This window comes from Limanda limanda, chromosome 13 (assembly GCF_963576545.1).
Source record: "Limanda limanda chromosome 13, fLimLim1.1, whole genome shotgun sequence".
NCBI lineage: Eukaryota > Metazoa > Chordata > Actinopteri > Pleuronectiformes > Pleuronectidae > Limanda > Limanda limanda.
This window is the reverse complement of record NC_083648.1, coordinates 8,466,820-8,588,715: the sequence shown is the minus strand read 5'-3', so window position 1 is coordinate 8,588,715 and position 121,896 is coordinate 8,466,820. Positions and strand designations below refer to the sequence as shown.

Genomic DNA, 121,896 nt, shown 5'->3' with positions numbered 1-121,896 from the left:
AAGATAGTGTTAGAAAAAATAAAATAAACCGAGGACAGAAAACAATATAACTGCCCTTTCATGTAAAACGGGTGAAACAGCGGCTCCGGGGTAATAACCCCACACAGCCAGCCTGTGTGGACAAAAACAGTACTGCACCTTTACCAACGACTGTCGATGGCAGAAGGAATCGCAGGTGATGTCGTTATCGGTTCAATTAGCGATAATTGTGAAGTCAGTGAATCCTAAACTCTAAACTCTTTGATGGCCTCACAACAAAGTTTAGAAAGTTAACAACTCACATCGGGCTAAATTACCAGGAGAGTTAACGTTAGCTTAGCTCGCTGTGATGCTAAAAATGGAGTCTGACAGGAGATTTGTCAACGATACAGCTTTAATACCAATAGGAGTTTCTATTACATGGAGGCGAAATGGAGGAAGGAGAGGATAGACTTTGAATTTAAATATCGTGAGTCACATTTGGTTAATGGTTAACGTCTTTGTGTTGTATCTGTGCACCTGAGCTAACGGAGGTTTTATTGAAATGCAAGTAACTACCAGTCAGTAACCTTTAGCCAAAGTGAATTCATTGGTTACCTGATAAGTAATGAATAAGAAATAACGCAACAAGTGAAGATTTATTGTTTTTTGCCAAGTTTAATGTCCATTTTAACAGTGACAGGCTTAGAGATTTCAAATTAAAAGCAATGACCAGCATCTAGTGGGCACAAGCATAACGTGACATTCCTATACATTCAGTCATACATCAAAAAAGAAAAAGTCAAATACTAATTATTCCCATTGAGACATCCTAGAGCCTAAATTCTGTTCCATGAGGTTAGACATCGCCAACTCAGCTGAAACTCACATTTAGTGACAAACTGTTAAATAACTGAATATAGACCGTATATTGTAAAAAAAAAAGGAAGTTATAGCGAAACATAAATGAAGCATCAATATGTAATACATCAGTCGAAGATATACAGTAAAATGTATGTCCCACTAGATTATGCTACTCAATAAATCACAGAGCTATAATAGGCTCAGGGTTTTCCTCCTCTGCTTTCTCTATAAGTTTATTGGTGTCCACCACATCGGGCTGAGATCGTTCCCGGTTGAAGTACAGTGGATTGTCAAAGGTGGGTAACGAACGGGGGGCCTTCTTGTAGATGAAAAATCCAACGGCTATCAGTGAAGAGGCGATGGCAATGATCAGCACCACAATCAAGCTGGTGTGGACACGACTGCGAGGATCCTGACCTCCGTGTGGTTCTGCACAGATTAAGTCCAAGGTGATTAGTCCGAACGATTCAAGACAAAATTTTACTTTGAATTTATCTCACTGTAAAAATGAAGGTGAAACATGTGTAACTTACCAGGTTTTGTGCCTGGATCAGTGGGCATCACTGATGGGGAAGAGGAGAGGAATGGTTACATAATGAATCTCTCACGGAATATTTTTAATTTTAATCTATTCCACCCCTACATCCAGTTCAATTTTTTCCATTAAGATGGGCAAAGTAGTGAGGCTCTGCACATATAAATTCAGGGGCAACCTTGACACATCCCCTGTGCTCAGAAAGCAATATCCTCCAATATTGGCTAAAAAGCAAATATCTCCTAAAAACTGAAATGTGTTTTTTATTAGCTTTTTGCTAGTTAGTGTTTTCTATTGTTTTGTCTTACTGCATTAGCTTGTGTAATGTGCTTATGAAAATATTGTATTTTAAACTGTGTGGGTGTGATGATCATACCTTTAGGAGTTTTACAGATGTATGGTCGATCATGCCATCTGCGACCTGATCGCCAAGTCCCATCTGAGGTTCCGATACTTCCGAAGTCAGACTCAGGCTCATCTTCAGCCCAGTTGGTGTAGTCCAAGATGGTTTTATCCAACCACATCCATGTCCCTGTGCGCAACACAAACATATCCATATCATTAAGCAGCTGTATCTGCTAGCTACACAAGGCAACACAAATAAAAGAGATAAATAACATTTTAGAAAACATTGTACTCGAGCTACAATCAGTCAATTTGGTGACTTCCTAGTTTAGCTCACGTTGATCAGCAGAACGTTTTTCATGATTGGTTTGTCTAATTTACTTTTCCTAAACTGTTTTTAGTTAGTAGAATCTCTTGAAACAATCTTTTTTGAGTGTGTTAATACCTTTATGAGTTTTATACAGGCCGATCCAGAACGAGCTGTGGCTGTCTAGAAATATTTCCACGTTGCTTTTGAGGAATTGTTGCTCAGAGGGATCTTCAATGCTAGCCAGGACTCCACCTTCACACAAAAAGAGTCAGATTCAAGAAATTAATGGGCAAATATTGCAGCTTTTTCTCAGTCTATACTTGTGAGAGTGACATTCTCTCTGAACTGAGTGTCTCTTACCATGCCGTACACAACTGCTAGCTGCATTTGCCCATTCACTTTCATCTGTGACAAACAAATAACAGTAGCCCCTGAATGGCAGCCAGGAAAAGCTCTGGTGGTACTGCACACTTTCTTCAGGGCAAACTCCGGGGAATTTGGTTGATTCTGTTGGTGCCACATCTGTGAGGAACAGAGATGGTGATGATGAGATCAACATATAACAGGATTTCTTACAGTGACATTCGATGTTGTGAACATAAAAGCTGCATGTACTGTAACTCTTGATCATTGTCATACAACAACATGTCTACAGTACATCATGACAGTCACAGTTAAGGGATAGGTGAAACGAGCAAACATCATTCTTACCTAAACAGTTTGTAACTCAGAATTTACAATGTAATCCTGCACAGTTTGAGTCTTTGAATGAGTGGTGGACTGTATTAATGAATGTGTCTGGTCAACACGTACCTGTAGACTGAATACACACACTATTCATGGTCCGATTGCAAAAAGCAGTCCTCCATTTTCCATCCAAGTCCATGTACACACAAGGTTGGTCCCTTTTTGGTTCCTCTTCAGCCCAGTTGGCGAAGTTCAAGTGCCAGCCATCAATATACCTAAAATACCCCCCCGTCTGAAAGCAAGTGCGGATCACATTATTCAACATGCTGCTAACATTCAACAACGTTTGTACTGCTGTTTGAAATACACTTCTATAAAGCACTAGCAACAGGTTAAACAAATGTACAGTTTTATATTATTGTTGTAGCAGAATAGTCATATGTCTTGTGGAGGTTTTATGCCGACTGTCATGAAGCTAAAAATCTTGCTAAATCAAATCTGCGATGTAGCTCAAGTTATATTGCTAGAAGATGTTTTTAAGGTATGATTTCACTGGAACTGAGAGTTTTTGTGCAATAGTACAGAAATTGTATACATTTGCAGCATTGTACCTGCTGCTTGTTCAGTCCAATCCAAAGAGGAGCTTTGAGATTCATAGCCAGCAGTTCAACATAGGCCTGTGTCCATTCATTTCGCAGGTTAACCAGGTTGGCTTTTTCACCTTCACAATGTCTCTTGGCATCGTCCCAGGTCAGATTTTGAGTCACAGCCTTGATGCTGTCGTTTCCCAGAGCTACGTAGATGCTAGGAACTACTGGTTCTGGTTTAGAGGGGCTATTTGGGTCTGTAGAGAGCAAGACAGAAATTAAGCGATTAGCTTATGTTTTCACGTAAGAATTTTGCCAATTATTTACAAAACTTGTCTTTATATTAATGCTAACAATTTACAAAACAATGTTTCCAAATCTTACTCTTAATACATGGGCTGCAACTAAACTAAACCTTGACTTTTGGGGACGAAAGGTTCTGTATACCATCTGTGCACCAAAATGTTGCATGATCAGCTTTTAGGCACAGACGGGATGAACTCACCAAGATTTCGATGACAGACAAAACCATTGGTGTCATTGCAAGACTTAATCAACCATTTCCCTGTGCCAACGGAGGGATTGTTGTTCATCACAACGCAGCCTTCCTGGTAGAGTACAGATGAGTTATAAAAATGTCAATTTTATTTCACTCCAACGTGAACGTTTTAAATTAGTGTTTTTCGGTCCTTGAAATGTTACCTCATTCCATCTTTGATAAAAGGTCCCAGGACGACGTAGATGTTTCTACAGGAGACATTTTTTTAAATTAATACATTAGCATGCTGTTAAAAATACTTAATTTGTCAAGTATATCAATACTAAACTAAAAAAGAGCGTTTCAATGCCATCTCTGGTTAAAAATGGGCTTTTTTCAATTGTTTGCCTTAAACACACACCTAAACTGTAATGATGCACTGACACACCCTGAAGCCCATTTCTTCATCATTGCAGCAACATGAGAAGTTAAGCCACTGTAGTTAATAGAAAAATAGGATTTATAGCTGGTAATGTACATGACAGTTTTACATATACTTACAGCATATCCCCAGTTGGTGTATCGCCTTGGCTTTCCATCCGTCCAGTAAAATCCCTCTTGTTTTTTACTATTCAAACCTATCCACAGATCTGCAGATGCTACTTTAGCCATTGTAGTGATAAGAAATGCTGAAAGATTTCAAAGGTAGAAGTTAGGTAAGGTTTCTGTTTTCCAATAAGCAGGAATATGATTAATTAACAGCATAAGTCAAGATCCTTTTTCTAGCATAGACCCCCCCCCCCCCATGAGTTATATTTCTCAGTTGTTTCCCAAAGGTTGAGGATGAACTTTCACACTATATTGTACACTTTATTGTATATGATTGTGATCATCACAAATATATAAACAGAAATGGACCAAACCTTGCACACGTCTTGTAGGAATAGAGACCAAATTTCCTCCAATGGTTATGCACCGTTTTCTTGCTTCTTCCCAGTTGATGCTCTGGCTATTGATACTATAACACTGCAGACAACAAATGAACACATTTTTTGTCACTCTACAACCAAGCGCAATGGTTATTTTTGATTAAGTGTCTGCATTTTTCTTCCATTATCAAACTCTATTAAGGCTGACAGTGATTTCTAACCTTCGAGTCAAATTTAGTCCACCTGAGTGGGCAGCCGCCTACAGGAGGAACTGTGGGGGCCACGGTAGTGTTGGCAGGTGCTGAGCCTCCTCGTTTACAAATGGACTGGTGCTCTTGGCCACAATTGTTAGAACGCCAGAAACCTGTGAGCATAGCAGAGATACAATGAGTCACATTTTACCAGTACTATTTCATTCATATTCTATGATAACTTAAATTTGACTTCCTTTCATTTGTTATTTGCTCTGAAGCTCTCTTTGGAGTACTCACCCGTATAATAAGTCATAGATACACAGTTCTCATCAAAGGCATCAGCACTAGGTTGATTTTCGTCCCATTGTTGCACTGACAGGGAAGTGCCATCCATCCACCTTTAGGCACATACAAAAATGTATTTTGTACTCACATAAACAATCACCTGACACCAGATATGTTTCATCCATAAACCCCATTCATGTAAATATCAAGTCACCTTACTGAAGCTAAGGATGCACATGTTTTAATGTTACTGTGACTTTAATACTTGAAAATTAAATGGCGGCCCAAGAGTTTACTCTGGGTTCATTAATACTCACCAAAATGACCCGTCAAGATCCACAGACATACCAATATAATATTGCATATAGCCTCTGGATATCTGTGAAAGCAACCACAGAAATACACGGAAGCTTTAATAAAAAAAAAAATCTTGTTATTAAAATGCCAAATTTGAGTGCTGTTTACCAAACAGACAAAATACTGACCTGTTTCCATAAGAAGATGTTTTCCTCTTTAGTGCTGATAGATACCAAGTCGCCATGCCTCTGCTGACAGTAGTGACGAGCATCTTCCATGGCCATTGGCAATCTGTTGAGGAAATACTGACTCCCTCTCCACAAAAGCCATCCATCTGAAGTGGTGTTGTAATCTGCAATAAAAATGTAACTTTTTTTTTTGCCTCCTCACTCTATAATAAATAATTATCCGTCCTACTGTATGTAGACAACATAAAAATGCTTATTTCTAATGTTATTAAAAACCAGAGATAGAAAAAGTTGTCTCTCCACCATCTAAATCGCCTGCTAATAACAGGAAACATTGCTGCAATTCAAAATGCAAGCCACGTACAGTATCGCTTTAAGTAATTTATATCAAAAAATGTTTTATGAATGAATCATTAGACCATACTAAGACCTACAGTCAACTGTAAGAAATGTTGTGCTACTAGCCAGAATTATTTGAAAAGGTGTTCATGCGAGTTGTTTTGTGGGTCTGTGGCTTTACGATGTCAACTTACCCACTACGGTGGCGTTCGGGGGGGGTTTTGGAGTCCGTCCTGCACAGACACAAACAGCTGTCAATGTCAATTACAATAACGCTAAAACAAAGCCAACAAAACAACCATTCTTACCACTACAGTACTTATTAATATTCAACATGACACTTGCTGTGTGATCTTGCCCTGTGGGGCAATAAAGCCCATGACAGCAGCATTAGTATGAATTGGGGATTTGATTGTCAGTTTGGTTCCCAGTGGTTTGAGTTACTATGGGTAACAGTATTTGGTTTAGTATAGCAATAGTAACCTTTTGTGCAATCCAAACAGCTCTGCCATAAATTCTTTTTTTTTCAAATATAATAATGTTTACTTTTGAACGACACTGTCAGAGAGGTATTAGGTTAATTGTACGTTTATTTTTGGGGTTGTTTCCTTTCTTTAACATGTTTGAGTTCATGAAATATGTAGCATGTGGGAAGCTTAGTAGAATGGGGCACAACGTTTACAATTCATTTCTCTTCAGAAGAGACGAAGTATAAGCATTTAGTTCATATTCTTTCTCAACTGTACCTGCGCGGATCTGGCACAGCCAGTCATTGTAACTCTCACAGTTCACATCATTCCAGGACCCGGACTCATCCCCCAGATGAATTCTGAATTCAGCACATGATTCTGCATTATTGAAGTTGTTAGGCTCTCCTTCCTGCCAGTGCTGGAAGTTTAACTGTGAACAAAACAAAACAAAAATACATACTCATAGTAAATAAGAATAAAAAATGAGATATGTTTGAGTTATGAATTTAGTTCTAAAACGTGTAAAACACAACTAACCGGAGATCCATCGCTCCATGTATAACCGGTGCTCGTATCAGGAACATGAAGCCCAATCCAGGCCTTTCCATGGCTACAGTACGATTTAAAAAATACACATCAATAATCTGACCATCTAACATTTGAAAAAGTGTATCATTCACTGCTGAAATAATGCTTTGGATATCAGCGTTGTGTTAATCATCGAGTTCGAATTGTATTAAGTCAACTCATACCGTCCCACTAATAGCTCCGCTTGGCTGTGGACGCTGAGCAGATCTCCTCCAATGGCCCGACAGTAATCCCTGGCCTCAAACCACGTTTTCTCAAGTGCTCGGGGCCCTGTAAAAAACTTCAAGACAAGAAGTGTAGGTTGAAATTAAGTCGGCCAGATAAGGACAGTAGTATCGTGGAGGATTTATATCGTTGGATCATCATTTGACTTGTCTACCATAGCCTGACTTTTGTATTTAGCTGTTGATGTACCTTAGAGCAGACGTTTCTTGTGCCCACTCGTGACCAACCTTCAGCACACTGAAGAGCAGTTTGAGTGGGAGGTGGGGCGGTTATAACTGCCCCCTCGGCCATGTGTTTGCAGATGTATTTTTCCTGGTTGGTACAGGGCAGCAGATCCCAGAGTCCAGCCAAAATCCCAGTTGTCATGGCAACACAACCCTGTTGGTAACCTTGAGTGTTTGATTGAAAAATGATCAAATGTAAATTATGGCGTTTACCGTTTATATCTACCGACTAAAGATAGGTTTCATATTTGTTCATACCTGGCATCTCGGCGTTCCAGTGTGTAAACATCACAGAGTCTCTGTTGGTCCACACAAACTCATCAAGGTCTTTCTGGTTCGAGAGCCCAAGCCAGAAGTGTTTCTCTGGTCTCAACCCCACCAAGCTGACAAGGAAGGCATTATCCACCCTGGAAATATTTACACATGTTTATTGAATTATATGAAGCAAACACTTAATAGCAATAGCATCACATGAAGAAAATGTCCTACCCATTTGACACATCAGCTAAGTAGGAGTCTGAGCTCTTGCAGCCATCTTTGGCTTCATCAAAGGTCTTGGTCTCAGCTCCGACAAAGTAGCAGTAGGAACCATGTCTTTTCCAACCCTGTTGGAAATAGAGCATGGATCAAACTGCGTTTAAGGGCTGAATATCCATTCTGTTGTTAAAGACATTGATCTGCAGTTCACCAGTCAAGGTGTTTTAAAACAATTCTAAAGTTGTTCAAAGGTTACTTTATTTTAATCGGCTATATTATCTGTAGATGCATATAGGTATATAGAATTTACAGATGATGACTGAATCAACCAGTTACTTTTTACATTTCAATTTGAATCTTAAACACACACCCTCTTTATCCACATGCTTTTTCATATAGCATGTAAACTTCACTCACCGCTTTGCAGCCTATGTCCAGATCTAATTCTTTTCCAGTGGGTTCAGTTTCACTCTGCTTCATACAGATAAAGCCGTGTTTCTCATCACACGATCGATCTGCCCAGTTCCCATTCTGAAAGAAGAAAGCACCACTAAAGCATTAATATTTCTTAGATTTACTGGGTAGATAATCTACACACTTTTAAACCTCATACGTTAATGTTTAGATTTTTTTGGTGCAAACCGAATAAGTACAAATTATGATGTGAGCTGACACGTCCCCCATGTGTGATGTGTTCATGTACACATTTATGAATGGAAGAATTTATATGCACCATTATACCCACATAATGTTTTTTACCTCCCCCCTGATGAGAACACAGTCTTCTGTCTCAGTAGACATCGGTTTCCCATACTCCCAGCTGGTGAAGCTGACTGCAGAGTGGTCGCTCCAGTCAAACAGCCCCTCTGTCCTCCTGTCATTCAGTCCAATCCAAAGCTCCTCGTCGGATGCTATAGACATGGACATCCAAGAGTTGTATATGCTTTTTACTTAGAATTTGATCATTATTGGTTTAAATCATCCCACAGCAAAAAATGTACTCGCACAATCTTCATGGTTTGAGAACATTGGACTGTCTTCGTACCCGTGGCCTCCTCACTTACCAAATCCAAGCTGAGAGATGACAAAGCTTTGGTCCTCCACATTGCGGATGCTGACCAAGTCCCCTCGCTCTTTGCGGCACTCTCTCTGTGCATCTGACCACGTTTGTACAGAGCGCTGAAGGTGGAAGCAGTGACCACTGTAGGGAATCCATGGGCTTGCACAAAATCCTTGCTCAACTGATGATTAAAAAGAACATAGATGGAATACAAATATGAGGGATTGAATGACTGATCTTGTACAGTGAGCTTATCACAACAAAATGCCAGTAGCCAGAGGAGGGATGGAAATGCGTGTGTACTTTGGGGGGGAGTGGGTGGGACCATGTCTTTGTAGCAGACATAGCCCAGTCTCTTCACACAGGATGAACTTTGCCACAAGTGCTGGCCGACAGTTTCAAGAAATCCACAGTTGTGTCCTGGATTATGAAGTGGGTTTCCTTCAGAATGAAAAAAAGATATGATGGTTTAACTTGAGTTTGCTTCTGTAGAGTAGTGGACATTCACATACATTATATCACATCACTAATGCTTTGCTTGTATCCTCACTATATGTTATTAGATAACTGATTTCATGTGAGACTTACCTTCACTCCATCTCAAGTAGCGGAAAGGCTTCCCATTGGACCACTGCCAGCCGTGCTCCGGGTCCAGAACCACCCCGATCCAGAGTTTATGTTTCCCAGATCCTACCAGTGCTGTGTGTGGTAAAGAGGGAAGATGGAAAAGAAATAGACAGGCTAAAGAAATTGTTCCTCTTTTTCACACTGTTCCTTTTTTTGTTGCGTAATAACAAATCCACAAAAAGACCGAAATCAAAGTCAAACGATCACAGGCCTGCGAATCGTGTCTCTTTTATCCGGTTGAATAATATCATTTTGTGTGTTTCGGCTTTAGAAATCAAGAGACACGATCTTTGTGTCAGTGCAGGAACGAACGGAACGAAAATTTTAACATTTGTGTTTTTTCTTTGTTATGCTGTTCTCTCAGTTCAAGTCAAAGTTAAAGTGTTTCCAACACAATGTGATGATTAAGGGTTCTTTAAATTAACAGAACATTTCAATTTACACCAGAATAGCTGGTTTGCGTGTAAGCAAACAAACCCTTAATATCTGTTCAAATCCACCGGGGGGCACCTTACCTGAGATAAAAGCTTGTTCGTTGGGATCTGCGACACTGACCAGGGTGGCGCCCTGTTGTTTGCAGCTGACTTCAGCCTGCGGCCATGTCAGTGCTGACTGAGTGTTGAGCTGGTAATATGATCCTGTCACCAGGTTTTTTGCCCAGGTGTCCGTGACTGATGATTGATACAGAAATATGGCAAACAGAAAGCTATAGTTATTCTAACATTTAAAAGAATCATCCAAAATCAACCAAAGTCCTAAAGATGCATATAATGCTTACATATACAAGATTCATTCATTCCCTCCTACTCACTGTCGCAAGATTTGGGTCCTGAAAACAGTACTCACCAGAAGTCGGGCAGTATCCCCACTGTTCATGTTCATATTTAGTTTCAACTGAACACCAAAGACGCTTTTGTGAAGAGTCGTACGTGGTGCACTCCCCAAACCACCGGTCCTTGTACAGGAAGGGAAACATGCAGACTTTGCCAAACGCATTTCCTTCAAGTGTATAAAGTTCTAAAAGAGAAAATTTGTATTTGGTCAAATAACATTTGCTTAAATTGCCACAACTATTTCTGCATGGGTGTATTGTTTAGCCATTATTTGAGGACATACTTAACTTATTTGCTAGTTGCATTCACTATTGATTTACTCAAGACATGCACAGACAAACTGTAATGTTAAGGATCTTGATAAATTGTTGTGCTTGATTAAAATTAAACAGTTCTGTATGAATCAATACGAATCATATGAGCAAATTGAAACAGTGGTCTTCACTGTCATGGCTATACAATACTAGTGCCCTCCAAAGCAATGGTTTCCATACTATACCTCTGTATGTCCTTGAGCAAGCACCACTGGATGTCCCCGGAATTGTGAGGTGGTTATTCGGCCCCACCGTTTTGGAGAGAGCAATTGTTTCGTCAGCTTTGACTTCAATGTAGAGCTCTTTGCCTTTCAGGGCGATCAGTGTGTTATTCTTGCATTCCCACTTCTGGAGGTCGGTTTTGTCATCACAGTCGTAGAGGCTCACTTCGCTCCCCACACTTTTACCCTGCGCTCCAAGGCACTTTTTGGTGGTGACAGCGAAAAGCCGATTACCGGTCGTCCAGCGGATGTCAAGGCAACGGGTAAATTTTTTCAACAGGCAAAACCCAGTGGCCTTGTTGGTGAGGGAGAATTGGGCATCTGCGGAGAGTATACACTTATAAAGTTGAATAAAATCTGTTAAAATTATGCTCCACACCATCATATTTGGACCAGCATGCATCACATGCATAGGTTTATATGCTATTTGTATTTCAAACTTGCCTTGTAATAAATCTAAAAGAATTTCTGACGATAGATAGAAAGATAGTGAAGCTTCTCTCAAACAAAAAAACATGCTTCCTGTTCAACTTTGACAGACTAGAGTGCATTCACAGCATCCTTGAAACAAACCAGTCTATCAGTGCAGTTGTGGCATCCTAAATACAAATAAAACCAAAGGGCTGATAGAGGAAATCAATTTATCATCAACCCAATTCCGTTTTGTGCAAAGGTTTCCGCATAAAATGCAGAATACATAATCACTAATGAGTTCATACTGTACCGTTTGCTGTTGAACAGTGAGATATTAGGACGAAGATCACGAAGGCTCCTAGCGTTATCCTTGGGGTGAGCATTCTTCTGGTAAGTCTCACAGCAGCAGACATCGTCCACGCGTTGCAAGCAGAGGACTAATGAGCGTGACCATGAAAAGGAGGGAATCTTAAAAGCACTCCCTTTTCATTGAGTAAGTGTCATGTTTCTGATTGGCACATTTCAACATTTTGCTACTAGTAAAAAAAAAGGAGGGGGGAAGGGTTGGGCGGGAAGTAGGGGCAACGTACACACATTCACTTTTTTTTCTCGCACAGATGTCACACTCCAGAAAGGACAAGAAGTGGCCCCATTCACTTCCTGTCCAGTGGAGAAGGAAGAAAGAAGTTTTGAAGAGATCCGTTGTAAGCATGACTCTTCAGATTTAGTTGTCCAGACCAACGTCTGTACAGACTTTTATCACTTAAAGCTTACGGTGAATACTACAACTGCACTGAATTGTTTGTCTTGGTTGTTTTGTCTCATTGAATCTACCGTTGCATGATTATGAGCTCTAACGACTGTTGAGCCAGACAGTCTGTGGAAATACACGTTTTCTACTCCTCAAATGTTATGCTGTAAAAATAGGACAATCAAGAAATATCTGCAGAAGAAGACACAGTAGATGGCGGTAATCCACCTTGACGTTAGTGCACCTGCCAATAAACCGAACAAAGAAGAAGAATTTATTTTGTCTCTATTCTTCTTTATTTTTTGTATTTTCTTCACAAAACCCCTTTATAGCAAAAAACGTATTTTTCCGTTTTTGTAACCCTCTGTGCGTTTGTGTCCAGGACTAAATTATATTTCAAAACATGATCGAAACTGTAATACAAATGTTTCCCTGTGGAGGAACTACAATCACATAAAGAGACAAAAAGTGTGACTGATAACATGTATTTGCTCTATTGTCGGTGTAAGCATTCACTGGTTAGTTGTGGGGTTATGAGACCGGGTTAGTAGAGTGATATTTCATTGTTGCTGATTAGGAACATTTTGTGCATCCTGAGTGTAGCAACACAATATCCTGTTTTGGGGCAGAGGCTTTCAGATGTTGAGGTTTGTTCTCCAACTCTTCCTTAACATCTATCATAGCATTTTGTATTCTCACTTCCTCTTTGGTTATTCTCCTTTTTGCTTAAGAAGTCTGTGCTGAAATATAAAAATTAGCGACTGCAAAGTCTCCTCTTATACAGGAACAGAAGCGACTAGTGCACAATGATAAACGATTGTTGGTTTTCACTGTTGTCATGTGAGTGTGCATGTGTGTGTAGGCATGTCTATCTGTAGTTATGAAGGCCAATTTTTGGTTCAATACCAGTATCGTGAGGACATTTTGACTTTGTAAGAACATTTTGCAGAGTCTTCACAACTTCAATGGACTGCTTGAGGGTTAAGACTCGGTTTTATGGTCAGGGTTAGAATTGGGTTAGCCAATGAGTGTCGTCACAGCTACAGAGTGAGTTCATCCTCCATCTAGAGGACAGGTGGTGGATAGGATTGGTTATCCTTTATAGTGAATGGGAGGTGAGATTGCTCTATTGCATGTTACACATAAAACACCGGCATGATTAGTTCAAAGTTTAAGTACCACCCTTTTGAACCCTGGGCCTGGCAAACATTTACACCATGAGCTGAGACTATGAAAATGGAATCTGAATTTTCCTGGTACTTTTATACTGGAGCTGGAATGTCAGATAAGATGCAGTTAAGTGTGTATATGTGATACACAGACAGCTTTTCAACCTTTTATATTTCTGATGGACACACATTGAAGTAAGTGGCTTCTGTTTGATTGTGTCTTTATGAGAAAATACTAGTATCTACACTAACTCCCCTCTGTAAACCTCATTTTTCACTTGACCATCTCCTCACAGTTTTTACGTGCTTGTATTTACAACAGGAGACAGTACAATTCTGGATTTGTACCAACAGCTGGGACATTTCTTTGACATTAGGTCATTCTTGCAATCTTAAGCGGTGCTTTGTTCAAGTAAAGCCATAAAGACAAGCAGCGGAAATGTAATGCAGTTCACACTGGACTTTAAGCTGATTACTACCGATAATGACTCCTGGCTGTAGCTCAAATGTTGAAACACTTTCACTCTCAATTATTGGGAGAGAAACTGTTGATATAGGAGGGCAACCTAGATTAACTGTAATGCATTCAGGATTGCAGATTTTCTTTGGACTTTGAATATGAAGCAGCTGTTTATTCTGTCAGGTAAGAGTCTTCAAATCTTAACAGCACACACATTTCTGTATCACTTTTTGTCTTATATGTAGTGTTCATCCTTTCATGTCCACACATGGTCAAATGTTGAAGCGGTGAGGCAGAAGTTCTCACTCATATAAACTAATATGTACATTGAAGATTATGGTCACAGTTCTAACCCAGGTTCTCTTCTTTTAAACTAAAGAAATAATCTCTTCACAGTATTGTTGGTCTCTGTGTCTTCTTGTCCTGATGGGGGGTTCGTCTGCACATCAGGAGAATGTCTTCCTCCAGAACTTGTCTGTGATTTTAAGGAGGATTGTAAAAACGGCTCTGATGAAGCATTTTGTGGTATGAAGTCTCAACTTTTCCTAAGCTTATGTTACCAAACCACACACGGTCCCTGTGTTTAGAATACAAACATTAGATTTGGGTTCATCTTAGCAAAGTCTTTTAGCTGTTGCATTAGCTGTTTGTTTCCAGAACAGAACTCTAAATCCATTAAAGAAAATGCATCAAGCTTCGCAATCATATTAATCAAATAATTAATTAATTATTAATCAAACAGTCAGCTGTTCTATCTATACCCCTGAGGAAGACATTAGGACTTCAGGTTACTAGGTGCCAGGGGACATGTCCGCTCCTAATGACTCAAGTTGTCTAGACTCTTGTTTTCCTCTACATTTATATTGTGTATGGATGGACAAATATAAGACACTGAGCATATTCACCAATTGACAGAGGAATCCCAGGAAAGTTTTAAATATAATTAAAGAACTGAAATAACAAACACAATATATTTATCAAATAACTACTGGGCAGTTCTCAGACTCACAAAATATTTGAAATTTGAATACTTCTTGGCTCTAACAATCATAATAACGCTAAGAATTGTTTTCTCTGCTGCCCTCCTTTACCTTAAGGTTCGTGTGACTTTGAGCGTCACACCTGTGGCTGGAATGACACCTCCCAACGCTGGAGATGGCAGATTGCAAACATGACTTCAATACCTGGACCAGACCACACCACAGGAACCCCTCTGGGTGATTATTAACGTCCTGTCAGGATCCATTTGTCCCATTACTTTGTAAATCAGTGCAGTGGCTAAGTGCTAATTGAAGTCACACAAGGTAGAAGTGTTTTATTGGTTTAAGAGATATAACCTTTGTCTGCTCATTGCAGGACACGTCATGCATGCACGTCCAGATGGTTCTTCAGTGGCGAGTTTGGAGTTTGCTGTTGTCAACGGGGCAGCCCCAGGATGCCAGATCAGGTACTGACAAGTAATAAATATCAGTGGTGTTGAAGTTGTCATATACCCTCATTGCAGCAGTGGACTGATTTGTGCGATTGTTCTGTTAATGTTTTTCAGTTTCTGGTTCTACATTGTTGGCGACTCTTCATCATCATCAGGCTTAAAAGTAAAAATGGTCCGAGGCGGAGCTGAGGTGGATCTGCTGGAGCCTTCTATGAGGAAAACAAACAGCTGGGAGAAGGCCACAGCTTTCATTGGCAATCAGCCAGGGGGATACAAGGTTAGTAAAACATCCTGTAGGATATCAGGTTGTCAACAGACATAGTAATCCAAAACAATTTAAGATCAGGCTACACTTTTTAAACACATTTTAATACTTAAACAATTTTCATATCCATTTATAACTTTTAGATTTATGGTGTTGATCTTATGTTTTTATGCCTCTGCGCTGGAGATAGTCAGTGGCTGCACTGAGCCATGATGTTTTCTGGTTTTCTGTCCATAAGTTAAATGTCATCGCAAACCACTATTCTCAAGAAAAAGTTACTTTCATCCTGTTATAGTAATCTGCTCCAAAATCATTTTCAGAAAAAATGGAGAGTAAAACCCTTTTGTTTCTACAGCTGCTCTTTTCATTCAAAACGCCTTTTTTTGGGCCAGATGAAATTATGCTGGACGATGTCACCTTTGAAAACTGTGGCGAGGCCGATGTCCCCGCAGGATCAGACCAACTCTCATGTGATTTTGAAAAGGACCGCTGCTCATGGTACCATGACAAGACTGCAAGCATTTCTTGGGAAAGGACTAAGAGGCTCGAGCTAGACCCCACAAGGAAGGGTGAGTGTTTCTAAATCTAGGAATTCAGTTTTACTTTGTGGAAACCGTTATATTGGGGTAAGCACAATAAAAACTGAATGAATAAAGGCTTTAAAACTCGATTTTAATTCGTAGTCACTCTATAAGACTCAAAGTTATGTGGGTTCAGGGCAGTTACCAGTTGCAGCCCCTGCACTATTTACTGTCCATATTAGGATTCTGTGTTTATTCTTATTTTACTAGTTTCCGTTAGATTCTGCCTTGGTAGTTGCAAATTCTTTTTTTTTGTCTTCCACAGGCTACTACATGCTCATAGAAGCCAAATCCAATCTAAACATCTCCTCAGCAGCCAGACTCGTCAGCCTCCCTCAACCTGCAGGTCAAATATGTGTGAGCTTCTGGTACCACATATTTGGCAACAGTATAGGTGTGTGCCTAATTGTCCATACAGCCCTTCCAGACTAAATTAAATGTACATGCAAAAAAAAAAGCAAAAAACATATTTCCAGCATTTTCTAAGATGAATATTGAATCTGTTTTCCTCAGCCTATTCCCCTTAATGGACAAGTTCTATTTGTGTGTTCCTATTTTCAGGTACACTGAAGTTTATTGCTAAGCATCCTGGCGAACCAGAGACTCTTGTGTGGATGAGGAGTGGCACACAGGGAAACAAATGGCGATTTGCTGATCTTACCTTCAACAGTAACAAGACAATACAGGTTTTCTTATTGTTCTTTTTTTGTGTGTATGTCTTCTCCTGAAAAGATTATTTTCACAAATCCTTTAAGAGCACCACTGAGAAGATAAAACATTTTATTTCCTGTGAAGAACAGGTTAAGATTTTTCAGAAGATAGGCAAGACATCTGGTATCCTCATGTCAGTGTTTCTGCACTTCCAACCACAAACACCGAACTTATCTTAACGCAGTTAAAATCACCGTAATCTTTTTCCTTTGTACCCATGTTTTAGCTTTAATGCATTTTTTGAAAGTTGCATCTTGGTGCCCTGTTGAAATCCATTCAGCTGTTTGACTTTAAATACACATTTTTAACTCTTATTCTCTTGAGTTCTGCACTAAGATTGATTCAAATTGTTCTCCAGTTTATTATAGAGGCTGTTGTCGGTGGTACTCAGGGGAGCATAGCCTTCGATGACATAGTGGTGTCCCGCTCGAACGATTCCTGTCCGCCTGAGAGAGAGTGCACCTTCCAGGGTTCCCTCTGTGGTCTGCTCCCTGAACCGTCTGCACACTCCGGATGGAACCGGATCAGGGGGACGTCCCAACCACTGAACTCTTCAGGCCCTTCCGTAGATCACACTCTGGGGACAGAACAAGGTTTGCAGCTCCTTGAGAGTCTCACCTGGCTAATAGCACTGAGAAAAATAAATCAAAAAATGTATTTCATTCATCTCTTGTTTGCATTCAATGTTTGCACATTTGTAAACATTTTAATTCTTTGCAACAATTCATCTAGGGTGCGTCTGAAAACTGAATCTAATTTTCACGAATGTGCTTGTTGTTTGTGGTTGCCTGATATGTTCCTTACAGGTGTATGGCTTGAGTCATCATATATCATTTTGTGTGATCCTATGCTGAATAAAGCCACTTTTCTACAAACACTCTCAAGTAAAAAATAATAATGTCCATAACTCCACCTTACATGCAGGTTATTACCTGAGTGCCGAGTTGTGGAGTCACCCTGAGGGGTCCAGAGCAGCAATGATGACTGCTACGATGGAGCCCCCCCCTCCCGATGGGGAATGTCTAATGTTCTGGTACTACATGGAGGGAAGTGGAGTGGGGAACCTCAGTGTGCACCTCCAGAGCACTGACGGCCACAGGATATCCGAGAAGCTGTGGGACAGAAGTGGAGATCAGGGGAAGCACTGGAGACATGGGAGAGTGACGCTTTTCAGCCAAGATACCAAGTATGAAGTAGGTTTACACCCACCAGGAGCACATTTATCAGATGAGTAGATTACATCAAAATCAGTTCACAAAACAAGACACTCTTGACTGCTTATATGTATAGTGCAGAAGTAGATACTAGGTAATACTTTTCAATAAGGGAGGGGATCAGGGGACTCATGCTTTTTTTTAAATGTTTTAAAGTATATGTTGAGAAATTTCTGTAACGTCATACTTGTGAATGAAATATGTGGCAATAACTCTACTCATCTCATATGTTCAATTTTAATAAAAGTAATTTATAATCGTATTTCTGAATGACAGGTGATTTTTGAGGCGATAGCTGGGGCTGGACCAAGGAGAGATATCGCTATTGACGACCTCATTGTCTTGAATGGTGCCTGTCCCCCCGCAGGTAAGTGACCAAGGAAATAGAGGTGGTGGGATGGGGGTGTTTGAGCATGTTTATATGGCTGCATGATGTGTGTGTCTGTGAATCTCTTATTCCTTTCAGGTTTCTGTGACTTTGAGATGGACTTGTGCGGCTGGGTGAACAGCCCTCCGACAGAGTCCGGAGTGGACTGGGACTGGCTCTCGGGTAAAAGTCAAAGTGATCTGATCCCAAGGAGGGACCACACCACAGATTCTTCTTTTGGTGAGTCACCACAAACACACAACAACCAGCACCATATTCAGAGTTCTGTTTTTCAGTTTAAAAGAAATTGGTAGCACAGCAAGGATCCTCTGCTTGAGACAAAAGTGGAACACTACATACTTTAACTTCGAAGACTAGCAGAGTATATATCAGTGACTTAACTGAGATTCTCTTTTTTCATTCACGGAGCTATTCTTCTTATTTTTAATGCAGCCATTATTGGAATTTGTAACTATGCATCTCCGTGCATGCACAGGTCACTGTTGGAAAACAACTCACCTTCTTATTATGCCTTTTTTTTCTCTCTATAGGCCACTTTGCGTTCTTCCTCTACTCTGGTTTGAAAGTACAAGAAGTTGCTCAACTGGAGAGCGAGTCGATGGCAGCTGTGGATCGAGCCTGCCTGGAGCTCTGGCACTTATCAAATGGATGGTTACATGATAGTGAGTAAAATCTAAAGTCTTATCTCTACCTTTTAAATTGAATTTATTTTGGGTCCTGGTCAAGATATCACAACTGCATAGAATATAAAATGTAGATTATGACAGTATAAACCAATTCAGAGTGATTATATGAAATAATGATATTGTACTCTGTGCCATGATGATAATAATGTATGAAATATATTACTTAAAATCCTAAAACACATAATAAGATTAATGGTAATGAGTATTTTACTCAATGTAAACACTACATAGCTTCAATAGAGTTTGAACATGATGATAATTCTCCTATTGAGCTGCTTTGCAGTTAAATTATTCAGAAATGTACAGTATATGTATCACATAGTACAGGACATATACACAGAAAAATGGAATATAAAAAGATGAAAAATATGGCATGAGGTTAATGACATATTTATGTTCCATTGCATCATCCAGGACCCTCAAATATTATCCTGACAGTGTTTGTGAATGAGACTGCAGGAATGCGCCCCGTGTGGAATACAAATGGATACATGAATGGAACATGGCTCCTGGACCGGGTGGATTACAATTCATCAGAGCCTCACCAGGTAGAGGAACATTTAGAATTTGATGATCAACACTGAGGTCATTACTTGAGAAAATACTGTCGCTATAAATAAGAAATTAGAGCAATCTTTAAATCACCTTTAACCTTTATCACAGATTATTTTACAAGCCAGTTGTAACCCGGAGGCTTTGCCCTGGAGCTTTGCCCTGGACGATGTCCACATCATCAGGGACAAGTCCTGTGATGAGATGATCCCTACCACCACCTCGGCCCCTGCCACCATTACCACCCCTGCTCCGGCCTCTCCCATGGACTGCACCTTTGAACAAGGTGATGCTGGGAAATTAGAGTTTGAGTAAAGTGTGTGATAAGTCAAAAAAATGATTTTACTCTCACTAAACTGCTTGAGTACAATCACAAAATTAAACCTCCACCAACCTGTTGAAGTGAATCAGTCAATTGCTGGCATGATTACTGTAAATGGCTCCTTGATGAACTTATAAGATCACGAAGACTCTTGCTAAAGAAGCGTAAGATTTATTTTATATAATCAAATAACTGACAACGATGTTTGACTTCACAGATATTTAATCAATTTAAAGGCTCATACTAAGCCACTGCTTTGTTTTGTGACCATCAGTGTGTTTGAAGTATAATAAATGTACAGTTGTGTAATTTATAAAACTGTCAAGATCAACATTTTAAAGCTTCATATTTAATTCAGCTAAGACTCAGTAACTCCACGCTTTTTTGCTACAGTAGCATAATGTAGACACCATAACCGACTTAAAACTTAATTACATTCATAAATATTTGACTTTTTCCTGTGTCCAGATATAAATTATTTGTTTGCTGAATAATCAGGAGTTGTCCTATTACCTGTATAACAAATACCGTATTCTAAGATTTCAAAATGATCTTGTATAACAGGTCTGTGTGATTGGGTCCAAGAGGACAGAGATGATTTTAACTGGACTGTCAGCAGTGGACTTCAAGTGGCACAACCGTGGGATGGACCTCAGTATGATCATACTGTTGGAAATTATCAAGGTACAAAACAATTGACAGTCACACATGTGCAGCCACGGTGAGGCTGTGGTGACCATCAGACCTCTTTGTAACCACTGTACACATTCATAGACATAGTGAGACATAGAATTCAGAATGGCATACGGAATGATTTTCATGTCATTGTGAAAACCTCTATTTCGTTCATCAAGGTTCCTTTTTGCTGTTGAATGGATCCAGTTCCAAGAATGGAGAGAGAGCATCCGTCTCTGTTCCTGTCATCAGTCCTTCACCACATATCTGTGTTGGTTTCTGGTATTACATGCTTGGACCTTCTGTGTCCACCCTGGATCTGCTCGTTCGAACTGTATGTAGTCCAGTTAGTACTTCAGCAAACCTTCTGTAGTAGGTTTCGCTTGCAGCATCTTTACCAGAGAACTACAATGACAATAATTGGTTTGTTCTAGAAATCCTCTGAGCTGTTAGTCTGGACTCGCAGAGGGACCCAGAATCCGGAGTGGATGAATGCACAAGTAACCATCAGCAAGAACGACACCACACAGGTATATTTGATCCAATTTGCACAGCCTGACCAAACACAGATTTTTTTTTAAAGCTTGTGATACTGATATTTTATTTTCCAAATCCGATAAATGTAATTCTGTCTACATTTGTATACATATAATGAACCCTTATATTTGTTTTTAAATCAACTGTATTTTTATGAATCAGTTCTCTATTCTCTTGTATGGACACTGTCATTTTTGGCCTCTCTGCTCTGTAATTTCTTGTTACTTATTTTCCTATAAATATATATGTTTAGTAATACACTGTACTGTGCCAAATATATCCATTATGCTATTATCAGCGTCAAATTTGATTTGTTTTCATGTTTTTTATTATTTGCATCCTATTAGTTTAGCATAAAAAAATAGATGCTAACTTCATACAGTCTTCACACAGTCACAAAATATCCTTTGTCCACAGATGGTGTTTACTGGCCATAGAAACACAAGCAGCCGAGGGTTCATCGCTGTTGACGACGTCACAGTGAGGGAGGGGGCCTGCACCAATCAGAGTGTGTAACGCAGACCCAGCACTGTCTGATGTTAACAGCAACGCACAATATACATAAAACTTATTTAACTTTTCCTTTAAATTCTAGAAATGTGTGGGTTTGAATCCAACTTGTGTGACTTTGAGAACGATATAAGTCATAGAGGTCAATGGGGTCGCAAAAGGGGAACACAACATCACGTGGATCACACCTATGGAACTGAAAATGGTGAGCGGAAAAACTGTGGCACCAAGCAACACAATGCAAACATGTGACTCAAAGTCTCACCACAACAAGATGGAGGCTTTAATGAATTGTGTTGAGCAGTGGTTCCCGACTTGATAACCTGTGACTCCAGTATAACAAGGGTCGTGTTGCAATATACGGTAAATCAGAGATTAGTCTTTGAATGTTCTGTCAACTCATGACTTTGTGACATACTGATGTTGCTTCACTCCTGAGTGTCACAAGCACTTGGTTGGGAATCACTCTTTTAGAGTATGTAGTGTAAACTGTAATGTTTTAATCAAAAGTCACCACTTTGGTCCACACTGAATATTCATTGTTTCCACAGTTCAAATCTTACCTCCTTTGGTGATCATCTGGTTTTTCACCATGCAATATAACAATTCTTTTTCCCAGTATTTTGGTTTATGACCATATACCTGGAAATCTAAAGACATTCCCATCAGCCTCAGCTGTGCTTTTATGTTCAGAGCTATCGAGTATATGTGAGCAACACCCTCATTAAAATGGTGAACCCAGTAAAGATATATGTACTGAATATCAGCCTGTTTATCTTTACGATATTTGCATTTGGCTCAACACAATGCTAACCTCAGAGACAAAGCTTGACTGTAGCTCTTTGGTAGGTTTCTATGTGACTGTGATGGAAACAAATGCAACAAAACCTGAAGTTGCCCAGCTGCTCACACTAGAGATCTCTTCAGCTACAGAGATGTGTATGCGCTTCTGGTAGGTTTTTTGCTGTCGCAGCACACATTTAGCACATCACACTTGTCATCTGTTGATCGGATTTTAATGTTTCGCATTTACTGTGTGTCCTCAGGTACTGGTTACCCGCTGGTTCCTCCAACAGCCTGGCTGTGCATGTGCTGCAGAGCGGGCAGGAGAGTGATGCCCTTTGGGAACGGTCTGGAGAGCCCTCTACAGGCTGGGAGGTGGCAGAGGTCACCGTGTCCTCCCCGGGGAAATACCGTGTATGCTGTCTTTACCTTTTAGCTCTCTGACATTCAAACCATGAACAAACTGCAATCTGTATTTATGTGTCATTCCTATGAGATGCCACCTAAAACAGTTCATGTACCTCACCAGGTGGGGTTTAGGGCTGTCCGAGAGCCAAACACTGACTCTGCGGCAAAACTAGATGATATTTCTGTGAGGGATGGAGCCTGCAGTCCTCCAGGCAGCTGTGACTTTGAGTCCGGGCAGTGCAGCTGGATCAACATCCCTAAAGAAGATGGACATGATTGGGTGATGGCCAATGGGGGCTTCCATGGTCCACCGACAGACCACACCACTGAGAGCCCAGAGGGTATGACCTCAGATGTACTACCGCCAAACATGTTATGTTTCACCGGAGTGAGAAATAATATGCTTTTATTTCAAATCTAGGAGTTGATTTTGGTTATTTTTCATTCATTTTGAGATTACATTTGTAAGTTTTTTTAAGTGCAAGTTCCAATCTGAAATGATCAACGTTATCAGCTGCTCATAGTCACAGTCTGTTATTTATTAACTTCTTTTCTTAGCACTGACTTATTTCCTTTTACTGAAAATACCTCCTCCTTTCTCAAGTAAACTTCTCTATACGTCAAAAAAGTTTTGACGTATAGAGGCATTGATAGTTTGTACTAGGAATGAGACATGAGTTGTTCCATCATCAAATATTAAACTTAGAGACCAATTAAAATACAATAATCTAGTGCTGCAAGAATATGTGTTTGTTTGCTTTTATATGTAGGTTGGTTTTTGTTGAGTTCATCACTTCACCTAAACCGAAGCAGTCGCGCACAGGTAGTGTCCGAATGGATCCAACTGAGGGAAAATACCTCCTGTCTCACCTTATGGTACTATATGGAAAACAGGTAAGCAAAATCAAAACATCCAAGATCACCACCATTCTCCCATCCTACAGTGTGTGACAATGCAGAGGATGCACTTCATCCTGTTTACTCTGTTTAGTTTCCTCATTGACTTCCTGAGGAACTGTGGACAAATGCCATTTAGACATGAATCATCTGCTCCACTTTGTGCAAGAGTACGAATATTCTGTGGCAGAGTTCAGTCTCAAGACAAGACCTAATAATTGTTCAACCCAACGACAGCAAAAAATGTGTCAGCATAAAAAAAAAAATCTTCAATTGTTAACAGATGAAAACCCGCAGAAGAGAAATTGATCAAATGAGTTTTTAGGTCAGAAAAATGTAAGACAAATGTTCAGGACTGTGCTTTTTGCAGTATTAATAGAAATGGAACTTCTCCAAGGATCAGGGGCAAAAGTAATTTTGTTTGTTGAGTTTTGCCTAATTTAGTTAAACAGATATAACTAAAGCAGCTTTCACAGATGACATATGTCTGTTGTCTGTCAGTGACTCAGGGACACTGAAGGTGTACAAGCGATCCGGGCCATCAGAGGAGGACCTGATGTTCCATAGTAACAGCAGTGGCAGGAGATGGAGCAGGTTTTCCCAATCTGTAGAGGAGACCAAACCTTTCCAGGTAGTCACACATACAACAGTAAAATCATAAAGAGAACAGTTATTTTATCAATGTGATTCACCGACTCCCTCAACAACATCACACTCAGCTGTGGATTGAAGCAGAGGCTCACAACAGAGGATTCATTGCCATTGATGACATCACTTTAACATCAGGGCCTTGTCAAGGTACTGATTCCGTTTGTTCCTGTAGTTATTTACCAAAATATGTGTAATGATACTTGAATAGATGATTAATATAAATGTAACTTTTCCTTTTGATGTAGTGAATGAAACAAGTTGGAGTTTTATGGGTTGCTCATTTGAAAATGGCACATGCGATTGGGTGGACACCAGCATGGGCCAGTTTCAGTGGGTGAGAGGAAGGAATGCTACAGGACACATTGGACCCACTGTGGACAACACACTGGGCACTGAACTGGGTAGGACCACACTCTAACCCATCTTAAATTTGTTTTACTCTGACTTGGGTTTATACTTCTTATATTCCAATTAACTACTCGATTATACTGTTAAATCAGTTGCTTTCACCCAAAACATTTGGTGCATTTATTAGTCCCAATTCAAATGAACTGGGTACTAAAAAGGGAAAGCATCAATCGACGTTGCCTTCCCACATATACAGTGAACAAATGAATAAATGCACTATATAGAAAAGAGCAACAAGAAACATCTTATCATTGTCTGCATTGAATATTGAATATTTCACACAGTTTTTCATCTGTGAAATGCCGAGCTGTTTGAGGAAGTCCTCTATCATCCCCATTCTCCCGTCACCCTGCTACAACCTCTTTTCACAACTTTCCACCCCATGTCAACTTGATGAATCTGCTCCTGCTTCATATTTTCTGCAGTATTCTGCTGACTGTGGATTGAAAGAAAAAACACTTCTCCCTGGCTCTTATCTGACCCTCCTAGGTTGGTACATGGCGGTGGATTCGGACATAGGCGAACAGATAAGCCCTGCTGCCCTTCAGGGTCCCACCATGAAACAGGCCAGTGCCACCTGCACGCTCTACTTCTACTATAACCTTTACGGAGAAGGTATGTTTGGCATATGCACATGTACATGCGCAGCCATTCAAAAAAAATGTTATGCATGTTCTCTTCATATGTGAGTCACCCTTTTGTATTTGCGCATGCAGTCTTGTATTCTGTGTCCTGTTTCAGATATAGAACATCTGAACGTGTCACTGCTGGAGGGCCCCAGGTCCACGACGCTGTGGTGGTTATCAGGCAGCAATGGAAATCTGTGGCAACATGGGGAGGTGACTGTTGGTAGAATCCCTCAGGACTTCACCATCGAGTTTCAAGCCTCCAGAACCTTCAACAAGCCCGGACATATTGCCATTGATGACATACGCTTCACAAACTGCACCCTGCCTGGTAAACTTAAAACTTTTTAAAATGTATTTACAGCTAACACTTTCTTATGCTGATTTTGCATTCAATCAATATTGTTTTTCTTCGTAGAGCCCCAGCCCGTGTGTCAGGAGAGCCAGTTTCTCTGCAACAACAGTGTGTGTGTCGACAACAACCAAGTGTGTGACTTCAGCGATGACTGTGGGGACCGGTCTGATGAGAGCAACTGTGGTGAGTTATCATCATGATAGTGAATGGTAGATTGTGGACTCTTACCTATATTTATATATACTTTTTGTACATTATAGTACATACAGTACATACCGTAGAAGGGCTGTAAATATTTTTTGTTCCATTCTTGACTTGTAAAATTTGGATATGACTCTGTGTGTACAGTATTATGTGTTCACTGGTTCTTGAGTACCAGTTTATAGTTTGTGGTAATCGTCTTCCTTTCACTCCCCCTTTATATGATGATGTAGAAGAAGAAGGTTTGATGGAGCGCTGCAGCTTTGAACAGGGCTCGTGTTCCTGGGCAGAGAGCGACGTGGACACACCTGGAGATGAGTGGCTGCTTCAGAAAGGACAGGACGCCTGGCCCGACCATGGGCCTCACAGGGATCACACCCAAAACTCTGCTGCAGGTATTACACTCCCTGAGACTCCTGGCAAAGGGGTGACTCATATTAATATAGTTTATTTAATCATTCTGTTATGAATAAATCTATCTACTTATGGTTTCCGTTTTGTTGTTATTATACAGGCCACTATGTGATACCTGGGACTAACCTCAAGAAGAAGGGACAGACATCAGAGATTCTCTCCAAAACGTTACTACCCGTCTCGAACTGTACTGTGAGTTTACCGTATGTGGATCAAATGGATTGGTTACGCCCTTGAGATGAACCAGCTTGTTTTTCAAAGGGTCTTCACAAGTCATCTTAATTCATTTCTCATTATTTGGGAGTGTAACCAGGAAACAAAAACAGAACAGCAGGGAAAAAAAAACACTACGAATAGTTAAATAGAAAAAACTAGATAAATCTTCATAAACAATTCATATCATAAAGGAGAAAGGTTTTGGAACTATAGAGAATGTCCCGGCCTTGTTTAACTGCTTTAAAGTATGTTAGATGTGGTTATTGAATGTCCGTCAACCCACAGCTCTAATAACCTTTGAATGCAGCTGATACTATTACAGTAACGCCTTGCTGCTTATGTGTGAATATTTGATGAGCTTTTATTATCTATCTCATGCTTATCTCACCTTCTTTTCTATGTTCCTCTCACCTCATTATTACAATACTTACCTTTTCTATGTAGATGAGGTTCTTCTACTTCAGCCTGGACGATTCTACAGCCACACTGACAGCCCAGTCCAGGACACGAGGGTCCGGCAGTGGCGACACACTGTTATGGCTCAGGGGAAACTCATTTAGCTACAGCTGGCAGAGAGCAGAGGTCACGTTCTCCTCATCAGCCAGCAGCAAGGTCAGCGGGGACACAATTCGATTGACAGCTGAATGTTTAAGGCAACTGAGGCCTCATTTCCAACCGTGTTCACAGATCTTGTCCCATGAGCAAGAAATAAATGTTGCAGCAATTAGTTTTAAAAGTTTTTTAAACGTGTAGAACAATCTGACTGTGCAGGCCCTCAGGTAAAGTATCTGTAGATTAAATCACTGTACTTATAGTTAACTGTGCAATACTTGGCCTTGACTGTACAATGGCTCTTGTTTTCTTTATCAATGATGTTTCAAAGTAGGAATAATAGACAACTTATTATTAATATCTGTTTTTGTATCTCAGATCGTCTTCAGATATGAGCATGGTGATGGTCGCAGAGGGAAGGTTGCACTGGATGACGTATCTTTTTCCAAAGAGTGTGAATTTGACCCTGGCAACCACGAGCTCCCTGACACGTCACCCACCTCCCCCCCACCTCCAACCTTTAACACACCCACATCTCAAGCCTCAACCTCAACGGCACCAATCAACCCCTGTCCGGTAAACAACTCGACACATCTACAGGCCATCTCTGAAGATTTAAAATATTCCACACAACAAGTCCTGTAACGTCATGATTTGTGTTCCCTGTCTTTGGTGCTGCAGGATAATACATTTTTCTGTTGGAGGTCGGCTGGAAAAGTTTGTGTTCCGGCCACCTTACTGTGTGATTATCATCTAGACTGTCCCCAGGGGGAGGACGAGGACGGCTGTGGTGAGAGCTGCATTTTGCATGGATCTTTAAGGAGAGTAAATCTGACAAGTGATCATTAGTCGGCTACTAAATGGCAAACAGAGCCGTGTGGTGACTTTCTCATTCTTTTCAACTGAGGGAAAAAGACAAGTTGAGTTTGGGGGTAAAAATTATAATAATAATAATGCATTTTTATATGTCACTGGTCATTAAAGAACAAAACTACTTACGTTTCAGCAAGATTGGGTGCAAGTAAGTTGTTAAAGCAGGAAATGATTGGCTAAATCAACCAGTGTTTAAAAGCCTCCATGTAGACAGCTGACATAGCAGGGGATTGGAGGGAAATACTTAAAAAGGCACAAACAATCACAAAGGTCAAAGCTAAAGAATCCATGCTAATTAACACAGAAATTCTTATAAAGGGAAAAGTAGTGTTGGCTTTTGTTGAAATATGATTCTTGAAAGAGAGACGTAAGTAATATGTCCCTGAATGCTGATACAACTTGTGGAAATTGTGTCATTGACTTTGTGTCAACATCAGCCTTTGAGACGTCAGCCTGCCGGACAACATGACCAAGTTCTTTCATAATTTACGATCAGTTCAAGTATATGGACAGCACACAGCAAACAAAAATAAATGTTCTCGGAAGCCAAATGTGTCGCAAAAGCAAATTACATAAAAAAAATAAACAGTGAATCATGAACCAATGTTCTCCCCCCTCTTTTCCCAGCAGTATTACTCATTCGTTGTTATCGTCAATGTAGGTCCCTGCACATTTGAGAGGGATCAATGCGAATGGACTGACTCCAGTGAAGGACAGAGCACGTGGCAGAGACAGAAAGCCAGCAACTCCACCGAGCCGCCCACTGATCATACCACAGACACAGGTGACCCTTGTGGATAAGTTACTGATTCATTCGTTGATTTTATGGATCTACAGGAAGAGAAATTAATTGATAACATGCCGAAACTCTGAACTGATCCCAGTGCAGCAATTGAAACAACATGTTAGGAGTAAATGTTGTTGATTCAGGATGTGCTCCCTGGTTCTCAGGCTTCTACATGAGGGTGAATTTCAGTCAGGGGTCCACACAGAACGAGTCCCGGCTTCAGAGTCCCTCACTCCCCCAGTCATCCCACTACTGCCAGATTCAGTGAGTGACAACCGCGGCATTGATCGTCACATTTGTTTTTGATTCAAAGTCGTATGAATTGCTCAATGCTCCACACCTCCCCCATCGTTGTACCACTCAACTGTCTTCCCATTCCAACCCTCTCCCCTCCTTCCTTCCTTCTTTCCTCAACCCAGGTTTCACTTCCACATCAGTTCTGTGAGTGCTGGGTCACTCAGAGTGCTTATGCAGCAAGCTGAGGGGAGTGAAGCAATCCTGTGGTCACGTAGTCACAACACCGTCTCCCGTTGGACTGCAGAGACTCTGCTCCTCGGCCTGCAACAGCAACCTTATAAGGTGTACGCTCATGATGTTTTTGAATCTTTATGCAGGGGACACGGAAATGTGCAGTTTTATTAACCCGAATAAACGAGGGGAGAAACAAATAAAAAATCCTGTCACCAGGTCTCTACCCAGATGAAAATCTTATTTAGGGAGATTTCACATGAATCTGTAGAATCCCAAAACCTTAAAGGTCTCAAATAAACCACCCATCTTTATATTTTTAATGCATGGGATCTCATGGAAATATTTGTGCAAATGATCAAGTAATGTTGTGTTTTGCACTTTGCAAAATGTAATGTATCAGAATGTACAATTATTTTATCACATATAAATAATATGCACCCAAATATGCAGTATTTCTCATATGCATCTGTCTATTTTCAGGTTTTGTTTAGTGGTAAGAATACAGTCACTCAGGAGGCCACAGCCGCCGGAGGTGGTATTTTTGCTGTGGATGACATCTCTTTTTTAAACTGTGAAAAGTCCTACAAACCACCAGGTAAATATGATTTCAACATGTGAGTTTATTTAGAATATGTAGTCAAGGTATTGGGTGTAATGTGATACTACATTCATATCTCTACCATGTTTAAATGGACAACTAACGGTGATGAAGGCTGGGCAAATGTTTTATTATTCTGTTTTCTCTCCTCAGCTCTGTCTGCATATAGCTGCTCTTTTGAAGATGGCCTGTGTCTTTGGGTGCAGGGAGCTGAGGATGAGCTTGACTGGCTCAGCACATCTGGCTCCACCGAAGCCCCCAACACGGGACCTGCAGGAGACCACACTACGGGCAAAGGTCACAACCATTACACAATATATTTACAAGCAATTTCTGAAAACACAGAGTATTACATGTCGGATCAAAAGAGCATCATTGACTTTGTCGTTCACACTCGCACCTACGGTTAATTTAAATACGTCTATGTTCATTTTCAGGGAAATACCTTTATATTAAGAGTTCAACACCAAGTGTGAAGGGGAACATGGCTCAGATGAAGTCTGCACTGCTGCAACCTGCTGGAGAAAAGGGATACTGTCTCACATTTTGGTACCACATGTTTGGAGCTACCGTGGGATCTCTGAAGATGTTTCTACACTCAGCTGATCCCTTGAAGAAAACACTGGTAAAACATAAATAATAGTTTTCTTACTTTGTGTTTTTATTATTATTATTAAAGTTGCTGCGTGACAAATATGTGAGGATTCTTGCTGTGAAGCTGATTGAGAAATAATTGCTTCCACAGCGTTTTCTCTCCGTTAACATACTTTTTGCCATAATTGTGAAATTCTGATTGCAAAATAGCATCAATTCATGGTATATGGAGTGCAAGTTGCACAGTTCGCATAGTGCAATGTTGCAAAACCCTCCCCACATCCTCATTGTAAGTGAATCACCCTCCGTCCTTCCTGTAGGTGTGGCAGAAATCGAGAAATCAAGGGGATGAGTGGCTGCTGGTGCAGACCCACGTGATGCTGCAGCAAGTCCACCAAGTGATTCTGGAGGCTACAGTTGGAGGAGAGGCGGGAGATATCGCCATTGATGACATCTCCCTCGTCAGTGGACCGTGTCCTGCCTCGGGTAATTGGGCTAAAGTTGCAGAACACATCTTTTTAATATGTGGATTTATTTAAGCAGTTAGATGTTTTTTTCATCGAGATCCATGAATTTTTCCCTGAGAAATACTTGAAAATGTCAAAAACACACGATCTTTCAATGTTAAAGAAAATAAATTGTGGATCCGTTACAAAAGTTAACGGGTCTTTCAATAAAAAAATGGTCAATAAAATAAAACAATTCACATGAATGTTAAGTGAGACTGACAGATTCATTTATTATATTTTTAAGGTCAAAGGTCACGTTGACCTCTTGAAAGAAATGTATGTAGATTGAAATTGCACTGGTTGACAGAGGCATACAATAACAGAGCCGTATTTCTAGTTTGATAATGCATTCCAAAATATTATTGTTTATATATTATTATATTATTATCTTGTAGATTTGTGTGACTTTGAGGAGGGGAGTTGTAACTGGCAGCAGGAGACCACTGATGACTTTGATTGGGTCAGAGACTCGGGCTCCACTACCAACCCCAACACTGGACCAGACACCGACCACACCACCAACACGCCCACGGGCCACTACTACTACCTTCCCTCCTCCGCTGCCGACCGCACCGACCAGAGAGCTGCAATGTCTTCCCCCCGGTACCCTGCAGGTCAGAGTCACAACGACCGGACAGATCTGCTTATCAATTCTATTTTTCTCTTTAAGAAAACACTAATAACTTGACTGTAACAGTGACGATATTGAAGTGATGTAGACATTCAGTGTAACATCTCTGATGAGATGACATTTAATGAGGTTTTCCTTCCTATGGCCGCTCAGGAAAAGGAGCTTGTGTGCAGCTGTGGTACCACATGTATGGGAAAGGCATGGGGACGCTGAATGTTTACCAGCAGAGTGAAGACAGGAAGGAAGCTCTGATTTTCTCTCAGACAGGAGACCAGGGCCGGCTGTGGAGGTTCGCTCAAGCTTCACTTCTGCCTCGCGTTCAGCCTTACAGGGTGAGTCACAAAGACCCACCCACAACCGGTGGTGACACACAGTCACTGTGGGAAAGAGATGGACACTGGTGAGAGGTTTCTAACTACACTTACTAAGGTTCTGCATTTAAGTAAATTTACCGTAATACCTTACTTGACTCGTTTCAATAAATATTGCCCCTCACCATATTTAATTGGCAGCTCTAGTTGCTATAGACTTTACAGATTATGCTCATGTACTATGCATTGTTGTTGAATTACTGAGATACTTTTTCTCTAAAAAGGGGACGGATTCTCTACACTGACATTTGGGCCTTTACAGACATTTACCACTTAATTGGGTGAAAAAGTTCATATGAAATATTATCTAATTGTTGGCAAATCAAATGATATACAATAAACTGATGGAGTCTGAAAAATGAAACCACAATGCTATCTAATAAGAGTGAGATGACATCTAATACTTGACTCATATAAAGTTTATCCAGCAGTTTCCATCATAACACGCTGTGTGTTTCAGATTGTGGTGGAAGGTGTGAAGTCTGGCTCCACTCAGGAGGGAGACATGGCTTTTGATGACGTACATCTGACGGAGGCTCAGTGTCCTCTTCATGGATTCTGTGACTTTGAGATCAACATGTGCAGCTGGAGCAACCTGGGTGGAGACGTTGACCAGGGGAACTGGCTCCGCGGCAAAGGGGACTCTCCGAACCCCAACACCGGACCCAGTTTGGATCACACCACCAACTCAACACATGGTGATGATTTAAACACTATACAGATCTTTTTCTAGGTATCTATAAAACAATATGTCTGACTGGGCTGTAATCTAAATCTAGGTTAGACCATCTGCACATTCATGTCAGAAGTGATATTGGCAAAAAAGAATATAAGAGCTGATCCTGTCATTCCTAACTGTTTCCCACAGGTTATTATCTGTATGTGGACAGTTTGGTGGGAGAGTGGGGAGACAGGTCCTTCCTGATCAGTGATGTTTTCCAGCCGTCCACTAGAGGGCACTGTCTCGTCTTCTGGTACCACATGTATGGCAGCCATGTTGGGACTCTCAGAGTTTTCATAAATGACAGGTAACTCACTGTTCATGTCGAAAGAGGAGAAACATTTATGTATTAATTAAGTTCTGAATTAAATGAGTGTTGTCCTGTCCCGTAGAAAAATGCAATCAGGTGGAAGTGAAGAAGGGGATCTGAAGTGGATTGAGTCGGGAAACAGGGGAGATAAGTGGCAGATGGCTCAAGTGCCTATTCAACATGAAGATGCATTCTGGGTAACTATTGGATCATAGTTCAGTCAGGTTGTCATAAATTTATAAAAATAAACTCTAAAAATACAGCTGAAGTGTTTGGTCAAGAGCAGAATGTGTCATCTGATCATGAAGCCGGGAAAAACTGAACAGATTAACCAGTGAAATGATTTATTCACTTCAGAGTTTTCGATGAATATGCAGAATATGTCCTGATTTTGACTAACTTGGTATTTTGTGCCACAGTTCGTGTTTGTGTATCAGAGGGGGGAGAATAAAGGTGGGGACGTCGCTCTCGATGACATCACCATCCTCCCTGGCAGCTGTTACATAGACCCCCCCATCGACCCTTCTGATGAACACTATGGTAACTGGAACTCCCCCTTACCTAATTCAACTGAGCATCTTTCGTATATACTCAGATGCAATGAGTGCATATTGAGATACATTTACCTTATCATAAGATAAGATCCCAGAAATTGCCTCAAAAAGTACTTGCATACAGTATTTGGGACAAATGTGCTTTTAACCCAAATTTAAATGATTTTAAAGTTTTATTCCAAGAGGTAACTGCATTGTTCACAGAAATAAATGCAGGGAATATGCTGATGTGAAATGCTGAGCTCTTGTGATGGTTCTTCTTCTGCAGATATGTTGTCCTTAGGCCTCTCAGTGGGTCTGACTCTGTTGGCTGGAGTTGTCCTCACAGGCTTCCTCTTCAGGATGAACAAGAGACGCTGCACAATGTAAATACATTACACTAAATTACATGTCATTTGGCTGACGCTTTTGTCCAAAGCGACTTACAATAAGTACACTCAGCATTTATGAGGGGACATTTTTTTTTAGGGGTTCAGTATCTTACCAAGGAGCCCATGCAGATGGGGAAGAGGAAATACATCAATAATGAGCATAATATCCCCGAGGAATCCCTATGTGTGTTGTTGGCTGACTTTTCTGTTTGTGTGTCTCAGGGTCCAGAACTCACTGTTTGACCTCTTTGACTGCAAAACAGGTGTAAGTACTCAGTGTCTGACAGCGAAGCATCTTGTCTGGACTCAACTCAGATGATAAAAGATGTTTTTTTCTTTTCAGGACACACAACATGGAGCTGAATCAGACCTTTCCTTTGACAACAGGCTGTACGAAATCGACGCCAGTGTGGGTTCATCTGACACTTAGACCAGATTCATGATTATAATAAAACAAATCCACCATAAAGTATGTAAATTATTCCTGTGAACTTCTGATTCCACTAAAACCATGTACAAGATGAAACCGTCAAGTGGTTTTGTGCTGAGCAAAATAAACGACTGTTCAACTGGAGTCGTTTACAATATTTGCAAATACTGCCAATCATAAAAAAACTCAATTGAGGAATGATTTGAGAAACATGTATGATTTGTACGAAATGCAACTTCTTGTGATAACTTGTCTTAAAAGGCTTGTGTTATCTTTGCTGTAGAGCAAGTGGAAACGTGAATGCTCAAAAAAATATTGTTGAGGTTGTTTTCCCCCAAAGAAACTGAACATTACAAAGAGATGCGTCACGTCTGCTCTGCCAAACCTGTCGTGACAGAGCTGAAATCACATTGTAATTTACAGATGGGTGCACTTTACCTTCCAACATTGTGCAACATAACATGCAACAAGTAAATACCTCTACCACCTGCGGGAAACATAAGAATGTTTCTGGACCTGCTGAACAGGCTTTAAAGATTTACACTATACAACTCATTTGGATTGTGAGTGGCTGGCTCCACTGCTGACATTGTTCCTCCTACATGAGCCTGTTATATAACAGTGTAGTACAACACACACCCACACATGTGAATGCATGGAAATCGACAGGGAACAGGTTTCATGGTTGTAGCTGATTTAGTTACGTGGATGGTATCACGTTAAACAAGCCAAATCATTTTTTTATAATAACTAATTCATATGTTCTGTTGTACAATCTGAATCTGTTAAATAACCAGTAAGTGTTGGTTTTAGTGGAGAAATTTGAACTTAACATTGTTTGAGCATAAGAGCCTTAGTGTGTGCAGTTGGAGTGGAATAAACAATGTGTGTGTGTGTGTGTGTGTGTGTTAGGGTTAGGCAAGTATTGGTTAAGGTTAGAGTAAGAGTCTGTAAGAAATCACTGTAAGTCAATGTATGTCTTCTGAAGTCATGGAGACACAACTCGGTGTGTGTGTGTGTGTGTGTGTGTGTGTGTGTGTGTGTGTGTGTGTGTGTGTGTGTGTGTGTGTGTGTGTGTGTGTCTTGGTTACATTAGTGATGTCCAAATATAACATCCAAACAGGGAAAAGGTCTGAAATGAAAACAACTGGACGAGGCACAGCAGATAAATCACAGACGGTGGGAACCTAGCATTTTAAATCCCTTTACCATATCATAATACAATTCTATTTGGTTTATTATTATGACTTTTTTATTCATACATTTTGACCTCACGTGAATAGGAATCCATTTTTTTTAAAAATTGTAATAATCGACAGTGAGGCGGAAATGGGACCACGCAGGTCACATGACAGCTCCATCCTGCAGCTAGCTCTCATAAGGGGTGGAAGCGTCCAGCTGCTCGGTCACATCCACATCAGCGAGGAGAACAATGGGAGTCGACGTCGAGACACTGAGGCATGGCGACGGTGAGGATCTGTTTACAACTGTTCAATGAATCGATATGTTTCTTATCATTTTTGGATCTGATCATTCTAACCCCACGATGTGTGCCTGTAGGGAGGACTTTCCCGCAGAGAGGACACCGGGTGGAAGTGCACTACGTCGGTAAGACACGATCCGGGGCTCCTCGCTTTTCTTTTATATTTTTATTTATTTATATATTTATAAATAACATGTTCAGGTCGAATCTGGCACTTGTGATATTTGTGTTTTTTAATTCTCCTATGGGCTGAGTCGAGGGGATATATGTGTGTGGGTGGGTGTGGGTGTAGCTTCGGGTTAGCTAACGTTAGCTTGGCACGGACGCCGGAAACGAAGTGTGGTGGTGGGGGTGATTTTTAAAATCCAGCTAACCGGCTTCCGTGGAGCTCCCTGGGTCACAAGACGTGTTTCTTCTGCGGTTGAATCGGAGCAGATCGTCCGGTGGAGCCGGGTGAGCAGCTCGCCCACATTCCGCTCCTTGCGCTCGGCTACAGCGATGCTAACGGTGCTAGCTTCTGCGATGCTAACGGTCCTAGCATCTGCGATGCTAACGGTCCTAGCTTCTGCGATGCTAACGGTCCTAGCTACGGCGATGCTAACGTTCCTCATGTCTCCATTATTCACTCTTGCGGTGAAGATGTTCAGTCTCCGCCTCGTCGGATCGATAACTAGTAATCGAAAGTTGAAATCTGAAGCGAAGCTGCTCAGCTACAACAATAAATCCAACCAAGCTGCATCAAACCTCACACACTGAGATACTAGGCCCCTATTTTTTTTTTATGGAATATGGGACAAGATGGTGAATGTTCCTTGTAGGTTTGATGGTTGTGTGCCAACCAGCAGCAGATGCTGGAGACTTGTCTTCAGTTGTGAACTTTAGTGTCCTCAGGTTTTTCTGCCTTTTGAATCACTAGGCACCTTCTTCTAAGACTGGCCCACCACAGGTTGATCAGACCTGGGTGCATGTCCCTGGCAGCCTGGGGCCCAGCTGGGATCTTTCCCTCTTTTTTTAGATCGAGATCCTTAAATGATTTCCTTTTGAAATCGGTGAAATTTTAAAAGAGCACAATCTCGCAAATTTGAGAAGGGGAATACAAATCCTGATGCACACTAAATGAGTTCTTCCCTCCGTTCATCCATACAACATCCCCTCCTGATCCATCTAGTCGTGTTTTTGTATTATTTATGTATTTTGTTTTTTATCCCTTAACTGTGGTTTACTATCCAAGCATCTAAATGTGTTTTTTTCATTTCCTTATCATAAAACACTTCTTCTTGTCGTTCCACAGGCACGCTGACCAACGGAAAGCAGTTTGACTCCTCCAGGGATCGGGGAAAGCCCTTTGTTTTCAAGCTGGGAATGGGAGAGGTCATTCGTGCTTGGGATGAAGGTGTAGCTAGGGTAATGAGATTAACTTTAACATGACATTTCACTGAATTGTTGAATTTCCCACACATCAAGATTAGTTGTCAGTGGGATTACTTCTCCGACTTAGCAATTGCACTGGGTGATCTGAAATGATGGTTGAAGCAATGTTCTTCCTGTGCAAGACTTTTGAGCGAGATACCTGGACGCCCCCTCGTAGTTATGGATATTAGAAAAGAATACAATGCATACAGCTCTGCTCTGTGCACCGCAGGCTTTAAATCAGTCTCCAGGCAGAGCAGAGGTCAACTCGGGGATTAATTTGCTCCTGTGTCTTAAACTGATGAAACAAACTCTCAGCAAAAGAGCAATGAAGTTGCCTCCTTAACTCTTTTCCTAGGTGCAGGACCAAATTGCTGTTGTTGCATGATTGAATATTTAGAACCCTGTGTTTCTGGGCTGGTGTTTTAGTTGGTAAATCTCCATCTCCGCTGCAGTTTTTTAAATTTAATTTGAAATGCGAATTATAGGTTTATAACCTGCAGTCTCCTTTTTCTAACTTTTTTTCTTGGCCTCCTCCACAGATGAGTATTGGTGAAATGGCGAGGTTGACCTGCTCGCCGGACTACGCGTATGGCAGCGGTGGATACCCTCCCGTCATCCCACCCAATTCTCCTCTCATCTTCGAAGTGGAGCTTCTGAGATGTGGATTTTAAATGTTTAAGATGGTGGTTTGTTCTCAGTTTGTTTTATTGTTTTTTTTTTGCATTCCACCCACATCTCTGAGACAAATAACTGCTTAATTAAAGGTGCTGTGAGTTGCATTCACATTAATGGATAAATCATGTCTTAAGTAATTTTCATATCATCGATAATTGAGACAATGTCTGGACAAATGATCGTGGTAATGGTTGTTAAGATTAAAGGAATCATCCATTATGGGAAACATTCTTCTTTGCATTTGTTCAGTGACTTAACGAGAGGTGGCGGTGGTTCACCTTGACATTGGTTGCCATTTGCCAATAAACCAAATGAAGTGATGTGAACAGATGATCGTCTTCAATATCATTTCTAAAGCTCAATCATGAACACGTATCCTGCGTAAAGCATCCGGAAACCAAAGTGGTGTTTTGTGACTCGTGCCTCCTTGATTGCGTGCAGCTCAGCAAATCTGCTCCTTTCTCTGTCGGGAAGATGTCTCCCACAATGTTGAATTATTCCTGTAAATCGTCCAATGTTTTTAAACCAGCGGGATTTATTTGGTGTTCATTCTTGTATTTCCTGTAGAATCTTTCACTTAATCCTTTAGGTGTCACATAGCACAAATGTACTTGAGAGCAAAAAATTAGCTTCAGAATCAGTGATCCAGTGGCACTTATCACATGTTGGTAGATTCCAGTCGTCTTAGCGAACATCTTATCTGTTCCTAAGTATTTATTACAATGTCTTAAAAATTGTAATGATTTGTAATGTCAAAATGCTAATGTCACACCTTTTAATAAAAAGCTTATTTGTTTTTACCTGCAATAATTATTCCTTTGAGTAGATGAATTGATTTTGAACCATAGAAGCTCGAGGGAATGGAACGAGACATTTATTCTGACTAAACAGTGAAAACTTTTGTTATATCTACAATACTAACAATATTTTAAAAGCAGAAGAGCTAACAATTGAATAAAAGTGAAAGGGGGTGGGGGGCAGACATCGGTGCGTCTCCATTGTGCCCTGGTGGCTGGCTGTGGTGTCGGTCATAAATCCCACCTCCGTGTTATTGGATGGAAAATGGACCAAAGTGTCTTTATTCTATAGTCTTCTATAATCCTTTTCTTTTTTTCATTATTATTTCTTTTTTATTTCCCCCATCTTTCCTTCGTCTTTCATCCCTTTTCTTTCTTCCCCTTTTTCTTTACTATTTCTTTCTTTTTGAGTTTTTGCCATCTTCCCATCCTCTATCATCATTCTTTCTCTTCCTGACTATAATTGATTCTTTTTCTTATTTCGTTTTTTCTTTCTTTCTTAAAGAGAGATTGCCATAACAAGAAAATATGACAGAATGCGAAAGAAAGAATGGAAAAATATGGGGAGAAAGATTGCAGTTGTGATGTGAAGTAATCTGATGCTGCGAATTCCCACGCCCAGTGAACGCCTCCCCCCTGTGACTGCAGACTCGCAGACACTGAAGAGTCGCACAGATGAGCTGCGAACATTTGAAACCTTTAACATGGACGTTAACGCGAGGAGAATTTTGAAGTCAGGACACAAACGCTGTTGTGCTTTTATTTAACTTCTTTATAAGTGAGAGGGAGGATGATGATGAGCGTGAAGAAGACTCTTCATCTCATCACAGGGCTCATCCTCGTCTTCCAGTTTCAGTTCAGCTTCAATAAGATCAAATCTGCCACTGGTAAGTTATTTAATCTCTATCTCTTTATATATATATATATATTTATATCTAAACATGTATATGTGTGTGTGTGTATGGTTTGTTTAACGCTGGAAAATATATCTAAGTGTTGTCTAAGAAAAATATAATTAAAGCCACGTTTTTTGTTCATCACTAAATAATTCAAATGAAATGTGTTGATCTTAATCAATGCACCAACTACAACCTACTAAAGCAGCGGAAATTATAATGATAAATAATCCTTTTATTTTCAGTAAAGTCTTTCTAGTAATTCTCATAACATTTCATAGCTCCATATTTCACCATGTTGTTTTCACTTGTAATTCAAGTCATGTTGATGATTTGGATATAATTACTGTATATTATCATATCATACATTATGATGTTATACAAGTATACTTAGTTTAAGGAATCACAGAAATATCCTGAATATGTTAATGTTCAGTTCAGTGTTGTCACGTTATTGCATTACTAAAAGCTTTTTTAGTTTGGTAGTTTTTCTTCGCTCCAGTTCAATATAGATTTGTGAATACAGGCTATACAAATACAGCTCGATTGATTATCATCATCTGACTCCAGAGAGAAACTTCACCAGGTCTTTTTCATTCTTTACTTCTTTTTGACTTGCTTTGTTTCTATTTTTCTGTTCATTTCTTTCTTTATTATTTCCCCCCTTATCTTTCCTTCCTGTTATTCTTTTTCATGACTATAATTTTTCTTTCTTTTAACGACTCATTCTTTCTTTATTCTTTCCGATTAATTGATTGATTGGTTGGCATCATCTGCTCTGTCTTCTTCACCTCTGCACTACTAAGACCTTCTGTAGCGAGGCTTGTTGTGAGGCCCCTGGAGCCACAGGGCCGTGCACGCTGCGACAGTCAACACAGACACAACAGCCCCTGACTGCTGCCCTGCCCGGCCTCACATGCCTGCTCCTGGAGCTGCTGGTGTGAAGAATGTGAAGCATGCTTTCACCCTCCGCTGTGAAGAGGGAGGTCAGGATGCTCTGTTGTCGCTGGCGGGGGCAGGATGACGGGACGCCCGCACGTTTTCCACATGGCCCCCGATCTGGAGTTGTTTATGTCCTGCTGCATGTGTGAATAAGACGCAGGAATCCAGTTTACTGATGATCGAGGACACATTCTGTCTGCACAGCTGATATTCCCTCACACAGATTGCCCTGTTATTGCCCCTTAATAGATTTAAGATTCAAATAGTGTTAATATCACAGAATAAGAAATGTATGTGCCAGGCTTTTCAAGCATTGCACAGCAGAAAGTGTTTGCATTCTCTATCATTATATTTCCTTCCAAGGAGATTATGTTATTACCTATGTCAGTTTGTTGGTTGTAAGATTACACACAGAACTACTGGTCAGATTAGCATACACAAAGGTGGAAGGATGTGGTATGTGTCTGGAGAGAAGCCAGGCATCTTTGTGTATATCCTGATCAGAGGGTGGATCCAGCAATTATCCTTATTTTTTAACTTTCTTTAACATTGCGCAACTTGACGTTTCACAACATTTGTATTTATTTCTCAAAGAATAACTCATGGATCTTGATGTCGAAATGTTTAGGGGACTGAAATGTATGAGTTTGTGCAATTCGATACAGGTTAAAATAAAAATCGGTATCTACCAAATTTATATGTGGTTTCATGAGTGGACAGTTATGCACTGTACTATGTTCCAGTGTAGTTGCCTCACATATCACTTAAATTATGTTTTTGTTGTAAGATTTGCTGTTTTCTGTAATTGGCAGAGCTGAATTCATGAGAATTGTATGAATTGTTGTGTGGTTTTAATGGTGCAGGTTTTGTGAATTACCTTTTAAACACAAATTACCTTTTAATTATAAATTGTGTTGAACCTGTAACGTTACTGAGATCTATACCTCAATAATGTATTAATATATCTGGTATCTGAATTTTATTGTTAATTTGTTTGTATTGGTTCAAAAACACACACATTAAAACAATGATATGATCACAGCGCTAATTTATCTCCCTCTCCCACGTCTGTAAGGGGTCTACCGCAGTGAAACGCAGGGGCTGCCTGCTCCAGAGAGACGACTGCATGTGAACATCGGGAGTCACAGGGAGAGGAAGTGGGCGTCCAGGCCCCGGTCGGGGGGGGGCCCTGGCTGGGCTGCAGACAAGAGGGGCCACTACAGAGACCAGCACCAAGCAGAGGAGTCAGATCTCGACCTGATGATGGAGGAGAGACATGAGAACTCTACGCAGATTGTGGTACAATTAATCTGCACCCAAGACACGTAGAAATCAGATTGGTGAAAATCTAAAACACGATGGTAGTTCAGGACATAATTTGGGGAACAGTTGTTTGAAAAAGAGTGAACTGTAATAGAGGGAGAATCAATGCATGCTGGGAATTTTGATGGAGCATCTGTGTATTATGTCTTTTTTAAAGAGATTAAAAGGGGATTTTAATGATTCACCCCAAAATTGATCCTGGATTGTACGATTATATTGTGAAATATTATTTTGAACTCACCAAAAATAATTCTCATTAATGTGCTTATACAAACACCAACAGTTGAAAGGGTTGGTTTTGAAAGCTAATGAAAACAGATTGAAAATCGACTCTGATCCAGGCTTCGCACACAAGGTAAATCAGAAAGACAGATGGGATGCAAGAATTTCATAACTCAGTTTCCTCCACAGGACACTGATCACGCCTACTACACGTCGAAGATCTACGGCCCTGGAGACGCGGCAGGTAAAGAGCTGTGGGTGGACATCGATAAGATGGAGGAGGACGAGTGGAAGGTCCATGGTTTCCTGTCCAACACCCACAGACAGACAGAGGTAAAAAAGAAAATCCCTCTGTGTGGATAAACAGGAGAAATCCTTGTTTTATCAAAAGGAAAGAGGAGCTGTAGAAACATTTAGAGGAAAATCTGAATTTACCCTCAGTCGTTCAAATCAGGATTGAGGAACTTTAATGAATCACATAAGAACAAAAATGAGTGAATTCTCATTTAGCTGCAGTAAAGTTGTATTTTACATGTTCTATGGCTGATGTATGTCCAGTGTTTCTTGTGATGCCTTCACTTTGTTTGCTGCCAGAGGGTGAATCTTTCCTTCGACTTCCCTTTCTACGGACAAATACTCAAAGAAATCACTGTGACAACTGGAGGTGAGTCACATGATGTCTTTCCTCACTATTACAAGACAAACTCTGAGATATTGTCTTAATTTGAGCTTGAGAATATTGTTGTACTGATAAATTATACAAATTTAGGTTTTTGTATTTTTGTATTTTTGTATTTCCTTTCAAAGCAATTGTCTTTTTAATGATCAGCTCATACACAACCTCTCCATCTCCAGCATGAAGAAAATCCTGAAGTTGAGGATGTGTTTAAAAACTGCAGCAGAAATTAACCGGCACAAATAAACACAGATAATGTAGAACGACAGCTGGAAACAAAATACAGCACAAACAAAATACAGCTGAACATTTGATGCAACCTCTGCATGTCCGCCTCCTCCAGGTTTCATTTACACAGGAGATCTGATTCACCGGATGCTCACAGCGACTCAGTACATCGCTCCCCTGATGGCCAACTTCGACCCAAGTCTTTCCAAAAACTCCTCCGTCTTTTACTTTGATAACGGTGAGAACGGCAGGACCATCCTAGTTTTCCTGTTGTGGATCTGCTGCAAATGTTTGACTGTGTTGTGCATGTGGGTTCATGTCGACTCTTCAGGAACTGCACTGGTGGTTCAGTGGAACCGGATCCAGCTCCATGACTTGGGTCTGGGGACGTTCACCTTCCAGGCCGCTCTGCACAGCGACGGGCGGATTGTCTTCGTATACAAAGAGGTGACTTTCCTTATCTTCTTCTTCGTGCTCTTCCTTTAATGCAGATTTAGTTTTATACGTGCGTTATTTTTCTTTCATAGATTCCTATTGACATCAGCATCATCAGCACCGGGAATCATCCTGTGAAAGTGGGATTATCAGATGCTTTTGTGGTGCTGCATGAAATAGAGCATATTCCCAGTGAGTGGCACATTTGTTCCTAAAATCCTTTATTTCGACTTATCAAACAATATGTCAGATTTCACCGGGAATTAACGACAAAATGTCCTTTCTGACACGTTCCAGATGTCCGGCGGAGAACCATCTTCGAGTATCACAAGGTCGATATCCTCAAGTCCAAAATCTGCAACTCTACATCAGTGGAGATGGTGCCGCTCCCGAGTAAGCTTCTAGAGAAGAAATAACTTATCTCATTCATTATTATGTTTATTTTAGAGTTTTGGGATTTAACTTTTTGGAATTACGAATCCATTCTATAAAACTGGAAACAGAAACTGAAAAGGCAGTTTAGCTCTACACTGCAAAACCTTCAGTGAAAACACATTCAAGTTTTTATTTTCAGACAATTAAAACTGTGTTTCTTGCTCTTCCCTGTTCTCCTTATTGCCAGCGTGTCTCCAGTTCTCCAGCTGTGCTCCTTGTGTCACTTCTCAGATTGGCTTTAACTGCAGCTGGTGCAGTCGGCTACAAAGGTAAACTGGAAAAGCACACAGGGCACATACCAGTGAGAAGGCCGCACATTCCTCAAAATGTAATTTCATGAAGCAGAAATCTGCAACCGTTGAAATATGAAGATGAATAAATCATGGCTGAAGCTATGAAGAATATTTGGTCATTGTATGTGTCGTCAAAAATTATACTGAATTATTTACATTAAAAACCAAAAAATAAATAAAATGTATTTACCACTATAAAACTATAATTGAAATAATACTGAATAAGATAATTGAAGCGTTCTCAGATTTATAGAATTGACTGCATTAACATTAGTCTTTTAATACATTATACAGTAAAGATTTGTGCATTTGTAATATTTGACGAAAGATTTAATTTTCTTTTTTACTACATGCTTTCTTCTTGTATTTGAGCATAATCGTATTTACAGTTTAAATGATTGTTGTATGACCATGCTTATTAGGATTATTAAGATGATTATATCAGAAGCCTTCTTTTTAATAATTTGTGAAAAATCCTTTGAGGCTTAATCCAAACTCATAAATATTTATATTGTAATACTATATTTGGATCCAGCACTGTGAAAGTATAGTACTTTGTTTACCTATTTGATAATGCATATTTGCTTTCTTCCTCAGATGCTCCAGTGGTTTCGATCGGAACCGGCAGGACTGGGTCGACCTCGGCTGCCCAGAGGAGGTTCTCCTTGAGTTCACTTAAAAAAACACTTTATTACCATTATGACTTTATCACATTTCTCTTTGGTTCTGCACAAATGACGTGACTGATGCTTCTCCTTCTAGAGGCGAGATCCCCGGTGTCTCCGGATCACAGACGTCACAAACGCCACATCTCCCCACCTGACGCACACAACCACCCCGGTCACAGCGACCTCGGTGGAGCAGAGGACGTCCGGCGTGACCCCCGACCCCCTCAGCAGGACGCCCCCCCTCACCAGCCCCTCAACGCGCCGTAGCAGCACCAGCAGAAGAATAATGTCCACACCACAGCCTCCCACCAGCAGACCTGCAGACGGTAAACCTGGATCACTTCTGAAAATGTTGTTTATCTGATTTTAGATGGATCCCAGGTCATGGATGAATGTTTGTTGTTGTCGCACAGCGTCCACGCCCACTGTGTTCTGTAAGCTCCGACAGTGTGAGGGTCAAGTGGTCAGCTATTTCCCAGGCCTCTGCTAGATCATAGCCGAGCGTATATACAGCGCCATGTTAAATACTGCATAGTATCCTCAGCTACGGGAGGATGACTCGGTATGTGTGCATCACTCTGTGCTCTAGTTGGGTCACAGTATATGGGGGGTGCTGTATTATTTGGCTGTAGTGACTAATGTTTGTAATCGAAGACGTCAATGTCCAACTCCAAGTAAAGTACATTCCCTTATTTCACTTTGGAAGAAGGAAAAGTAAAGTAAAAGTATAATTGTATTTATTTATTAGAATTTATAACAAAGTTCTTTAAAAATGTATTGATCTAGTTATAAGGAAACTACAAATTACTAAATCTCTGACATTCCTTATGTGGTCAGATTGACTCACAAACATTTAAATGACTGGTTTTACTGTAGCAGTGACAATCTAGTGTCATAGTGAGATTTTATTTCTCGATTGAGATTCTAAGATTCCCTACAAACAAACTACTATACTAAATGTAATGATGTGTTTCTGTTTCTACAGATGACACAAAGATCTCGTTACACATCAGTGAAGCACGTAAGTCATTTCATTTAATGCACTTCCAAAAAAACTTGGTGGGAAGATCACTTGGGAAAAACTAATTTTTTTCAACATTTTACAGAGAAAAATTCTTAAGCTTATATCGATTTAAAAATATAGGTTAGGTATATATGCATCCTATAGAACTACATACATAAAGCTTAAACAAATAAATCAATAAAAGTATGATTTTATAGAATGAGACACAATCTGCAGCGTATTTAGACAATTGGTCTTTATCATATTGTATAAATGACATCATTATATGCAATTTGCAGTATTTTTGAATTTAGAAGTGTTTTCCTGAGTTTAGAATATTTGGGTCAGATTCCATGTGAATGTGACTCACTGAGTTTCCCCCCTCACCTCTGTGAAGCAGCAGATGAGGAGGAGGACACGGGAGAGGGAGACGAGCGGCTGCAGGTCGGCCTCCTGGCAGGCATCGTCCTGACGATGGTCGTCATGGCAGCAGCCGTCCTCCTGTCGCTGTACGTGTACAGTCACCCCACTTCCAGTGCCAGCCTCTTCTTCATGGAGGTGTTTCTCTCTTTATTATAACTGGTCATGGCTTGTTCAAGTGTAGACTGAAATCTGTGAAGGAGCAGTATTGACTTCCAACAACTTTCCAAAATACAACTACAATCAATAATTTCTATTGATTTGAGACCAGATTCTTGTATTATCTGTTTTCCTCTCCCTCACACAGCGGCGGCCGACCCGCTGGCCCATCATGAAGTTCAGACGAGGGTCTGGTCACCCGTCCTACGCCGAGATGGAGGCGCCCGGTCAGGACAAGGAGGGCTCGGTGGTCATCGACCCCAAACAGTCGTTTGTGATGTCGGACAGAAGAGAGAGCGAACAGAAGGAAGGATTCATAGTCCCTGATCAGAGGGAGCGCTTCCTGGTCTCAGAGAGCTCCTGACCAACACTACACTTCCCACAAAGCTCTGGGGACAGAGCTGGTTCTCTATGGGAGTTAGCGCTATGTGCTCCAATGCTGAAATATTTCATCAATTTAGCTGCTGCTCAAGTTCACCTTAAGGACAGAACTCGAGCCCAGAGAGGAAAAGTTAACTTCAGATGTTTTAATGTAACACTTTGGCTTTCGTGTTTACTTGTTGAGCCACCGAAAGTTTTTATTTCATGAAGGAAACTGGATAAAAACTTGTTTTTACTTTACTCAGGTCACGCACTCATGTTTACTGCTATGTTAGTTTGGAGTTCCTTTCTCGTTCCCACACCTACTTCAGACGCAGGAATGTGGTATTTGGGTGTCAAGTCCTCACCTTTGCACCCCCCTCCCCCGGGGAGCCACTTTTCAATTTTTTTTACTTTCTGTTCTTAAGAATAAAGGCGGTAAACATCAATTACTGATTGTTTTTCTGTACAAATACATACACTACAAGATGGAAAATACAGCTTTATATCATCCATAATATCACTGTTAGACAGTCCTTCAACATTTTTCTAACATGCTATAATTGTTCTTGTGTGGACTGTATATTCATGATACAGTAAAATGATGATGCTGTGCCTTTTCTGTCACTACACATCATTTGTAAAACTTTAATTATCAGAAAGTTAAATGTCCAACTCATTTTTTTTATCACTGACTGTGTAACAGAATCATTTCACAGGACTTATTTTTTAAATATGGACACAATTTCAAAACAGTTTGGTGTCAAATCCGAAAATAAAGTCATTTCATCTACTGTACATTTCTGAAGACGACACCAGAATCAAAGATTTACTGCACATCCACACACGATCTACGAAGAGCACTAGTGTCCCATATTAATTGAGGTATGTTTAAGATAAAATTAAGGCAAAAATAAAACCCGACGGGATAATTTAAGACTGGCTTGTAGGCTGCAGGGTCAAAGGTCAAGGCACTGCTGTGTTGGAGGTACTGCAACGGTCCTGGGTCCGTGATTTAGGTTTCTTTGTCCTCTGAGGGAATAAAAAAACATTCAGTGAATATTTTAATTTATATTTAAACACCACTTGAAATGTAGAAAATTAAAAGACACTCGAACCTTTCGCTGGTGGAGCAGGAAGTCGCCTCCTCAGTTGTCTGGTTGAGTCGAGGGTGACCGGCTGTGAGAATTCATGTAGAATATTTTTGACATAAAGTTCGGACAGTAACGCTGTTCACTCTTATGATAAATGATCAATATTAACATGTATTTTACCATAACTGGAATGGATCTGGCCTTAGTTAAGCGTGACTGTGTGTCCACGTTGAGGCCGGCGCTCCTCAACGCAGCGATTCTCGTGGAGATGTCCCCGATCTGCAGCAGCAGGGACACAAACAGCTTATGCAGTGCATGTTTGTACCAAGAGGGGGCAGCACAGCTTGGAGTGAACAACACACATCCTCATCAGACTGATGTTGTGGTCGTTACAGCACTTTTAAACTGATCGACCCGTCTGTTATAATCGTAGACTGTGTAAAGGTTGACGTTTAGACTCCAGACTGCTGAAGTGCCTGAAACCTGCATTCTCTCTAATGACCAGAAGAGGGCGACTCTACTGGTTGCAAAAAGATGTTTGCTTCTATAGAAGTCTACGTGAATCTACTTTTCACTTGATTTATAACATCAGTGAACATTTTAGTTAATGGTCTCAATCTGTTGTTTCAAGTTTTCTTTAATACAACATGATATTAAGTGTGTAAATTATGTTCAAACTAAAGCAATTAAGCACTATATTTATTGGGGAGGTGGATACTGTGTGATTGACAGATAATACCATCCAATGGGTGCATGTAACAGGTGTAGGTGGGCCTGAAGTGTCCTCAAGCTCTCAGTCAGGCTAAACCCCAGAATCTCCAAGTGTTATTACCTCAGGTTTCAAAAAACAAAGACGGCGGCCTAACCCTAACCCGAACTTGAGGCTTCAAAACCACAACTCAAAAACTAACGGGTTAAACTCCCTGAAGTATTCAAGATGAGCAGAATAAAGAATTTCGGATCTGTAAACATTGCCCTTCCGTCTCTGACCGTTGGTGCAGTTTCCACCCACCTGTAGTTCCGACTGTTGGACCTTGGCAGCAGCTGACGCCACCTGCTCCTCCAGGAAGGACAGCTCCAGGTCGGAGGTGGAGCTGCGGATTCCCCTGGCACACTCCTCCAGGTCACTCAGCTCCGCCTCCAGACCGAACACTGAACCAGCCGCCACATACACCTGCAGCACCCACCACAACAACACAGGCTTAACTTCACATCCAGGTATTTTATATACAAACAAGACAAACCCAGATGATGTAACATGAACCTGCTTTTACGCCGTGTTGTTGCCCTGCTGACACTTTCAGGCCGAGAGTTCCTAAACAAACGCTGAATGATAAGAGAGTCAAACTTACGTTCTCCTCCAGTCTGGAGAACTGTTGGTCCAGCTTCTTGGCGTCGGTGTTTGGGGGCAGGGAGGTGGAGGAGGGCCGGGCTCCGTCTCCTCCCTCGACTCCCTGCAGCAGCTCCTCAGTGGCGTTCAGCACCTTCAGCACCTGAGTGGTGATGCGGCACAGGGACACCGCTGAATACCTCTGCAACACACACACACACACACACACACACACACACACACACACACACACACACACACACACACACATGTTCTTAAAACAGACTCTTTGTAAAAACCTGATGTTTTGCAGTGTGATAAAACAGTACAATTTGATTTTCACTTCTTCTAACGTTGTCGCTTCAGTTTTATTCTTTAAAGTGTTTTTTGATGCCTGATGAAACTTGAGTTGCAAATCTACTGCTTTGTCCCAGTGTGAACAGGATGTGGACTCAATATTAAAATCCTGCAGCATTGTAATCATAATGAAAAATCTAATAACGCCAATTTGGACGTGCAATACATTCAATATCAATTACTGCAGGTCACTTTTTCAGTTTCTGAAAGAAAAGCTGCAACCAGCGTCACCACAGGCCGAGCAAACAGACTGTGGGTTTAGAACCAGCTCAGCACTGGTCCAATAAAAATGAAAAACTCTAAGACACATCACTGCTTTAAATGGAGTCCAAACACAAACATTTAAATGATTATTTTGTGGAGGAGGATTCTCTTTATATCCACAGTGGATAACTGGATGTTATTTAACAGATTAAACAAAGACCATCAACAGTGTATAGAAAATAAACTTTGGTAAAAAAAGTTGCATGAGAAGAATTTGTGAGGGGAAGAAGGGGCAAAAGAAGTTTAGCCGCATATTAATTGTTAAAATAAATGTGTTTTCTCCAGCTTCCTACAGCAAAACTAGTTTGTTCTCACCTGCTGCAGAAGAGTTGACATTAAGTGTAAAGTGTTGTAAAGCTCGGCGTCACTACCCTGCACGGCACAGAGAAAAGACAGAGAAGAAGAAACAGCACAGACATGGAGGCGGTAGTTAGCTGAGAGGTTAGTGAGGTTGTCAGTAGCAGTGGAGAGATTATTTGAGTGTTGTCAGTTGCTCCAACAGAGACAAAGTGTTATTGTTAAGTTTGTGTATGAAGAGGAAACAGATCAGCGGTGCTTACATGTTGAATCTCCTCTGGGGACAGAAACCCCTCTTGAAGAGAAGAGCTGTCTTCATCCCTCTTTTCCTGAGTTTCCTCCAGTTTCTCGTCCTTTTCTTTACTTTCACACTCTGCAGCAGCTTCCTCCATAATTTTCTGCTCCATCGCTATTTTTCCACTTCCTTCCTCTCGTTCCTCATCATCCTCTTCTTTTTTCTCACACGTCTGTTGGGTCTTGTTTGTCTCAAGATCCAAACTTATTCCATCTCGTGGATCTGCATCTTTTTCTTCCTGCTCGTTTTTCTCAGTTGCATTTTCTACTTTCTCCACACTTCCTGTCTCCTCTGAATCGTATCTACCTTGTGCCTCAGCGTCCTTTTCTGTGACACCACTCTCCTCCTTTATTTGAATGCTTCCATCTCCCTCTGTGGCGGGCAGCTCTTTATTTACTCTCCCGTTTTCTGCAGCTGTTTCCACCTGCATGTCGTCTAAAGTCATCATCAACATGCTGCTGATGATTCTGTCAAATTCTGCGTCGTCCTCCTCACTGTCCGCTGACGCTTCCCACCTCTCCTGACCCTCTTCGCTTTCTTTTAACTTCTCGTCTTTGCTGTTGTCTGGCGTCCATGCCTCTGGCTGATTGTCTTTTTCCACTCGTGTCTCATTTGAGTCGATCATCTCTTCTGTTTTCTCAGCTTCAACCACCGATTTCCTCTCGTCTCCCCCTCGTGTCTCGGTGTCAGCCTGGTCCTCACGTACATGCGTCTCTACGGCTGTTATCTCATCCTCAACCCTCTCTCTTATCGCGATCGCGCTTGTTTCAGGATTTTCCCTCTGTCTCTCATCGTCCAAAACATCCTCATCTGTTGCTTTCTCATCCTCACTTTCATCCCTCAAATCAAACATGTTCACATCCAGATCTTCGAATGATTCTCTCCTGACCTCTGCTCCTCCCCAAACCTCCTCCGTCTCAAAGCTGCTCTGCATCTCTCCTTCATTGACCTCCTGCCCCCTCTCCCCCTCGTCCTGTTCAACTCTATCCAGCTCGTCCTCGGTGGATGAAAACTGCGAGGCGCTGACCAGACTGGCCAGATCTCGAAGCTGAGCGGCCTGAACTGCCTTTTCAGCCTGTAACGTCCACAGCGTCTCCTCGTCCATCCCTTGCTCCCCGTCTCCGCCTCGGCCCGCTCGGTCCAGCTCGTCCTCTGTGGAGGAAAACTGGACGGCCTGGACTTGGTTTGCTAATCTGCACACTTTCACAGCCAGCTCCTCGTGGCTCCCACTCTCCTCCTCTGTCTTCCTCTCGTCGACGCCAAGTCTGTCCAGCTCGTCTTCTGTGGAGGAGAACTGCGTCGCTCTCACTTCCTTCTCCAGTCGACAGAGTTTGTAAGTGAGTCCCTCCGTCTTCTCCTCCTCTTCCTCGTTATTGTCTTCATCCCATTCTCCCTCACTTGGGCCGACTCTGTCCAACTCGTCATCGGTAGAGGAAAGGTAATTGAGACTGGACTGTGCCACGAGTCTGTACAATCTGTGCTTCATCTCTTCGTCATCTACTTCATAATCTTTCTCATCCTCTGCCCTCTCGTTCTCCATTCTTCCTTCATCCAAGTCGACCTCCATCTTCCACAACCTCTCCTCTTCGTCATCTCCATCCTCACTTCCTTGTCTCCTTTCCTCTCTCAGTCCATCATCATCAGAGATTCTGTCTTCCTCGAGCACCTTCTCTCGATTGGAAGCTGCTGACACTCGGCCTGCACGCTGTTGTAATTCTAATTCAAGCTCCTCGTCCGTCTGATTCGCTGCATGTCCAGAGGTGTCGCTCTCGGGGTCAAAGGGTTCAGGGGTCGTGGCTTCACAGGTCAACGTGTCGGACGTCAGGGCATCAGAATTAGGTCGGGACTCATTCTCTTTCTTTTTTAAATCCTGAGGATACAAGAAGACAGAGTTAAATGTATCTCTGTGGTGAATTAAGCACATTTAACATGTGTATCTGTAAACCAATCGTCAACTATTAAATCTCATTCAGTAGTTCTGTTATTTCTCCTGCCTTCATGGGAAAGTGTTTTACAGAGTTGTTGTGGTTATTTTGCAGCTCGAGTTCATAATGCTGCTGAATAACATCACGATCTGAAGCATTTCTAATATTTTCTAATAAATTCTAACTTTACCAAGGACACCGGTGGTTTTACAGTAGGTTCAAAGGGAATTTAGGAATTATTATTTAGTTTCATTTTGATCAAATCGTTTAATCAACAAAATCTTTTTTTTAAATGGGAAAAATGTCTGTGGCAAGTTTTGAAAGTCTCAAACGCTACTACACTTGTCGTTCTAATCCAAAAGATTGTATTTAAAATCAAATTCATTGAGTAACTAATTAATCAATCAACTCATGAATCTGATTTTCCCCGTTGTGCCTTTATAAAGTTGATCTTCACTTTAACTTAAAACTCCAGACCTTACCTTCATGAGCCTCAACAGGAAATTGTACATATTACAATACCAAAGGCTACTTGACCATATATAACTATTCATCATTAAATTATCTTCTGCTGTTAGTATTTCCCTCTTTGAAAAAATGTAATGTCTCCAATCTCACATCTCATCAGTTTTTAAATTAATGTGAGATATTTCTTACCGACACTGAAGAAGAAGCAGCTACTCTTTTACTCTTCCTTTTCCTCCGCGATCTCCTGGCTTTCCCCCCCTCCGGCTCAGCAGCCACACCGCTCCTCTCCTCCTCTTCCTCCGACGCTACTTCTACGTTGAAGTTCACATCAATGATACTCGTCCTTCGTGATGCTGAAGGTCGCCTGATCTCCGCAGGCACCTTCCTCTTAAGGAGCGCGACCAGAGGTTTATGAGGTTTCCTGTTCCCCTCGGAGTCTGAAAACCGAGCATCTCTGCTGCTTCTGCGGCTCGTCAGCGGGGACGCCACACTGTCCTGAGCGTCCTGCAGGTTCAGGTTACAGTCCGTCATCTTCCTGTGGATCTGCTGGAGGGCAGCGCCCCAGGAGCTGTCGGGTTCAGGCTGGTCCTCGTCGTCAGAGTCCATGGCTTCGTAGGCGGACACCACCCCGGACTCCCTCTCCAAGGCACTGTAGACCTGGCTCTTCCTTTGGGTCAGCAAGGTGGGGCGGGACAGCTGGGTGCTCTGCAGGGCGATCCAGTTCCCGTCTGGGCTCTTCAGGACTGAGGACACACCTTTGAGTGCAAACACAGATATCATGCAGACAAGCAGAGGATGAGGACATATGTCAAGTACACAATTAAACCCAAATCGTACAGCAACAAAACAGAGAGGGGGTGGTTATTAGGTGACAGACTTAAACCTGTGTCCATGGCACACCTCCTTTCTTTTTAATTTGTTATCCCCTTTTGGAAAAATCTTTATGTAATCTATACAACATTAATACTTCATTCTAGCAACAACTATTATTTGGAAAGCAATTTTTAACATCAGAAAACAAACAGTTTAACATTTTGAGATTTCAGCTCAATTTGAAATAAGGTGTTTCCTGGGCGTGACTCCGCTCTCAGAGGTCACAGCTGAGGTTACAGAGGTCACAGCAATGAGCATACCAGCGTTGTCGAGGCGGTCCACACTCTTCCAGGCAGAGATGGTCGAGCCGCTGCCTTCTTTCTTCAGCGTTTGCAGAGACTCTTGTATCAGCCCTGGAGCGTCGGTGGCCAACAGGGAGAAGGCAGAGTGTGACCTCTGAGGAGAGAGAGAGAGGACACATTTAAAAGGGTGTTAAAAGAGGATAATAAAAATCTCCACTGTGTGTTTAACAGTTTTACCAGCAGAGGTCAGCATTTATCACCACACCCACACACCATTTGCATATTTTGGCCACTCCTCACTTTAACAAAAGGGCTATTTGATAGTTAAGAGGATTAGGGTCGGGCATTTAGTTGCGATACTTCTTGTTAGCGGGCTAAGGAATACATTAAGGCAGCAAGTGTCCTCACTAGTACAAGAATTTGTGTGGGTCCCTCCATGACCCTGCAGGTGTGTTTGTGTGTGTGTGTGTGTGTATGTTCTGTTACCCAGAGGCCTGGTTGGTGTGTGAGCGAGCAGGAGGCTTCATCACAGGTTGACTGATGATGATGATGAGGATGAGGATGATGAGGGTCGGTGGTTTGTCCGAGGGGCCAGTCCTGGTCGTACTCTGTCCTCTTCTCAGCCAAAGTCTTCTTCCTGTTAATGATCTTCAATACACAGACACGTTATTAATACTTCATGCAGCTCTGATACCACATCAGAAAACACAATTTACAGTATATTCTTCATCCAAAGCATATTAATGGTTTGTTGTTCTATGTGCAGGAGGAATATGTTTGCAGCAGACCCGTGGTGAAAGCTTCACCCGCTGACTTACATTGGACTGTTACGTAACCGATTCCCACACAGTGAATCAGCCTAATTACAAACTATAAAACATCTGTCTCTGCAAAGTGACTCTGCAGCAGCTCACACATGCAACATTAAAACCCGTTTTTTTTTTTCTTCTTACTTTTTGCACAATAGTTTTAGCCAGTTCGTCTATGAGCTCTCGTCTGTGCTCCCGCAGATATTGGGCCTCATCCTGCTTCTCCTGGTAAACAAACAAACAAACACACACACACACACATACACACAAATAAGAAAGCTTTTAAGCACCACACACACACACACTATAAGCTGATTACTTCTCTAAGTATACACTCTGAATATACATATTTTATGTACTATGTTGAAAAGCTTTGGGGTACTTTAACAGATTAATAAATCTCTTTGAACGTACACTAGTAGTTCTCAGTGTCCGCTACTGTACTTCAGATTTATTTTACAGTTTGCGTTTCTGGTGTCATAAAATGATTAAGGAATTTATTTAAGTTTTGGATGCTCATTGAAAACATTATGTGATATGAGCCAATGACCTTAGATCAAATGATATTATTTTTTTATGTGTCAAACAAGGAATAGATTGTTAGACAATGGGGACCAGGGCCATGGACAAGCATGTATCCAAGACAAACAAAGCTTCTACATGAAAGAGATTTAAAAAACTTAAGTTTGATTGTCTCTCCGCCATTTTTTATCTTTTTCTAGTTGTTTTGCATCTCTCGTTTTACTGCGTCTCTCTCTGGTCCATTTGAGTCTCATCAATGATTCACATCATTTTGAACATTGCAATTGAAACGTAAAGGCAGCACACTACTTTGTGTTAAGTATTATCAGCATATGATTTATGTAATTGTATTCTATATTACATTATGTATCATATTGTCGTATAAAAGTGTCATATGGACTGTAGAATAATCCTTATGGTCCATATAGTCTGAATCAAAGGGCTAAACCCAGATTAAGAGCAAACTTGATGAAAAAAAGAATGTAGAGGAAATTTACCAAAGGGAATATATTACAGAGAAATAAATATTATAGACTGAAACATTAACATGACAGTACTAGTACAGTCTGAAAATACGCTCTGGTGCATTGCTGTTTATAGAGAAACGACTTCTAAGATCTGTGTTTGTGTAAGTGAAAGACAGTGTGTGTAGAAATTACCAGAAAATTTATATTTATAACAACACTATTGATAAGACATGAGTAACAATAACCTGACTGGCAGTGTCGAACTCCGCCTCGGAAATGGCCTCGTCTATGGCTTCCTCTGCCACCCGCAAGGCCACAGTGAGCGTCTCCGCCATGCTGTGCTCTGCAGACAGAGAAACACCAGAGTCACAGTTTGGTCAAAAACGTAAGTCACTCAGTGGAATGGCATTGAACAGGAGGGAGGGAGTGAATCCCTTTCTGTTCCTGTTTTGTTTTCGAGCTCTCAGTCATGTTTCTGAGCCACAGCAGACAGAGGCGAGACTATCGGGCTGCTGCAGCTTTTCATTCATGTTTGCAGTCACTCATCCTGTTGGTGAAGTGAACTGAGAAGTGAGAACTCAGACCAACACAACACACCAAAGTAATCAAACTATTCTTTCAAACTATTCATTCTCCACTGTGTTATGGGCTGTGAGGTGCAAGGAGGGTGTCAGCACAGTTGGAGATAAATATCTGAGCTCATGGCTTCCTGAGTGGATTTATCATTTAACCTTGAAGTGGATAACAGGGCATCAGAAGGTCAGTTGTGATACATTTCTTATGGAAATGAAATTCAGTGCTCACTGCAGGAAGCTGGATTAACTGCCCCGAGTCCCCGAAGGTGCCAGGTTCACTGCGAGGTAAATAGTGTGGGCTAATTCAATCAACTGAGTTAATAGAAACTGACAAGGAAAGAGTCTTGTGGCGTCTCCAACATTTTTACCTAATAATCAGTTCCATCTTGAGGTGCTGCCTTGTCTTGGGGATCCGTTGCAAAATCGAGTCTCCATAGAATATTATGGGAAAATGTGAATATTAGACTCTTAGGCCTTTATATCTCCCCATTTGATATGAGGATGGAGGAAGCAGCTTAGGATAAACAATGTTTTTTATGAATAAATCAAATATGTCTGTACCTTCACTTTGTCTGTAGAAGGTCGAGTCGCTCCCACAGACGCTGCCCTCATTGCAGACGCTCTCCTCGTAGGCGCTGCCCTCTGGACACACACACACACACACACACACACACACACACACACACACACACACACACACACACACACACACACACACACACACACACACACACACACACACACACACACACACACACACACAGATGTGGACATGGATATAAAAAGACATTACATCAAAGTTATTATTTATAGACTTAATAAAGAAAATACAAAAATTCACTGGTTGATAATATCCACATTGTAAACATAAATAATTCTAAAACCTATTGAGCCAGTAGAATCAGTCTTTTAATATAAAGTTTGACGTTTTAAAGTTCAGTAAACACGTCGTAATGTCCATAGAGCCCCCCTCTAATTCTGAGCCTTGAGTCCTTGTCACGTTATGTAAATATTCATGCAACAATGCAGCCATTGGAGGTTATGTAAGTGCATTAGCGTGGACTCGTGTGTGGCATTACCAGGCAACCTGATCTGCACCGCAGGCGCTGGTTCAGAAGTAGAGAACACAGGGTCACTTCCAATCATTTTATTCAACTGCAGATTATTTTTAAAAGGCAGAGAGCACTCTACTCGGATTCTTGGAGACTAAAAACTATGGGCAGGGCACAAGTTCACTGGTGTGAGAGGTTCTGTAAATCAAAACTAACTCAGGATATTATTTGTATTTCAGAGGCTGGAGCTTGTTCCTGTGACCCTCTGGTGACTTCTCTGTGCTTCAGTGACTCAGGACACATTTAGCCCCAGAACATGGACGTGCAGCAGAGTCATGACCGACACTGTCGTCTCTTTCACAGCAGTTAAAGGCCACAGTTTCCCCGAAGGCACCGTGTGAACATGATGAACCATGTACCATACATGAGTATGTGTGTCACTACAGTGATCAGTATTACCCTGAATGTACAGTGAATGACAGCACGTTAACTCCCAGTAGTTAAACTCATTCACAATCCTGTCAAATCAGTTTTAACCAAAGATTGTAAAAAAAAACATTGACATGTAATTGACATTGGACCATTAATTAAGTGTTTGCAAGTGTTTAAGAGGTTAAGCATACATTTATTTATTCTTTCCTGTATCTTTTAAATCCGTTTGAGATACGAAAAGGAGTTCATATTTTCGTCCGTCCGTCCATTAGCAGGATTTTGCTAAATTTTCAGGATGGATTAAAAAGAAACTTGGTGGAAGGGTCCAGAAATAATCCATCAAATGTTTGGTTCAGATCTAAATCAGGGGGGCGGACATGGATCTTAATGAAAAAAAAGAAGCATAATGATTTATTTAAGGGTGTGTGTGGATTGGTGCAGATCCAAGTAAAAAGCTGCATCTTGTCAATTTAAATGTGGTTTCAAAATGCCTGTATGTTTAAAACTATGATGTTTTAACTTATGATGCATAAGAAGATCAGATTTAGAGATCAGACTACCACTACGTTTGTTCTCTCACCCACTCCCTCTGCTCTCTGGGGTCATTTTGCTCTTTTTGAGTTACACTTTACAGGAGGATATCTGTGAGTGCTGTTGAGTCACCAGGCTGGGGTTGAAAATGTTCCACTGCCACATAAAGCTAACACACGATGACGCCTATACCCCACAGCTCTCAGCTCCCAAATGTCAGCTCCATTATTTCTGCTGCTTTTCATGCAGCATCACATTTGGCTCATGCAACGCAACATTAGTATGAGTCAGACTATGCAGATGGGATTTGGCAGCTGAATTCATACGGCTGAAGCGGTGCAGGTCTGTCATGAACAAATTAAAATGCATGATATGTTGTGTGCCAAGTGCAAAATGTAAAAAAGAGCTCCCTGAATCAGAATGAGATGCAGAGCAGCGTCCTGATGCCGGCCCACATCAGGCCTCCTCCCACCTGGGTCACAGCTCTGCATCATCTGCAGCCAGCGACCTCCACAAAACACCATCCTCTAAAACCCTTCTTCTGTTCAATCACTGCTAGAAGCTTTGAACTAATGACCTGGAGATTAACTCCTCCTCCTCCTCTTGTTCTGTGTGCATGGAGGAGCACATGCTGCTCAGTCATAGGAGAGCAGTTACATCTTCCTTTACCCTGTTTGTGCCACAAGATTCACATTAAGCTGTGGAGCTGCATAAAGAAATGTGCTACTGACACAGTGGAGAGAGAATAAGACTGAGACAGCTCTCTTCTTAATAAGGAGTTTGCCCCATGTGGTCGAATGTAGGAAACCCGATAAATTCAATTGTAAACCTCGTAGGGAAAACTCCCTGAAAAGAAACATTATATTCACAATCTGCTTTTATTAATGATCAAGCATGATTTAATTTAAATTAATGATTGGTGAAACTGAGAAAAATTTAAAAGATGTTATGTTTTGCTCTTTTGTCAGCAAGTGGCCCTCAGGTCCCTCGATCCCATTGTGACATTTAAACATGTTTTGTGCAGCATCACAAAATCAAAAGATATTAAGTTTCACTTTTCTGAGTGATGATACAGAGGAAATTATCTAAATTCTAACTGAGCCTTTAACTGAAATAATACAATTCCTGACAACACATAATGGACAGATAGATGTTGGTTCTCTCTGAGGTTTATATGTTTTTCTCTAGACACAAATAAAAAGTGATTGATTGATAGATTACCAGTCAGCTCTGAGAGCGCATTGCGCTGAGCCAAGTGCTTCCTGTAGAGAGTCTTCAGCACTTTGGCGCTGCCAAATCGCTTGAAGCGCCTCTTCACATTAGTGTAGAACCATTCCAGTGACTGTGTCTTCAACAGCCTGAGAAAGACACAAAAAACTGACATTTAAGTTTTTATTTTTGTATCTCATAATGAACATTTGGAAATACAGCTACACCTTCATATCAAATGTGCAGAAAAAACGGTATATTAGCATGTTTCAGTCATGTCACGTGACACAATACAAAAATAATTATCAGTAAGTCACTATACAAAGTAGAACAGACAGAGGTTCATAGTGAAACAGGATAAAAGGAAACACAGACATCATCAGAAGAAGAAATTAAACAGCATTATCAGCCAGTTTGTACAGAGGTGACAAATCTCCCCACTGCATTTATTTTACATATATAAAAACAGGCTTGGCATCTTACACTGTAACTAGTCAGACAAATCCACCACATAATTAGTTTTGAGGAGACAAGCAGCCTCTAGCAACACACAGAGATATAGTAGATAATCTGTGACCCCTCACAGGGAAAGGCAGCACGCATCCAAATGTATTTTGGTCCAGATTTGTGTTCTCTTCTGCCAACTGCACCTTTACAAAGTGGATGTCGTGTGTATAGTTTGTACACACGACATCCACCCTGCAGCTTCACTGGAGCTGCAGGGTGAAGCCTGTTAACAGGAAACTCAGGTAGCCTGAGGAGCCGCTCCTTTATCTGTTTGCGTGTGTGTGAGTGTTTGTGCATAAATTCAAACAACCTTGAAGTCAAAGGTTAAACAACAGAACAGGAGTTTGAGAGTCAGGTCATTTATGTCCATGGTAGAGTTTGAAAATGCACTTTGGCAGACTTTCTGTTTTACTGTTTTACCAAATGACAAGTACATCTGGAATAAAGCCATTTGATTTGCATATGGAAAGTGTCAAACAAATGGAAGTACCTCCCACTAACTGTTGTATGGCCATCTACTCAAACGACAACTGTGTGCAAGTGTAAGGAAGCTGACAAATAACAACACAAAGAGAGAATGAGGCATTTGTGAAAAGACTCTTTCATTGGTTAGTTCGATTTACTTCTACAAAATTTGCCTCGGACAAAATTAAACTAGAATTTAATGTTGTGACATCTGTACTTCAGTTATAATTTGGCAAATGTGAAATTTTTTAATCTTTTTAAAAACATACTTATGATGAAGGTTATTTTCTTTGACTCAAATCGGAACATCAGAGCATTTTAAAATAAGTTACATAATGTTGTAGTCCTTGTTTGCTGTATCTAGAACATTTTCACGTATTATTAATTATTTAAACACAGTCACCATCAGAGTGGACTTTGATTTTAGTCTAAATTTCTTATGATGCAATTACAAAAATGGTTTTCACGCCTCACCTTCATGTTTCCTGTTTGAGACGCAAATGAACTTGGATTGAATTGAATGTCGAGGAGTGGCAGCTGAGGGACGCAGCAGAGGAACTCGTGTCAGCATGTTTAATGAGTTACCATCTGCTCACATGTCACTGAGCTCCATGTGACAGGGTGTGAGTGGGAGCGGGTGCAGTAGGTGTGTTGACAAGTGGGGGGTGAAAGTGACACAGAAAGTCTCCCAAGTGTCAAAGTGTCACTCGTCTCCAGGAAACTTCTGCAGTCGGCAGAAGTTTCAGTCCCCCCACACACAGACACACACAGACCGACTCATTACGATGATGGGTTAGATGAAGTGAGTAGAGAACTTTGAGGATTGTGCTAAATCATTACTTTTAGCTCATTTGTGTGAGATCTGTAGACACCCTGGTCTGCAGGAACGTCCATCCTCAGAGAAGAACGCTGAATATTGAATGAATCTGCAAAACCCCAGATTACACTCGAAATTCTATAACATCTAATACTACAATTCTTTGTCTCTGATCTGTGTTTACTACAGTGTGATGAATATATTAAGCTTTGCACTCCGATATGTTGTAGAACAGTTATGCTCGTGGTGACTAATGTCCCTTGCAGCTCCTCGCCTCCAGCAGAGATGAGGAGGTCTGGTGAGCTCACTTCTTTTGGAACAAATACCCTCCGGAAACTTTTGCTCTTCAGCCCAAATAAAAGCTAACGCAAGTGATGTCACTCGAGGCAATTTATCAGACTACACACAGCTCAGCCTGGAACAACAACCTCCTGCACAGCTGCTTAACATACTAGAAAGGCAGTGTTTTGTGCATTGATGAAAATACATTTTTGGACTTTCAGGAAGAATCTTATATTGCAGAATAATAGTGAAATGTAAAATGTGTGTTGAATACATGGCATCCACTGCAGGACCTAAAGATAAGTCCGAACATGGACCTCACCTGCATTCTGTGTTACTTTGTAATTAATAACTGAACTGTTTAGCAGCGCATATAGTGCACATATTAACTTACTTCACCACTCATACAAACATCACAAAAGGTTTTGCAGTGAGTAGAACATGCATCCAAAACTTTTACGCTCTTTAAAAAATAAACGGAGACTCCAGCCCCGCAAACAGGTGAGTCCTGTTCCGCCTGTCATGGTGTGTTGTCAGAATGTGTAAATACATTCCAGCCACTGGTGGACTTCATGTTTTGCATATTATGTTCTAAATCCATCTCTTCAGCATCAGCAGCAGCAGCAGAGTAAGACCTTTATAACCTTTGAAGTCATGGTCAGACTCTCATCCTGAAATTGGCCTCCTTGCAGGAGGCACATTCACACACATACTCAGTAACTGCAGCACCAGCACCACTGTTGACCTTACCTGCTCTTCTGGCAGGCGGAGCAGAGCCAGGCTTTGTCCTGCTTCACGTAGACCCTGCAGGCCTTGCAGACGTTGTAGCGGCAGTCGCGGCACTGGCGTTTGGGGTTGAGCAGGAAGGTGAAGGGCAAGCAGCAGCGGATGCAGCAGCGCCGGTTGAAGCAACTCTGCCGTGACAGCAGGAGGCAGCGACTGCCCTCCTCATCCAGCTCCTGCTTCAGTTCACTGTGGGGAGGAGAGGGAGGGAGGGAGGGATGAAGGGAGGGATGAGAGAGAGGGAGAGAGGATGGTTAGAGGGAGAACATACTGGAACCAGGAATGTGTCTGTTTAAGAGAGAGAGAGACTAATGATGAATCTATTAAAATAATGCATATTAAGTCAGAATGTGTGTGTGTGTGTGTGTTTGTGTGTCTGTGTGTGTGTCTGTGTGTCTGTGGGTTGTGGGTTGTGTGTGTGTGTAGGGGGGGTTGTGTGTGTTTGTGTGGGGGGGTGTGTGTGTGTGTTTGTGTGTGTGTGTATTTATAGAATGGGATTGAGAAGACAGTTCATCTCTGTTGAGGGATTATTGTGTCAAATAGAATGATTATCACAATGACAATCACACACATAGACACACACACGCATGCACATACACGCTTAAATCCTCTGCCTCCCTTTAATAAAGATGATCAGAAAATTAAAGTGGTTTCAAAACATTTCATCATTTCATCATTTTCTAAATGATTAAAAAAAGGAGCAGCAGAGTATCTACCTCTGACGTATAATTTTAATTCCAAGTGTCAAGAGAAAAAAATCATCCAATAACGTCTGAATATTGAATCGGCACATTGCATCTTTCTATATTCATAATAACTGTTGTCTGCCGAGCCCTCGTAAAGGTTAAAGGAGGCGACGGAGATGAATACTTCATCAGTGACTTTCCTCGACAGCAGCAGGAGCTTTTCTGTCTGATGCTTAAGGAAAATAAACAGTATTGTTTGAGAAAGCAACCTCACAGTTAAGTTCTTAGCTTCAGAGGTTTGGAGCTTTTTATGTCATATAAGTTGTATGTATGGAAATGGAAATTTAGATGCTTTAATACTTTTTACACTTTTTTTTTTAAACTTGCAACATCTGATTTCATGCCACTTTAGGTCAAACGAAAGCAAAGTGAGAACAAAACAAATATTTTAATTGATATGATGAGAAAACCGTTGTCTAATTATACAGCAAACCATTATATAGCGACAATTAACTCAACCACCTGTTGAGAGAAGTATTTGTTCTCTGAGCTTCTAAATGCACACTGTGTTTAACTGCTAGTTGCTTACCTTATGATATTAAACGATTTTAAGCGCCTTTTCCTTCTGAAAACAGCCACGTTATAAAAACATGCAGAGAGCTGGGTTTTATTATATTTTACAGCTGCATAGTTATGAGTTGTGAAACCAGTTCCATGTTTGAGGAAAGGAAATCTCTCTTCCTTTAAAATATCTCATCAGGTTTATTTAACACTCCTGAGGAGCACTGATCCACACACAGCAGCACATGAATAGTAAATTACAGTAGGAAAACCAGATTGATAAATGGGTGAATGATTGAGGCAGAGAACAAGAAAGTGGTGTAAGTCTGGGTAAAAAAGAAAAACATCCATTATTTTGGGCTGCACCGGCATCAGCCACGACTGAATCATTTATAGGTGATTGTTGCTGGAAACTGATGGAGTCTGACATCATGAGGAGAGAGGCAGGGACAAACACACTCTGAGCTTCCAGGTCGGTTTCATTCAGGTTAAAATGAATCAAGTTCAAAATGTGACGGAGAGAAAATGTGGAGCTTTTGTCTAGAAGATTGTGTACACTTGTGTGTTTGTGTTGTGCTGTGGTGGACCGACGGTGCCTTGACCTGAGAGGAACCCAGTAAACCTGGTGCAGATGCAGATTAAGTGACGGATACATTTTTACTTTTAAATTGCTACATAAATAATAAGAATAAGTGTTTGATTTTGTCCAAATGTAGTTTAAATTCTACAAATATTTAGTCGAATAAAGTAAAGGAAGGAATCAGCATTTGAGAATGTAGAATCTCCCGTAAAGATTGATCAATTACCAAAAGATTTCTATAATGATTTCAGCTCTATTATACCCCCCATACAACTTTGAAATTCTCTTATAAAAGCCACATGACCTTGAACATTAACGCAGGCGGTTAAAACAGCCCTAACCTCCAGGTCACATTTTCTCTGACTCTCAAGCTATAAAAATGTACCAGTGTCCCTAACGTGCCGGTCTGACAGAGAGAGACGGCTGCTCTCTCACCGCAGCAGCACACTCCATTACTCCGACTCAATGGACGGTATACACACACACACACACACACACACACACACACACACACACACACACACACACACACACACACACACACACACAAATACAATATAGTGAAGTAACATGCAGAGTTACACGTGCACACAACAACTACAAAAGTGACAGAGCAAACACGAGCAGCAGTAGCAGCAGCAGCAGCAGCAGTCATTTCTCTTTCATTTAAAAGCGTGTGATGATACATTAAACCTTCTGTCCTCACACTCCCTCGTCTAAAGGAGCTTTCTAGCTTCGGGCGGAAAAACAGAACAAACAGGTTCGAGCTGCGTCAGACGCAATAATCCTCACAAAAAGTCTGGATCTTGGTGATAAGCCTCTGTGACATCTGCTAATCTGTACTCACATTATTTATTTTGTGGTGTAGATGGGGCTCAGTTGTATTTCTGTTTAGGAAGATACAATCCGGGTGTTTATTATGAGTAATGTGAAATATACCAGCGGTCCTTCTCTTCAGCAGCATGAGACTGTGGGCCGGCCACGCCCCCCCCCCCCCCCCCCCCCCCACCTTGTTTGTAGGCTTAACCAGAAAGTTAATAATAACAACAACAAAGTAAGTATCATGGGCTAAAGTTACGTTAGGTGTAGTAGTAATAGTAACAGTAGTGGCAAAATGTTTTTTATGCCACATATTATTTGGCTTTTGATTCAATTAAAACTTGAATAACACACAGTCAAGCTCATTGCTCCATCAAGGCCCAACAGTCTCTTTAAATTCAATCAAGCTGCAACAAATGTCAAACACACACATAGATATCAGCTGTCGAAAAAAGCCTTATCCAAAACATCTTCCCTTATCCAGATGCACAACAACATTGAATGGGCCCTTTCCTGACCCAGACTGCTTTATGGGAATCCATCCAGTAGTTTTTTCTGTAAACTTGCTTACAAACAAACAAACAAACAAATAAACAAACAGACTCCGCGATTTGATTCTGTATAAAAATGTTTAACTAGATTGTGGTATTTTGTGCACCATCTGTCTCCCAGTCTATTTAAGATATATTTGAATGTACAGATATACAGAATGGTTTATCAGAAATTCAAAGCATGAAGTGTTATTTGCTTGGATTTTGATATTTTCATTGTGCGTCTGGAGAAACTGGATACAAAATGTGTGTTTGTGCACGTGTGTGTTAACAAAATCAGTGTAACATTGCTTTATATGCAACTACAGAACTCTGCTTAATTTCAGAGATTATCAGCACCAGGTGACAAGCAGTTACGCGAGATTCAGTCCCAGATCAGCTCTGAGTTCCTCTGCATGAGAAACAGGGGAGCCCATCTTGTGCAAAAGCAAAATTCACACGATCGTCTATATTCTTTTGCTGACTTCAGCTGTAGACACTGATTGCTTTCCTATGAATACGCTCCTGTCTATCAGTCACGGCTGTTTGTCATTCTGAGAGGCTGCTGAGTTCCATCTCAGGGGGAGTCGCTGCAGAAAGTGAGAAGCGAGATTCATAAAGTCGGAGCCCACTTAACAACTCGAGGGAGCACAGCCTGCGTGACACAAAGGATTTACCTGATAGATGTGATATTTGAAAACTGTACGTGTCCCTATAGTGTCTATATACCTCTGCTTATACAGATATATGGTGTGAATGTGTTCCATCCACAGCTTTTAGTAATTGGAGCTGTTGAGACAAACATTATCATAGAAAAATAGATCCAAGTTCTGAGGAATTCTCTTCTTGGCTTCTTCCTAAACCGAAACAGGTTGGAAGCATCAGAGAAATGTCAGCATGTGTCACCTCATACCTCGTAAACAGATTAGCTGTTCATAAGCACCTTACTTGTTGAAATTAGAGAAAATGGCAACACTCGCCACTTAATCCCTCTCGGTCGTACCACAGGAAAAACCTTGTGGTTGCAGTGATTCCGGTAGAATAACTCCAGTCATGGTTTCATTGGCGTCTGTCAGCTGATGGTTAGGGATCTGAGTCCAAGTTGTTTTCAAGGTCCCTCCATCAAGATGCACACACCGTGATCAACTAAATGTGTTGTGAAATTAGTTTACATTACCTCTTGCATGTTGTGCTGCAGGATTTTAGCCCTCTACTAAGAGTGTTGCAACAGGGTAGGCAAAACAAACAACAGCCTGAGGACCAGAACTGAGAGAAGAACCCTGAGAACTGCAAGTCCCCAAAAACAATGCAGGACCCCCCAGGTCCCTTTTCCCAAGGGTCGATAATCACTTACTGCAGATACACTCAGGTAATCTAATTAACTAACAACTGAGGGAACTGCAATAAGCAACTGTTGACAAGTACATATCGGCTTGGTCATTTTACCATCCTCTCATTAGTAGAAATGCCAAGCCAGAACTGAGGGTATTTGGAAAATATAATTTGTCCACTAGAGTTCACCATTTTTAACAGTAAAGCATTTAGTATGTATCTGTCTGAAGAAACACAAACAGCATTGTGAAAATACCATAATATAATTTCTCTACACTGTCCTTTGACTTTGTTTTACATTGGCCTTCCACAAGATCGACCTGAACACTCAAACACTGTCCGTTAACGGCCGACTGAGGTTATTCTACTCATAGAAATATTATTCAAATTCAATTTAAATTAGTCTGCAGCCAAATTACACTATACATCATCTCAAGACACTTCACAGAGTGAGGTCAAGAACTTACTGAGAAACCCAACAGTTCCCGCACAGGCAGCTAAATGACTCCATTATGAGATTAAACTAGTGTCTGTGTTCATGATCTACTGCTTGAAATACAGAACACAGACAGGCATACTTATATTATATTATATTATATTATATTATATTATATTATATTATATTATATTATATTATATTATATTATATTATATTATATTATATTATATTATATTATATTATATTATATTATATTATATTATATTATCATAATGAAAAACTCAAGGGATGAACCTGCTCTGTCAAGACTGGGATAAATAAAGTTCCCACACAGTAAAAAACCGAGTGTCAAAATGTCAGAGTCAACCTTTTTTAACCTAGATGGAGTATTTACAACTATATGCAGAGTAAATCCACTCTGAGTGTAGAGTTAAAAGTCAGTGTAAAATTCTGGAGACATGCAGTGAAAAATTTAACTCTACAGAGTGATGATTACGCGCCAGTCTACGTGACGTCACTGCTGGAGTGGAGACAGTCTGAAGAGGTGAGGCGGTCAGGTAAGTAACGTTAACATTCCCGTGTTCGCAACATCGTTTAAGGATTGTTTTTCAACTAAACACAGTTTTATACTTTCATAGATGTTGATTGAGGACGTGTTGTGAACATATAGCCCTCTATTAGATGACACGGTCGAGTATGCAACAGCCTACTGCTAACTAACAGTAAATAAGTTCGACATGTGCTCATAAGATGCACCTTCAGTATGTAGCTAACATGTTACCTATGTATTAATGCACGATGCTTGTGTTATGTAGCGTTTGACCCATGGTTTTACCTCACTGTTTATTAGCATGCTAATCGCGAATTAGCTTGAAGAATACTACCATGCAGAGCAACAGCCTACTGCTAACTAACAGTAAATAAGTTCGACATGTGCTCATAAGATGCACCTTCAGTATGTAGCAAACATGTTAACTATGTATTAATGCACGGTGCTTGTGTTATGTAGCGTTTTACCCATGGTTTATTAGCATGCTAATCGCTAATTAGCTTGAAGCATGCTACGCCTTCCTCACGTGTGGGACACGTGAGGAAGGCTGCGCGCAGAGGAGACCACCGGGCTCTCTGAGGGGGGGGGGGGGGGGAGAAGAGAAGAGAAGCAGAGCAAGAGCCAGAGGAAGAGAGGGAGATGCCCGGCCAAGGCTCCGTCCACACAGCATGGACAGTTCAGAAACTATTCGGAATGAGTTAAAATGAATTTATTTTTAATCTCATGAGCGGAACTGGACAATTTTGAGCATTTCATTTCCCAGTTAAATATGATTAAGAGGTCCTCTTATACTCACACTAAGCTATAAACATTTTACGTCCTTCTGTTCTACTACCCAATGGTCTTAAAATCAACTATTTTGTCTGTCATAGACTATTCAATTTTGCTGTCAGAGTGCACCAGAATGATCCATTTGACTTAGGATCCCCAACTATATTCTCTCAAAATTATGAGAGAATCCAATTTAGTTAATTGATAGCATTATGGATTTGTTAATCTCAATTTAACTATATTATCTTTGTCTTGTTGTTCACAGTAATTGCAATCAAAGTAGACCAATAGCTGGTAAGTAGGTTAAGGTTATGGAACAATATAGTCCTATACATTAATTTTAATTTTATCATTAAAGGTAACTGTTTAACAGCTTTTTCTCGGTTGTCATTTTTTCCCTTTGTTTATTTTAATAGGATATGCTGCTGCGTGTATTGTTTGATGGGGAGCAGAAGTATGTTAGGCTGTCTGACCTAACATTCGACTCTTTCATGAAAGAAGGTTAGTGAGTACATCAGGATAAAATAAAATCACAACTTTTTTCTTGGTTAATACACCTAATTCATCTTAAAAACATTCTTTCTAAACTACTTGAGTTGCTAATTGTTTCTGATGTGCCATAAAATGGATGGGTATGACCTATTGACTTAAGTTTCATCTCAACAGCATTTTGTGAGGACATGACACTCCCTCTACTTAGTTGATGTTTTGATTCTCATCATAAGGAAATTGTCTTTCCAGTTTGTTACAATTGATATCATATCCTTTTTCTTTTCATTTACTTCAGTGTGCCTAAAATTTAACATACCGGAAGGCATGCAACCAGACTTGAAGGTGTTTGACAAATCCGACACAGAAGTTGATGGAGAAGTCTTTGAAGAAATAGTGAATGAGTCACCTGGAACCTTCAAAGTCATGTTGAGCAAAGAAGAACTAGGTAATCACTGACCATTCACATATGTGTTCATATTAAACTTTAGGGTTGGGACATGAGTAATAACAGCTCCATTTAATATACGTCTGTTTTGTTCATATTCTTTATACACAGATGCCTCTCTATCATCAACATCATCATCATGCTCAGCAGCATCTGACGATACTATCATTCTGAACGTCACAATGTGGGACCCTCCTGAAGAAGCAGCTGCTGTCGAAGGAAGTCAGCCTAAAAAGCCATGCCACATTAACTGTGGGGCGAAAGCGGTGAGTAGTGGGCATTGTTAAGTCTAATCTGGATATTGTTCCATTTGATGGGGAATGTTTTTATGTTATCATTTTCCAGTTGTACATTTGGTTTCAAAATTTCTGACTGCATATTTTGTTTCCATTCAAGTTGATTGAAAAAATCCTAACAACAAAGCCTGGTGGTGAAAAAATCATGCAAGAGTATGCAAAAATAAAATCACTGAAAGATGGCACCAGAAGACAGATGATTAACATTCTCACTGCTGAGATGACACAAACACATGGGTAAGAATCAGACATGTAGGCTATAGAAACATTTTTAGTATCTGTATTGTTGTTAATTGTGCCCAGTTGAGTGACTGTAATCATTGATTTCATACGTTAGGACATCCCCCCCCAAAAGTGTCAAAGTGTTGTATGCGCAGGGGATAGTTGCTCTATTTCCATATCTGGAGGACCCATATTCACAGCATGGATATGTAAGTAAAAAGGTCCTCACTGCGTTAAACACATAATTGCCCTTTGTTGACAGTATAGTCAGTCTGTGTGTATTTTAATTACATGTAGGAACATTACTACGACCCAGAGAGTGGGTCCGGATACCTTGCATGGAGGTTGAAAACCATCCAACGAAAAAGTGCAGAGGAAAGAGGTGTGTCTGTGAGCAAATCTCCCAAAAGTAAGTTCAATTAAATACAGGCTTGTCACAGTTATCAATAACTTGAATGATCGCAATTATTATGCATAGTTGTCATAATTGTTTCATTCATCGTTACAAAAAACGCAGGATGAAACTAAAAGAAATGTCAGATTTTCATCCCTTCATCACTATTTCCATGTTGTTTCCCACCATCTAAGGTTTGATTGGCCCTCTTTAAATGACATCATGTCATTCAATCAGATGAGTGTCTAAATATAGATGGTGCACGTTAACAGACAGTTTAACGTGGTGTAGCTAAAGAAATACAGCCGTTAAATACGGTTGAAAAATCCAGTATTTAAAGAAATGCTGCAAAAGACTGACAAGCAGAAAAAGACTAAAACAGTTAAACACAATTATTTGTATGGCAGTTATTCGTCAACTAAAAATTCATACTTGTGACAGCCCTAGTTACATATGATATTGCTGAATTGTGTAGGCAGGAGTCAATGAACTTGTGTTTTGTCTTTGAAGTTGGTGGGCCAAGCCGTGTTCAACCCAGACCCTTCACTGCTGATAAAGTGTTATCTGATGAGGATGTGGAAGCAGCTATTGCCGTTTTGAGACACTCTGCTGATGAAGACACCATCCGTGACAAGATGAAAGCTACCTTCATTTATCGTCAGTCAATGGTCAGCAATGAGAAGAGAGCAGGGGATGTGTTCTCAGTCTTCCCGAGATTTCTAGACACACCTGGACTGGTAAGACATCTCCAGTTGTTCAAAATGAGAAAGCGGCAAAATTAAGTTTCCCCAGAAACAGTCCAGAAATGTGGGCATCACACATGCAGTGTGTCTCATCACTCCTTTCTTTGCACTGTATTTTTGCATTACAGATAGAACAAGATTTCAGACTGCTGTTTGGGGAGGCCACAGCCAACAAATTCCTGGAAAAGTGGGCCACTAATCTGAAAACAAAAGTGAAAACAGAAAGCCATGGACTGGTACCGACCAGAGAGGTCTTGGATTTAACGCGCAATGCTGAGTCAACTGCTGAAATTGAGAATGGTATATCTGGGACTGGTTTTAATTGCTATTTTTTTGTAATTATGCCAATTAAATGTACATGTGGCGTAAATATTTCATATTTTACATATCTTACATTCTTATATATTACACTGTGTCTTTTTTTTTGATTATTTCTGGAAATAGGCACAATAAGACATTTCACTGTGCATTGTGCTATGTATAAAGATGTATCTGACAAGTAAATCTTATCTTGTCTTATCTTAATGCTAATGTCTGTTGGTCTGTAGGCTGGGACAGTGACATGTCTGCTATATTGCTGCTCCTCCATCTCCTACCACCATCTGCACAGGGAAGGAAGAGGCCGGGGAAGGTGTCGGCATGTCAGGCTGTGGAACACCTCATCAGATTCATAAAAGTATGCTGAACAGTTGTTAAAATATAGTTTTCATCACCTCAGTTTCATGCACAGTGATCTGTTGTGAGTGGTTGGTCACTAAGTATTGCTGTTCAATGTTTGTTTGGTTGTAGGCTGGAACCAGTGTACAGCAGCACCTGGATAACATCAGCCAAAGCAGCCAGCCCTACCTCCTCGCTCAGGGTCCTGCAAGAAGCAGCATTCACACCTTCTTTATTGTGATTGACAAGTATGCGCTTCCATGTAAGGCAACAGGTTCAGTGGGAGCCCTAGACGAACTCTTTAAGGCCCATTACGTCTTTGGTACCTCTTACAGCTCTTCCTTGGCCAACTTTTTCACTTTTCTCCAAACAACCATTTACAACATTGATGTTGGGGAAACAAAGGAAACTCCCAGAGTTGCAGAGCTGCGGGCAAGAATGGTGCGTTAGTGTCAACTAATGAAGTGTTTTCTTTGCAAAAGTGACCATGGGAGGCCAAACAGCCTTATAAAGCACCTTAAGGTAATTCATGGTCTCTGCACTGGCCGGACTCTTCATCTTAAATGTGGCCAAGTTGGATGTTCATGTTCTTTTGGTAGCTTTTCAGGCTTTAGAAAGCATCTGAACAAGTGCCATGTAAGTGGTTCATTTGATTCTGTAGAAGAAAGTGATTTTTCACCACACCAAAGTGTTGAGTGTAATGCGACTGATGTTGATGTGTCGTCTGAACATTTGGAGGGACAGTCCACCTTAACTTCAGCCCACCTTGTAAATAGTTGTGCAGCAGTAATTTCTGATTTAAAGGCAGCAGGTGTAAGCCAAAGTGTAGTGAACTCTGTTGTGATGTCCATGGAAGAGATTGTTCAAGATATCCAGCAGCATGCCAAAGAAACTGTCATTAAGCATGTATTTGGTGATGAAAGAGAAACTGAAATGTGCAAGAAAGTTGAAGCATGTTTTGAGGAGTTAGAGAATCCTTTCACAGTTCTTAATTCAGAATACAAACGATCAAAATTTTTATCAGGCAAGTGGGAAACAGTGGAACCCATTGAATGTGTAATTGGCTCAAGATTTGACACAAGGAGAAATAAAAAGACTGGAACATATGATCAGACAGTCGTTCAAGATAAATTCATGTATGTTCCCATTTTATCTACATTGGAGTCAATATTTAAAAGTCAGTATGTTGCAGAAATGTTGAAAAGCTCAGACACTGATGACTCAAGACTCAGAGATATTCATGATGGATCTTTTTTTAAGACTCACCCTCTGTTTTCAACGGAAAAGCACACTGTGCAGATCCAAATGTTCTATGATGACTTTGAGGTAGCAAATCCCCTCGGTTCCAAGCGAGGTATTCATAAATTGGGTGCAATATATTTTACCTTAAGGAACTTCTCTCCAAAATGGAATTCTCTCTTGGCCAACATACACCTGTGTGCCTTATTTCATGCACAAGATCTTAAACGGTACAGTTTTAGTGAAATTCTTGCTCCTGTTGTTCGAGATATTAAAGTTTTAGAGAATGATGGTATTGAGATTCCACTATATGGTGGTCGTGTTCGTGGCAGTGTGGTACAGGTTACTGGTGATAATTTAGGCTTACATAGCTTGTTTGGTCTGGTCGAGTCCTTCAGTGCAAGGTACTGTTGCAGATTTTGTTTAACTGAAAAAGAGAACTTTCAAACAGAATTCTCTGAAGATTCTTCCAAAATAGTGTTGCGCACAAAAGACACCTACACTGCTCACTGTCAAGAAATGGCTGATAATCCATCTCTTCCTTATGTTTTTGGTGTGAAAAGGTCATGTTCATTGAATTCATTGTCATATTTTCACACAACTGAGAACTTCTCAGTTGATGTGATGCATGACATTTTGGAAGGGGTGGCCCAGTACGAATTGAAGCTCTTGTTTTTGTATTTTAAAGAACAACATGTAACACAGGGGGAGCTGAATTCGAGAATACAAAGTTTTGATTATGGATTCATGGAAAGAAACAATAGGCCTGTATCTGTGAATTTAGGTGGGGAGTCTAATGATCTGGGACTGAATGCAATTCAGTCATGGTGCTTGTTGAGGAATGCACCACTCCTCTTTGGAGATTTGGTAACCTCTACTGACCAACATTGGGGCCTTCTTCTTTTATTACTACAAATAATGAACATTGTATTTTCTCCCATGTTATCTCAAGGTCTGTGTGTATATTTAAAACATTTGATTGTGGAACACCACAAACTGTTCAAGATGTTGTATCCCCAGAAAAACCTTTTACCAAAGCACCATTTTCTTATCCATTATCCTCGCATTATCCAGAAAATAGGACCTGTACTTCATAGTTGGTGCATGCGGTATGAAGGCAAGCACAATTTTTTCAAGAAACAGCTCAAGTCATTCAAAAATATCACCAAAACGCTGGCCAAAAAACACCAGCATCATATGGCATATCTTTGGCGATCTTACACAACTTTTAGTCGGTTAGACATTGGTCCTGGGAAAATGGTGTCTTTGGAAATGGTAAAAGGAGGTTCTGAAATTGTCAAGGCAGTGCAAGTGCCTTCCAGTGTTCAAGTTATGAAAGTGAATTGGGCTAAACACAATGGTTTTGTTTACCGCCCACATCTGGTTATTTGTGGCAAAGTTGAATCTGAAATGCCTGTCTTTTACCAGATTGAGTCAGTGCTGCTAATGCATGACAAATTGTTGCTGCTCACTTTGCCTATCTTTACAGTCACTTTTAAAGAACATAACCATGCATATGAGGTAACCAGGACAAAAAACAATTTTGTGGTCTTTCATGCTGACAGCCTGCATTATCCAAGGCCTTTTGACATGCAAATGTCATATGGAGGGAATGACACAGCTCTCTTTGTTGTTCCATATTGCTTTATCTGTTGAGCAATAAAGCACACTGTATACTGTCATCTTGTCTAAATGTGTTTTTTCCATTTGATAGGTTAGATCACACACACACACACACATATATATATATATATATATATATATATATATATATATATAAATAACACTATGGAAATAAAATTTTTATATTTTTACACATTAGAGTGTCATTTTAAAACTCTATTATGAGTAAAAGTGGCTCTATAAAGTGTAATCGTATTACTCTGAACAGTGTGAATAAACCTCAGTGTTACATATTTTTACACATTTCATTGTTAATTTTGACACTAAATTGAGTAAAATTAACTCTGAAAAGTTGACACTGGCCATAGAGTCACTTTAACTCTATGGCCAGTGTCATTTGAGTGGGACCACATGTTATCTGAAACGGAGTTAATTTCAACTCTCTAAGAGTTGAATTGACACTCTGTTTTTTACTGTGCAGAGTTGTCCCGGGGGTCAAAATACAGACAATGGGGCTGAAAACAGATTTCCATATTAAAGCCTCATGCATTAGAAGGTGAGGAAATTACAGCAAATTATTTGATCTTGAATATTTTACCTTAAAACCACAAATTATCATTTGACTGAAAGCATTGGGGGAGGATTAACGCCGTAAGAGCACCCAGAGGAAATGAGCTAACTGTGTTATTCTTAACGTCTGAAAACAAATCCTTTCCGTCTATTATGCATCTCTCACTCTCTGCCCAGACTCAAACCCACGTAATTAGCATCTCCCTCTTGTATTTCTGTTCATGTGTATTGTGTTTGGGCTCTAAAGGCACGATTGGTTCTGAGGAAGCTGGTGTGAGTACAACAGGAAAGGGCTGTTCCCTTCCTGTCCAGTGTTTACAGGACAGTCCTCAGAGGGTTACATTGTAAGGATCAGTAAGGGTGAGTGTAAAAAAGCCAGCCAGCTCATCTGGGTCTCAACACTGTGACACGTTCGCCATGGTGGTCTGAACCCACCTGAGTCGCTTCTCCTCCTTCTTGCGTAACGTCATGTCCCGCTGCACCACCTGTAGCACATGCTCCGCCTCATTGTCCGTCAGACCCGACAAATCCAACTTCCAACCCATTGCTGGCAAACGTCTGGCTGTCACTCAGGCCCGAGACCAATCAGTGAGCTGGCTGTTGTCATCTGATGAACAGAAAATTACACAGTTTGTCAAGAAAAACCACACAGAACTAAGATTATTGTGACAAATATTCATGTAGTATTATTTGTAATACCTATACTTGGCGAGAATATTTCCTTTAATGCTTCTTGATACTTTAGTTCCACCAAATTTCAGAGAAAAATATCTTTACTCCATTAAATTACATTTATCTAGCAGATTTAATCACTATTTTCAGATTAGGACATTTAAAAATATGATCAGGTTATAAAATACGACATATTATGAAATATTAAGGACTTATACCTGTGCAGGAGTATTGAGTCTCTGGACATAGTTTAATTGATACTTTTTCCTCTTAAAAGCATCTGTGATGTGATATATGACACAGTGCAGTAACAGTCAGGGATCATTACATAATGTTTGTATAGACTGGTGCTAAAGGTGCCTGATGTGCTCTGTCATTTTAAGACAGAAATAAAATGCAACATAAATTAACTTATCATTCACCTGCACTAACTCATTTAATAACCAGTATAACTTTGTTTTGAAATGAGATTTAAATAGGATTAAAAACAAATAGCATCATTAATTAAAACATGAAAAGTTCACAGGCGTGCCCCTGTGTTCCTCTCTGTGGAAGTATGGGTATATATTCCTGAAATAATGAACCAACTTTGTTCAAGAAATATCAATATCCAAGAAATAGCATGTCAAGGCTCCAGAGAAATACACTGATACATATCTTATTGACTGCATCTACGACAGGACACATGCATCAGCCCTGATTCCACCGTGCAGCTCAGATTCAAAACCCACTGTACAGTCCTGAACTGTTTGAGCTCTGCAAACTCAAGCCCCTTACACAAGTAGAGCAGGGGAATTAACAGAAGGCAGGATTTGAGATTTCTGTAATAGCATTCCTGAGCAGGAACTCAGTCTTTCTCGGCCGGACTCAAAGCTGAATCCAACTTTAAAAAACAACAATTGAAAAGACAGTTTATTAGTGTTAATCGATGTGGTGCTGGAAACATAGTGAGAATATTGATCAGAGGTTTTAAAAAAGTGCAATTAGTTTTTATGCATCAGCTGCTCTGAGTAATTTTACTGGCATGTTAAATAAGGATCAAACTCTATCATGACGAGAACAAAAATCTGAAAAAGACCGTTATTATACACACACACACACATACACACACACACACACACACACACACACACACACACACACACACACACACACACACACACACACACACACACACACATGCAGCCATCCATTCATTTAGGATAACCTAACGCTGACCATGACCAACTTCATGCATTACCTTAACCCGGCTTTGGTCCGGATGAAGTGTTTACACTGGAAAAGTTCCTCATGAGGCACAAATATCGAGTACACGCACACACACACGCACGATATGCAAAATAACACCAGGCTGCAGAAACCTCCATCTCAGTATTTTCTTTAAAAGTAGTTTTATATAAGATTGTAGTAAAACTCACTGATCTCTGCCTCCGTTGCTCCTGCCGGTTTAAAACATGATCCCCGCTGCACCTTAACCGAGGAGGAGAAACACGTAAAATCCTTGAGTAGATTGTGAGTGATTCTCTGCCCAATAATACAGATGTGATGTCAGGGTCCTCTCCAGCAGAATGTGTGTGTGTTTGTGTGCGTTTGTGTGTGTGTGTGTGTGTGTGTGTGTGTGTGTGTGTGTTTGTTTGTCAGGAGCAGCTTATCCTCCTGAGAGAAAACCATGACGAAGCTGGTTCCTGATTAACTTCACTGTTTCCCCGCTGGACACATCCCAGAACCATGAGGTCCGAGGTTTGTGAAAACACGGTCACCAGCCGCACGTTGAAATTGGATGCGCGTCTATCTATGGTTTTACGGTACATATTATGGCCTCAGACCATACAGTCTATGCCTCAGACAAGCGTTTAAAGCTTAATGACACTTACTATGGACGATTAATTGAATTTCCACACGAGAAATTAACAAGTATCATGAATATCATGGATATGTTGTTTATTGAAATTAAAGGCTCATATTAGATATAATTTTTAAAAACATTCATATTTACTAAATATATGTAGCAGGATGCGCCTTTAATTAGTGCTGCAGTACCGGCCTATCACGGTTGGTTGCGCTGTCTATAAAGGTGAGTGGTTGTGCACTGGGAGCCCTCTTGCCTTGGGGCTACAGACTGCCCCGCCTCCTGTTATCACCGCACCTGGCCGCCTCTCCATCGCCTTTTCAGCTGAGTCGTGCAGCTCGCCGTTGTTTGGGAGTTCATTGGCTGGGTCTTCCTTCTCCCGTATCGGTCCCAATTGTAGGGCATGCGAGTGTTTTCCTCCTCTGCCGGTTGCAGCGGGGAGTGATCAGCTGATCGATCGAGTGCACGTAATTGTGCTGCTCGACGCAAGTGATCCCCTTCCTCTCCTTTGATGTTCATTCAACTCCTGACGGGTTGACGTGTGTGTGTGCGGTTTCTGCCAGCACGTTTCCCCCCCCCCCTCTTCACGCTGCTGTTGGCCGGCTGCTGTTTTGCCCACTGGCTTATATAGCCAACACATCCATCCTACTCTGCATCTCCTACTGTGCTGTACCTGCCACTGAGTATGGTGACTGCTGCCTCATCTTCAGTCTCATCTTAATCTATTCAGTTAACCGACTTCTAACTGATCTTATTGATGATATTATTTGTGTGTTGTGGTTTGCTTTGCATGTTTTTGACCGACTTCTAACTGATCTTATTGATATTATTTGTGTGTTGTGGTTTGCTTTGCATGTTTTTGACCGACTTCTAACTGATCTTATTGATGATATTATTTGTTTGTTGTGGTTTGCTTTGCATGTTTTTGGTTTAATTCGTTTTCTTAGTTATTTTGGTTTGGCTAAATTGCTTTACTTAATTATTTGGATTTATCAGTTTGGATAAATCTCCATTACTTTTGATTTAATTTCTGTTTTTGGTTTAATTCGTTTTCTTAGTTATTTTGGTTTGGCTAAATTGCTTTACTTAATTATTTGGATTTATCAGTTTGGATAAATCTCCATTACTTTTGATTTAATTTCTGTTTTTGGTTTAATTTGTTTTCTTAGTTATTTTGGTTTGGCTAAATTGCTTTACTTAATTATTTGGATTTATCAGTTTGGATAAATCTCTATTACTTTTGATTTAATTTCTCTGTTAGTTTTCTTTTGTTTGCATTTACTGAGTTTGTTTAAGTTGAACATATGTTATTGTGAAGTCATGTTTAAAGATTATATATATATTAATTAAAAGGAATTGAAATTGTACGCTGGACCCAGTCTCAAGCTTTCATTAGTAGTGAACTTGTGTGCTTTAACTTTAAGGTTAATCTAACTCTCCAGGTGAAATTCCTGGGGTGGCGTTGCTGGCAACTTGTCACTAGTTCAACTAAAACTTCATCTTATTGGTCCCTCAGAACGTCGAATGCCACATATATTTCACTTCATTCTTCTTCGTGGTGAGTTTCACTGTCTGCATGTCAAGTTTCATAAGATTTTACCCTAGAATTAAAAAACTAAATTTAATATGAGCAAGTTTTGAGCGCTCATGATAAAGTAGCCAACTTTGCCTTTTATCTTCTGAACCTTGACATGCAGGCAGCGAGGTCACCATGAACGAGAGATTAGTGAAATATCTGTCACCTTTCAAGAATTTGAACAAAATAATTTATAATGTGAGTACGCTTCGAGGGCCATTGGTGAATAAATTGCCAACTTTGTCTTTGTTCTACAATAAATCTTCTGAAACTTGACATGCAGACATGAACAAGACAGAGATGACATGTCTACGTCCCGGCCTTGCAAGTGTTACTCAATAACACTTGCAGTGTCAGTGAGTAATCGAGTAATCAGTTTGTGGTCTTTGTTTGTGTCTACGGGTTTGTTTGTTTCTCTTTGTCATTGTTTGTGTCTCTTGTTGCCGTTCTTTGTCATTTTTAGGGCCGTCAGTTTTTCCTTCTGTAGATGAAAAGAAGCTATCACGACAGATACTAACACTCTGCACATATAATACCCAACGCTAAATGCCCCAATATACTAAACACCAATATGCAATCATTGCATGTAAGACGTATGAAGTAATCCATCCATGATATTAACCTAGCTGTGAGCTGATCAGTTCAAAACTAGGAACCCTCCACAGATGATATGTATTCTTTCATTTGACCTATTTCAATATAGGGACGAATAAAATACAAAGAGGACTGCACAACAATTATCTGATACAATGAATCACTGAATTTGTAGCAACTATTAATTTCCAATGTTCCCTGAAAGGAGATCGATTAAATATTTATTATTACATTTGCATTTAAACCATTTACACAAAAGGAGTTTAAATCAATTACTGGATATAATTCATCACTCATTAAATGTGCTGCTTAATTTGATCTGTTAAATGTCATCACTTCTAAGTTAAGTTGCATTTCCGTGCTTTTAGACATTTTAATTTAACATATTTTTTGCATAATATGATTGTGAAAGTTTTGATAAATAAATAGCGTATTCTTGCTGATGAAATAATGTTGTGTTATTGCGTTGCTGGTTCGTCTTTGTTCACATTGAAGTCGTTGAAGGGCAGTGACTATAAAGAGTGTGTGTGATTCCCAGCTGCATCAGACGCTTCAGTTTATCAGTCATGGACAAAAAGTTACTGCTGGCTGTGTTGTGTCTGCAGTTTTTTCTGCTCATCACAACCTTCACTTCCTCTGATGCAGCCGCTCTGGAGACAGCTGATCTCAGACAGCCTCCTCCTGATCAGGTAAGATGAAGGACGAGGAGCTTCTCTAGTTTTGTAAGAAGGTCCATGATTCATATGGTGTTTTATCATCACACTGCTTGTGTGCAGAGAGAGAGAGAGAGAGAGAGAGAGAGAGAGAGAGAGAGAGAGAGAGAGAGAGAGAGAGAGAGAGAGAGAGAGAGAGAGAGAGAGAGAGAGAGAGAGAGAGAGAGAGAGAGAGAGAGAGAGAGAGAGAGAGAGAGAGAGAGAGAGAGAGAGAGAGAGAGAGAGAGAGAGAGAGAGAGAGAGAGAGAGAGAGAGAGAGAGAGAGAGAGAGAGAGAGAGAGAGAGAGAGAGAGAGAGAGAGAAGCAAAACTTTTGATCCTGTTTGAAAGTTTAGTGATTTAGTTTTTTTAAAAACGTCACTCAGCAGAACACACAACTCTTCCAAAGCCAAACAATCCTATATGTTTGTCTACCCCTCAGAGAGAGAGAGAGAGAGAGAGAGAGAGAGAGAGAGAAGCAAAACTTTTGATCCTGTTTGAAAGTTTAGTGATTTAGTTTTTTTAAAAACGTCACTCAGCAGAACACACAACTCTTCCAAAGCCAAACAATCATATATATTTGTCTACCCCTCAGGAAATACAAATTTCATGCAAAAAATGTAACTCCGTTAAAGGAGATGATTTTCTGTGAATAATAATGCTCTATTATTTTTCTCTTTTTGTTACAGAGAAGACCGGGAAGATATCGAAAGGGAAAAAATATCAAGAAAATATGGAAACATAGAGGATGTCTTCACTTTGCTGGAGCATGTGGCATTGCGCCAGGGGTAAACTTATTTTGTGTTTTTTTCCATCTCCTGTGTTTTGTGCAATATCTTCAGAAACTACCTTTTGATGAAAAGATAAATAACAACTTACACAGTGGTTTGCTATTTGATAAATAATTGTGCATCTCTTTTTCTCCTGCTGTTTAGCTCAGCCTTCCTTCAAGGGATATTGGACCGATCCTACGTCGTGCAGAGAAACCTCAGTGATCAGTTTGATGGAAACCAGAAGTACCACTTGATCTGTCCATCAAACAAGCTTTGCAGTAACTGCCATGCTGTGAAATCTATATCACCAATCGTCTGTCTCACAGAACCAATACTTTTTTTCCGTTAATGCAAAATAAAAAAAATGTAATCAGATATGACATGTGTGGTTTTCTGCTTGTCACACACTAATTTGAGGTTAAAATAATGTTTGCTTCTTCTAACAAGTGTTTTCTAATTAGAGAATTTGATTAATCCACACTCACTTAAAAAAAAAACAAGTTAAACAATAACCAGAGGGAGCTGTCCTGTTGGATACTACAGTTTTTCTTGATTGCTTAAGCACGATTTTCAAAACAGGGCCCGGTGTTTCAAAACACTACACACAATTAGCACAACCACACACCCAATCAGCAGAACACCTCAGATCCTTTGCAAAATGAAACACTCTTGTAAAAACTATACACTCATTTGTCAAAACCATATTTTTTTACCATATGAAACACACACGTTTCATATGACTTAATTCTGTTTGAACCAGTTACACACTGCTGCTGCTAACCTAAAACACTTTTAGCAATTCCAGTTCTCAGTGATTAGAGTACTGTAAGTGAAGTACACAGAGAAAGTGCAAATAGAGAATAAATTCACAAAACTCTACACAACACCAATGCTGCAGACTCATGAAAATAGAATTTATTTCTCTCCATATTCCCAAATCAGTCAACATTGAGAATCAAAACAAAACATGTCTCAGTTTTCATGCTACTACAGGAGTGTGCATAGCACTATAAGCTCAGCAAAAATCAGACAAGCAGAAAATTCAGTACCCCTCATTGAAACCTGTACTGGTTTCAATGAGGGAAACTGAGAGTATGGTGGAAGGTATAGTACTGTAAACTGTGGATGGTGTTGAAACCAGTTCTGGACCAGAGCAGAGCGGTGGAATGACACATTGTCCCAGATGACAATGTATTGCACCTGAGCATGTGGTTTACTGCTGTGACGATGTTGTGCAATCGGTCCAAACCTGTGAGAATGTGAGGTGTGTTGTAAGGGCTCATACTGGCATGAGGGAGGAGGACCCCATTCTGTGTCATGGCAGCGCAAAGGGTGATGTTACTCCAACGTTGCCCTGGGACACTGATTATAGCCCCTTGGCCGATGATATTTCTGCCTCTCCTACTTGCTTATGTCAGGTTGAACCCTGCCTCATGTGTATATGAATTCATGCAGGATTTCCTCAGCATCCATCTGTAAAACTCTCCGAAAAAATACAGTGAAAGACAAGATTGTGTAGTTCAGCATAGGTCTGGAATACAGTACATTGGATTCCCCCTCTGACCTTCACTCTTCTTCTTTTTTGAGCACAAGCTCCATTTTGGTTGAAGACAGGTGCACTCAGATGCTGCATTTGTATAGTGTTTAAACCTGATTGGTATGTCTACAATTACAGTTTTTCACAATTGTTAACACACGTTTTTCAAAACACTAAGGGCTTTCTCAAAAATGCACACAGAAAACTCAAAACCTCACACACAAAATCCTAAACCTCACACTCCCTTTGCAAGATGACTCTTTGCCATCAAATCTCTTCACTGTTCATTTGGTACACACAGCCATATTTTCAAATGACACACACATACCATTTATTGAGTACACACAACTAAGCATTTGCTTGCACACTTCCAAGCATTTACAGCACACTGAAGTGCAAAATTGAAAACACAATCATCGAAATGGAACACACCATATGAATGACAATGACTGGAGAATTAGCAATTTCTCCTTTTGTAGACTGTTTCAGTGTAGGCCTACTTTTTTCATAGTCAAACATAAAACAGCACACAAATATGCAACACAGAGAACAGTAAAGTACTGACACAGACAGCATGAGAATGCAAGTTCAACACAGTGGGCTACAGTGAGACACTGTAGAAAAGGAACAATATTGGATTACAGCTACAAAACATGCATGTGTCAGTGCTGAATGTTTGGTACTAACAAGCACAAACTCTCGCCGTAACTCCTTGATGCATGTGTTCCGTTCGAATGGAACCCTGTTCACTTGTTTCATCCGCATGGCATTCCTATGAAGAATACAGTCCAATGTAGAGAGGGTGACATTGTCAGCCAGTATCCTAGTTTTTATTTGTCTGAGTGTGATAGAGTTGTTCTCACAAACCATATCTACAATTTCAGTCTCCTGTTCGGCTGTGAAAATGCGTGTTCTTCCTGTGTGTGCAACAACTGAACATTGTGTGTAGTGTTTTGACAACAAGGTGATGTGTAATTTACATCAGAGTGTATAGAAGGAAAGTCAGAGTCTAATGAGATAAGGGAGTGTGAAGTAGTGCCAAATTGGGTCAAGCTATTGGAACATGAAGTGAATGTTGTGCAAATTGTGCCAAATTTTTGCTTTTTGTGTGTTACAGTTTTTCTCGATTGCTTAAGCACGATTTTCAAAATAGGGCCCGTGTTTTCAAAACACTACACTCAATTAGCACAACCACACACCCAATTAGCAAAACACTACAGATCCTTTGCAAAATTAAACACTCTTGTAAAAACTATACACTACTTTTTAAAAACCACACTTTGTTACTATATGAAACACACACGTTTCACATTACTATACTCTGTTTGCACGAGTTACACTCTGCTGTGATAAGCCTAAAACACTTTTAGCACTTCTACTTCCCTATGATTAGAGTAGGCTACTATCAACAAAGTAAAAATATAATGTAAATTCACCAAACACTACACAAGACCAATGTTGCAGACTGAAGAAACTCATTTATTTCTCAACACGCCCAAAATGTTGACATAGAGATTCATAATACTGTAACCAAACATCACTTTACGTATTGTAAGTTCAAAAAAAACTAGACAAAAAAAACCTAGACACTCACTGCGGTTACATGTGTCCGATTGAAACTCGATTTCTGGCGTTGTCCGGTTTCAATCGAAGATCCATGTCATGTAACTCCGCAAATCTAGATTTCTTGTGTCCGACTGAAGTCGGATAACCACCCCCAGATAAGTAGATCGGATTTGGCCGTATATCGGACAACGCGCGCATGTAACTCTGGAAGCTAGACAACAACTGGAGAAGACGTCTTTGCGCATGCTTGAGATCCTGCCCCCCCTCACCCCTCCCTCCTCCCTCCCTCCCTCCCTGGCCGTGACCCGGAAGTCGACACGTAGATAAAATGTCGCTGCCCGGTGCCGGCCGGCACTCGCCATTACTATTCTAATCAAATGCGCCGTTCGCATTCGCAGTACTCCTAGAAACATGCACAACATCATGTAGAGGGACGTAGCTTCACCTTGCTCTCCGTTCGTCATCTTTCTCGCATGCTGAGTTGAAGGCTGTTGTTGTTTATGGTTGCTAGTGGTGACGAGGTCAAGCGGAAATGGCTGTATCACCACTAGCTGTAATGAAAACAGCGCCACCTATCGTAGCGGGGTATGAAATGCTTTCGGACAAGAGTCGGATTTCTCAGTGCCATGTACCCTGAGATAGAGCAGTTAACCCCCCATGGATAGAGAAACCCGATTTCGGCCGAAATCGGGTTTCTGCCATCATGTAAACGTAGTGACTGTCTCTTCGCCTAGCTGGATCTGGCCAGAGAATTTCATCAACATCGCAGGCAATGTTGTCATTAGCAAGACACCTTGAAAAGAAACGTCTTGAATGACGAATCCATTCTTGCATTGCTGCTACCTCCATCTGGTCACAGGCCTCCTCCATGGCTTGGATGAGGGGTACCTCAGCATGGAGACGGAGATCATATACCTCCCACCGCAATGCAGAGAAAAACTCTTCTATAGGGTTGAGGAATGGAGAGTATCAGGGCCGGGTCTAGGCAGGGGCAAGAGGGGGCCTGGCCCCCTCAAATAAATGTTGTGCCCCCTCAAACTAAATCCCAATTTATAATAATAATAATATAATAAAGCACAATACCCCCTCAAGATTTGTGGCTGCCCCCTCATACATGCCTGTCTAGACCCGGCCCTGGAGAGTATGGTGGAAGATATAGGACGGTGAAATGTGGATGTTGCTGAAACCAGTTCTGAACCAGAGCAGAGCGGTGGAAAGACACATTGTCCCAGACAACAATGTATTGCATATGATTGATTTGATTTGCTGCTGTTATGTTGTGCAATTGGTCCAAGAATGAAAGTATGAGTGCTGTGTTGTAAGCGCCCATATGGGCATGGCGGTGGAGGACCCAATTCTGTGTAATGGCTGCACAGAGTGTTATATTACCCCCACGTTGCCCTGGGACATTGACTATAGCCCTGTGGCCAATGATGTTTCTTCCCCTCCTTCGTGTTCTCGTCAGGTTGAACCCAGCCTCATCTACGTAAATGAACTCATGCTGGATCTCCTCTCCATCCATTCGTAAAACTCTCTGAAAAACAGTGTCCGGCAAAATTGTGTAGTTCAGTGTAGATCTAGTATACATATTACAGTACATTAAAAAACTGAGACAGTATGCAAGATCCCACTGCTAAAGTGAATACATACCTCTGCATAATCATGCCGCAGTCGTTTCACCCTTTCGGAATTGCGCTCGAAAGGCACTCGATAAATTTGCTTCATTTGAATATGTTTATTTTTTAGGATACGTGCCAGTGTTGATGTTGAGACCTGATGGATATCGTTTAAAATGGCGTGGTTATTGACAATGTTATCTTCGAGCTGCTTGAGTGTTATAGCATTGTTGGCCAAAACCATGTTTACTATCTCCCTCTCTTGCTGTTCTTTGAACATAGGAGGCCTTCCCCCTTGTCGTCCCTGACCCTCAATCCTATGTAGAAAAAAAAACAGTATATAATAGTAGAGTAATTTCACAGGAAAAGGTAACAGAAGTACTGATAGTGCATAGAATACAGTACTGTAAGCAGTGACTGAAACCGTGCAGATGTTTTTGATATGATGATATTCCTCGTCCTCCTCGTCTTACTCTTTCTCTGACTCTTTCCATTGTGCTTGGAGAACGATGAACTCACCTACTGCTTTTTATAGTGCTTACACACCTGATTGTTGTGTCTACAATTACAGTTTTTCACAATTGTTAACACACGTTTTTCAAAACAATAACGGCTTTCTCAAAAATGCACACAGAAAACTCAAAACCTCACACACAACATGTTAAACCTCACACTCCCTTTGCAAGATGGCTCTTTGCCATCAAATCTCTTCACTGTTCACAAAATAGAACTCGTGTTTTCATTTGGTACACACAGCCATATTTTCAAATGACACACACATACCATTTATTGAGTACACACAACTAAGCATTTGCTTGCACACTTCCAAGCATTTACAGCACACTGAAGTGCAAAATTGAAAACACAATCATCAAAATGGAACACACCATATGAATGACAATGACTCTGGAGAATTAGCCATTTCTCCTTTTGTAAACTGTCTCAGTGTAGACCTACTTTTTTCATAGTCAAACATAAAACAGCACACAAATATGCAGCAAAAAAAGGTTTATTTCGGTACACACAGAGAACAGTACAGTACTGACACAGACAGCATGAGAATGCAAGTTACAGTATGGACACAGAGAGGTCAACACAGTGGGCTACAGTGAGACACTGTAGAAAAGGAACAATATTGGATTACAGGTACAATACATGCATGTGTCAATGCTGAATGTTCTGTACTAACAAGCACAAACTGTCGCCGTAACTCCTTGATGCGTCTGTGTTCAGTTCGAATGGGACCCTGTTCACTTGCTTCATCCACATGGCATTCCTATGAAGAATACGGTCCAATGTAGAGAGGCTGACATGGTCAGCCAGGATCCTTGTTTTTACTGTATTTGTCTGAGTGTGATAGCGTTGTTCTCTCAAACCATATCTACAATTTCAGTCTCTTGTTCGGCTGTGAAAATGCGTGTTCTTCCTCCACGGTGTGGTTCTCTTTCAGTCCCGCAAAATATAAATACTGTGAGCACGCTGTATTCTATTGTATTCCATTGTTCATCAAACAAAACAGAGGCTGAAGGCACTTTTATGCTGCAGTCCTGATTGCAAATTGCTCAACATACCTGAATGTTTAGAGATTTGAGTATTTGTGTGTTGTAGGTTGATGCTTTGAGATTTTACTTGAGAAGTGTGTGTGTAACCCACATGGAGGGTAGGTGCACACTGGACCAGTATAACCCAGATTCGTAGGGAGGAGTAATTAACAGGAATCAGACACCACAATGAGAAACCAGAACACAGAGTTAAGTTTAAATGAAAACAATTGTATTAACACACAAAATAATTACAACATTGCCGGCATTCAGTTTAGTAAAATTAGAAATGTCTTTTGTAATGGGTGCACCCAGAAAATAAAAGTGATCCTCAAAAAATAGGATGTTCTGCTAGATTCAACTGTCCTTTGAGGTCCTTCCCCACAGTCCTACCACACTGACAGCAAGGTAGATGAATGCTGGAAGCGCTCCTCAATCCAGGTGCTCAACACGGGTGGCTCGCCATCTCCCTCGTCAGGAAGAGATTCCAATCCAACTCAAAGTTCAAGGGTATCCAGAAAACCCAGCCTGTGTAACATAACACGGCTTATATAGCAACATATGCAAATATTCGTATTCTCTTAACTGTACAGTTCAATTTTATCAATGTCAACATATAATACAATTCAGTACTTAACCCATGAATAAAGGATTACTGTTGTATCATAACATTTAACTCTTAATATTAAAGTATAAGCAATACTTATTAAATTACAATTTTAATGGCAGTGAAACCATATGAATGTTAGATTATTATGCAAACAACCTACAGCTTATCATCAAATACTCACTATATGTGAATATCGTAAGTAAAGCAATGTGAATATTTTTCTTGTCACAACACTGACACCTTGCATTTGTGAATGCAAGCAACACAATGATGAACGGAAAGCTAATCTCAAAGCTGAAATTCAGCTACATAATCCTTAGCTCTGTACTCAATGTAACTAATATACATACTCATATTACACACACAAATGTCCCCTTTTGTCTCTATAACTAAAGAAATATGAAACATCTTACAGTACACTCAATGGCAAAAACACCACGAGGCTATGCTAAGTCATATAGCATTTCACTACTGTGCCACGTGTGGTGGCTAATTGAGCATGTGCAACTCACCGGGAAAAGAAAAGAATAACCGGTGCTCTAAGCTGCTCTCCAGGTCTTCTCAGTAGTTGATAAACTTCTTATGGGCTCAAACATACTCTAACTTCTCTTTGTTCAATATTATATCGAGTACCAGTAGCAGTAATATCGCTCCGTAATCTCAATTTCTCCACTTCTCATCAGGCCAGGTCTGTCTCCACACTCGACTGCACACCTATCTAACTTGAGTGAGGAGGCGGGACTTAGACCGTTTTTCCCAATAACATGCAGTTATCTCACCTTGAACCAATAGGCTCATTTGTTGTCAAGTTTTTTGACCTGTAGAACACTTCCTGAGCAAAAAGGTAATAATAAATTAAATACAGAGAAATAAAACAGAATTGTTAATTAAATAAAAGGAATTCTCAGTAAGGAGGAAATATAAATAATACTATAAATAAGTGTTTTGGTAACAACTGGTTTTCCCAGAGGGTTACATGTGCAACAACTGAACATTGTGTGTAGTGTTTTGATAACTGTAAGCAACCGAAAAAAATTGTAATTGTAGACACACCAATCAGGTTTAAGCACTATACAAAAGCAGCAGCTGAGTTCACCTGTCTTCATCCAAAATGGAGCTTGTGCTCAAAAAAGAAGAAGAGTGAGGGTGAGAGGGGGAATCCACGGAGGAGAAGGCTGCGGCATTAGTATGTGGATGTGTACTGCACACGTAACCTTTATAATGTAAATGTACTGTATACCAGACCTATGCTGAACTACACAATCTTGTCTTTCACTGTATTTCGGAGAGTTTTACAGATGGATGCTGAGGAAATCCTGCATGAATTCATATTTATAGATGAGGCAGGGTTCAACCTGACAAAAGCAAGAAGGAGACACAGAAATATCATTGGCCACGCCCACGGGGCTATAATCAATGTCCCAGGGCAACGTGGGGGTAACATCACCCTTTGTGCTGCCATGACACAGAATGGGGTCCTCCTCTGTCATGCCGATATGGGCCCTTACAACACACCTCACATTCTCACATTTTTGGAGCGATTGCACAACATCGTCAGAGCAGTAAACCACATGCACCAAATGCAATACACTGTCATCTGGGACAATGTGTCATTTCACCTCTCTGCTCTGGTCCAGAACTGGTTTCAACACCATCCACAGTTTACAGCACTATACCTTCCACCATACTCTCCGTTCCTAAACCCAATCAAAGAGTTTTTCTCGGCATGGCGGTGGAGGGTTTACGATCTCAGACCCCAGGCTCAGGTAGTCCTCATTGAATCCTGTACTGGATACAGATTTTTCTGCTTGTCTGATATTTGCTGAGCTTACAGTGTTATGCACACTCCTGTAGTAGCATGAAAACTGGGACATGTTTTGTTTTGATTCTCAATGTTGACTGATTTGGGTATATGGAGAGGAATAAATTCTATTTTCATGAGTCTGCAGCATTGGTGTTGTGTAGAGTTTTGTGAATTTATTGTCTATTTGCACTTTATCTGTGTACTTCACTTACAGTACTCTAATCACTGAGAACTGGAATTGCTAAAAGTGTTTTAGGTTAGCAACAGCAGTGTTCAAACAGAATTAAGTCATATGAAACGGGTGTGTTTCATATGGTAACAAAATATGGTTTTGACAAATTAGTGTATAGTTTTTACAAGAGTGTTTCATTTTGCAAAGGATCTGAGGTGTTCTGCTGATTGGGTGTGTGGTTGTGACAATTGTGTTTAGTGTTTTGAAACACCGGGCCCTATTTTGAAAATCGTGCTTAAGCAATCGAGAAAAACTGTAAAAAAAACAAGTTAAACAATAACCAACAGAGGGAGCTGTCCTGTTGGATACTAAACTACATCCTAAATATCACACCAAACATATGTAAATGAACGTTGTGAACTTTTTACTATTCCTGACTGACTTGTTTCCAAATCAGTAATTAAAACAGTTTGAAATCATCAAATTAAAACTAAACATTTCAGTCTTCAGAGATACAGCTGCTGCTGCAGTTCATGAAAATAATCTCATTATCTGTTTCGTAATGTGTGTGTGTTTGTGTGTGTGTGTTTGTGTGGGTGTGTGTGTGTATATTTGTGGGTGTATCTGTGGGTGGGTGTATGTGTGTGTCTGTGTGTGTGTGTGTGTGTGTGTGTTTGTGTGTGTGTGTATTTGTGTGTGGGTGTGTGTGTGTATATTTGTGGGTGTATCTGTGGGTGGGTGTATGTGTGTGTCTGTGTGTGTGTGTTTGTGTGTGTGTGTGTGTGTGTGTGTGTTTGTGTGTGTGTGTATTTGTGTGTGGGTGTGTGTGTGTGTGTGTGTGTGTGTGTGTGTGTGTGTGTGTGTGTGTGTGTGTGTGTCAGCAGCAGCTTCTCATCCTGAGAGTAAACCATGACGATGCTGGTTCCTGATTAACTTCACTGTTTCTCCGCTGGACACATCTCAGAACCATGAAGTCTGAGGTTTGTTAAACACGGTCACCAGCCGCACTTTTATATTGGATGCGCGTCTACTTCATGTCCTGCGGTATATTTGATGGTCGCAGAAACACGTTTTAAAGCTTAATGACACTTATTATGGACGATTACTTGAATTTCCACACGAGACATTACAGTTTTTTTGGATTGACACACCAAAATTAAAAGTAGTACACTATTAGCAAAACCTTACACTCAAGAAGCAAAACATCAGCCCATATTTGCACAACTATAAGCACATTGTCAACCTCACACTTGTTGCAAAACTCTACACACAGTGATTTGCAAAACACTAAACACACTTTACATACATTACACACAAAAATCTATCAGGAAGTCACGTCCTTGCAATACCAAAGCACTGACTGTCAAATTACCACACCGTCCAACCAATTGGTTCAACACAGTCATCAGGTGTGCAAACACTTGTTTGCTTAATTGTAGACACAACAATCAGGTGTGTAAGCACTATAAAAAGCAGTGGGTGAGTTCATCGTTCCCCAAGCACAATGGAAAGAGTCAGAGAAAGAGTAAGACGAGGAGGAGGAGGAGGTCAAGGAGGACGAGGAGGACGAGGAGAACGAGGACAACGAGGAGGACGAGGAGGAGGACTAGGAAGAGGGGAACGAGGAGGATGAGGAGAACGAGGAGAACGAGGAGGACGAGGAGGAGGACGAGGAGGAGGAGGAAGGGGAGGAAGAGGAAGAGGAAGAGGAAGACAAGAAGGTGCTCAAAGAGGACCGAATCTGACAAATGAGATCCGCGCAACACTGGTTGACCACGTTGTCAACCACAGCCTGGCGCTGAGGGATGCTGGACTGCGAGTACAGCCAAATCTAAGCCGATATACAGTGGCAAGTGTGATGAGAACATTTTGACTGGAAAATAGGTGTTGTAAAAATATCATCATATCAAAAACATCTGCATGGTTTCAGTCACTGCTTACAGTACTGTATTCTATGCACTATCAGCACTACTGTTACCTTTTCCTGTGAAATTACTGTACTATTGTATACTGTTTTTTTTTCTACATAGGATTGAGGGTCAGGGACGACAAGGGGGAAGGCCTCCTATATTCACAGAACAGCAAGAGAGGGAGATAGTAAACATTTTTTTTTTAACTTACAATACGTAAAGTGACGTTTGGTTACAGTATTATGAATCTCTATGTCAACATTTTGGGCGTGTTGAGAAATAAATGATTTTCTTCAGTCTGCAACATTGGTCTTGTGTAGTGTTTGGTGAATTTACATTATATTTGTACTTTGTTGATAGTAGCCTACTCTAATCATAGGGAAGTAGAAGTGCTAAAAGTGTTTTAGGTTTATCACAGCAGAGTGTAACTCGTGCAAACAGAGTATAGTAATGTGAAACGTGTGTGTTTCATATAGTAACAAAGTGTGGTTTTTAAAAAGGAGTGTATAGTTTTTACAAGAGTGTTTAATTTTGCAAAGGATCTGTAGTGTTTTGCTAATTGGGTGTGTGGTTGTGCTAATTGTGTGTAGTGTTTTGAAAACGCGGGCCGTGTTTTGAAAATCGTGCTTAAGCAATTGAGAAAAACTGTAACAAGTATCATGAAATGGAATATCACGGATATGTTTTTTATGAAAATTAAAGGCCATAACTGGCACATATTAGATATAAATTAAAAATACATTCATATTTACTAAATATATTTCACGTCATTGTTCTTGACATGCAGACATGAACAACACGGAGATGACATGTCTACGTCCCGGCCTCGCCAGGCCCCAGTTGGGAAAAATGGTTTTGACCTTTTCAATTTAAAACAACAGCTTCACAATTAGTTGGATGGTTCTATGAATTGGAACAGGGAGAATGCTGCTGCATCATCAGCATCAGGCAACTATCCTACTTTAAAACCTATGATACGACTGAGTAACATTATTAATGATTCATTTATGGTTGCAGAGGGCGCTGTTGCTTTGTAAAAGGTGTATGGTCTTGCTCTAACATGACCTTTCCTCTGCTCGTTCACCTTTTTCGTGAAATGAAAATGTACGTTGTTGATGAAAAGTGGCCTGATCACTTTAGTAAAGGTAATAAAAGGACAAATCCAGAGATCTCAAACAAGACGATGTAAAGTATTCAATAATTAGGAAGTTTGATGCATTAACATCCTGAAACCCACAGAACATGAGGTTTTTACAGTGCAGAGGTTTCTACTCGGACATTTAAAAAAAATCATATACACCTATCATCCAGATGCTCCCGAAAGGTTTTGTTTAAGTTTTGTTTGAGGCCCAAAGACCTAAAATCATGTGTAATTTCTCATTTCTAGTCAACTTCCAAACGTGTGTGGTTCCTTTCCTCAGACTGCAGTGTAGGAAGTGTAGCTCTGCCTCCACCTCTTGTTGTTGACAGAACCGACAGGATCTGTCCCCAGTGTTGGGGAGTAACGGAATACATGTAACGGCGTTACGTATTTAGAATACAAATTATGAGTAACTGTATTCCGTTACAGTTACAAATTAAATAGATGGTATTCAGAATACAGTTACATTGTTGAAATCAGTGGATTACATGACGGTACTTCTCTGTTTCACGAGTTTAATCACTGTCTCGTAAATCCACCGGAGGCAAAGCCCCCAGGAAGCAGCTGGAGACCAGGGCTGCCGTAAGATCGCCCGGGCCCCCGGCGGCGTGAAGGAGCCTCACCGCGACCGGCTCGGGACCGTTACAGGCCCGGGACCGTGGCTCTGAGAGAGTTCCGTCGCTACCAGAAATCTACGGAGCTGCTGATCCGCAAGCTGCCCTTCCAGCGCCTGGTGAGAGAAGACCGACCTGCGCTTCCAGAGCTCCGCTGTCATGGCTCTGCAGGAGACCAGCGAGGCACGCAGGGTTCACACCGGACGCTGAAGCGACGCTAAAATAATATCACCCGTTGACCCAGTAGTATAAAAGCATATGGTCACTTGTTGCTCCAACATTAACTGCAACAGCGTCCCAATTTAATGTCATCTATCTTCAAGAACTTCTCCGCTGTTTGCTCCGTTCAATGTCGGGTGTCGAGGGTAAATGACGTATTCTCCGCCCCCCCCCCTCTCTTTTTATCTTTATGACTGCTTGTGTGTCTGTATGGAGGGGGGCATTTAATAATGTGATCGGTCAAATTGGTAAATTTAAAACTCCAGGACAACAGAAGGGGAATACAAACTATGGGATGCATGCTTTATCATTTATATCATATAAAATATGTCATCAATATCGTTTAAAATCATTTTTCAGTGTGATTCCTGGAGCGATACGCTCGCGTCAAGCGCAAAAAATAGACTCGACGCCGAAACGATCGCTGCACGGCGCGAGGCAGCCTTGGCGCAGGGCGGGGCTTCAGCCTCCGGTGGGACCGGCACAGAGGTGGGAGTGGATGGGAGCCGGACATCCAGCTGGCCCGACGCATCGGCGGAGAGAGATTTTAAACTGCTGCTGCTCCACTGACTATAACAACGCCGCAATCATACACTTAAAAAATGCAATACAAACCGGAAGTATTCCAAGTATTCAGAATACGTTACTCAGATTAGTTAATGTAATGGAATACGTTACAGATTACATTTTTGTGCATGTATTCTGTATTCTGTAACGGAATACGTTTTGAAAGTATCCTTCCCAACACTGTCTGTCCCAATAACCACACTTGCCGTGTTAATGAGTAATCAAGTTACTTGTATGACGTGTTTCTGCTGAAGAGCACACACTGACGTCACATCACGCAAATACAATTACTCTGTGACTTGTCTCTTTGGGATCTTTTTTCAACTGTTTGCGTTCATTGTTTGTGTCTACGAGTTCGGTTGGTTCCCTTTGTCGTTGTTTGTGTCTCTTGTTGCCGTTCTTCGAAATTTTTAGTGTTGTTATACTGGCTGTCAGTTTTTCCTTCAGTAGATGAAAAGAAGCTATCAGGCTCATGCCTTTCTATCACAACAGATACTAACACTCTGCACATATTAACCCGACGCTAAATGCCACAATATACCAAATACCAATATGCAATCATTGCATGTAAGACGTATGAAGTAAGTTAGTTAAGGGTGAGAGGTGACCAGTTCCTCAGAAATTGTATCATTAAGAAAGACAGATGAAGTAAGACAGATTGCTACATCTATTTTTGAATTACAATCGTATTTCTAGTTCCCTCATTTTAAACCATAGTCTGTGTGTGAGTTTTTTATTCAACAATTTAACTTGATATTAACCTAACTGGGAGCTGCTCAGTTCAAAACTGGAAACCCTCCACAAATAATATATATTCTTTAATTTTAACTATTTTAATGTAGGGACGGATAAAATACATAAAGGATTGCACAGCAATTATCTGATGCAACGAATCACTGACATTGTAGCATCTGATAATTTCCAATGTTCATCCCTGTAAGGACATCTATTTAATATTAATTATGACATTTGCATTTAAACCATTTACACAAAAGGTTTTTAAATCAATTACTGGATACAACTAATAACTCATTAAATGGGCTGCTTAATGTGATCTGTTAAATGTCATCACTTCTAAGTTAAGTTGCATTTCCGTGCTTTTAGACTTTTTAATTTAACATATTTTTTTGTGTAATATGACTGTTAAAGTCTAGCTGAATAAATTGTGTAATCTTGCTGATGACATAATGTTGTGTTATTGGGTTGCTGGTTCCTCTTTGTTCACATGGAAGTCGTTGTTGGGCAGTGACTATAAATAGTGTGTGTGATTCCCAGCTGCATCAGCAATTCAGTTAATCAGTCATGGACAAAAAGTTACTGCTGGCCGTGTTGTGTCTGCAGGTTTTCCTGCTCATCACGACCTTCACTTCCTCTGATGCAGCTGATCTGGAGACAGCTGATCTGGAGACAGCTGATCTCAGACAGCCTCCTCGTCCTCCTCAGGTAAGATGATGGACGAGGAGCTTCTCTAGTTTTGTCAGACGGTCCATGATTCGTATGGTGTTTTATCATCACGCTCTTAGAGTGCAGAGAGAGAGAGAGAGAGAGAGAGAGAGAGAGAGAGAGAGAGAGAGAGAGAGAGAGAGAGAGATCCTTAATGTTTGTTATCCAAAAATGTAGCTCAGTTAAAGGAGATGTTTGTATAAATGATGTATAATAATAATGAAAATGATAATAACGCTCTGTTTCTTTTCTTTTTTTGTTACAGAGAGGTCTGGGAACTGGAAAGGTTTGGAACTTGGAACGTTCTTGTCTTCACCATCCTGGAGCATGTTCCATTGTTCCATTGGTAAACTTGTTTTATGTTCGTTTTTTTCGGTCTCCTGTGTTTTGTGCAATATATTAAGAAACTAAGAATCTTTGATGAGAAGATTAATAAAAACTGACGCAGTGGTTTGTTGTTTGATAAATAATTGTGCATCTCTTTCTCTCCTGCTGTTTAGGCCCACCTTCGTTCGAAGAACATTGGAACGATCCTTCGCCGTGCAGAGAAACCTCAGTGATCAGTTTGATGGAAACCAGAAGTACCACTTGATCTGCCCATCAAACAAGCTTTGAAGTAACTGCCATGCTATGAAATCTATATTACCAATCGTCTGTCTCACAGAACCAATACTTTTTTTTCCGTTAATGCAAAATAAAAATAATGTAATCAGTTATTGACATGTGTGCTTTTCTGTTTGTCAAACACTCATTTGAGTTTAAAATAATTTCAGCTTCTTCTAACAAGTGTTTTCTAAATGGTGAAACATTAACCAACAGAGGGAGCTGTCCTGTTGGATACTAAACTACATACTAAATTTCACACTATACACATGCAATTGACACGTAGGAAACTTTTTACTATTCCTGACTGACTTGTTTCAGTCAGGAATAGTGAGTTGGTTTTTCCTCCAGTAGATGAAATGCAGCTATTAGGCTCATGCCTTTCTATCATGACAGATACTAACACTCTGCACATATAATACCCAACGCTAAATGCCACAATATACTAAATACCAATATGCAATCATTGCATGTAAAACTTATGAAGTAATCCATCTATGTATAATGTTTTGCAAGTTAAGGGGCCCCAGTTTCTCAGAAATGTTATGATTAAGAAAGACAGATGAAGTAAGACAGATTGCTACATCTATTTTTGAATTACAATCAAATTTCTGGTTAACTGATTTTAAACCAAAGTCTGTGTGTGAGTTTTGTATTTAACAATTTAACTTGATATTAACCTAACTGGGAGCTGCTCAGTTAAAAACTGGAAACCCTCCACAAATGATACGTATTCTTTCATTTTACCTATTTTAATATAGGGACAAACAAAATACATAGAGGATTGCACAGCAATTATCTGATGCAACGAATCACTGAATTTTGAGCATCTATTAATTTCCAATGTTCATCCCTGGAAGGAGATCGATTTAATATTAATTATTACATTTGCATTTAAACCATTTACACAAAAGGTTGAACAATAAAAAAATGTGTATATTAAATCAATTACTGGATATAACTAATCACTCATAAAATTTGCTGCTAAATGTGAGTGGTTCTGTGCTTTTAAACATTTTAATTTAACATATTTTGTTACATTAAGGTAAACTAGGCAATAGCTTGTTTTTCTACTATGCAGGTGTGGTGTTATATGATTTTGAAACTTCGGATTCATAAATATTGTAATCTTGCTGATGACATAATGTTGTGTTATTGGGTTGCTGGTTCCTCTTTGTTCACATGGAAGTCGTTGTTGGGCAGTGACTATAAAGAGTGTGTGTGATTCCCAGCTGCATCAGACGCTTCAGTTTATCAGTCATGGACAAAAAGTTACTGCTGGCTGTGTTGTGTCTGCAGGTTTTCCTGCTCATCACAACCTTCACTTCCTCTGATGCAGCTGATCTGGAGACAGCTGATCTGGAGACAGCTGATCTCAGACAGCCTCCTCCTCCTCAGGTAAGATGATGGACGAGCAGCTTCTCTAGTTTTGTAAGAAGGTCAATGATGAGTATGGTGTTTTCTCATCACATTGTTAGGGTGCAGAGAGAGAGAGAGAGAGAGAGAGAGAGAGAGGGAGAGAGAGAGAGAGAGAGAGAGAGAGAGAGAGAGAGAGAGAGAGAGAGAGAGAGCAAAACTTTTGATTCTGTTTTACATTTTGTGATTTAGTTTTTTTTAAACGTGACTCAGCAGAGCACACAACTCTTCCAAAGCCAAGCAATCGTATTTGTTAAGCAAAAATGTAGCTCAGTTAAAGGAGAAGATTTTCTGTGGATCATAATGCTCTATTTCTTTTCTGTTTTTGTTACAGATAAAACTGGGAAGAAAGGGAAAAAATATCAAGACAACATCGAAACCTAGAGGATGTCTTCGCTTTATTTGAGGATGTGGCCTTGGGCTAAAGGTAAACTTGTTTTATGTTTTTTTTTTCCATCTCCTGTGTTTTGTGCAATATCTTCAGAAACTCACTTTTGATGAGAAGATAAATAATAACAACTGATATTGTTGTTTGATAAATAATTGTGCATCTCTTTCTCTCCTGCTGTTTAGCAGCCCGATCCTCAGGAGAAGCTTGAAACGATCCTTCGTCGTGCAGAGAAACCTCAGTGATCAGTGTGATGGAAACCAGTAGCACCACTTGAGCTGCCCATCAAACAAGCTTTGTAGTAACTGCCATGCTCTGAAATCTATATTACCAATCGTCTGTCTCACAGAACCAATACTTTTTTTCTGTTAATTCAAAATAAAAAAAATTTCATCAGACATTGGCATGTGTGGTTTTCTGTTTTATCACACACTCATTGGAGGTTAAAATAATTTCAGCTTATTCTAACAAGTGTTTTCTAAATGGTGAATTTGAATAATCCAAACTCACCTTAAAAAAAACAAGTTAAACATTAACCAGCAGAGGGAGCTGTCCTGTTGGATACAAAACTACATCCTAAATTTCACACTATACACATGCAAATGGAAAGGGAAGAAATATCAAGACAACATTGAAACCTAGAGGATGTCGTCGCTTTATTGGAGCATGCGGCCTTGGGCTAAAGGTAAACTTGTTTAATGTTTGTTTTTTTCCATCTCCCGTGTTTTGTGCAATATCTTCAGAAACTACCTTTTGATTAGAAGATTATAACAACTGACCCAGTGGTTTGTTGTTTGATAATTAATTGTGTATTTCTTTCTCTCCTGCTGTTCAGTTCCACCTTCATTCGAAGAACATTGGAACGATCCTTTGTCGTGCAGAGAAACCTCAGTGATTAGTTTGATGGAAACCAGAAGTACCACTTGATCTTGTTTTTCTACTATGCAGGTGTGGTGTTGTATGATTGTGAAACTTTGGATTCATAAATTGTGTATCTTGCTGATGACATAATGTTGTGTTATTGCGTTGCTGGTTCCCCTTTGTTCGCATGGAAGTCGTTGTTGGGCAGTGACTATAAAGTGTGTGTGTGATTCCCAGCTGCATCAGACACTTCAGTTTATCAGTCATGGACAAAAAGTTACTGCTGGCCGTGTTGTGTCTGCAGGTTTTCCTGCTCATCACGACCTTCACTTCCTCTGATGCAGCTGATCTGGAGACAGCTGATCTGGAGTCAGCTGATCTCAGACAGCCTGCTCCTCCTCAGGTAAGATGATGGACGAGCATCTTCTCTAGTTTTGTCAGAAGGTCCATGATTCGTATGGTGTTTTATCATCACACTGTTAGAGTGCAGAGAGAGAGAGAGAGAGAGAGAGAGAGAGAGAGAGAGAGAGAGAGAGAGAGCTCCTACATGTTTGTTATGCAAAAATGTAGCTCAGTTAAAGGAGATGATTGTATAAATGTTGTATAATAGTAATGATAATGATAAAAAAAAAAAAAAAAATGCTCTGTTTCTTTTCTATTTTTGTTACAGAGAGAACGGGGAAGAATTGGAAAACTTTTTTGTCTTCGCTTTCCTCAAGCATGCGGCCTTGGGCTAAAGGTAAACTTGTTTTATGTTTTTTTTTTCCATCTCCTGTGTTTTGTGCAATATCTTCAGAAACTACCTTTTGATGAGAAGATTAATAACAACTGATATTGTTGTTTGATAAATAATTGTGCATCTCTTTCTCTCCTGCTGTTTAGCCTCACAAACCTACCAAGGGACCAGTGATAAAACCAGTAGTACCACTTGAGCTGTCCATCAAACAAGCTTTGCAGTAACTGCCATGTTATGAAATCGTCATAGCATGGCAATTGTCTCAGCAATCGTCTCACAGAACTATTTTTTTTTGTACTAATACAAAATAAAAAAAATGTAATCAGATATTGACATGCCTGGTTTTCTGTTTGTCACACACTAATTTGAGGTTCAAATAATTTCTGCTTCTTCTAACAAGCGTTTTCTAAATGGAGAATTTGAATAATCAAAACTCACTTGAAAAAAAACAAGTTAAACATTAACCAACAGAGGGATCTGTCCTGTAGGATACTAAACTACATCATAAATGTCACACTATACACATGTTAATTAAAACGTAGGGAACTTTTTTCTATTCCTGACTGACTTGCTTCTATATCAATAATTAAAACAGTTTCACATCATCTAATTAAAACTAAACATTTGAGTCTTCAGAGACACAGCTGCTGCTGCAGTTCATGAAAAGAATCTCATAATCTGTTTCGTAATGTTTGTTATAATGTGACCACAAGATGGAGTCACAGCTTTGATTTATTTTTACAGCAGTTATACACTTTGTGCTTTGTTATGCATCCTAATAAATTATAGGAGCTTTATTTTATATATTTATATGAAATTAATGTATTTTTTGATGTGGTTTTATATATTGATATGAAATAAAGTGGAGTAAAAAGTACAAAATGTCCCTATGAAATTAGGTAATAAATGGTATAAAGTGAAAACATTAAATGTTAGACCCTCAAAACTGTAAAGTACTTAATGAAGTGTCGATCGTGCATTAATCAGCGTTTCCACAGTGCCAGACAAAAAGCATAAAGCCAGCTTTCCTCACCTCCCGCCCACTCAGCTGATTCCCACCAGACGCAGCCTCTGCTGCACAGAACTCATGCCGACACATAACAAAGTATTTAGTGTGTTGTGCATCGGGTAGACACACAGGACTGAGAGGTGAATGAAACACAGTGAGTATCAATCAGACAGTACGTGCTGCTTCATCTTTCCTGCAGTTTGATTTCAGCTTTGTTTTTAAATTCTGCTTTTGATTCCTGATGCTCCACCAACTCTTCAAATACCTGCTTGATCGAACACTGGGATTTAACATAGAGAACACCGACTGTTTCTTTAATGTACATACTTCGTGTGTTTCACTGTTAATCAGGTGTATTTGAAAATACCTCATAATTCTGATGTACCCTTACACAAGTAAAAGTATTTCACTGCGTACAAGTAGAGAGTGTAACAGCACATGTTGATATGTATGATGATACGGTCATAATAACATACTGCTTTACATATAATAACACAGGATTATTGTTACTAATGCATTAAATGGTGTTACTCTCTGATTCATATTTTACACACAAACATTTGATGAGATTGTGAAATACGATTGAAATTGATTTCTCAACACAAAAGATCTAGCTTTGACAGTAAATGTCTACTAACCCGCTTCATTAATAATAAACCAATAATCCAATAGTGGGACTGTTACTTTACATATATTCAAATTAATACAGTCATTGAAGATATGCACTATTTTTTATGCTTTAATATGCGTCACGCTGCAGGGACTGCTGCATGGTCCCTTTTTCCATAAAGTAACGGTGAAATGTAAAACTTGGTTTAATGCAGCCACAGATTAAAAAAGAATGCTAAATGATTAGATTATTAGATTTCTTTATTTATCCACACAACGGGGAAATTCACTTGTTACAGCAAAAAAGAGAAAAACAGAATTTAAATAACAGTGCCGAAGCAACAATAAAAAAGAAAGATCAAAATATATACACTACTAAACTACACATAATGAGAGTAAAAATATACAGAAAACAAAAACAAAAAACAACCTGCAAAACAGACACTGTGCAAAAGCAGGTACTGGGGAGAAAGTGGAGTGATGTAAGTGTTATTGTAATGAAAACAAAAGTATTATAAGTAATATTGCAACAGTAGTGACCATGATACAGAAAAAATAATTAAAAGTAAGTGACCATAATATAAATAATACTACAAGATAGTATAAAGGAAAATATAAATATTGCAATGTAACCATTATAAGTGACCATGATATAAATATAGATGTAAAGTGTTTAATATTATTGTGCATAGTAGTGATCTGAGTAAAAAAATAAAAAATAAATAAGAAAAATAAAAATACAAATACAGCTATGGTGAGAGGTTGAGTGGAGATAAAGATAATAGACAGTGACTACAACATTATCAGGTGGTGCTGGTGTTGTAGAGCCTGACTGCAGCCGGGATGAAGGACCTGCGGAACCTCTCCTTCTTACACCGTGGGTGTAACAGTCTGCTGCTGAAGGAGCTGCTCAGGGACCCCACATTGTCATGTAGGGGGTGAGAGGTGTTGCCCATGATGGACGCCAGCTTGGCTAACATCCTTCTGTCCCCCACTTCCTCAATGGAGTCCAGAGGACAGTCCAGGACAGAGCTCGCTCTTCTTATCAGTCTGTTGAGCCTGCTCCTGTCTCTGTCCGTGCTACCCCCCCTCCAGCAGACCACAGCGTAGAAGATTGCTGAGGCCACCACAGAGTCATTAAAAGTCCTGAGGAGAGCCCTGCACACTCCGAAGGACCTCAGCCTCCTCAGCAGGTGGAGGCGGCTCTGGCCCTTCTTATAGAGGGCATGTGTGTTGTCGGACCAGTCCAGTTTGTTGTTGAGGTGAACACCCAGGAATTTGTAGTTCTCCACCACCTCTATGTCCAATCCCTGGATGTTCACTGGTGTTAAGTTGGATGCTTTTTTCCGGAAGTTCACGATCATCTCCTTCGTCTTGCTGGTGTTCAGCTGAAGCTGGTTGAGCTCACTCCAGCTGACGAAGTCTGTGATGACCGCCCTGTACTCCAGGTCATTCCCCTCAGGAACACATCCAACGATGGCTGTGTCATTTGAGAACTTCTGGATGTGGCAGTGGGTGGTGTTGTGGGTGAAGTCGGAGGTGTAGAGGGTGAAGAGGAAAGGGGAGAGCACCGTACCCTGAGGGGCACCTGTGCTGCAGAGCACCACGTCAGACACACAGTGATGGAGCCTCACATACTGTGGTCTCTTGGTGAGGTAATCCGTTGTCCATGCAGCCAGGTGTTGGTCCACTCCCACGTTCTCCATCTTCACTTTGAGCAGTGAAGGCTGGATGGTGTTGAATGCACTTGAGAAGTCAAAAAACATGACCCTCACAGTGTTCCTGCTGTCCTCCAGGTGTAGCAGGGATCTGTGCAGCAGGTAGGTAACTGAGTCATCCACCCCAATCCCAGGCTGGTAAGCAAACTGCAGGGGGTCCAGCTGTGTGCCCACCAGCAGTCGTAGGAGTGATGCACATAGGAAGGTTTAAAAGTTAATCAACAACTAATTTTCTTTTCAGTGAATTAAATTATGCAGAGGACAAACGTCAGCGGGGGGATCTCCAGGGGAATCTGATAGTTTATACAAGCAGCCGTTATGGAATCTATCCTCCTCCGCCCTTCACTACAGAGAGGGAGAACCAGCATTTTATTTATCTCTGTGATGATGGTGCAACAGAGAGGAAGAGGGCAGGTCAGGACATACCAGATGTTAACAGCTGATGTCCACTCTGATTTCATCAAGACACAATAATAAGACTACAACTGGAAAAATAAAAAAAAGGTTGGAGTGGTTTACACAAGAGATATGTTTTCCTTTTCTAGAGCATCTACAGTTAGAGCTCAGTGTGCAGCGTAAATCTTTATTGAAATGAGAATAATAAATACAGACACTCTCTACATCTACTATTAGCTTTACAGTAAAATTATCACTTGGCCAAGGTTCTCCCAATGTAAAAAGTGTCGTTCAAGCTGAATGTTTAAAGAAACCATGAGAAATAAAGTTTCCATCTGTGGACAACTTTGTCTTTTCTGTTCCTGTTAAAGAAAATAAGTTTCTGATGACTAATCTTAAATTTGGTTTCGGTTTGATGAAAGTGTCCACATGAGTGATTTGGGTGACGAGCTACAGACCACATGATTCCAATGTGGTTATAGCTCTACTGTAAATCCTGCAGTTACCTAAGATAAGCTGCTTAAATGTTCTTTTTCTGTTGTGTTACGTAGTTGTAGCAGTTTGCTGCAAATTAAAATGCGTGTGGTTCCCGGACTATGAAATCCTCGCCTCAGAAGTCCCAGCGTGACATGATCTGCTGTTCAGGTTTAGCCAAAAACAAAAAAAGCGTCAATTTCAGTGTAGTTCAATGTCAGTGAGATTTCAAATGAGGTTTTAATTTATCTGGAACAGAACCTGGAAGTTCTGGTTTCACGTTGGCTCTGTACAAAGCCAAACATGATCTAGTGCGGATAGTTGGCAGAGCACTAAGAGGCGTGGCAATCCAAACTGATGATTTGAATCATACTTTTATTTACTTGATCCCAGCAACATTTAACACTTCACCTTCACTCTGCCTCTGGTTAGCTGAGTACTAACTTACTTTTCTCCAAAGATACTCGACACGTGTTGCACGAGGAGAGCTATAAAGACGAGTAATCCAAAATGTCTTCCCTCACAACTTTATCAGATTAGCATGGATACTGCAGAGGGCGATGACTACTACTACCATGACAACAGTGTCAGGCCTGGACTGGAATGAGGACTCAGAAGCAGAGAATATCACGTACCAGCACACTTTATTGATTTCAGAACCTCAATGCAGAGTGACAAACAAGAAGGCTATGAAAATCTCACTAACTATATCTATAAATAATATAATACTTGGCAAGCAATAACTGGGGAAAAAGAACTTCCTAATAAATACAAAACATACACTAGAAAAAAGAAAAAGCTTTTAAACATCAACCACTCCCGAAGGAGGACAAACAAATGGCAAGAGCAAGAAATCAAAAGCGCTCCCGAAGGAGGAAAACCAAACTACTAATAAATGGGGCAAAAGAAAAGGCTCACCTAAACAGGAGGCTCAACCAACTAACTAAATCTCTCTTAACATAAATCGCTCCAAAAGGGAGGAAGAAAAACAGTTTACAAAACAACACAAAACAAAGCTAAACTGGAAAACTTTAACAAACAAAAAATCACTCTCAAGGAGGAAACAGAAAACAACTTACGTGGCGTAGCAAGAAACTCTTTGGCAAAAACGACAATGACTGTGGGTAAGGCTTAGGTGCACGAACAAGAACGAAACACTTCGGCACAAGACAAAGGGGAGACGCAGACTATAAGTGTAACGGCCCCCCGCTTCTCCATACAAACTTCTGAGTCTCTTGACTGATGTACACGGCTCTTTATTTTTGTATCTGGTCTGCCGTAGTAGCACCGTAAAACTGTAATGACAGTTACAAGTTACAAAGATTTTAATCATTAAAACCAAACACGAACGTTAAAATACAATGAACAAACAAATCGCCACGTGAGACACATCTGACTCTTTAACGTGACAGCGACTCCCTTCCGCACTACCCGCAGCAAAGTGAATGGAACCAGCTTCCTTACCTCGTTCCGCTTGGCGAGGGGTGTTAAGCTAAAGTTGTTTCGATGGTTCTTTCGGTCCGAGAAATGCCGCAAAGCTGGCGTCCGGTTTGGTTTCCTATCTGTGCCGGGCTGACGGCAGGTATTTTATTGCACTGGGGCGGAAACGAGGGATCAGGTGTGTCGAATAAAACCGTCCGCTCCTTTGCTGCAGGTAGCTATGCGAGGGGAGTCGCTACGTGTAAAAGACAACGAAAATAACCCAAACCGTAGTTGAACATAAGAACAATAACCCTAAAATAAAGAATAAAACAGTCTGCATAAACTGGCCGGTTCTGCTGACAGTTACACTCCCACCAAATCCTGATATAAACATTTTAACCGACTGTGCTATACAGGATTTCTAGAGCATTTAATGGCCCTTTTAGTTCAAATATCTAGGAGTGTTATGTCCTTTTAACTACTCCTTATGCAGGCAAGTGGGATGCCTACGACCACAGGTATTACATGCATGTCGCCCTCTACAGTCTTTATTGATGTGTCCCTTCCTTAGGCAACCAAAACAGAGGCGGTTTTCGTGGATGAATGCCTTTTTGTCTTCTAAAGATTTCGCAGCGAAAGAAGGGCACCTGACGATGCCATGCGTTTCATCTTTGCAGAGCACACATGGGGGTCTTCCCCTATAATTGGCCGTTTCAGGTGCATCTCGGGTGGCGTACTTTAATTGGGCAGTTGCATTGAGGGATCTGGCTTCCTTCTCGACTGTGGGATTAAAGTTCATCCAATGTGGGGAGGTGATAGGGTTGCAAGATATCCGGGCCTCTTTGTTCAGGAACGCTGTGAAACTTTTGAAATCGGGGTAATCCCCCGATTTATACAGGTTATCGTCGACGATTCGGCCCCACTTTCGTACAATCCAGTCAGGTAGTTTTTGAAGTAGCTTGTGGTTTTCTTCGCAATCATTCAAGATGGTCAAACCTCTAACATGTGGGATTGCCTCTGCGCAGCCTTGGAGAAAGTCTGTAAAATCTCTCAGTGCTAAAGGATCAGTCGCACTGATTTTGGGCCATCTGGCGAGCTTGTCTCTGAAGGCCTTTTGAACGAGGAATGGGTTTCCGTATCTTTCATGTAGGACTTTCCAGGCGCCTGTATATGCGTCCTCAGAGTTCCTATAGAAGAACCCTTCCACCGCTCTGCGGGCTTCTCCGACGAGGTAGATCTTTAGATAACACATCTTCTCGCTTGGTGAGAGAGGTTTCTGATCGATAAGGGTTGTAAAAGACATCTTACAATCAGTGAATTTCAAAGGATCGCCATTAAACGTTTCTGGCTCAGGTACAGGCAAGCGATTTATGCTTAGTGCGCTTGCTATTGCTTGGGCCAGAGAGACGGTATCTTCAGATGTTGTTGCTCGCAAAGGTGCTAGTCGAGGTTGAGATGGTGACCCATTTGAATTTAGCCGAGCTTCATATCTGGTCTCCTGTTGAGCAGCGACTGATTCATGGTTCATGCCATCTTGGCGGACATCTTCAAAACTGTTATAAGCTCTTACTCTAGCAGCTGCTACCTGGACTTCCTTCTCTGCCTTAAGCTGCTGCAGGTTCCTTCTTTCCTCTTCTAGCTTTGATTGTCTCTCTGTCCTTTTCCGCTCCAATTCAGTCAACATGGCCGCCTCTTCAAGTTTCCATTCATCTTCCAGTATTCTGAGCTTGGATTCCTGAGATAGAATGTCTTTTGTTGCCTTTACCTCCGCTTGCTTGGCTGCGAGTTCTGCTTCTGCATCTTGTCGTTTGCTAGAGCTTGTGGAAATTGCATTTGATTGGTCTGAGTTCCGTGATGTTTCTGAAAATGCGGTTTCAGTATTTGTAAGTCCAAATATGGAGCCATGCTCTTCCTTACTCAGCACTATTCTCACTCTCTCCTTCTCGACTCGTTCATTATAGTTGCCATCGATGATGTCTCTGCGTTTACTCACAAGAGCAAGAATTTCTTCAGTAAGAGCAGAGCAGGTGTCCATTTTACCAACGATATCTGGAGTGGTGGTTTGGCTGCATACAAGGGCCTCATAATGATGGCTCACCATATCATGGTTTGTGCTAATTTTTCGTTGGATTTTATCGAGATCATCTGGAGAGCAGTAGTTTTTCAATTCAGTCCGAACTTCTCTTGCTGACAATTTCCAGGACTCATAGGCCTTATAAAAAGTATTTTCATGCAGCTCTCGGATGTTCTCAGGAATTATTCTTTGCCACGAGCCTGGTCTGTCTTGATGCATGGGAACTGATTTACTTGTTGCTGCTGCTTCGAGTGACATTTTATTTTACTTGCGTTGCTAATTTGACTATCAGGCCTTAATCTTTAGGTGTAATATGCAGTATGCCTGAATAGAAACACTACAAGTGGTCGCTCTAATTTAGTCACTGCTGTTTCTTTAACCAGACATTACACTACAATTGAATAATATATTCAGTAATAGTTTCAGTACGAAACAGATGCAACATAAATATTATAAGCAAAGAAAAGGGTTTGGTTGCGTACAAACAAAATTTAAGTCAGATAATTTAAACAGTGTTTACGCTCCTCAAACAAACAATAAATAATGTTGCAACATGACACATATTTACCATTGGTTGTTATAATCATCATCATTATTATTTCGTGATCAGTTTTGACACAGCAGGAAAGTCCACAACATTTTTGTATTACATGTGAAAAGCTTCATTCAACTTCCATATACATGTCTCTAGAGCGTCTATAGTGCGTGCACTTTGATGCGTTATCCGGTCTTGTCTGACGGTCGATGTGTCAGTTTTGTGTCTTCGGGTGACGACACGGGTCAGGAAGACAGTGTAGCTCCGAGTTTTACTGTAACGGCCCCCCGCTTCTCCATACAAACTTCTGAGTCTCTTGACTGATGTACACGGCTCTTTATTTTTGTATCTGGTCTGCCGTAGTAGCACCGTAAAACTGTAATGACAGTTACAAGTTACAAAGATTTTAATCATTAAAACCAAACACGAACGTTAAAATACAATGAACAAACAAATCGCCACGTGAGACACATCTGACTCTTTAACGTGACAGCGACTCCCTTCCGCACTACCCGCAGCAAAGTGAATGGAACCAGCTTCCTTACCTCGTTCCGCTTGGCGAGGGGTGTTAAGCTAAAGTTGTTTTGATGGTTCTTTCGGTCCGAGAAATGCCGCAAAGCTGGCGTCCGGTTTGGTTTCCTATCTGTGCCGGGCTGACGGCAGGTATTTTATTGCACTGGGGCGGAAACGAGGGATCAGGTGTGTCGAATAAAACCGTCCGCTCCTTTGCTGCAGGTAGCTATGCGAGGGGAGTCGCTACGTGTAAAAGACAACGAAAATAACCCAAACCGTAGTTGAACATAAGAACAATAACCCTAAAATAAAGAATAAAACAGTCTGCATAAACTGGCCGGTTTTGCTTACAGTTACAATAAGCACATGAGGGTGAAGGGAACAGGTGGAAACAATCAGAGACAATCAGACCGGTGACACATGAGGAAGGGCAAGTGACCTGAAACGAGAGGAGAGTTAGGATTTCAAAATAAAACAGGAAGTTACGAGACAAAAACCCCAAGACAAGACAAACCTCACCGCGGTGTGACAAACAGCAGCTTCAACTTCAGCTACGACGACTACCCCACCATATGCGAGAAGGCGGACATCCGATCCTTTGCCGGCTACTTCCTCCCCATCATGTACGCCATGTGTCTGGTGGTGGCACTGGCGGGAAACGGTTTATTCGTGATCGTGTACGCCTACCACAAACGCCTGAGGACCACCATGGATGCCTTCCTGACCCACCTGGCTGTGGCCGACCTGCTCCTGCTCTTCATGGCCCGAGCACTGAAGGGTCTCCCTGTAGAAAGCAGAGGCAAGCTCACACAGCTGCCTTACAATGTGGTGAAAGTCTATCGAATGATGGACTCGGTCTTCGCTCTGGTGACCCACTGCGGGACAAGTAAAGTGCTGGATAAGGCGGCTCAGGTGACGAAGAGCCTGGCCCTCACTCACTGCTGCCTCAACCCCATCCTCTACACCTTCGTGGGCTCGTCCTTCAGGCAGCACCTGACGAAACTGGCAAAGAGGTTTGGTGAGGGGAGAAGAAAGAGGAGGACGAGGAGAAAAGACGTGTCTGCAGAGGGGGAAGGGATGGAGATGTCATTCAACTCCCACAGCGCGTCTCAAGCAACAAACACTTTCTCAATATGAGTTACTAGTGTGCAACAATGAACATCTTCACATGGATCACATATTTAGTATAAGTAGCATAAGAGCGGATTCAGTTACTGTGTAGAAAACAGCAGCATTGGAAACGTGTGAAACCCATTAAGTACAAAAATGTATATCTCTCTGTTAAAAATAAGAGGTCGGTATTTTAAATGTATTTGCTGTATTAATGTATAGCTTGAAGCAACTGGGAGCTGCTCAGTTCAAAACTGGAAACCCTCCACAAATGATATATATTCTTTCATTTTAACTATTTTAATATAGGGACGGATAAAATACATAAAGGATTGCTCAGCAATTATCTGATGCAATGAATCACTGACATTGTAGCATCTGATAATTTCCAATGTTCATCCCTGTAAGGAGATCTATTGTGTAAGTTCAGCTGAATAAATAGTGAAATCTTGCTGATGATATAATGTTGTGTTATTGGGTTGCTGGTTCCTCTTAGTTCACATGGAAGTCGTTGTTGGGCAGTGACTATAAAGAGTGTGTTTGATTCCCAGCTGCATCAGACGCTTCAGTTTATCAGTCATGGACAAAAAGTTACTGCTGGCCGTGTTGTGTCTGCAGGTTTTCCTGCTCATCACAACCTTCACTTCCTCTGATGCAGCCGCTCTGGAGACAGCTGATCTGGAGACAGCTGATCTCAGACAGCCTCCTCCTCCTGATCAGGTAAGATGAAGGACGAGAAGCTTCTCTAGTTTTGTAAGAAGGTCCATGATTCCAGTGGTGTTTTCTCATTACACTGTTAGGGTGCAGAGAGAAGGAGAGAGAGGAGAGAGAGAGAGAGAGAGAGAGAGAGAGAGAGAGAGAGAGAGAGAGAGAGAGAGAGGGAGAGAGCGAGAGAGAGAGAGAGAGAGAGAGAGAGAGAGCGAGAGAGAGAGAGCAAAACTTTTGATCCTGAAAGCTAGTGATTTACGTCACTCAGCAGAACACAAAACTCTTCAAAAGCCAAGGAATCCTACATGTTTGTCCACCCCTCAGGAAATACCAATTTCATGCAACAAATGTAACTCAGCTAAAGGAGATGATTTTCTGTGAATAATAATGCTCTAATACTTTCCTCTTTTTATTACAGAGAAGACCGGGAAGAAATCGACAGGGAGGAAGTATCAAGAAAAAAAGGAAACCACCAGGATGTCTTTACTGTCCTGGAGCATGTAGCCCTGGGCTAGGGGTAAACTTGTTTTATGTTTGATTTTTTCCTTCTCCTGTGTTTTGTGCAATATCTTCAGAAACCACCTTTTGACGAGAAGATTAATAACAACTGACGCAGTGGTTTGTTGTTTGATAAATAATTGTGCATCTCTTTCTCTCCTGCTGTTTAGGTCCACAGACCTTTGGAGAACATTGGAACGATCCTTCGTCGTGCAGAGAAACTTCAGTGATCAGTGTGATGGAAACCAGAAGCACCACTTGAGTCCATCAAACAAGCTTTGCAGTAACTGCCATGCTATGAAATCTATATTACCAATAATCTGTCTCACAGAACCTACATTTTTTTTCACCTATTAATGCAAAATAAAAAAAATGTAATCACATATTGACATGTGTGGTTTTCTGTTTGTCACACACTCAATTGAGGTTAAAATAATTTCTGCTTCGTCTAACAAGTGTTTTCTAAGTGGAGAATTTGAAAAAATTCAAACTCACTTTAAAAAAAAACAAGTTAAACATTAACCAACAGAGGAAGCTGTCCTGTTGGAGACTAAACTACAACCAAATATCACACTATACACATGTAAATGAAACGTAGGGGACTTTTTACTATTCCTGACTGACTTGTTTCCAAATCAATGACTAAAACAGTTTGAAATCATCTAATTGAAACTCAATATTTCATTCATCAGACATACAGCTGCTGCTGCAGTTCATGAAAATAATCTCATTATCTGTTTCGTAATGTGAGTGTGTGTGTGTGTGTGTGTGTGTGTATTTGTGTGTGTGTGTGTGTGTTTTTGTGTGTGTGTATTTGTGTGTGTGTGTGTGTGGGTGTGTGTGTGTGTGTGTGTGTGTGTGTGTGTGTGTGTGTGTGTGTGTGTGTGTGTGTGTGTGTGTGTCAGCAGCAGCTTCTCATCCTGAGAGTAAACCATGACGATGCTGGTTCCTGATTAACTTCACTGTTTCTCCGCTGGACACATCTCAGAACCATGAGGTCCGAGGTTTGTGAAAACACGGTCACCAGTCGCACTTTTATATTGGATGCGCGTCTACTTCATGTCCTACGGTATATTTGATGGTCGCAGAAACACGTTTTAAAGCTTAATGACACTTATTATGGACGATTAATTGAATTTCCACACGAGACATTAACAAGTATCATGAAATGGAATATCACGGATATGTTTTTTATGGAAATTAAAGGCCATAACTGGCACATATTAGATATAAATTAAAAATACATTCATATTTACTAAATATATTTCACGTCATTGTTCTTGACATGCAGACATGCACAACACGGAGATGACATGTCTACGTCCCGGCCTCGCCAGGCCCCAGTTTGGAAAAGTTGGGTTTTGACCTTTTCAATTTAAAACAACAGCTTCACAATTAGTTGGATAGTTCTATGAATTGGAACAGGGAGAATGCTGCTGCATCAACAGCATCAGGCAACTATCCTACTTTAAAACCTATGATACGACTGAGTAACATTATTAATGATTCATTTATGGTTGCAGAGGGCGCTGTTGCTTGGTAAGAGTTGTATGCTCTTGCTCTAACATGACCTTTCCTCTGCTCGTTCACCTTTTTCGTGAAATGAAAATGTACGTTGTTGATGAAAAGTGGCCTGATCACTTTAGTAAAGGCATGAAAGGACAAATCCAGAGATCTTAAACAAGACGATATAAAGTATTCAATAATTAGGAAGTTTGATGCATTAACATCCTGAAACCCACAGAACATGAGGTTTTTAGAGTGCGGACGTTTCTACTCACACATTTAAAAATAATCATATACACCTATCATCCAGATGCTCCCGAAAGGTTTTGTTTAAGTTTTGTTTGAGGCCCAAAGACCTAAAATCATGTGTAATTTCTCATTTCTAGTCAACTTCCAAACGTGTGTGGTTCCTTTCCTCAGACTGCAGTGTAGGAAGTGTAGCTCTGCCTCCACCTCTTGTTGTTGACAGAACCGACAGGATCTGTCCCAATAACCACACTTGCAGTGTTAGTGAGTAATCAAGTTACTTGTATGACGTGTTTCTGCTGAAGAGCACACACTGACGTCACATCACGCAAATACAATTACTCTGTGACTTGTCTCTTTGGGATCTTTTTTCAACTGTTTGCGTTCATTGTTTTGGTCTACGAGTTCGGTTGGTTCTCTTTGTCGTTGTTTGTGTCTCTTGTTGCCGTTCTTCGTAATTTTTAGTGTTGTTTTACTGGCTGTCAGTTTTTCCTTCAGTAGATGAAAAGAAGCTATCAGGCTCATGCCTTTCTATCACGACAGATACTAACACTCTGCACATATTATACCCGACGCTAAATACAATCGAATTTCTAGTTCCCTCATTTTAATAATAATAATAATAATATATATTCTTTAATTTTAACTATTTTAATATAGGGACGGATAAAATACATAAAGGATTGCACAGCAATTATCTGATGCAATGAATCACTGACATTGTAGCATCTGATAATTTCCAATGTTCATCCCTGTAAGGAGATCTATTTAATATTTATTATGACATTTGCATTTAAACCATTTACACAAAAGGTTTTTAAATCAATTACTGGATACAACTAATAACTCATTAAATGTGCTGCTGAATGTGATCTGTTAAATGTCATCACTTCTAAGTGAAGTTGCATTTCCGTGCTTTTAGACATTTTAATTTAACATATTTTTTTGTGTAACATGATTGTGTAAGTTCAGCTGAATAAATAGTGAAATCTTGCTGATGACCTAATGTTGTGTTTTTGGGTTGCTGGTTCCTCTTAGTTCACATGGAAGTCGTTGTTGGGCAGTGACTATAAAGAGTGTGTGTGATTCCCAGCTGCATCAGACGCTTCAGTTTATCAGTCATGGACAAAAAGTTACTGCTGGCCGTGTTGTGTCTGCAGGTTTTCCTGCTCATCACAACCTTCACTTCCTCTGAGGCAGCTGATCTGGAGACAGCTGATTTCAGACAGCCTCCTCCTCCTGATCAGGTAAGATGAAGGACGAGGAGCTTCTCTAGTTTTGTAAGAAGGTCCACGATTCCAGTGGTGTTTTCTCTACACTGTTGGGGTGGAGAGAGAGAGAGAGAGAGAGAGAGAGAGAGAGAGAGAGAGAGAGAGAGAGAGAGAGAGAGAGAGAGAGAGAGAGAGAGAGAGAGGGAGAGGGAGAGGGAGAGGGAGAGGGAGAGAGAGAGAGAGAGAGAGAGAGAGCAAAACTTTTGATCCTGAAAACTAGTGATTTCTTTTTTTTTAAACGTCACTCAGCAGAACACAAAACAATCCTACATGTTTGTCCACCCCTCAGGAAATACCAATTTCATGCAACAAATGTAACTCAGTTAAAGGAGATGATTTTCTGTGAATAATAATGCTCTATTACTTTCCTCTTTTTATTACAGAGAAGACCGGGAAGAAATCGACAGGGAAGTAGTATCAAGAAAATATGGAAACCACCATGTCTTGAACATCCTGGAGGATGTACCATTTTGCGAAAGGTAAACTTGTTTAATGTTTGTTTTTTTCGGTCTCCTGTGTTTTGTGCAATATACTAAGAAACTAAGAATCTTTGATGAGAAGATTAATAAAAACTGACGCAGTGGTTTGTTGTTTGATAAATAATTGTGCATCTCTTTCTCTCCTGCTGTTTAGGCCCACCTTCGTTCGAAGAACATTGGAACGATCCTTCTTCGTGCAGAGAAACTTCAGTGATCAGTTTGATGGAAACCAGAAGTACCACTTGATCTGCCCATCAAACAAGCTTTGAAGTAACTGCCATGCTATGAAATCTATATTACCAATCGTCTGTCTCACAGAACCAATACTTTTTTTTCAGTTAATGCAAAATAAAAATAATGTAATCAGTTATTGACATGTGTGCTTTTCTGTTTGTCAAACACTCATTTGAGTTTAAAATAATTTCAGCTTCTTCTAACAAGTGTTTTCTAAATGGTGAATTTGAATAATCCAAACTCACTTTAAAAAAAACAAGTCAAACATTAACCAACAGAGGGAGCTGTTCTGTTGGATACTAAACTACATACTAAATTTCACACTATACACATGCAATTGACATATAGGGAACTTTTTACTATTCCTGACTGACTTGTTTCAGTCAGGAATAGTGAGTTGGTTTTTCCTTCAGTAGATGAAAAGAAGCTATCAGGCTCATGCCTTTTCACGACAGATACTAACACTCTGCACATATAATACCCAATGCTAAATGCCACAATATACTTAATACCAATACGCAATCATTGCATGTAAGACGTATGAAGTAAGTTAGTTAAGGGGGAGAGGGCCCCAGTTTCGCAGAAATGTTATCATTAAGTAAGACAGATGAAGTAAGACAGATTGCTACATGTATTTTTGAATTACAATCAAATTTCTGGCTAACTGATTTTAAACCAAAGTCTGTGTGTGAGTTTTGTATTCAACAATTTAACTTGATATTAACCTAACTGGGAGCTGCTCAGTTCAAAACTGGAAACCCTCCACAAATGATATATATTCTTTCATTTTAACTATTTTAATATAGGGCTGATAAAATACATAAAGGATTGCACAGCAATTATCTGATGCAACGAATCACTGAATTTCTATCATCTATTAATTTCCAATGTTCATCCCAGGAAGGAGATCTATTTAATATTAATTATTACATTTGCATTTAAACCGTACACAAAAGGTTGAACATTTAAAAAGTATGTGTATATTAAATCAATTACTGGATATGACTAATCATTCATAAAATTTGCTGCTAAATGTGAGTGATTTCAGTGTATTTCAACATTTTAATTTAACGTATTTTTTTAAATCAAGGTAAACTAGGCAATACCTTGTTTTTCTACTATGCAGGTGTGGTGTAATATGATTCTGAAACTTCGGATTCATAAATTGTGTAATCTTGCTGATGACATAATGTTGTGTTATTGGGTTGCTGGTTCCTCTTAGTTCACATGGAAGTCGTTGTTGGGCAGTGACTATAAAGAGTGTGTGTGATTCCCAGCTGCATCAGACGCTTCAGTTTATCAGTCATGGAGAACACTTTACAAAACACCTGCATACAGTATTATTCATTAAATACACACAAAAAAATGCTGTTGTAAAAAACTCAGTCTGTTAAAAAGTGTGGAAAAGGACAGCTCATTGTGGGTGGCGGTGCAGAGGAATGTCGTTGAAACATTAAAAACCACAGTTAAAAGAGCGAAGAAACGTTTCAGTTTCTTGCACTCAGTGAAAGCGTGATAAAAGGTTGGGCTGGGTCCAAGTTCTCCCCCCCTCCGTGACCACACAGTGGGGGGTCTGTGGTTCAGTCTGGTCTGGTGGATGCTTTTGACACAGTTCATGTATATCGTCTGTTTGTGTTCGCTTATTTCTGTTAGTAGGGGTCCGGTCTTTTCTCCCCGGCCTGGGCTCAGGATAGTTTCCAGGTAGGGGTCTGCAGTGTCTCTTTCGATCTCTCCCCTCTGGTCGGCCCTCCGGAGGTCCTTCTCATGTGTGGAGAGCCTCTGGGTCCAGAGCTTCTGGATCCTCTGGGCCACCCGGGTGGACTGCAGCCCCAGCAGGGAGCCCAGGGCCTGGGAGTTGTTGAGTGCTGGCCCCACTGCATCCACCAGCCGCTGTAAAGTCTCCGCTCTTGCACCATTCACGTTTAATACAGAAAACAATAAATAATTAAAACACACATTACTGTCCTTTCCATCACGAGTTAATTGTCGTTTTGCTCTGAGCACCAGCTTTTTAAGTCTAAAAACTTCCTGGTCTGTGAGGCCAGACTCCTCCCTCTGGCTCACGTGGAGTCTGGCCGAGGAAATAAAAAGACAGAGATCTGGGAAGTGCTCTTCAAGTTTGAGCTGTTGATTTTTATGTGTGCTGTAAAAAGGATTTAAATGTATCTACTGTGAACATTTTCTTTTTTTGACTGCTGTTAAAAAGCGGAACGTCGCTGCTATCGGACACACACACACACTCACAGTCACTCACATCACTCTCCATCTGTACTCTGCTACTCTTTGCTTCGTTTAAAACCGTCCTGGTGGACCTCCTGCGCTTTGCTGTTTTCTTTGATTTGAAAGCTTCTTCCTCCATCTCCTCCTCCTCCACCACCAGTTCACTCCACGTCATCCTGCCCTCACCTGCTTCTCCTCCTTTTTCTACTTACACCACCCTCCTCTTCCCCTTTACCTCCCAACTCCCTTTCCTCTACCACACCACCCTCACCCACCACATCCCCCCCAACACCCGGTGTATTCACTGTACTCACCCCTTGCGTTGGCTCGGTGACAGCCTTGCTCCTCCGCGCAGGTGTTGGCGGAGAAGCCCGTGGAGTAGCTGTCGGCCGCTCGGACAGGATCTCACCGTGTGTCCCTCCTCTCCGCACCCGAAGCACTTCATCACCGCTGTTGTTGCGAAAAATCACGTAATCATAATCATCTCCTTTTACATGGAAGCAGAGGTTGATCTCCTCGTTCCGGTTGTTAAGTATCATATAGACCTGTCTCCGGTGAGACACCACGTGTTTCAGTAAAGGAGATTTACATCCAGATAACAGCTTTCTTATGGGGGACGCTACCTTCCCGTACCTGGACAACTCTTTACTGAGGAACTCATCGGTGATGAACGGAGGGACATTGGACAGGACCACCTTGGTAGCGGGCTGGGACAAAGGCAGCACCTGTACAAAACAACCGTTCACGGTGATTCCTGTCTCGACCACGGAGTTCACCTTCTCCACCCGGTCCAGGAACACGACCACGGCGCTGTTCATCCGAGCGGCCGACACCACGCCGCTGTGACCGACCTGCCCCCCCACAGCGAGGCCGATGCTCTCTACGCTGCAGGGGAAACTCACACATACCTTAACCCCATGCTTTCTTGTCAGTGATTTAAAATTCCCGCTGGCCATGGCGGCAGCCACGCCACCAGCCAGACGCTGGTGAGGGGAAAACACCCACAGCAAAAAAACCCAAACCACCAGAAAACAAACTACGGTGACTCTAATGTGATATGTGATTGAAAAAATATAACATTTACAACAAAAAAAGAAAAATAAAGAACGAAATCGCACTCGCTCACACACTCGCTCACATGCCACGCTCCCAGCATGCACAGAGAGAGAGATAGAGCTCCTACATGTTTGTTATGCAAAAATGTAGCTCAGTTAAAGGAGATGATTGTATAAATGATTGTATAATAGTAATGATTATGATAATAACTCTCTGATTATTTTCTATTTTTGTTACAGCGAGGACCGGGAAGAAATGGAAAGGATGGGAAATGGAAACGTTTTTGTCTTCGCTTTCCTAGAGCATGTACCCTTTTTCCATTGGTAAACTTGATTTATGTTTGTTTTTTGTTCCGTCTCCTGTGTTTTGTGCAATATCTTCAGAAACTCCCTTTTGATGAGAAGATTAAAAACAACTGATATTGTTGTTTGATAAATAATTTTGCTATGTGATTTCTGTGCTTTTAAACATTTTTATTTAACTTCTTTTTTAAATCAAGGTAAACTATGCAATATCTTGTTTTTCTACTATGCAGGAGTGGTGCAGTGGTTTGTTGTTTGATAAATAATTGTGCATCTCTTTCTCTCCTGCTGTTTAGCGCCCCGATCCTCAGAAGAAGCTTGAAACGATCCTACGTCGTGCAGAGAAACCTCAGTGAACAGTGTGATGGAAACCAGAAGTACCACTTGATCTGTCCATCAAACAAGCTTTGCAGTAACTGTCATGCTATGAAATATATATTACCAATCGTCTGTTTCACAAAACAAATACTTTTTTTTCCCGTTAATGCAAAATAAAAAAAATGTTATCAGCTTTTGACATGTGTGGTTTTCTGTTTGTCACACACTCATTTGAGCTCAAAATAATTTCAGCTTCTTCTAACAAGTGTTTTCCAAATGGTGAATTTTAATCATCAAAACTCACTTTAAAAACAATAAGTTAAACATTAACCAACAGAGGGAGCTGTCCTGTTAGATACTAAACTACATCCTAAATGTCACACTATACACATGTAAATGAGACCTAGGGAACTTTTACTTTTCCTGACTGACTTGTTTCAGTCAGGAATAGTCAGTCGGTTTTTCCTTCAGTAGATGAAATGAAGCTATCAAGCTCATGCCTTTCTATCATGACAGATACTAACACTCTGCACATAATACCCAATGCTAAATGCCACAATATACTTAATACCAATATGCAATCATTGCATGTAAGACTTATGAAGTCAGTTAGTTAAGGGTCAGAGGGGACCAGTTTCTCAGAGAGGTTCATTAAGTAAGACAGATTGCTACATCTATTTTTGAATTACAATCGAATTTCTGGTTAACTGATTTTAAACCAAAGTCTGTGATTGAGTTTATTATTCAAAAATTTAACTTGACATTAACCTAACTGGGAGCTGCTCAGTTCAAAACTGGAAACCCTCCACAAATGATATATATTCTTTCATTTTACCTATTTTAATATAGGGATGAATAAAATACATAGAGGATTGCACAACAACTATCTAATGCAACAAAACACTGAATTTGTAGCATCTATTCATTTCCAATTGTCATCCCTGCAAGGAGATCTATTTCATATTTACAGTTTTTCACAATTGTTAACACACGTTTTTCAAAACAATAACGGCTTTCTCAAAAATGCACACAGAAAACTCAAAACCTCACACACAAAATGTTAAACCTGACACTCCCTTTGCAAGATGGCTCTTTGCCATCAAATCTCTTCACTGTTCACAAAATAGAACTCGTGTTTTCATTTGGTACACACAGCCATATTTTCAAATGACACACACATACCATTTATTGAGTACACACAACTAAGCATTTGCTTGCACACTTCCAAGCATTTACAGCACACTGAAGTGCAAAATTGAAAACACAATTATCGAAATGGAACACACCATATGAATGACATGACCCTGGAGAATTAGCCATTTCTCCTTTTGTAAACTGTCTTGTCTAGTGTAGGCCTACGTTTTTCATAGTCAAACATAAAACAGCACACAAATATGCAGCAAAAAAAGGTTTATTTCAGTACACACAGAGAACAGTACAGTACTGACAAAGACAGCATGAGAATGCAAGTTACAGTATGGACACAGAGAGGTCAGCACAGTGGGCTACAGTGAGACACTGTAGAAAAGGAACAATATTGGATAACAGGTAAAATACATGCATGTGTCAGTGCTGAATGTTTGGTACTAACAAGCACAAACTGTCGCCGTAACTCCTTGATGCGTCTGTGTTCTGTTCGAATGGGACCCTGTACACTTGTTTCATCCGCATGGCATTCCTATGAAGAATACGGTCTAATCTAGAGAGGATGGCGGTCTGGACGTTTCTAAATGTATCAGGTCAGCCAGGATCCTAGTTTTTATTTGTCTGAGTGTGATAGCGTTGTTCTCATGAACCATATCTACAATTTCAGTCTCCTGTTCGGCTGTGAAAATGCGTGTTCTTCCTCCACGGTGTGGTTCTCTTTCAGTCCTGCAGAATATAAATACTGTGAGCACACTGTATTCTATTCTATTCCATTGTTCATCAAACAAAACAGAGGCTCAAGGCACTTTTATGCTGCAGTCCTGATTGCAAATCGCTCAACAGACCTGAATGTTTAGAGATTTGAGTATTTGTGTGTTGTAGGTTGATGCTTTGAGATTTTACTTGAGAAGTGTGTGCAGCAACTGAACATTGTGTGTAGTGTTTTGACAACAAGGTGATGTGTAATTTACATCAGAGTGTAAAGAAGGAAAGTCAGAGTCTAATGAGATAAGGGAGTGTGAAGTAGTGCCAAATTGGGTCAAGCTATTGGTACATTAAGTGAATGTTGTGCAAATTGTGCCGAATTTTTGCTTTTTGTGTGTTAACAACTGTGAAAAACTGTATTATAACATTTCCATTTAAACCATTTACACAAAGGTTGAACAATCAAAAAATATGTATATTTTAAATCAATTGCTGGATATAACTAATAACTCATTAAATTTGCTGCTTAATGTGAGTGATTCCTGTGTATTTTAACAATTTAATTTAACATGTTTTTTTAAATCAAGGTAAACTAGGCAATATCCTGTTTTTCTGCTATGCAGGTGTGGTGTTATATGATTGTGAAACTTCGGATTCATAAATTGTGTAATCTTGCAGATGACATAATGTTGTGTTATTCCGTTGCTGGTTCCTCTTTGTTCACATAGAAGTCGTTGTTGGGCAGTGACTATAAAGAGTGTGTGTGATTCCCAGCTGCATCAGACGCTTCAGTTTATCAGTCATGGACAAAAAGTTACTGCTGGCCGTGTTGTGTCTGCAGGTTTTCCTGCTCATCACGACCTTCACTTCATCTGATGCAGCCTCTCTGGAGACAGCTGATCTGGAGACAGCTGATCTCAGACAGCCTCCTCCTCCTCCTCAGGTAAGATGATGGACGAGTAGCTTCTCTAGTTTTGTAAGAAGGTCCATGATTCGTATGGTGTTTTCTCTGAGATCCTACATGTTTTTTTATGCAAAAAGG

General features: G+C 40.6%; 6 protein-coding genes and 1 long non-coding RNA gene across 7 annotated transcripts; 5 read left to right on the top strand and 2 right to left on the bottom strand.

Annotated features, from left to right (window-relative positions):
- Nucleotides 1-616: 616 nt before the first annotated feature.
- On the bottom strand, nucleotides 617-11,886 carry LOC133017801 (macrophage mannose receptor 1-like). The gene is made up of 31 exons (XM_061084002.1): nucleotides 11,760-11,886; nucleotides 11,000-11,356; nucleotides 10,514-10,684; nucleotides 10,183-10,338; nucleotides 9,629-9,739; nucleotides 9,344-9,481; nucleotides 9,045-9,221; nucleotides 8,740-8,891; nucleotides 8,398-8,511; nucleotides 7,993-8,108; nucleotides 7,762-7,910; nucleotides 7,469-7,668; nucleotides 7,219-7,334; nucleotides 7,004-7,076; nucleotides 6,743-6,896; nucleotides 6,191-6,229; nucleotides 5,658-5,821; nucleotides 5,490-5,551; nucleotides 5,185-5,285; nucleotides 4,915-5,057; nucleotides 4,688-4,790; nucleotides 4,326-4,453; nucleotides 3,989-4,033; nucleotides 3,792-3,894; nucleotides 3,311-3,543; nucleotides 2,826-2,991; nucleotides 2,373-2,534; nucleotides 2,148-2,264; nucleotides 1,734-1,889; nucleotides 1,356-1,385; nucleotides 617-1,251 (listed from the first exon to the last, which is right to left on the bottom strand). Exons 1-31 carry the CDS (start codon nucleotides 11,860-11,862, stop codon nucleotides 1,004-1,006), a joined length of 4,287 nt encoding a protein of 1,428 aa, XP_060939985.1. The 5' UTR covers nucleotides 11,863-11,886; the 3' UTR covers nucleotides 617-1,003.
- A 22,047-nt stretch (nucleotides 11,887-33,933) lies between these two features.
- LOC133017472 (uncharacterized) lies at nucleotides 33,934-34,543 on the top strand. Its single transcript, XR_009682766.1, has 3 exons — nucleotides 33,934-33,997; nucleotides 34,226-34,268; nucleotides 34,347-34,543. It is a non-coding gene; the product is annotated as an uncharacterized LOC133017472 (long non-coding RNA).
- Nucleotides 34,544-35,786: 1,243 nt separating this feature from the next.
- On the top strand, nucleotides 35,787-38,804 carry LOC133017686 (peptidyl-prolyl cis-trans isomerase FKBP1A-like). Its single transcript, XM_061083836.1, has 4 exons — nucleotides 35,787-35,902; nucleotides 35,994-36,041; nucleotides 37,208-37,320; nucleotides 37,869-38,804. Exons 1-4 carry the CDS (start codon nucleotides 35,866-35,868, stop codon nucleotides 37,998-38,000), a joined length of 330 nt encoding a protein of 109 aa, XP_060939819.1. The 5' UTR covers nucleotides 35,787-35,865; the 3' UTR covers nucleotides 38,001-38,804.
- A 787-nt stretch (nucleotides 38,805-39,591) lies between these two features.
- On the top strand, nucleotides 39,592-46,865 carry plxdc2a (plexin domain containing 2a). Its single transcript, XM_061084904.1, has 14 exons — nucleotides 39,592-39,688; nucleotides 41,715-41,938; nucleotides 42,374-42,517; nucleotides 42,779-42,848; nucleotides 43,204-43,326; nucleotides 43,420-43,535; nucleotides 43,616-43,715; nucleotides 43,821-43,916; nucleotides 44,146-44,227; nucleotides 44,849-44,909; nucleotides 45,014-45,245; nucleotides 45,905-45,940; nucleotides 46,323-46,480; nucleotides 46,650-46,865. The coding sequence occupies exons 1-14, from the start codon at nucleotides 39,592-39,594 to the stop codon at nucleotides 46,863-46,865; spliced, it is 1,755 nt and encodes a 584-aa protein (XP_060940887.1).
- A 516-nt stretch (nucleotides 46,866-47,381) lies between these two features.
- On the bottom strand, nucleotides 47,382-77,583 carry LOC133018275 (rab effector MyRIP-like). Its single transcript, XM_061084596.1, has 16 exons — nucleotides 77,497-77,583; nucleotides 75,842-76,013; nucleotides 62,425-62,646; nucleotides 59,616-59,752; nucleotides 56,941-57,021; nucleotides 56,050-56,147; nucleotides 54,960-55,040; nucleotides 54,493-54,654; nucleotides 54,025-54,160; nucleotides 53,081-53,634; nucleotides 50,467-52,368; nucleotides 49,308-49,487; nucleotides 48,968-49,129; nucleotides 48,136-48,234; nucleotides 47,980-48,040; nucleotides 47,382-47,893 (listed from the first exon to the last, which is right to left on the bottom strand). The coding sequence occupies exons 2-16, from the start codon at nucleotides 75,949-75,951 to the stop codon at nucleotides 47,877-47,879; spliced, it is 4,002 nt and encodes a 1,333-aa protein (XP_060940579.1). The 5' UTR covers nucleotides 75,952-76,013; nucleotides 77,497-77,583; the 3' UTR covers nucleotides 47,382-47,876.
- Nucleotides 69,145-74,895, top strand: LOC133018135 (uncharacterized). Its single transcript, XM_061084450.1, has 10 exons — nucleotides 69,145-69,226; nucleotides 69,513-69,662; nucleotides 69,774-69,928; nucleotides 70,059-70,195; nucleotides 70,296-70,389; nucleotides 70,478-70,589; nucleotides 71,085-71,311; nucleotides 71,446-71,617; nucleotides 71,866-71,993; nucleotides 72,107-74,895. The coding sequence occupies exons 1-10, from the start codon at nucleotides 69,145-69,147 to the stop codon at nucleotides 72,422-72,424; spliced, it is 1,575 nt and encodes a 524-aa protein (XP_060940433.1). The 3' UTR covers nucleotides 72,425-74,895.
- Nucleotides 77,584-105,052: 27,469 nt separating the features above from the next.
- On the top strand, nucleotides 105,053-110,192 carry LOC133018274 (atypical chemokine receptor 4-like). Its single transcript, XM_061084595.1, has 3 exons — nucleotides 105,053-105,095; nucleotides 106,872-106,875; nucleotides 109,595-110,192. Exons 1-3 carry the CDS (start codon nucleotides 105,053-105,055, stop codon nucleotides 110,190-110,192), a joined length of 645 nt encoding a protein of 214 aa, XP_060940578.1.
- The last annotated feature ends 11,704 nt before the right edge of the window (nucleotides 110,193-121,896 follow it).

What these genes read in the sequence shown, in the direction of transcription:
- plxdc2a (XM_061084904.1), top strand. Translation starts at nt 39,592, where the DNA reads ATGATGATGAGCGTGAAGAAGACTCTTCATCTCATCACAGGGCTCATC. An exon ending in AATCACTGTGACAACTGGAG is followed by an intron (nt 42,849 to 43,203) that starts GTGAGTCACATG and finishes CGCCTCCTCCAG; the next exon opens with GTTTCATTTACACAGGAGAT. An exon ending in CCAGCCTCTTCTTCATGGAG is followed by an intron (nt 46,481 to 46,649) that starts GTGTTTCTCTCT and finishes TCCCTCACACAG; the next exon opens with CGGCGGCCGACCCGCTGGCC.
- LOC133018275 (XM_061084596.1), bottom strand. Translation starts at nt 75,951, where the DNA reads ATGGGTTGGAAGTTGGATTTGTCGGGTCTGACGGACAATGAGGCGGAG. An exon ending in CTGCTTCTTCTTCAGTGTCG is followed by an intron (nt 52,369 to 53,080) that starts GTAAGAAATATC and finishes TTGTATCCTCAG; the next exon opens with GATTTAAAAAAGAAAGAGAA. An exon ending in CCCCAGAGGAGATTCAACAT is followed by an intron (nt 49,488 to 50,466) that starts GTAAGCACCGCT and finishes TGTGTGTTGCAG; the next exon opens with AGGTATTCAGCGGTGTCCCT.
- LOC133017801 (XM_061084002.1), bottom strand. Translation starts at nt 11,862, where the DNA reads ATGTCTGCTGCTGTGAGACTTACCAGAAGAATGCTCACCCCAAGGATA. An exon ending in TCACTGTTCAACAGCAAACG is followed by an intron (nt 11,357 to 11,759) that starts GTACAGTATGAA and finishes TACTCTCCGCAG; the next exon opens with ATGCCCAATTCTCCCTCACC. An exon ending in CATGGAGCGATGGATCTCCG is followed by an intron (nt 6,897 to 7,003) that starts GTTAGTTGTGTT and finishes TTTTGTTCACAG; the next exon opens with TTAAACTTCCAGCACTGGCA.
- LOC133017686 (XM_061083836.1), top strand. Translation starts at nt 35,866, where the DNA reads ATGGGAGTCGACGTCGAGACACTGAGGCATGGCGACG. An exon ending in GGTGGAAGTGCACTACGTCG is followed by an intron (nt 36,042 to 37,207) that starts GTAAGACACGAT and finishes GTCGTTCCACAG; the next exon opens with GCACGCTGACCAACGGAAAG. An exon ending in GGGATGAAGGTGTAGCTAGG is followed by an intron (nt 37,321 to 37,868) that starts GTAATGAGATTA and finishes CCTCCTCCACAG; the next exon opens with ATGAGTATTGGTGAAATGGC.
- LOC133018135 (XM_061084450.1), top strand. Translation starts at nt 69,145, where the DNA reads ATGCTGCTGCGTGTATTGTTTGATGGGGAGCAGAAGTATGTTAGGCTG. An exon ending in TTCTAGACACACCTGGACTG is followed by an intron (nt 71,312 to 71,445) that starts GTAAGACATCTC and finishes TTTGCATTACAG; the next exon opens with ATAGAACAAGATTTCAGACT. An exon ending in ACCTCATCAGATTCATAAAA is followed by an intron (nt 71,994 to 72,106) that starts GTATGCTGAACA and finishes GTTTGGTTGTAG; the next exon opens with GCTGGAACCAGTGTACAGCA.
- LOC133018274 (XM_061084595.1), top strand. Translation starts at nt 105,053, where the DNA reads ATGGATACTGCAGAGGGCGATGACTACTACTACCATGACAACA.